Source organism: Pteropus medius, unplaced genomic scaffold (genome assembly GCF_902729225.1).
Source record: "Pteropus medius unplaced genomic scaffold, Ma_sr-lr_union100, whole genome shotgun sequence".
NCBI classification, from domain to species: Eukaryota; Metazoa; Chordata; class Mammalia; order Chiroptera; family Pteropodidae; genus Pteropus; species Pteropus medius.
The window spans coordinates 24855983-25000161 of NW_024354500.1; positions in this window are offsets into that span (position 1 = coordinate 24855983).

Below are 144179 nucleotides of genomic sequence, written 5' to 3' on the forward strand. Positions count from 1 at the left end.
TGAGTGCCTGAGGTGCTTACTGACAGGCTTAATTAGTCAGATCTCTAAATAATTTGTTTCTTCTTCTTGTTCATGCAATTAACATACAGATCAAAGGGGAGACATTTTAGCCCTAAGCAAAGTCATAACATTTATTTAGGTTAAGACTGTTTCACAGGCTCCTGGTGATTTTTTGCTAAAGGTTGTCTTTAGTGGCCATCTGCTTTTGTTCTCAGTGATGACCTGTGATTGCATCAGATCAAATGCCACCTACTGGACCAATTTATAAAAGGCCTGTCCTGCATTTGCATATTCATAAAGCAAGAGATAATTCTTGTCATACATATGCAAAAAATTTCACCAGAAAATTAATAAATGTGATATCAAGGGAAGACCCAATATATATTCCTTTTCTGATTTTGAGCAAATTATAGATCTCATGAATTTTAAAAATAGTTTATCATTTTTTTGTTGTTGTTAAAGTGAGGCAGAATCTCAAAAATTCTTGAAATCCTGAAATTTCCAGATGCTAGGAAAGAAACATGTATTTTACTACCAGGAACTTGTTTTGCTATAATAGGAGTGTTAGGATGAATGGATGAGAATAAAACCTAGATTGCATCGGAGGGATAAGTCCACCAGAAAAATAGATCCTGGGTTATGCTATGAGAAGCAAAAGTAGTCATGGATGGATCTTGAGATAATCATGCTCAGCAAAATAAGCCAGACAGAAAAAGTTGAAAACCGCATGATATCACTTATATGTGGGATATAAATCTAAAAGCAACAAACAAACATGACAAACAAACAGAGACTCATGGACATGAACAGTAGACTAGTGGTTACCAGATGGTAGAGAGGGAGGAGGGAGATAGATGAAGTAAAAGGGGTCAAATATGTGGTGACAGAAAGAAATCTAACTATAAGCAGTGAACGTACAAAACAATATGTATGTGACTTGCTGTTGAATTGTACACTTGAAACTTATTGGATTTCGTTAACCAATGTCACCATAAAAAAATAAAAAGCAAATGTAGTCCAGATTTCTTTATTGTGTAGAACTGTGGTCCTCAACCTTTTTGGCACTAGTGCTCCTATGAGAATCTAACACCCGATGATCTGAGATGGACCTGAGATGGTGATGCTAGTGCTGGGGAACAGCTGCAAATACAGATGAAGCTTCATTTATTCACTCACTGCTCACCTCCTTTGAGACCTGATTTCTAACAGGCCATGAAATCGTAGGTATCCATGGCCTGGGGGTTGGGGACCCCTGTAGAACATCTTATAAATCCAAATAAGTAAGTTTATTGGAAAGCATATTCATTTCCAACTTAAAATCTTCTCTACTGACAATAATCTATAGCTAGCTAATTATTTTTTTTTATGTTTATCTTTGTTTTAATATCCAGGATATTTGGTAAATCCAAGCCAGAGTATAACAAAGAAGAATTCCTAAAGTTTGTAGACTCTATATGTTGCAGACAAAGCTCTATTTTGCTGCTTTCTTAGTTTACTAATTACTGAGGTTCTCTACCAGAAGTCTAAATACATTGGTGTTTAAACACTACAAAATGATGAAAGCTTGTCCCAAACTGCTTTTCCTGTCTCATAGTTTCATGAGTTCTCCAAGTAAAGACTGGGCTATAGGGTAATCTTTCATTCAGTCTCATTGAGAAATTACCCTCAAATCGTCAAAAACTTCGAAAAAATAACCAAAACAAAAGTTCTTTACCTGGCGGAAAACCAAAATGTCCATTTTACAATAACCTCACTAACACATATTAGTTACAAGAGAAGAAAAAGTGGAGAGATTCTAAAAATGAGTTTATAATAGCATCAGGATACCTTTTAAATAGTGATATTAAATATGTGGACGATTTTCTTTCTTTTATTTTTATCCTGTTTATGTTAAGATGGTCATTTTTGTAAGTAGAAACATCGAAGTACAATTTTATGTGTTTGTGTGAGAATGTCGGTATTGATGTAGTCTCAAATGAATGTTTATTTATATATTAGCTATTTATCCTGACACAAATAGCTCATATACTTCCTCATTTCTTATATTCGTACTGAAATAAAAATAGATTAATTGTCACGGTGCAGTTATCTATCTTTTTCTAAGTGTTTCACTAGAGAAAGAAAGCACTCTACTGAGACAAATTCAGTTAATTCAATCACTCTTACTTCATATTGTACATTATTCTGTTTAGGCAGCATAACAATTCTGTTGACATTTTGCTCATAGATGACCTCTTTTAAAACTAATTCCTATTCAGTTACACTCTGTAAGTAAATCAAAAATTGAAGTGTAATATGGACAATTTATCTTTTTAAAGATCCAGAATATCAATGTGAAGGAAAAATAAAACTGACACGAAGTTCGTAATGTTATAAAATAAGAAGCATTTAATTCATGGTATCTATTTGTTTGATAGATTTATGCTTGACATCCATTTTCCTGGCACTGGAAAGTATCCTAAAGATATATTTTTTTTAAGATTACTCAATTAGATTTAGATTTTGTTACTGAAGAGCTAAAAAAATAAGGATTCTGTGTAAATCACATACAAAAAGGTAATTATCATTAATAATTGTGTCTGGGGTTTTGCTGAAAAATTAATTTAAGTATAAGTGCTACCCAACCAAATGATTGGAAGCTGTCTATAAATTACGGAGTAAGTCTTTAGTATTGTCTAAGAAATCTAGCACCTACTCTAATGTGATATCTACTTTAAATTATTAATAGTTAATAAAAGCAAGTATTCTAAAACTCTTTAAAATTACTTTAATAATATGATATTCATAGGGGTCAAATCTGTACATTATACAAATAGAAGATACAAATCAACATTAGAACTCAATTGCAATGGATAATACATGTCCCTACTGATTCAAACTTTTGCCAACAGTCTCCAGACTTCTTTTATTTTGATCTTTTATCAATAAAACACTTTGTTCATATATTTCCAAAATATGTATTATTTATAAATTATCTACATCACTTACTCTACTAATAAAATTATAAAAACAGATGAAACATATACAAAAATATAATCTTGTAAATGAAAAATACTTTTTTAAAATGTTATATTGTTTATTAGTAATCTAAAATTTTTTCTTATTTAAAAGTTATTATAAGTGATTCATGAATGCAATATAAGTAAAATGCTGCCTTTCCTTTTTATTCTTAAATTTAGCCACAGTAATTTATAAGTTAGCTTTTAATTTCAATTTGTTAAAATACTTGATTCTAAGGACTGACCAAGACAAAAAAGATACTGTTCAATGCTAGGTACCTATTTAAAAATGGAAAAAAAAGAGAACATTGGTGTGATTACTGAATCATTGTATTTACATTTCAACCACACAAACTTAATATACAAATCATGTAGAAAGGGGAGGTACTGCGCTGGATCGGTCTTCTTTTCTGTTTCCCTTCCCTTTCCCATAGGCACTATTGCGACTGGATGTCACTGAAATCTATGGTTGCCTGATTTAAAAAGCTAATTCTTCCTACAAGGAGGTGTTTATTTATTTATTTTTCTAATTCTTTGGAGACACTGCTACTGGTAATAGCTGGCAATAGCTTTGACAAAGCTAAACTTTCTCCTCCATCTGCCACTTATAATTCCTTCTTTATTCCATTATGTATCCTACCATCCTCTTCTTGCCAGAGAAAACTCTCTTGAGAGGATTCCTTTAAGAATGGTCTGCAATATTTCTTCCATTTCTTTGGATTCCACAATACTGAGGCAGTATAATAACGTGATTAAGATCTTGGGTCTGAAGGCTGACAACTTTATTCGAATTGTGGCTCAAACTTGTATAAGCTCTATAACTTTAGACTAATTATCTTTCTGTGCTTCTGTTTCCTGTGCAATATAAAAAAATATATGAGCACAGTAATAGAAGGAATTGCTATTTTTATAAGGTGATCAGGAAATGTTAAAAGGTGGTATGAAAAAAGTGAGTAAGCGAGTATGCTATATGGATATCTTTGGGAGAATGGTCAAATTGAAGGGAACAGATGTGTCAAATTGTTGAAGGAAAAACATATTTGGATTAGAAAGACATAGAAATGGAGGTGAGTGTAGATAGAGTGGGAAAATATGGTCAAGAAGGAATGAATTAAAGAAGTTATAGAGGCAAATTATGACAGACCTGGTAGGTTATCATAAGACTATTTTTGACTCTAAAAAAAGAGAGGGAGTCAATGAAGGACTTTGAATAAAAGTGTGATAAAATCTGACTAAAGTTCTATCTTTTCCTGGAGTTTAGTTCTTCCTTTGCTCTAACACACTATATTCTAATTCAATAGGTTTACCATTCCCTTTTCCCCATGCAGGCTTCTTGGGGGCCAAGGCCATTAATTAGTCATCTTTGAATCTACAGAGCTTAGTATACTGCCTGGATTAAAATAGATGCTCTAGAATCATGTGCTGAAGAAATAAATTTCAAAAAGGAGAATAATTCAGCCCTGAATAGTCAGCTGAGTGCAATACAAAGGGCTGTGTTTTGAAATTTAGCAGATCTACAAGGTTTTTGTCTACAAGGTTTTTGTTTGTTTGTTTGCTCAGAAACACCGATTCGGTGACTTTAGGATAATTCTATAATTATTGATTCATTCTTCAAACCTTTTGACTTAACTATATGAACAAAGGATATCATCGTCTAAATTATCTGGATCTTGGTTTTCTTATTTTTACAGTTAGAGCTGTAAAAACAAGAGAATAGCACTTTTCCTATAAAGTGCTATTCTCTTTCAAGATATCAAGTTCTAAATTAAGGCTACAGGTAATTTTTGGATTAACTTATCCAAATGAACCATTTCCCAGGTATGTTTTAACAAAATCAAAGGCTAGAAACTATCTTCCAATTATTAATGCCTTCAGTCTATTGAGAAGTCATTACTTTTATACAACATTAAAATACTTCCTTCCATTCAGTTTGACATTGATAATAATTTTATAACTTGTTTTCCCCCCACCCCCGATATTCTTATACTGTCTAATTTAAAACTTAACAAAGTATATACTATCTATGAACCTGTATTTCTCTTCAGTAGAAAGGAAATAGGGAGCTATTAAAACAAATGCATTAATGCAGGGGCATAAAAGCTACTATATTAGTTATCATCAGACATGCTGTAATATGAATTCAGCCACTAATTATTGAAATATATGTTAAATATTCATATTTAATTTAATATACCATGGAAATAAAGCATATAAAGGAATATGTGATATATTTATTGCAACATTCTGGAAAATTATCTTGAGGCTACAGAATAATTTAAAATATAATGGTTCTTATCACACATTCTGGGCTATTTCGTGAAACAGCCATATATTCTATTCATGACCCAGCTTTAACTTGGCTCCTCTGATATTTTCCTGCACTATTTTTAGAGCCTTGAGGGATTAGGATGGGATTTAAACTAAGATAAGTTCTCCATAATCATTGCACATTATTGTAGCATGTTAAAATAATAATACAATTTAGCATTGACATTTTATGTAGAGGGAAAGAATAAGCTTACAGCATATTTTCTATTGTTGCCCATTCCAGAGTAGAAAGATCCTTTGTAATTTTTTAAAAATAATCAGCAATGGAAAATTAAACAAAATTTGCCATTTATTTTGCTCGAGGAATTTTCTACTATATACAATCACTTGGTACAATAGGGTTTGGTGGTGTCACTAAGGACTCATTACTATGGTGACATCTCAAAGTAATGTCCATAATGTTGTTGACTTGTCATATATATTGAAAATAATTTACTATGGTGCCAGGCATGACAGCTTTAGGGAATTTTAAAAATTGTAATTCATGCTTATTAGCTAATCTAGATAATTGTATATCTTTGGATTTTAATTTGATTTCCTGGATCAGAACTATGTCCTCACCTTTAACACTATAGTGGGATTCTTTGTTGCCTGGATTTTTTGCTACCAAATGTTGTCAATAGAGAACTCTCTTCACTATTCAACACTGCCAGTCAAGATGACCTTTACAGTAAGTGCTCATCTAGGACTTTAACTCTAATGGGGCTGATCTTTTCCAGGCTAAATCTTCTTTAGTTATGTACTGTCCTTTTAAATTCATAGCCCAAAAAGGCAAAGAAAAATAGCAGAAAGTGTAATGTATCTCTCAATCAGATTTAATTTATTAGAAGCATTAGGAGTAATTTTGATTCCTCTTCTTTCCAAAGGAAACAGTCACCTAGCTCTACCTACACCAGTCCCGCCAAATTCACCACGATTTTGACTTGTGTTATTAATTTATATACTAACATATAATTTTATTGACATATGTGGGAAAATTTATCTCATGTCATTTTAATTTCACAACGGCTATTTCATATAACTATAGAAACATATTAGTGACAGAACCATAGCTCTCTTTTGTCTCAACATGAGTAAAAATGGATTTCATAATGCATAATAAATACTAGTTGATATTGATAAAATAGTTATGCTAAAAATAGTTTTACATTATAAAATACTCCAATTCTATAACATTATAAGCCATGCATCGCTTCATATTCATCACATTTTGATTTTTAAACCCCTGCCAAGTAATGTCCTCAAAATAACAGCTGTTCATTATAACTGAACATGTCCAATTTAACAGCTTCTTTCACCATCACCCACTTTTCATTATTTGTATTCTTAGTTCTTTTCTTTTACATTTAAAAATGTATATGTATCACTATAATGAATTCATTTAATAAATATAAAGATAAGTAAATATTATTTTCATTTTAAGTAGTTTATTTTAAAATGTTACTTGAACTTAGTGTAGTTATATATTTATAGATGTTACTTAAACTATAGCTTAAAATGCTTTATCAGTTTTTTAAAAAAATTAATAACATAAATATCTCTCAAGTTTTAATACTATATTAAGTTCTAATTAGTAAAAATTTGTATAGTGTAAATCTATTTTAAATATAAGTATTACTGAAGAAATATGCTTTGTTTAACAAATTAAAAGAAAATTTATAAATCAAGAAAGTAAAAAGAGAGAATTTTTAGGAGCTTATCCAACAAAAGGTACTTAGGGAAATTTATTATAAGGCCTCTTTGATTCCATTAGCTCTATATTTATATGCAGTACCCACTTTAGCTTAACCATGTTTCAGTAAATGATCACTTGTTAATGATCACTTCTTTGAGTTTTTTTTTTATTAAAGAAAATGATTCATGTGAATATGATGTATGTGGAAGAAGTTGGAATTACAATAATAATAGAAAATTATTTATTTCTAATTCCCTAAATATTTATTTAACATCTACTATAAAAGTATTTTCACAAGCAACCATGATATGAAATGTCTCACAATCCTTCTATTGATATAAAATATTCAATCCAATCCCACAATGTTTATTTCCCATTTACTGTACTAGGCAGTGCAGAAAATAAAATAAGTCAGGATGATGGTCTTCAAAGGAACTCTGTATTATGTAGATGAGGAATGGATTTGAAATAACATATGAGTAAATATGTACAATTTGCAAACTTTGCAATATGGCTTTTACTTCTATTTGATACCAAATTTATGTCCAGGAAATTTTTACAAAAATAGGGCCAGTTTTGCTTAGTGCATAATCTCCTGGGAATAAACCGAAAAAAAAATGTAGATTTACAAATTCTTAAGGACTCATATAGAGAATTCTGAGCTACAGAAGGGTTTAAGGAAATTCAGTGTTACCTAGCCAGCTGAGTTAAAGCCAGATTTCTTATATCTCAACTAATTAGCTCTTTCAAATAGAACATGATGTATATTGAGAAATCGCATTTACTCACATAGTTGTTATTTAATATTCTAACATAGCAATTTATTTAGAAACTCTTATTTTCATGCCAAACTATTTGCTAGTGATAAAGTTCTTTTTTTAGCTTTGTGTAATCAATTAATTCACTCATTCATCACTCATTTGAGAAGCTATCTGATAAAATATCTTTTAAATTTCCTATCTCAGAAGATAGTTATTCCCTAAGAATGTATTCTTTTTGAGTAATTCGGTTTTATTAATCTGCCACATGAAATGCCCCCATATTTTTCCTAATTTTAAGACTTTATTGATTTACTTTTTTTGTAACCTTTTTAAAAGTTTTTCTAAGTAATATAAAGGTTTCAATTTATTGAAAAAATCAATGATTTCTCAGAATTGTTACTACAAATTCAGTAAAAAAAAAAAAAAGAATTTGTAAAAGGATAGAAGCAATTTAAAACAATTCAGGTCAGTTATTTTTTCTAAATGGGCATGCTTTATGAGATAAAATCAGTAGTCCAATTAAGCTAAATAAAGCAGAGTCAAGACCATGTATGTTCTGATGCAGTCTAGTCTAGGTTGTTTTGCATAGATCTTACTTCAAACAGAATATAATTAAGTCCTAATATCTTGGATGAAAACAAATTAATTTTTCAGGTGGTTTGGTTCTTGCTTCTGAGGGATCAAACTTATCAGAGCTGCTAAGGTCATCTATTAAATTTAGGTTGATATATATGTATTTTTAGGTCTTGAGAAGTAGATACCGAGAGATATATTGGGAGGAACACCTGTCAGGCAGACGGTAATTCAGTCTCCATGTATATAATAATATCCTCTTAATGGTGATAGGCATAGTGAGGAATAGAGAGAAGCAGTTTAACCCTTTTATAAGAAAGGTATTATATTTGTTTCTTAATGCATAGCAACTTTTATACAAAGAAGTATTTTTGTTCTTGTTATTTTGCTACTACAGCTTTGAAATATAACATAGGATTTTTAAATGATCTTATATTAATTTAAAATTAAAATTATTAAAAAAAAACAATAGATATGTCCATCTCATGCGTTATAGAAACAGAATTTCCAAATGACCAGAGATCTTTCTTCTTAGGAAATGTTTCTTAAGTTATTTCATAGAGTGGACAAACTGTTACTTTGTGTCCTAAATTACAAATTATTTACAGTCATATACTCTTTTATAAGGAAATTGATATTTGCACACAAACTAATACAGATAGATGGTCATTGTCAGAAAGAAAATTATCATTGTTATGGCTTATTCAATAGTGGTACATTTTTTTAATCAGCCTTAGAAAACTCAGATAAATACCTGGATGAGCAGCAAAATGGTAATAAAATGTGTACAGCTCCCAACCTATTCAATCTCATATGCCATTTTTAGAGAAATAAAAAAATTTGGGACTTGGCATATTCTACTAAAATACATGAGAGACAAAATCATTGATTCTGCCTTTTATTCTTTGAAACAAAAACTGCAGTTTCCAGTAAGTTTACCTATTAGCCTGCTGTGTTTTTCTCTTATATGAAATGGACTAATTAATAATATTTAGAATTAATTATAACAATTCCAAAGCCACAAACACCATTTTAAAAATGCCAAATAATGCATATATTTATGGAAAAAAATCAGGTAATATTACCAAATAATAATTTTTGATCTTTTGGTTTCTACAGTTTTACTTTGGTAGAGTTTGAAACTTCAAGATCTAGGACAAAATTTAGCAGTCTTCAGTCAATAAACATTACATGAATTACCGATATTATGTGCTCTTAGTTTGGTTTGCAAGATTAGTTTGTACACTTATTCAAATATAATCAAGGCTAAAAATGTGCTCTGAATTGAAGACAGAATGGTAAACAATACACAATCCCTTCCCTCAGGATACTTATAGAAAGAAATAAACTATCTTTAATATAAAGCATGATAAAAAAATCACATGATCCACCAAGCTAAATTATTATATTTTTAACTATGTGTTAAAACACTCTTAATGCTGTTATTTCTCTTCATAGCACAGACTCAGGTGATTTTATACATATTCATTTTGTGTGCGTGGGTGTGTGTGTATGTGTTTTCTCCTTTCTCTTTGTCTTCCTAATAGACTGTGAGCCTCGGGGTACTGTGATCTAAGAGTTCTGATCTTACCTACTTATTGATCTTTGTATGTCTGGTGCCTAGTGCCTAGAAGAACATAGAGGGATTCAGTAATTACTTGTTATGTGAATGACCAAGATGCTATTTCTATAGACTTGTTTTATTAAAGGCTGAGCTTCCCACAGGCATTTTTTGTCAAAGAAAATTAGTCTTTATACTTAATTACTCTTTCCTTCTATAAAAATATATATTCAGTATATATTTTATACTGATATGTTGTATATAATATACGTTATTATATATACACATATATAATAGTAATGGAAAACAACAGTAAAGTCCGATCCTTATTTTTTACATAATATCATTCTTTAAAAATGATACTTGATATATGGAAGATATTTAATAATTAAAATGCATAAAGATTTTCCAAACTGCAATTCTTCTCAATCACCCACTAATTAAATTTTGATTCATGTAAATTAGAGGTGAATTGAGAAATGGGCTTTTGATTATAAAAGAATCATATAATCATAAGGTCTGTCATACCTAATGTTGGTATTGGTGGTTAACACATTGCATTCTTATTATACAAACAGTACTCTACTAAAGTCACAAATACATTCTATAATCATTACATTATTCTATAGTAATTTTACATACTAGGAGACTTGGAGGTTTTAAGAAACATCCAGGGTCACAAACTGAGTGGAGCCAAGGTGAGATTCGACCAGTCCTTTGAGACCTCATTGTTGGCACCATTGTATATACCTTTTAAGACATAGTCTGGAAGTCACAACATATAATCTTTTATTTCCAATTTTATTTTCAATTTATTTTGAATGTCAATAGTCTGTTATATTCATTGCAGGTATACAGCAGAATGGTTCGACATTTACATAATTTATGAAGTCCAGTACCCACCTGACATTATACATAGTTATTACAGTATTATCAACTATATTCCCTATGATGTTCTTTACATCCCCTTGACTATTTTATATCTACCAATTTGTACTTCTTAATCCCTGCACCTTTTTCACCCATCCCACTAATTCCCCTCCCATCCAGTAATCATCAGTTTGTTCTCTGTATGTCTTTGTTTTGTTTGTTTATTTTGTTCTTTAAATTCCACATTTAAATGAGGCCATATGGTATTAGTTTTTCTCTGTTTGACTTATTTCACATAGCCTAATACCTTCCAGGTCCATTCATGTTGTTGCAAATGGTAATATTTCAATCATTTTTATGGTTGGGTAATATTCCATTGTATATATGTACCACCTATTCTTTATCCAACTGTCTTTTGATGGGCTTCCATATCTTGGCTATTGTAAATAATGCCTCAGTGAACATAGGGGTGCATACATGTTTTCAAATTAGCGTTTTGGATTTACTTAAATAAATAACCAGAAGTGGAATTGCTGATTCATAAGGTAGTTCTATTTTTCAACTTTTTGAGGAACCTCCAAACTGTTTTCCATATTATCTCCACCAATTTGCAAGCTCACCACAGTATAGGAGGGTTTCTTTTTCTCCACATTCTTTCCAACGCTCACTGTTTCTTGATTTACTGATGATGTCCATTCTGACAAGTGTGAGGTGATATCTCTTTGAGGTTTTAATTTGCATTTCTGTGATGATTAGTGACTTTGAACATCTTTTCATAGATATGCTGGCCATTTATATGTCCTCTTTGGAGAAATGTCTATTCAGGTCCACTGTCCATTTTTAATTGGATTGTTAGTCTTTTTTGGTGTCGGGAGGCATGAGTTCTTTATAAATTTTGGATATTAACTCCCTATTGGATGTATCATTGGAAAATATCTTCTCCCATTCAGTGGGTTGTCTATTCATTTTTTTGATGGTTTCTTTTTCTGTGAAAAAAACTGTTTAGTTTGATGTAGTCCCATTTATTTATTTTTTTCTTTTGTTTCTCTTGACTGAGGAGATATATCAGAAAAAAATATCACTAAAAGCAGTCAGAGAATTTACTGCCTATATTTTCTTCTAGAAGATTTTTTTTAAATTTTTTTTTCTTTTTTTAGTTTTGGGTCTTATATTTAAGTCTTTTATCTATTTTGAGTTTATTCTTGTATATGGTATATGAAAGTGGTCTAGTTTTATTTTTATTTATTTATTTATTTATTTTTATTTTTATTTTTTTTTTGCATGTATCTGTCCAGTTTTCCCATCACCATATAATCTTTTTACCTCCTGCCAGGTGGGGCAGTTACATGTTCTCTTGCAAGACAGTGATCTGTATGTTATTTTCAAATGAAGAAGTAGCTTCTTTTATATTCCTGTGCTGCACAGGGATTTGGGCACTGTTGCTCTTATAATTAAGTCCTGGTCTTGCTCCTCAATTTTTACAGCTCTCCAACTGTGGGAGATGAGTCTCTTTATAAGTTTCCAAAGAAGTCTCCTAACTCTTAGTCTTTAAAATGAGTTATTCTCTCTAGTCTTTCTTTGTCTTTTTCAGTGCATCAGTGGGACTCAACAAGAGCCAACTGATTCCATCATTCTTATGATTTCTACTTAAGTGCCTATTATATCCTATTTTTCAGTACATTCCTCCCTCCAGTATCTCAAACCAGTTCTAAGCTGGTATAATGTTTTAATACTTGCACTACTAAACCATGGTCTCAGCCACCCACACCACTGACAGAATTCTCTTTGCTAGGTGAATCACAGATAACCCAGCTTCAAAATGCCATTTTACAGTCCCCATACTAAACTATTCCTTGCTCTAACTCTTGTAAGTGGTACTCCCCAGGAAACTCTCTAAGAGATGAAATTTTTCATATGGAGGGTTTGTTGTGAAATACTCTGGAGACTATATCTGTGAGGGAGTAAAGAAAAGGGAAATTGGTGGAGAGCAGAAAGTGCTTTTGCTTGGGCACCTCTTCAGAGATGTCTCAAATTGAGACCAAAGGGCTTAATCTTTGTATTTATGTTTAAACCAATAATTGGATGTAGGCTGTACTGGGGGTTGGAGAGAGTGGCACAACATTGAGCAAAGCAGCTCCCTGCAGGCAAGGACAAATTCTAGGGAAGAACTCAGCTGTGGTTTGTCAACTGCCAACACTCCAAGCTACAGGGATTAGGAGAGTTCCAGATAGGAAGAGGGCTCTGAGTGGTACACTACAGCATGCACATGGCAGCCCATGGAGCTGACTAGTGAAGAAAACAAACTTTAACTAAGAAACACAGCCGTTGGCAAGCAGAATTTGAGAAGCTAAACTGGGTAGCCAAGGCCATGTGATTTTTTATTTTCTGGGGAAAAAAAGTACTGCTTAAGGATTCTGGGCAAAGCAAGCATTCTCCCTCCTTTGATAACAGTAATTCAAAAAGATATTTATTTGAAAGGAATATATTTAAGTGAGTATACAGAGTTTTAAAATCAGAGAAATTTGTAAACGTGTTTCTTTACTTAATATGTAAATGAACTTGTATAAATATATTTTTGAAAGAATAAGTTTTAGCAGCAAAATTATTCATTTAAAAATTTTTTCGAAAATATAAAATCATCATAGTTTTCAAGGGAGCAAAATATTTGTGTAATAAATGTGTCATTGGCTAGTTTTAAAATTCCACTCAAGTAAACCTTGGGGTCAAATATATGTTTCAGCAAATGTTTTATTTTTTTTTAACAGTTTCAGCAGATGTTTTAAATAATTTTTACTGTTTTGTGAGGAATAAAGAGTGAAAACCTATATTTCTTAAAAAAACAGAAATGGAAGTTAATTTCATGTTTAATCAATGATTATTTCTAAGAAGAGCTCTAGTTTAATACATAGTAGTATCTTGAGGAATGGGAAAGGTTCATCAGTTATGTTATTATGTGCACACTAGTTTATTTCCCTTGCTTTTGAAGGCCTCATTCATTCAACTAATCACATTTGTGGAATGTCTTCTTTCTGTGGAACTTCAGGCTCAGGATACAAAGGTGAACTGGGCACATGTCCAGATTTGCTTTGAAGAGATATTTTGATAATTTCAAAAAAATTAATATCACACGAGTGTTATAAATGAAATATGAATCAATGTGGAGACCCAAAGATCCAGCAGCTATTTCTTCTGCTTTGTAGAAAGAACAAAAATCTTCGTAAAGTTTTGTGTGCCTTCTTAAGGGATAAATAGGAGTCTGCCCAGCAGAGAACTGAAGTTAATTCTGTAGTATGTGGTTGTAAAAATGTGGTGAATATTACTGTAGTGCATGGCATGCTGGGTGGAAAGATGCACAGTGGTTGAAAAAAGATGAGAGTTTTGGTCTCAGACTAGGAAGGACAGTTTATTACAAAAGATAGAGTTTAGATTTTGTCTCATGGGTGGTAGCAGTGAACAGGGTCTTGTTTGGAGCTGAATAGTATGTTTGTGTTTGATTTTTAGAGTTAACTGGCTGTTATGAAATAGGAACGAATATATCCAGAGACATATAGATCTCATCTATTTTCTATATAGAAATGTAGTAAGGTAATGATAGGTGTCTGGAAATAAAAATCTAAGGTAAACAAAATAATTTAATAGAATTAATATAATAAAATTAAAGAATGTAATGGTATTTAATTTTAAAAAAATATTTGTTTGCTTTCTGTGCTAACCAGAGATCTGCCTTTGAGTATAGACTGCCAGAAGGTAGACAGATGGACATTGGTTAGGGAATAATGTCCACTAAAGATCTACCTAATCCCTAAAACTGTGAAAGTTACTTTATATGGTAACAGGGACTTTACATATGTAATGAAATTAAGATTTTTGAGATGAGATGGTTCTCCTGGGTTATCTGGATAGGCCCTAAATGTAATCACAAGTATCATTGTAAGGAGGCAAAACTAGAGGTTTGAAGAGAGGATATGGTAATGTAAAGACTGAAGCATGATACTACACTATTGAAGGTGAAAGAAGAGGACCACGACACAAAAAATGCAAGGAAGCACTCTAAAGCTGGAAAAGGCAAAGAAACAGATTCTCCCCTAGAGCCTCCCATGGGAGATCATATTGTCATAGGTAGTTGTCTTTATTAGCCCTTCAGAAATATGTCCCACAAATAATTCTATTCTTAGCCCAGTTTTATAAATGAGAAGACAGGTTAAGTAATTGTGCAATAGCATTATGAGAAGAAACAAAAGTTGGGCTGCCACTCAAGTTCCTTAAACATTTTAAAGAAAGTAAAACCAGTAAACTGAGGGTGGGGAGAAGTTTTATGATTTAATAAAATGAATAGAATATATAAAAATGTCTTATAAATTCTTTGGACTTCTATCTTTTAATGAGAGGCAGACAATTTTTAGGATCATTTCCATTCTGTAGATACCTTAAGGGAGAACAATGTGGTTCCCATGTACCTATTAAGTATTTTTAAATAGGAATTTAGATAGGTAGATAGATAGATAGATAGATAGATAGATAGATAGATAGATAGATGATAGATAGAGATAGAAATAGATGTATTCATATGTATATTGAATTGGCAGTATAGGAGACTAATTAATCCTCACATACTGTTCCTATTTATTCATTTATGCCAAACTCTGTTTACATAATTAATAATTTATAACAACAAATATACACAACACCACTGACCAGCAGCGACATATTTCTTTTGGAAACATGACTTTAAGGCCTATATCCTAAATCATTAGTTGAGTAATGTCAAATGTGAGAAAGTATAGATTTATTTCATGACATTAATGATTTAGGGGACAAATTCAGATTTGTAAATATAAGTTGAGTAACAATTTGGCTTTCCTAGAAGTAGAAAACAATGTTAAAAATAAACATTTAAATATTTTGGAAGATGTACTGGAAAAAAAGGTAGATGTATGAAAATATAAATTAGGTTACCTGGGCTCTATATCAGTGAAGAAATGATTGACAGTAACAAAAGAAGGTACTGTGAAAAATTCTTTCAAAATTATCTTTTTCTTAAAATTTTAAGATGATTGCTTAAAAGTTTACATTATTTTTTAAGAAAGTGATTATACAATATATGATTTTAAAGTACGCGATTCCATATACCACACACAAATTACTTTTATTATTCATAGTTAAAATTTTCTTCTCATTATAAATACTTATAGTAACCAGATAAAAAGAAAATGGAAAACTATTTATAAACTTTAAATCACAAGTCAGGAGAAGAAGGAAGGCAGGGAAAAATGAGTGGGAGGGGGCTAAGAGAAGGGGAGAGGAAGTGGAAGAAAGAAATACATATGTTTGGTTATCCTAAGGAGAGAGGAGTAGTGATCAAATTAATAACATTAAATTCTAAAATTCCAAACACATCTTGGTGGGCTTGTTTTCATAATCTATAAAATTTAGGAATAACAAATTTGCCTCTTGGGAATATTATTGGATATATGGATTCCAACATGCTAATAATGAGAGAGATATTTGAAATCATGTTTCACTCTTTCCTAAGCACTGTTACACCTTCCTAGACTTTCCTACCCACTGCTTACTGCTTTCTTGTTTATAACACCTGTGGCTGAGTTCTTATTTTTACCCTTCTTACTCACTACTGATTTTGACTGCAAAGGTAGCTTATCAGCCTGCAGTAAAATTATGATGTTTAACCATAAAACAAAAAAGCCCTTCTATCAGGGAACTGTAATCTACAGATTTATAAAGCATTTAATAATTGTTAAGGTCATGATCTCTCATGAAGACAGTTTACAATATGACTCTCTTCCCTTGCTTCAGTCAGAGCAGATCTGCTTTGAGCTGCTTTATTTATTAATTTATATACCCTGGGGAAATGTGTCCTAATTAAAATTAACAAATTTTAAAACCACTGGACCAAATATTCTAATGTTTAAGACAGCTTAGGGAAATAAAAGATGTAAAATTCTATGAGCTTTCTAATGTGTTAGAAAACTGAGTATGAGAAAAGGAACTATATATTACCTTTCTGTGAAATATTTTAGAAAAAGCCTAATTCAGGAGAAAAGTGATTTCGAGTCCATGATGTGCTTGTATTTTCATTGTTATTTGACTTTTAGACCAAAAAGTAATTGTCTCAAACATCCAAACTATCTATAGCAGAATTGCATTCATATTCTGGCATCTCCATGTTTGTGATAGTCTCTTAGAAAATTATATTTTTTGTATTCTTAAGTATTATATATGTCCTGAGGATAAAGCTTTGGGTAATAAACTAAATCTTTAGTTGTTAAATTGAGTCAATATAGAAAGCACTGTTCAAGATATAAGAAATGTGTTTGAAGTTTAAACATCGATGGCAAATGAGTTATTTTTCTATGGTAACTATATTATTAGTAAAGAATAAAATTCTGGTACTGGTAGCCTAAACACTGTTGTTCTAGTTTTAGAATCTTTATTTAAAAGCAAGAAACTTTGTAAAGAGTCACAAATAACTTATGAAGATAAGGCATGCAATAAGATAGCTAAATAATAAGCGATGAATTGCTAATAGAGATTATCAGTCAAAAATAGCATAGTAGACAAACAGCTGAGATTATTTTGAAGAATATAATATGAATTGTTTTAGTAGATTGACTACAATACAGGAAATAAACCTAGTGGAATTTGTACTCAATGTCCTTTCCTCATTTAGAATAGGCACTAAAATACTAATTTGCCCTTCTTATTACTAAGAAAAAATATCTTTACATGGAAACAGTGACCAAGATTCTTAAAAGTTTATATTTCCTTTATAAAGCATTTTAAAATATACAACTGAAATCCAAAAGGGTTTAGCAGGACCATTCCAAAATTTTGCAGGCTCTAAATTCCAACCTCTGGTTTTCCTGCACCACACACTACTGAATCTTTGCTGTTCGCTATCACTGCTTTCTACTTGCATTGAGTGGTTACACTCTAGGGAACAAAGGTCTCCAAAGATTGCTCATCAAAGTTTAATTTTATTCTCTGCTCTTCACTTAATGGACCTATTTCCTTGACAAAACTAAATGCCGATATTTTATTTTCATTCACCAGAGATTTGCTGAAAGCTCCAGCTACTTCTTTCTGCTTAACTTTGTGGTTTTATTCATTTATTAATTTTAATTTGAATATAGTTAGTATACAATATTATATTAGTTATATTAGTTTCAGGTGTACAATATAGTGATCTGACATTTTTATACCTTATAACGTGATCACCCACTAATTCTAGTAATCATATGTCACCATGTAAACTTATAACAATATTATTGACTATATTCCCCTTCATCCTTTTTCATTACACCCATCTTCCCATATTCTTCCTCTCTAGGAATCATCCCTTCAGTTTTTATTTCTGAGGCTGTTTTTGTTTTGTTTTGTTTTGTTTCATTTTTTTTTCAATTCCAGATAGAAGTAAAACAATATGGTATTTATCTTTCTCCATCTGATATTTCACTTAGCATAATACTGACTCTGTCTATTCATGTTGTTGCAAATGGCAAGCTTTTATTATTTTTTATTGCCGTATAATACTTCATTGTATCTATATACCTTATCTTCTTTATCCATTCATCTATTGATCAGCAACTAAGTTGCTTCCATATCTTGATTATTGTAAATAATACTGCAATGAACATAGGGTGCATATATCTTTTTGAACTAGTGTTTTTATTTTCTTTGAATAAATGCCAGAAGTGAAATTGCTTTTATTTACCTGAATTTAAATAGGCAAATGTCCTGGCATTTACAGCAGAACCAAGTATGATATTATCTTAGATTGCTTCCTTTCGCCAGAATTTAGGAAATCCAATCGTCTTATTTTTGTTGTTGTTGTTGCTGTTTTGTTTATTTTGTTTTGTTTTAAGAATCCAACAATTGCTTTATATATTTTGTTTAATTTCTCTAATTGTTTTTGGTAAAATAATATTTGACAGAATGTTTTTGCTTGCTTATTCGGTAAATCGCTTTTATTAATATGAGAACATTCTCATTGACTTCTCATTTGCTAAGAGAATTTGTGTGAATGTATATTGAATTTTATAATAACTTTTCTTCATCCAAGATATTCAAACCATTTTTTTCTTTAATAGATTTTCTTGTGTTGAAGCATACTTCTGTATGCGAGTGAGGGGAAACTACTAGCTTATAATATAATATATTTTGAAGACATCGTTAGATTTCATTACTTAAATTTACTTATTTTTTCATTTTTTTTTTTTTAATCTTAAGTGAGATGACTGAGTTTACATTTTTTGTTATATGCTTGCCAAGTTTTACTAATCTCAAAAAATAAGTTGGGTAGTTTTCCCTCTTTTTCTATTTTTTGCACCTGTATGGCATAAGAAGGGAATTAAAGATTTGGAAGTAATTTTATTTCAGTTTGTATGAGCCTACTGTTAATCTGCCTCTTTTGGCACATTTTAAAATATCTATTTGTTTAATAATATTTTCTATTTCTCCTTGATCAATTATCCTAATCTATGTTCTGAAATTTGTTCATTTTGTCTAAGTTTGGGTATTATAATTGGCACATTGCTAGATTCTCTTCCTTCTCCTCTTCTGTTTTCCTAGTCTGATAATCTTTATATTTTAGTAAATAGCTTAACTTGTTTATACAAAGAAATAATATGAAGATGAATAATTCTGACCAGTTGCAGTATTTTCTGCATGTTATACTTTGACCTTATCAGATTTAGATTGATATGCCTAGAGGTAATGACTACTATTAATTGATGGTAGTCATATGTTACTAAACTAAGCATGTTATAATCATTACTACACACAATGCTCAAGAAAAGCTTAAGAAGTAAATATTATTGGTACTTTATGTATGGAAGCAACTGAGACTTTGAGAATTTAAATAAATTACTTAGAAACATTAACTAGGTTAGTAGTTGTGGTAGGCAGAATTATAAAATGGTCGTAAGATTTCCACCTCCTAGTGTATTAGGTCCTGTAAAATCTCCTCTCCTTGAATATAAGACCTATGAGTATGATAATATATTACTTTGATGATTGTGTTACATTATTTTTTTAAAATAACTTTTATTCCTGTAACTAAGGTCCCTAATCAGTTGACTTTGATTTATCAAAAGTAAAGTTATCCTGGGTGGGCCTGACCTAATTAGATGGGCCCTTAAAAGAGATAAGTTGAAGTAGCAGATGATCTCTGGTTGGCCATGAAGAAGCAAACTGCCGCATTAAGAATAGGAAGCCCTAGATCAAAGACCTAAAAACAGTCTCTGGATGTTTAGTCTTTGCCTATCAGGTTGCAAGAATACGAAGACTTAAGTCCTATAATTACAATAAAATTAAATTTGCTGACAACCATTGAGTTTGGAAAATGTCTCCAAGCCTCAGGTGAGATCATAACCCAGCTAATATGTGGGTTTCAACCTGGTAAGATTCTAAGCAAAGGATTCATATAACCCAGACTAGACATTGACCTACAGAAATTATAAGGTAGAAAATTTATGTTGTTTAAAGCTGCTAAATTTGTGGTAATTTGTTATGCAGCAATAGAAAAGTAGTGTACCAAGCATGTCTAGAAATTTAATAAGCAACGAAACAAGTGTTAAAATTTTATTACAGACTTCAAAATTCATATTCAGGATTATTCTCTTCTACTTACCTTAGTATGTTTGACATTAGTCACAGAAATTTAAAACATCTAGCTGTTGACCAGGAAAACTAAACACTGCATAGTTCATCCTATTACATTTACCAAACTTGACCACTTTGTTTTCTGTCTCACTGGCTGTGCAGTTTACTGTGGCAGATCTGGTTCATCTTCTATCATCTCTGTCGTCTGTGTCTCCTTCTTACCTACATATTTTCAAACTACAAAAAATGTTTTATCTAAATTCAGTGGAAAGAGTAATGTCTATTTTATATTAAGAGGTAAAAATGATGTGGCTCCAACTTCATATATTATGCAAAGTTTTACTCATTTCGGTAAACATATTTTAAATACATTTCTCTCTTCAGCAAACCTACTTCAAATGCCAAGATAATGTAGTTTAAAAATAGTATTTTACCTTTGACTATTATTTAAAATTACTGGAATTAATTAATTTTACAATGCTAAATGGAAAAGTGTTTTGCACTAAGAATGTCTAAACCCAGAAAAATGCTTCTGAATCAAGTAAGCAACAGATGAATAGAAATACTTGAACTCTGGGTTATTTCTAGTTATTTCTACTCTTCAACATTTATAATTTTTTAATGTTTAATATTAGATAAAAATGTTTCCTTTATTCTCTGATATTTTCTTTTCATACAGATTCTATTGTATCTGGTGATCACTGTTATAGAATCTGACACTTTAATGATAATTATACCATTAAATTAATGATAATTTTCCACTAATTATTAGATCATCAGGAATACCAATAAGCTTTTAAAGAATATATGGCTTCGATAGAAAAGAAATTCAGTTGGCTTTTTGACTCACTAAATTTGTTTCAAATTGTTACTGAGATGTCAAAATAAAAACCAGCAAAAAATAACCCTGCTTTTGTCTTTACAGAAATGATTTATACCTCTTAGAAAGTGAATTGTCAGAACATAACTAAAGGGCAACTCAACATGTCCCACAGATTTCATGCTTGTGTCATCCATCCTACTCCGCCCATCACTGTGTTGGGTAGTTTTCCCCCATTCACTACAGCACACAGTTGACTTGTCTATTGTAGAATTGCTTCCGCTTAAAATAGCAAATTCATAAAACAAAATATAATCATTACATTTAATTTGTATGTAAGTCCTCTTTTAAGGCTGACAAAAAAGAAAAGGAGAAAAATATGTAAGTCTAAAACAAGCTATGAAAACTTTGTGACTATTATCACACTCACTGAGAAGTTAACAAAGTGGGGTAACAATGCATGAGAAAATCGCTGCTAAAATTTAGGAGACCGTGAGTACTGTTAATGAGTACTCTTGAGTGGAGAATTAACACATGAGTCAGGAATAAAGCCAAATGTTAACAATACGGTGGTTCTCATTCTGCTTTTCAGCTACTTATAAGCCATAGAGAAACAAATGGCCCTGTTAAATCAAAGCAGAATACTCAGTGGCAACTCTCCTACATTTGAATTACTGTAACCTAAATGTACATACATGGAACATACATTACTTCTTTGCTAAATGTAACGTTTGAAAAAATTTTGCTATTCACCTCTAACAAACACACAGAATGTTTTTGAAATCTGTTTTGGGTGCTAACGACAGGTTTTGCATTATTTTTCCTATTATATGATTTTTTTTTATTTGTTCAACCAATATGCATTACATATTTAGTGGGTGCCAGAATGCCTCAAGATGCTGGGAAGTATTAAACTGGAGCTTGTTCTCTAATCTCAGGGGACTCCCACTCCTAGTGCGGGCATGTAAATATGTAGACATCTTTATTCACAAATAAAGAAACTGGGTTGGCATAATCTAGTGCAGCTCTGTGCAGTAGAAATATAATGATACCTGTGTGTGCTTGACATTTTTTAGGAGCCACATTTTTTAAAAAAGTTAAAGGAAAGAGTTGAAATTAATTTTAACATGATTTCTTTAATTCTTTATATCCAAATTATCATTACATTATGTAAGTAATAAAATGATTAGTGAGATGCTTTACATTATTTTTTATGCTAAATCTTCAAAATTCAGTGTGTATTTTATACTCATAGCACATCTCAGTTGGGACTAGCCACATTTCAATGCTCTATAGCCACAGATGAATAGTGGCTACTGTATTGAATAGTGAAGATCAAGATAACAGCTAACATTGATTTTAATATTTTGCATAATGCTAAATCAGAATCTTTGAATGTAGAAGCCCAGATTCTACTTTTTTGACAAGAGCACTATTTTTCAAAAATATCTTTAGTATATAATTACCCCACAGTAATTTGAGGTTTTTCGTTTGTTTGTCCAATCCTGGGAAAGCAAAATTTACTTTTAGTATTCTGAATATTGTCATAGGCCAACTCTATCCTTTAGAAAATAATATGCAAAGTTTTACAATTTTAATCAACCAACAGTACTGAATTTACATAGATTAATTATTTGTAAATAATACCAAAAGCTGTCAGGAGGTTAATTTGTCATAATTATATATTTTTTAAACTTGTGAGCTAGTTGCTGAGCTTCATATTGAGTTTAATTTTACACAATCACTACCTCTTATTATTACACATCATTTTTATATTGAGACATTTAACAAAGTCAATAGTTCCATATTGTGAGTATAATTCATAAGTATTTTTATACCTTATGTATATTTTATTGATATGCTGCACATTTTTATTGAATTACATACTAATGAATACTTTTTACACAGTTTATAAACTGTAATAAAAGTAATTTGGGGGAAGTATTGACTTTCTGTAAAAATTCTAAAAGGCATGAGTTGATTGAGAGATTGAAATAGCCAGGAGTAATATTTGAAATTTAGGCTTAATGGTAAGAAATAATCTAAAGGTTGTATAATTATTCCCTTAGAGCTACCAATGTGTGTGCCTGTCTGGTTGGGAAGGAAGTTTTTGTGAACAAGAATCCAATGACTGCAAAATGAATCCTTGTAAGAACAATTCCACCTGTGCTGACCTTTACGATAACTATCTGTGAGTAATATATTTATCGTTTTCTTTATGAAATTACTTGGAGTGCTCCATGTCCTTGAAATGCATGCAGACATTATTTTCACTTTATATCCATTTAATTAAAATGACTATCTCAAGATAAAGAACTATTCTGACACAATAGTGTCATATTCATTTGAAATTTACATATACTAAAGTCTAGATGTTAAGTCAAAACAGGAATAAAGGTATTTTAACACAGAGTAAACTGGTGGTTACCAAGGGCTGGGCGGTAAGAGATTGTGAAGGATGTTGTATAAGGATACAAACTCGAAGCTAGTATATAGACAAGATTATGTTATAATCATAAAACTTGCTAAGAGACTAGATCTTAGTTTTATCATACAAAAGAAATTACTATTATTATGTGACATGATAGAGGTACTATCATTACAATGGCAATCATGTTACAAAATATAAATATATCAAATAAACATGATGTACAACTTAAATTTACACAGTGTTACACATTAAATATGTTTCAATTAAAAAATAAACAAATTTTATTTAGGAAATGCAGTTTCCAGTTGTGGGACATGTTAAAAATGCATTCTCTTCTTCAAAACATGTTTTTGTATCTCAGTGTTGTTTTGGACCATTCCACACAAAATGAGTGCCATGCTATGGCTCTTTAGTGCATTCATTGATTTAAACTTTCGATTTATTTCTTAGAGATTACTATGAGTTTGGATTACTTTGGTCAAAATATTGATATATTTTACAACTTAATTATGCACATTGTTGTAGTCTAATTGTATTAGTTTTAGATGAGACATTTGAAGAAACTCTAAATAGAAATTCTGAATAGCTATTGCTATTTCAAGTATTTAATATCCAAATACATATTGGTAAATAGCTCTTAGTCTTTGACTTGTTTTATATAAACTTTTATCGAGCAGATGCAAAACCAGGTATATTGCAACTGAAATGTTCTTGTCACAGAAGAATATTTATTGAATATAAATATACTCAAATGATTATTTTTTCAGGGGTAAGTCAAAACGAATTCAGAAAGTCTTCCAAAATAATTCATACACTTCCTTTTGTCTTATGATTATCACCTTTGGTTACTAAAATGAGATATAAGATCCACACTAGTCATAGTAGTCAGTTTATTTCATTAAAAGAGAATTCTGAAATTGCCAGCAATAGTCACATTGATATTTCAATGACAGGAAGAAAAATGAAATAATCTTGGTAGTAGAGAAACTCATAGTGCTAGTAGTTGATATTAGTTTAAAATACACAAAAATGTAAAAACCCAGAGCTATATTATATGATATTGATGTATTGATATATCATCACAAATTAATATTAACTACTTGCCTATGTAGTGGAAGAAAAAAATCAAATTTCATTAAGCTAGGGAAATAACTATAGTTATGAATGTTTATTTTATTTTCCTAAATAATTTTATTAATTATAACCTACAAAATAGAATATGAATTGTCCCAGTTTCTTTTTCCCGAGACTCTGATGTATACATTTTAACATTTAACTTTCTTTAATTTCTAAAAACAATGCGTCTTTGTATTTGTTTGTGTATGCACTCACATTGTCAATTGCCTCCAGACGAACACCAGCAGGAACACATCTGTGGTTGAACAAACTGAGTTTTATAACTCATTGTCCAGCGTGACAACACACATCCTGTAAATCCAGGGGGGGCATCTCTGTAAAAGAGTGCTGTAAATGACTTAGAGGTTTGAGCTCGATATGTAATTCTGGGAACAGTTTAAGAAAGTGGGACTTTGGCCTGAATCAGATATTATCAAAGTGGAAAGAATTCTATGATTGGGTTCATAATAAATCTTATGTAGAAGGATGGAAGACTAGACACAGGTAAAAGAAATTTTTCAAGAGGCACAATCATTCAAACTAGCCATGATAGGGCTATTTTTGTGATTTAGATAATGTTCATATTTTTGTCTATATTTGGATAAGATTATAGGGAAGGCTTATTTTTGTTATGATTCAACAATGTCAGCGAGTAGCCTTGCCTTGTTTTGATGTTCTGTGAGATTGCCTGTTGAGATGTTCAATAGAACATCAAGATCTAACTGTAAAACTAGTATATGGTACTTGGCCAGCTCCTGGATAGCCTGGATGTTACTTGCTGCTTTCTCTTTCCCAAAATACCATTTCATATATATGTGTGGAAAGAAATATATGCGTGTGCATGTTTATGTGAAATATATCACTTATGTTTATCCATCTATTTGTCCAGAATATGTTATTCTCATAACGTATATCAAAATCAAACAGAATTAGGGGACTCAAATATTTATTATCCAACATAATAGTACTTTTATTTAGATAAAAATACTTATATAGAGAGATCTTAAAGATCTAAAACAAAACAAGCAAAAAAATCTATAACATTTAATTAAAAAACACTTTACTTTAATATTCATAAGACACAATCAGCCTTTCTAGATAACTCTGACACTACTAATTGTGAATTCTTAATGACTTAAATTTATAAATGTATCAGAAGACTTTGCCACTTAACACAAACTTCTAGTCATTTCATCATTCCTCAGATTATTGATAGATTACTGATTTTATTTATGAGAAATTGTGTTGCATTTTTTTCTGCATATAAAAATAGAAGTCCAGCTAAGTAGGCTTTCTGGTTGTATCTTCTTTGTGATTTTAAAGATAATGTGTTAGTCTAAATGTTATAACATTGGCTATACTGGATTGTAAGGAGAAGAGAGAATTCACTAAATACATTATCAGTGAGGTTAGCATAATTTGTGCATTACATATGATGACTCACTATTTAGGAATTTCCTTACCAAATTATCTTTTTATATAATAACTTTATTAAAACATAATTTACATACTATGTAATTTATTTTTTAAAGGATACAATTCAGGAGTCTTTAATATATTCACAACAAAGTGAAACCATTACCATTGTTATTTTAGAACATGATCATCACCCCAAAAGAAACCCATAACCATTAGCAATTCCTCCATATACCCCCTCACCCAGACTCTGAAAACCACTAATCAATTTTCTTTCTGTATGGATTTGCATATTCTGGAAATTTTATATAATAAAATCATGCAATATGTAGTCTTTTTTTCACTGGCTTATCTCACTTAACATAATATTTTCAAGATTTATATTGCAGCAAGTTATCAATACTTCATTTCTTTTTTATGGCCAAGTAATATTACATTATATGATAATAACACCTTTGTTTATATGTTATTCAGTTGATAGACATTTAGATTGTTCCTACTTTTTGAGTTTTATGAATAATGCTGCTATAAATATTTATGCATAAGTATGTATATGGACATATATTTCTAAATTCTTTTAAGTATATAACCAGCAGTGTAATTGCTAGAAAATATAGAAACTTCCAAATTCTTTTCCAAAGTAGATCACTATTTTACAATCACACAAGAAATGTATGAGGATATCGATTTCTCCATACCCTTGTCAATACTTATTGATGTCTATCTTTTGTAGCTGTTCTAGTTGGTGTAAAGGGCATCTCAATGTGCATTTGATTTGCATTTCCTTAAAGACTAAAGATGTTAACCCTCTTAGTATGTGCTGTCTTAAGATGTACTTTTTGGCTATGTGTACATATTCTTTCAAGAAATGTCTCTTTAAATTTGACTGAACTGGAACTAGGTTATTTTTCTTTTAATTGTAAGATTTTTTTTGTATATTTTGGATACAAGTTGTATATAAGATATGTTTTGCAAATATTTTCTCTCATTCTGTGAGTTATGTTTTTACTTTCTTGACTGTGCCTTTTGAACTACAATTTTAATTTTGGTGAAGCCCAGTTTATCTATTTTTTTCTATCACTTCTGCTTTCGATGTCCTATCTAAGAAACTTTTATCTAGTCCAGGGTTATATAAAAATTAATTCTTACATTTTCTTCTAAGAGTTTTATTTCTTATATTTTGGTATTTCTTTTAAGTTAATTATTTTTTTGTGTAAGGCATGAGGGAAGTGTCCAACTTCATTTATTTACATGTAGATATCTTGTTGTCCCAGGATTATTTCTTGAAAAGACTATTTTTCTTATATTAAATTGTTTTGGCATCCTTTCTTACATTTGAATAAAAATGTAAAAGATAGTTTCTGGATTCTCAATTCTATTCCACTGATCTATGTCTATTCTTATTCCAGTACCACTCTCTATTATCATAGTTTTGAAATTAAGATGTGTGTCTCTAACTTATTTTCTCTTTTAAGATTGTTTTGGCTCTGCTGAGACCATTGCATTTCTATATGAATTTTAATATAAGCTTGTTAATCTGAAGAAAAAAAAATGTAACTAGAATTCTGATAAGGATTGCATTGAATCTGGAGATCAGATTGGAAAATATCTCCATATTAAAAAAAATGAGTTCTTCAATACACGTTTATAGAATGACTTTCCATTTATTTATTGCTTTATTTTTTCAACCATGTTTTTAGTTTTTAGTGTACAAGTATTGCATTTTTAAAATTTATTTTTAAGAATTTGATATTTTGATGTTATAAATTACATTATTCTGTTAATGTCATTTTTGAACTGTTTCCCTAATGTATAGAAATACCACTATTTTTTTTGTATGTTGATCATGTATTCTGCAACTTTGGTGAACTCATTGATTAATTCTAATAATTTTTGTGGCTTCCTTAGGATATTCTATATCTGATTATAGACATAGTTTTGCTTCTACCTTTCCAATCTAGATGCTTTTTTTTCTCTTTTTCATGCCTAATTACCCTGCATAAATCTCTAGTACAATACTGAATAAAAGTGACAAGACTGAACATCCCTGTCTTGTTCCTAAGCCTGAAAAAAATCATGTAGTCTTTCACCAATAACTATAAGGTTAACTGGATTTTTCATTGGTGCACTTCATCTCTTCTTTTCAGGAAAACATGTTGGATATTGTCAAATGCTTTCACTGTATGTAGAGATATTTGACTTTGTCCTGTATTCTGTTAATGTGGTGCATTGCAGTCACTGATTTTATAATTTTGAACCAACCTTCCATTTTAGTATATATTCCATTTAATTATGGTGTATAGTCCTTTTTATATGTTGCTAGTATTCTGTTAAACAAATCTGGGTCTATATTCATAAGGGATATAGACCATTGTCTGCAGCTTTCTTTTTCTTTGTGTGTGATGTCTTTGACTGGTATTGCCACTAGGTAATTTGGATCACAGAGAATGTGTTAAGAATTTTCCCTCATCTTTTGGAAATATTATAGAAAGATTGATATTAACTAGTCTTTAAACTTTGCTAAAATTTACTGGTAAAAACATCTGGTCCGGGTTTATTTTGTCAGAAAATTTTGATTACTCATTCAATCTTTTTGCTTGTTGTAAGTCTATTCAGATTTTCTATTTTTTTTCTTTTTTTTGAGTCAGTTAAGGCAGTTTTGTCTTTCTAGGAATTAATCCATTGCATTTAGGTTATATAGTTGGTTGGCATATAATCGTTCATTGTATTTTCTTAGAATCTCTTTTATTTTTCTAAGGTTGTAGCAATTTATTCCCTTCCAAGTTCTGATTCTAATATTTTGAATCTTTATTATTTTTCTTGGTCAGTCTATTTTAGTATTTGTTTCTTCAGAGAACTAACTTTTAGTTTCATTGTTTTCTCTGTTTTTAAAATTTTCAGTTTTATTTAGCTCATTATTTCCTTCCTTCTGTTTATTCTTTTTAAAACGCATTTACAGCTACAAATTTCACTCTGATCATTTTTATTATTTTTTCTTTCTGATCTTTAAGATCAACAATTTAATTGATTTTTCTTCAAATTCACTGTTTCCTTCTACCAACTTAAATATGATATTGCTCTTCTAATGACTTTTTTAATTTGATTTTTTTGTATTTTAAATTCCAGAATTCTGTTGGTTTCCTGTTTATAATTTATATCTCTTTATTGATATTCTCAACTTGACAAGACTTCAGTCTCATAACTTCCTTAATAATTTACATATGGTTTCTATTTTTCTTTGAACATACTTATAGTTGATCTTTGTCAGATAACTCCAATATTCTTGCTTCCTCAGGGGCAGTTTCTATTAATTGAATTTATTTCTGTGTTTTAGCCAAAAATATTTTCATATTTTTTATGAATGCTTGACCTTTTAAATAATATAATGTGGCAAATCTAGAAATTAGGTCCTGGTTATTCCCAATTGTTACCATTTTTGTTTTATGTTTTGTTTTACTATTGTTTGTTTAGCAATTTTTCTGGAATAGTTCTATAAATTATGTATATTTTGTCATGTGTAGATAATACAGTCTCTGTTTGGCTACCATAGGGTTCAGCTAATAATTTTACAGAGATTGTCCTTATTTCCTTTAAATAATAAGTCTCTCAGTCAGCTTTTACTGAGGGACTCTGTATGTGCGTGTTGAAGAATGCATTCAACATTTAGCCAGGCAGTTTATAACTTTGTCTTATACTTCACTGCATACACAGAGTCTCAAGGTCCATCAGACATAAGACATTAAGGTCTTTCTTAGGCCTGTGAACAGATTTTTATGTTCTGTGTATTTAGCTTTTCAAAGACCTCTGTGAACATCTCATTCTTCGCTTTTTACCATTAAATATGTTGGTCAGCTTCTTGTTAGTCTCAACTGGAATTATCACCTCAAGCAGCTGCAAAGTTAAACAATTGCCACTGATTGTGTTTAATAAATGTCCTTTATAATTTAAACTGTGCTATTTCTGACATGGTTTATAATTTAACTGCCTTCTTTATTTATGATTTTTTCCTCTCCCAAAGTGAAATCTAAAGCTTTAGCTACAGATGGGGATCTGTATGGCAGAGTTAGGTTTGGGTCAGGTCAAATAAGGTCAGTGCCTAAGAATGAAACTTTTCAGAAAGCTGCCAGACCAATGAGATAGTGACATTCACTGGGAAGAATCTTTTGTGTGAGCTCCAAACCTGTACTGCTACCTCACTCACTGTTAGGCAGCTGTTTTCACAGATGCTTTAATTGCAATGTTGTTTTAAAGACGATTACAGAGCTAGGGAGAAGGGTATGGAAATACTGCAAGTTAAACCACTGCAAAGCTGACTATGCTTATGAGATTCAGCCATTTCTCTTGAATAAACACGCCTCAGATTTTTGCAAGCATTTAGTTCATACCTAGCGTTCTGAAAAAGTTGATTTTGATTATGTTTGCCAATGTTCTGGTTTCTTTTGTGGAAGAATAGGTTTTCAGAAGCCCTTCCTCTGCCATTATTGAAGTGACTATACTAAATTATATTTTATATTGCTTTTAAGAGAGAGAATGGTGCAAGAGCAAGAGCAACAGTGAGAGGAAGCATGGGTTCCAGAGTCAGAGAGTCTGGATATTGGATATAAAATTTGGTTCTATCTCAAAGCTTCCAGTTTTGTTATCTAACAAGCAGGAATAGTAATGGGTATACCTCATAGGGTTATGGGGATGATTAAATAAGATTCTGTATGCAGAGTATTTAGCTCATTTTTTGATATATAGTAAACTAATATTTTTATTATTTCTAACATCTGTTTTCAAAAATATATATATGAATAAGACTAGAACAGCAACTTATAAATGATGAATTCATGGAATCACATAGATATCAACTCATCCTATTCTATATATTTATAAGTACAACAGATAAAGAACTCTAAAAAGAGATTATTTGATGCTTTTGTAATTAAGCTTCTTTAGTTAAGTTTTAGGGCTCTCTGAAGTTTTCCCACAAAATTTCACAGGGCAAAATAAATTAATATTTTATTTTGTGAAGAGTCAATCTAAAGAAAACATCAAAAATTGCAAAGAAAAATTTTAACTTTCATATCTTTGAAGGAATCCACATTATATACTATACTCATTTCTTTAAATAGAGTATTTTAATAGATCAAATGAGAATTGCATTTCATTGACCATATGCTTATATTCCTTGAAAAGAAAATGTCAGGAAATAAATATTTGCCAGAATATCAAACCTCTTTAGGTGATCTGTGTCCTAAGTTACTGAACTACCTACATGGGCTCATCCTTAAACTACTGGAGTTAACATAGTTTAGTGTTTACACAGTTTCAAGACATTAAAAAGCAAATTGGGCTAGGGATGTAATTTGAATGCTGACTGCAACCTGCCTTCTGCTATTCCTGGCATGGTTTACAATTTAACTGCCTTCTTTATTTCTGGTTTTTCTTCCCCCAAAGCAGAGTCAACAGCTTTAGCTACAGATGGGGCTCTGTATGGCAGTTAAAAGACCCAGATGCCACACTCTGGAGCATGTTTTGCCAACAGCATCTGTCTCCTTTGCTGCCTGTACAATTGGCATTCATGTTGATGCTTTGCCCTGCTTTTCTTGTGGGACACTTTCAAAGTAGACTTTCAGAAAACATGAAGGTTTGTCCCCACTTGACCATATTAATTCTGTTTCTTTTTCTCAGTTTATAATTTATATGCAAAGTTGTCCTAGAATCCTCAAATTATGAAACATTGTATTAAAACTTTTTACGCTTCTTAAGAATATATTTTAATTTTTTAATGGATATAACTGGGAAGAGTTGGAAATTTAATAATTATAAGTAAAAATCAATTTCAATCTATATGTGTTTAATGTACTATATGAAAGCTACAAAATTCTAGTGTGTTATTAGAGAGTTGTATTTTTGTTTTTTTTTTTTTCTTTTTTTTAGTTTTGCTTACCTCATGGTGCTTAGGAGCCCAAAATTCTAACTTAAAAATAAAATAAGTGCCAATAGGAAAATAAATCCATAGCAGAATTTTAATCCAGGCAACAGCAGCCTGCAGTACAATATCTACCTTCAGCAAATAGAAGACTTTTTCTTTATAAAAACCAGAGTTTTGAACAAGATATGTGTAGCTACATCGTACTTTATTTTATAGATATAAAATAATGACCACATAGGCAATTTTTAATATTTTGAAATTATAAACAAATAATAGTTTGGGAAAATTAATTACATGTGCCTCTTTATATGCGTATGTCTGTGTATTTATACAATAAATTCCTAGAAGTGACAGTGATAGATCAAAGTGTGTCCACATTCAAGATTTGGACAGATTTTAGCAAATTATCTTTTAGAGATGTTTAATATTACATTCACACAAGCAATTAATGAGACTATCTTTATCAGACACTTCTAGTTTTTATCATTGTACTATAACAAAATCTCTTAGTGAAGTTTTATATATGCTTATTTTATATGTGAGAGAAGCAAGCCTTTGATATTTACTAGCTTAAGCAAAATCATAGTGTTAGAAGGTAAGGAATCTCAGTCTAATGTCTATGTGACTTCAGATCTGTGGTTTTAGATCACTCTTAACTAGTCTTGATTTTAATATAAAATTATACAAATATTGTCACTGGCTACCCTCAGTTTCCAAGGGGGAACAGCCACTACCGTAGTTATAACTGATTTGTGAAAGATTAAATAGTAATCTTTCTCCCAATGGAAAAGTTGGAAACTCGCATAGGTTCAATTTTATCAAGAAAGAATAACTCGAGGAGTAAATATACTTTCTTTAGAGGAATACATCCTATGACCAATTAAAACTTTACAAATAGGCTTTATAATTCACTGGTTAAGTAAAACTGCATTTTTAATAACAATAACACAAAGAAAGGGAAGGGGAAATCAAATTTTTTTGTAGTAAGGGTCTTACATTATAGGCGACATGATATTATATTATTTGTAGATGAGCGATAAACTAAAAAGATCTTCAAAAATCATTTTCGAATGAATAAATGAACTCTCTTACTTCACTGAAGTTGGATGGAAAGCAAAAAGAAAAGAGGTGAATTGGAAGACTGCTTTACCTGATACCATGGTATTTTTTTAAAATAAATCAAGTTCCTAGTTGTTTCCCACCTTAGAAAAACTCCCCAGGTGCCTTCTATATTAATATGCAATGGCAAAATTTGGTGTTCCATAGTTTCTGCTGTATCACCCCAATCTCTGTCCTCACTTGCTCATGGCATTTTTCTTGTGTGCATGTCTTTCTCTATGTACAAATTTCCCTTTTTTATAACAGCATCAATTATATTGGATTAAGGCCCACCCTAATAACATCACTTTAATTTCATTACCTCTTTAAAGTCCCTGTTTCCAAAGGATGTCACATTTTGAGGTACTGGGGATTAGGATTTCAAGATCTTTTAGGGGGATGTAATTACAATCATAACACTCTCTGATGTGTTCTGAGTGTACATATTAGAACATTTCTTATAACCATGGCAGCCCAGAATTTTATAATTTAGCATAGCCACACATACAATTTCCTGAATTTTATTCCCAGAGCCGTGTAGGAACGTAATTATTTAAAGATTATTTTTATTATTTAAAAAAAGTAGTTAGGAAAAATTCCTGGACTTATAGATCGTCTCATTACTTCATATAGAACCCAGGAAAAGTCTAGATTAAAAATGTTATTGTCTTCAGATGAGTTTTATTTGTTTGCTTGCCCTTTAATATTTGTTTTTAAAAATGTTGAGTTGTTTCATAGAAGCCCTATGAATTATAAAATTTAAGAGAAAATGCAAAACAAAAATGAACTAATTAGACACACTCAGAAATGTTTCATTAGAAATGAATTGAAAATCTTCAGTCATTGTTTGCCTCTGATTTGATGTCGCATGTGAGGGCAATGACTATGAAAGGAACAAAATGTAAAATTCAGGATTATAGATCTTCTACTAAAATTATATTTTATTAAAATTATTTTTTATTAAACCCATGGAAATAAGGTAATAAGTAGTTAAACAAAAATAAAAGAGATGTAAATGTGAATCTTTTTTTATTACAAAATCTGAATTTCCTTTTTTTCTGAAACTATCATTAATCACAATGTCATGGTATGTTCTTTAAAAAAATGATATAATCAAGTACACAATATCCCTGCATTTTTCTTGTTTTTCTAAGTAGCCTATTTTCCTTTAGTATTTTTTTTTTCTTTTTTGGGGGGGAGGGCACAATATTTAAAGGAAAATAGCTTCTTCCTAAGTCACTCAATTGTTTTTATGATTTTTTTAATATAATAAAACACAAATATCTATATACAATTAGAGGAATTTTGGCAATTGAATTTACCCATATGACTACTTCCAAAGTCAACATTTAAAACGTATCTATCGTCTCAATATTTCCTTGAGCCACTTTATAGTTTATTTTCCTCCTTCCTTCTGCTATTTATTGGACTTTTAAAAGTTGTGCTTTTGTCATCATCTATGAGTAAACTATTAGAAAACACCAATACATTCCTTTTATAGACTGAAAAATAAATGAATATTTACATATTGTGTTAATTTGAACAAAGATTTTTCATAGCAATGTTTCTAAATTGCCTTTTACTATAAGTATGGCTAGTGTGTATGTACTAATAGTATTTCTATTTTTAACATAAGAAAACCAGAAGTTATGATTTCCTCAATGAGATGTTATTAACAGAAGCAATATAGAATTTAGGACTTCTTTCTCCAGTACTTTTAACACTTTCTATTATCTGCGATTGTCACCTGCCATTCTTTGTTATCTCAGTGATAAAATAGTTGCTCGAAGCTATGCTTTTTCTTTTTTTTCCCAGCTTTATTGAAATATAATAGACAATTGGTTGCTTGTATTTGCATTGTACAATTCAATGAGTTTTTTTTTCAATTATAGTTGGCATACAATAATATGTTAATTTTAATTGTACAGCATAGAGATCTATATAACTCACAAAGTGATCACCCCACTAAATCTAACCCTTCTTCCCCCTTACATATTTATTACAACATTGTTTACTATTTTCTTTATATCTCCATGTCTATTCTGTAACTATCCATTTGTACTTCCTAATCCCTTTGCCCTTTTTCACTATCCTCCAAACCCCTCTTCCATCTAGTAGCCCTCAAATATTCTCTGTATCTATGAGTTTATTTCTGCTTTGTTGTTGTTGTTTATTTTATTCTCTAGTTTCCATATGTATGTGAAATCATGTGATATTTGTCTTTATCTGACTTATTTCATTCAGCACAATACCCTCTAGGTTCATCAAGACAATATATTTTTCTATTCCTTTCCTTTTAGTCTGTTTGTGTCTTTTAATCTGAAGTGAATGTCATATAGGCAGCATATGTAGGGGGCTTGTTTTTTGTTTGTTTGTTTGTTTGTTTTAATCCATTCGGCCACTCTATCTTTTGGATGGAGCAATTATTTTCCATTTGAGGTACCTATTGATAGGAATGTAGTTATCACCATTTTTTATTCATGTTTTTGATACATGTTTTACTTTTTAGAGAAGTCCCTCCAACATTTCCTGTAATACTGGCTTGGTGTAGATAAATTCCTTTAGCTTATTTTTGTCTTGAAAGCTCTTTATCTGTCCTTTGACTCTAAATGATAGCTTTGCTGGATAAAGAATTCTTGGTTGTAGTTCCTGGGTTTTCATCAGGGTGAATATTTTGTGCCAAGCCCTTCTGTCCTGCAAAGTTTCTTTTGAGAAATTAGCTGCCATTGTTATGGGTGCTCCCTTGTAGGTAACTGCTTTTCTCTTGTTGTTTTGTTTTTAAGATTCCCTCTTTGTATTTAACCTTTGGCATTTTAATTATAATGTGTCCTGGTGTGAGCAAATTTGAGTTCATCGTTTTGGGGATTCTCTGAGTTTCCTGGAGTTAGGGAAGTTTCCATCATTATTTCTTCAAAAAGCTCTTCAACTTCTTGTTTTCCTTCAGGTATCCCTATGATACAGATATTTTTATATTTAATATATCTCATAGGCTCCTTAAATTATTATTATAGTCTGGGCTTTTTTTTCTTACCATTCTGATTGAGTGTCCTTGGCTTCCCCATCCTCTATATTGGTGGTTCAATCGTCTTCTTTATCCACTCTGTTGATTGCCCCCCTACTGTACCCTTCATCTCAGATAATGTGTTCTTCATTTCTGACCGGTTCTTGTTTATAATTTCCGTTTCCATTTTTATGTTTTATAACTCTTTGTTAAAGTTTTCATTGAGTTCATCTACTCTTCCCCTAAGTTCATTCAACATGTTTATAACCAGTATTTTGAACTCTGCATCTGCTTACATTGCTTAACTCCATTATTCCTGGATCTCTGTTGTATTCTCTCATGTAGTTTCTGCTTCTTTGTCTTCTCATTTTGGCTGCCTTATTGTGTCTGTTTCTATGTACTAAACAAATCTCCTAAGTCTCCCAGACTTATTATTATGGCTTTGTGAAGTAGTTGGCCAGTCATGAAGTTCTAAGAGGGGTAGCTGTAAGCCAAGTTTATTCCCAGCCTGTGCCCCTCTGGAGCCACCTGTTAAGATTCAGCAAGCAAGCCACAGATGCTGTGCTTATAGTTGTCTCAAGAGGCCGTATCAGAAACCTAGGTCAGTTACTACCAGTGTGAGTCTTTGAGTTGGCTCAGCAAAGAGCACTGCACTCACTGACGACACAACTGGATATGGTTTGGGTAGAGTAGCAAGTTGGGGGAGGTGGAGTTTCGGGAAATCCTCTGAGTGGAGAGATCTCTGTTATCCAGTTTTATGACATCTCAGTTATGGCAGCACTGAGTCTACACACTGGGAAGAGGAAGGGCTCAACAGAGGAAGCATGGATACCACCAGCACTTCTGCCTGGGAGAGAGCCTTGCCTCCAGCCCTTGTTCTGACAACTCAGTGTCTTCCTGTAAGTCCCTTATGCCCCCCGAGCAGCTGACCTGGCACTGGTGCTCAGAGCAATCAGGTATGTCACTGCAAAAGTCTGCTTGCGAACATGACCCCTTTAAGAGGCATCTGCAACTACCCACTGTAGCTGCTGGCTGCCCCTGCTGAAACCTCTCAGCTTCTCTGGATCAGGCAGCCTCATGTCTTCGCACCCTCCTACCTTCTACCATTGCTGGTTGATTAATTATTTCTCTCCCTAGTTGTAGTGCTTCTGTTCATCAAGATCCCAGGTGACTTTGCTCTGTGTTTCTGTAACAACTTTTATTTAATTGCAAAAGGAATGAATAAAGCCTCTATTATCTATGATATTTTTCACTCTCTCTTACTATGCTTTTTCTAATACTGAGGAGTCTCAATATCTCCAAGTAGCTGGGAGTTTATTGTTAGTTTTATTTAGGGATATTTCTTTTCTTCATAGAGGGTTATTTCTTCCTTAATAAGCATAAATGGTAAAGCACCTTTGATTTCTATATCTCTTGCAAAGCCATACTAGAAGGCATGACCCATTTTATGTTTCTCAATGTCCCATATTAAAAGAGTAAAGCGTAATTTTTTTCCTTGACTTCAGTATCAAATAGTATTATCCTTCTGCAGAGGAAAATATATGCTTTCTTCTGTCAGAAATTATGTGTATATAAATATATATATACACATATATACACACAAAAATATATACATATATATAAAATACTATATATATATATGGTATTGTATTTTTCTGAATACTTTTTAATATAGACTTTTTTTGAGTAGTTTTATTATTACAGAAAAAAATGCACAGAAAATACAGAACATTCCTATGTAGTTTCCTCTCCCTTCCACATACACAGTTTCTATTACTACAAATTTGCATTCATTCTGTATCTCCTATTATTAACCTCATGCATTAGTGAGTTACATTTGTTATAACTGATTAATATTGATATATTATTACCAACTGCAGTTCATACTTCACATTAGGCTCCATTCTTTGTCAGTACAGTTCTATAGGTTTTGACAATTTTGAGAATTTGAAATTTGATAATTTCATGCATTTACCATTACATTATCATACAGAACAGTTTGACTGCCTTAAAAATGCTCTGTGCTTCATCTATTCACTCTTCCCCTCTTCTAATCCTTGGCAGCAATGACTTTTTTACTGTTTTTATGGTTTTGCCTTTTCCAGACTGTCACATACATGGAATCATTTAGTATGTAGTTTTTTGTTTTTGTTTTCACACTGGCTTCATTCACTTAGCTATATGCAATTTAAACTTCCTGTGTTTTTATAGCTTGATAGCTCATTTGTTTTTATTGTTGAATACTCCATTGTCTAGATAGATATACCACAGTGTTTTCTTTTTAAATTAATTTACCTATTGAAGGACAACTTGGTTGGTTTCAAATTATGGAAATTATAAATAGGCTTCTACAAAGGTCCATGTACGGGCTTTTTATGTGTACGTAGATTTTTAACTCATTTGGGTAAATACCTATGAGTATGATTGCTGAATCTTAAAGCAAGCCTAGGTATATTTAGCTTTATAAGGAACTGCCAGACTGTCTTCTAAAGTGACTGTGCCATTTTGCATTCTCACCAGCAATGAAAGAGAGGTCTTGCTGCCTCCAGTACTTGCCAGCTTTAGACGTTATCAGTGTTTTGAATTTTAGTCATTCTAATAGATGTATGTTTCATTTGGATTTCCCAGTGACATATAATGCTGAAAATCTTTTCATATGTATATGTCCCTTATATATTTTATATGATAAGGTATCTTTTCAAATATTTTGTCCATTTTTAAATTGAGTTGTTTGTTGAGTTTTAAGAGTTCTTTGTGTATTTTGGAAACAAGTCCTTTATCAGATATATGTCTTCCAATAATTTTTCTCTCAATCAGTCTTTTGTCTTTTCATACTCTTAACAGTGCCTTTTTCAGAGCAGATTTTTTTAGTATTACAAAGTCTAGTTTATCATTTTTTCTTTTATAAATCATTCTTATGGTGTTGTACATAAAAAGTAATTACCAAATTCAATATTACCTTGATTTTTCCCTATGTTTTCTCCTAGAAGTTGTATAGATTTGTATTTTACCTTAAATCTTTGATCCATTTTAAACTCTGTCTTTTTAAGCCCTCTGTTCTTGAGCAACTAGAAACTTAGGGTCTTCACTGAAGATTATTCTCATTAGCTTTAAATTAAGATTGGTGCTTATTTTTCAGTATTGTTGAAATAGCATGTGTATGGTCTCAAATACAGTGGTTTACACATAGAAAAATTCACAAATATTAATTTTCTCTGTGCCACATTCCTATTCCTAATTATATTCCCTAGCATTTCCCAAAGACCTTCATTTTCTTTAAAGCTTTTCAGTCAAATTTAAGGAGATATAGAACTCTGTAATAATGGAATTTTTACTAACCCTCATCAGCAGACCATAGTTCATCTTTGGCCTAGATTAATCTATTTGCCTAGATTATTGTCACATGTTCTGGAATTAAAATTCAATCTAACTTGCTAATGCTAGTATATTAACACATCATAATGTGAATATTTATCAAGATTCATTTTGGCAGACACTGGAAGGGTGTAGTTTTTCTTAAAGATACCAAAAGAAGAATGTCAGTGGTTTCACATATATTGATATATTTATCAAAAAGCAAGTGCAGAGGCATGCAAGGAGATATGAAGAAAGATTTAAGTTAATAAATAACACATATGATGACATTTAAAATTTTAAAATCCTACAGAACCTAATGAAATTGAATATTATTCACAAATACATACATAGATAAAACTCTGAAGAAATATTTGGAAATAATAAACCAAATTTTAAGGTAGGTGTTCTTTCTAAAGGGATAATGAAAAAGTGTGATTGGGCAGGGATTCATAAAGAACTTCAAATAATTTGGTAATAATATGTCTTAATAATGGCAAGATATAACTAGATAATAAAAAGCAATCAGATTCATTTGATCAATGTTATACTTTGTAGCATCTGAAATATAAAACAAATAAAGAGAATTTAGGACTATAGACTCATGCCAATATTTCACATATTACAATGTGAATAGAAGGGATAAAATGTATAGACTCAATTATAAACTATGAATTTTTTATATCTATAGATTGTGTTGATTTCAAACTTAAAGGCCTTTTATTTCTTCAGGCAAAACTACCCCTTTTAGTATTTTAATTACCAATCTTTAATGAACTGAAGAACTTGAACCAGTTGATGAAATATTTGCTATATTTGTTGATTTATTAAAATAGTTTTAATGAGTTTTCTTTATGTAATGATCAAACACAAACACAAAAATCAAACACATTACTAAAAACTGAAATTACACAATAAAATTTCAAGATTTTTTAAAAAATATTATTTATATTTTCTAGAATTAGATAGACAGACAAACCCACAGACAGTCAACTGTATCAGAAAGTAGGATTCAAATTGGTTTAACTGCTAACAATAACAAAAACAAATAAACAAACAAAACACCATCTCTTTTAACTAGATGTCCAGATATAAGGTGAGCCACATGAGTAGGAAATTACCCCTTGTTTGAGTATCCCTTGTTTGTGCCATCTGTATGCTGAATGTGTCAATAAACTACCCTTCCGTGGTGGCAAAGTGATATTAGCCATCCTGGCTTCAGATATATATCCTATCAAACAAAAGAGAAAGAGCATCACTTCTGGAGGCTGCCTTATTAAGTGAGAAAAGATACTTTTTACAAGACCTCAGCAATTGTCACAACTCTTTGACTTGCATTGTGTCAAATGCCCATGCTAAATCAATGCTAATTAGTTCAGTCCTGGGTTCCTAAACAAGATACTTCAGGAGAGGAGAAAACTAGGGGGCACACTAGAACCACTTAGAAAATGCTGAGACCTGCCCACCCCATTGAGAGATACTGATTTAATCCGTTTTCGGTGCACTCTGAGCTTTGGCATTTTCAAAAGCTGGTAGGACCTCAGGGGTCCCCAACCCCTAAGCTGCACCAGTCTGTGGCCTGTTAAGAACTGTGCAGTAGGAAGTGAGTGATAGACCAGCCAGCAAAGCTTTATCTGTATTTACAGCCACTCTCAAGTGCTAGCAACTCCACCTCAGATATTCAGACATTAGATTCTTTTCATAGGAGCACTGGTCCCAGGTGCCAAAAAGGTTGGGAACCACTATGTAAGTGATTCTAACCTGTAGCCAAAGTTGAAATTCACTGTCTTGGAGCAATCAGCCTCATCCTTGGCATGGAGTATCACCATAGGATTAACTTTCTATTCATAATATGAAATACGGAGATGGGGGTAGATACCTGAATATAATTAGTTATATGAAGAAATTGAGGCCACAGAATGGGTGCTATGTAGGTAACTGATAACACCTACACCACTTTCCCAGTTCAATCTCATAGTATCTATAATCTGAAATTAAAAATAAAAAGACTTTGGCATAGCAAAATCTGTTATATATTTAGAGTTTAGGAGGATATTAATGAATATAAATTACATTAAATCAGACTAAAATGTTTTATAGATTTATGTATGAAACTTGAGAAAACAAGCAAGCATTCAAAAATTTCAATATATCTGTTTCTTTGTTAAAAAAACTCTATAGGTAAATACAAATGATAAAACAATAAACTAAAATTGTCATTAATGTTAAAGGAACTCTTTATTTCAGTTAAAATGATCATAATACCTGGTATTAGAATACTATAATCCTTAAAAATATTAACATATTGTGTGGCTATAATGGCAGATGTGGCAACCACCTTTCAATGGAGACCCTGAAGGATTTATTAAAGTGCAAATGTGTGGAAGAGAGTTAAACATTTTAATTTCATTCATTGTTAAGAATAGAATATTAATTGGTCAAGCACTGAATAAATTACTAAGGAAATGGAAAACAGAAAGATAAAATTTAATGGGGAGACAACAGGAAAGCTCCAATGATGAGACCTTAATTGGATGGTCAGTTGGACAACAGTATAAATTCTTTGGGCAACTGAAGAATGAGTAAGAGAGAGTCAGCTCTTAGAGCTCCATACTTAAGAATTTTATATACTTCACAATTTCACCTTCGAGTAGCATTGGGATTAACATATTACTAAATATTCTGAAGTTTAACACTGGATATAATGTAGGCAAAATAAAGTAGTGTTTATGTATTCAGCAATATTGAATTTCAAATATTCCCTTTAGAAAATCTAGAAGAAAATATTAAAACCCAAAATATTCTATGGAAAATTAGAGTATATTTTTCATATTTAGAGCTAAATAAATTAATGTGTATGAATTGATAGCTTACACATGTCTGGCATTCAGAACGAAACACTAGAAGACCATGTGTTTTATTTACTCACAATCAAGTTCTGGAAAGCAAAATGCTCTTTCAGCAACTTGATCTGTGCGATTTCCCAGGCTTCAATACCACATTTGTCAAAATGTGGCCTATTGCTCCCACCATACAACTTTTCTATTTTCTGAGTTAACTTGACGTTTACTTCTTGTTGAAGGCCTCCCAAAAGTAATGACATCATTGATGTCAATGTACAAAATCTTTGCAGAATAAAACTTCTGCATTGCTTCGTAGGAATTCAAATATCTCACTGTTGAGCATGTATAAAAAAGTGATAAACTTTCCTTCAATAAATACTTCAAATTCTTCATATAATCAAAATCAAATTTATTCTATGGCCTCTCCTATAAACATAATAATCTGAAAATTCTGACCAAAATGTCAAATTCATCATAATTTTCTGGGACAACTCTTCCCACATTTTTTTTTTAAGTGAACAAAACAACAAGCTGAAAGAGAGAAGGAAGAATGAATGAATCAGTCCTGGCAACAAGGGACTAACATCATCCACCTGCCAGAAATATTGGGAATACGAGTAAAATACAGTGTGATAGAATCAGATGAAAAAACAAACACACAAAACTATAGAGCTATGTCCTAAAAATATTTCAGCATAATGGTGGGGATCTGAAGAAGTATTAATCTTATCTCCTATTTTACAAGTATGAGGACTAAAGGCAAGAATCTTTTACACCATTGCAAGTCAACTGCATTCAGAAGTTGCTATTCTGGAAGTTTCAGGATTTGTGCAAAGCCTATTCCAAGAGAAACCTGGCAGAAAAAAAAAAAGGACTTGTCCTGGTGCAGCAGCACTTTCCTTGCCAAAGAGAAGGAAAATACCAGAAAGGAAGGTGAATACACCTACATCATCATTTTGGCAGTGATGCCAAGCTAAGCAGAAAGCAAATCAATGGGATGATGTTACCCAATCTGAGAGACATCCTACAAAGTAAAAGTAAAATATATATTAGTAAGACATCTAATGAATGATATTAAAAAAAAACTGAACAGCCACCAGGTGGAAGGGGATCCAAAGAAAATACACTGACCTTCTTTATGGGCAAATACCATGCATAGATAGATCTCTACACACAAAAGATGAAACAAAACATATAAAAGAGAAAACAAGAACCATGGGTGGCTAACCCATGTTACAGAACAAAAGGGGTCTTCAAAAATTAAGATGAAGAGCAAACCACTGTTTGAAAAAAAAAAAAAAGTTGTTTTATTCTAAGGATATTGCATGCTCTAAGTGAAAAAGTCACTGGTACAGAATTACATTAAAAAAATAAAATTTTCCATGTCCCATCCAACCCACTCTTTAATATATCCATATTTAATAATAATACACATAATCAAAGTATCTAAATATTTTGCAGGTAGTAACTAATTTAATTCTTCCTTGAGAAATATTTTGCCTCCATTCTTAGGGACCTGGGATTCAGAAATAACCTGCTCAAATTTACACAACTACAGTAAAGGCACGTGAATCTAGAACACCTGACCCTCTGTGTACATGTTTTTCACTCCATACTCCTTGCTGTCTCTTATATGCTTCTAAAGATTTTCTGTGTATACAAAAGTACCTATGTACAAACATATAACACAATTGAAATCAAGTTTCTATATTATATGTTTATATGTTATATAGTTTATATGTTACATATATAGTTTATGTTACATAATGACATTTTTAAATGAGTATCTAACTCATTATATAAAAAATACATCTTTTATTTTCATTGTTTCAGATTCTATAACCAGTGCCCTCTTAATGTAATTTGTGTTCTTTTGACTTTTTTGAGAGTTCTAAACAATGAAACAGAGAACTTTGAAGACATATGTTTGTGCTCTTGCATGTATGTATTTCTAGAAGTAGAATAAAAGCATTTGACACTTGTGGAGAATGATACAGGTTCAATTCCCTAGGAATCAAACTCTGATGAAAATTGGCATGCTGGAAGTTTACTGTGGAGTGCTTTTGAAATGTGTATAGTGTTTTTGTACATCATTTATACCACAATAAAGCTATAAAAAAGAAAAGAAAACATCTGTGGGAGAATTAAGAATGCAGAATTAGACAGAAGCAGAGGACAGATCGCAGTAGAAAGACAATGGAGGCTCCCCAGTCACACAGGCAGCCATGCAGCAGGAATAACACACTGAGAAGCTGGGTCTTAGCCTATGTCCCTCCATCTACCAATCATTGGGTGTCATCTGTCCCAAGAAAAAGGGATTGACTTTAAGTGAAGTGTTTTTTTCCAGCTGAGGGCAATTCTCACAGCCGTCAGCCACCAATATTCCCAGGAGTTGGAGAAATGAGGGCTTCGGTCCTAGGTTGAATGCATCCACTAGCACCTGTAGTTAAGAATATAGTATTGTGCATTTTAAAATGTTAAGAGATTATCTTATGTTAAGAATTCCTCTAATCTAACACACAACACACACACACACACACACACACACACACACACACACACACACCCCACAAGAACACAAGGAAATTTTGGGAGGACGTGGATATGTTTACTACCTAATATGTTTACATAATGATGATGATATCATAGGTGTATGCATGTGTCCAAATTTATCAAGATGTACTCAATAAAGTGTGCAATTTTTTGCACAAAACAATTATATCTCTCAATATTAAACCTCTCTATAAAGATAAACAAACAAATAATTAATAAATGAAATCATACTTTTGTAACCGTACATTCATTTGCTCTTTATAAGTTCTGTAAGATGCTACTTTAGAATTCTGGTGAGCTTCTTTTCTTGCAATAAATTATAAGAAAAGATTAGAATGGTGAATTATAACACCTATCCTTTCAGCTGGTCCACATGCAACAACTAATAAACTTCAATTTCCTCTTCCTCTACCCACTTTATATTCTCTTTATCATTAGAATCTCCCTGGTCTTGTTCTAACCCTAAGGGGTCTGTGTTAAAATGTATATACTAGGGCTTGCCATAAACTTTGTAGGACATCTTTACCATCACTGCAAATACCTCTAATTCTGCAGAGCCAGCTGAGTCTCATGGAGCAAAAGACAAGCTTCCTTGGACTTTGGCATGAACTTCTTACCAAAATCTTCTGCTCTGGGAGTCATTCAGAACTGCCAGCAACCTACATACCTGGGTGAATGAGTCAGAGCAATATTTCTGCCATTAAAACCAAAGAGGCCTATGGAGTGTTGTGTTTCCCTTTTAGTGGTGTGTGGTATAAGATATACTAATTTGTCTTTAATTTAAGTGTGTCCCAATATGGTCTAGAACATCGGATCTCTAACAACACCTATCTGACAGGATCCTGAATGTTCATAGGGTTTATCTCCCACCACTGGGGCACATGTATCTTCCTAAGGCCTTCTTCAATATTTGCTATTTATTACAACATCTAGTTTGATTAATATAAAAATAATAATAAATAATGTCACCAATATAGTGGATCAACGTGACAGTCTGCAGAAAGGCAAGAAAAGTTACCTTCAGATCATTTTATGATAGATGGAGGGAGAAATAACATAGCCTTGAAACAAGACTTTACATGTGAACTGTTTTCTGATCCAAATGAACATAAACTGTCATTGACCCTTCTGCTTGATAGAAAAGTTTTCCGCATTCTTGGCCATATACTGTGTATGTGAGGCAGTGTCAATCTGCTCCATCAAATGACCACATCTGTCACACCAGCAGCATTTGAGTTACTACTTGTTTAAGTCTGAGTAGTCAGTTGTCATCTTCAAAATAACATATGTTTCTTTTGGTAGAAACCAATCTGGTGAAAGGAGTATAGAAATGAATAAAGATCTTCTTGTTGTCCTCCAGGATGGCACCATTTCTGCTTTTTCCCTAGGGTGCTATATTATTTGTAATTTATGGTAATTTATACCTGAAGGGTAGAGGTTTAATGGAGAGACAGGTTCAGTGGCTTCCAAATAGCATTCTTTATAGTTCTAATTCCCAGGCAAAGAAACGATGTGAGGGTTCTACTATCCAAAAAGTAAGTCCATTTAAGTACAGTTAACCCTTGAACAATGCAGACAATAGGGGCACCAAAACCCCCATACCCTCTACAGCACAGTTGAATATCTGTGTATAACTTCTGACTCCCTCAAAACAGAGTCGGCCCCTCATCTCCATGGATTCAACCAACTTTGGCTCAAAACACAATAGTTTTCATTCGCTGCTGGGAATCTGCGGTTGGGAAATTGCTGTCGGGAATGTGAAAACACTGTTTTCTTTCCATGTATGGTTGAATCTGCAGATGTGAAACCACTGACAGGAGGGGCCAACTATATTTATTGAAAAAAACTCCGAGTAAAAGCGGACTGACTCAGTCTAAGCCCGCGTTGCTCAAGCGTGGGCCATATACCTTCAGTGACTGAGGATATGACAATTGGAATAACTGGACCCACTGTGAACTACACCTGGGTCAGGTACATTTATTACCTTGTCTCCATATGCACACATTCCAAAACCAGGGCACTGAAGCTTCAGAAAGCTAGATGTTGATGTCAAATTGAACTCAAATCCAACAGCCTTAAAAGCTTTGGCATTCTTCCTCCTAAATGTAGTTACAAAGGTAAGTGGCTGTAGGTCCTATTGGTAGAATCTTTACTACCAATCTTTCTGTGGTGATGTAGGGAATTTTCTCCTGGGCACCTGGCCTCCCCTTGAACCAGTGAGATTGGGATTTGAAAACTGGTCAAGGAATCATTATTTTTTAGCTGGAGGTATTCCCTCAGCCTCTTAATTATTTATTCTTAATTTATTATGATTGTGTAGATTAAGAAATATCTTTGTTGTCTACTAATCTATCCTTCTCTAGAGACAATGTGTTTTATTAAGTGTCCTATATTCTCAGAAGATCAGGGTCCCTATTACTGCTTCTCTAACCTTCGTGATCATTATTATTATGCCATACTTACTCTAAAGGTTATTTTTTGTTTTGTTTTAATTCCCAAATCCTATCATCTCCATTACTTATGGGGAGCCAATTCTGGTAACAGCATCTCCTAGAGTAAGTCATGGCCTATAGGGAACAGTTAATACTAAGTTTCTAAATGGAGTTGGTGGCCCCCTGAAAAGTATTTATCATCACTTTGATAAAAAGAAAAGTCTCCAGGACTTCCTACAGAATAAGACCAGTTTTGTGGCCTTACATAAAGCCCATAGTTTATTTTAGTATGGTCATTTCTCTCAGCTTTATTCATTTATTTTTTAGCTTCTACAATAATTCTGCTATTTCTTCTTCAGTTCATATGGACCACCAATTTTCTAATTTTCCAAGGACTGGCTAACTAACTGTCAGGAAGGGTCTGCTCAGGAAATAGGATGATACAGCTCCTTATAGCTCCTGTGATACAAGTGACCATGGGTTGACATATTTTATAAGAGATTGCTCTGCCTCATCTTCTTTCTTCTTTCTTTTCACTTCCTCATCTCTGTTTCCCCCTATTTCTTTTTATAATCTCATCCTGCCTTTAAAAATAAATAAAAGTCAATGCGAGTGTTACATATTTTTTCTTAATTTTATTAAATTTATTAGGGTGACATTGGATTTTAATGGAGAGCACTTTAAATTTTAATAAAATAATGGGTCCATAATAATTTCTATATCTCTAAATACTAGTTAGCTTTCTTCTTAAGTAGGTTCATTTTCACATGTTTTTGACATTGGCTAACCAAAGTTGTGCTACAGTTCATAATTATTGTATTATATGCATACAGCCTAGAACTAAGAGTTTATGATTAGTAATGAGTATGAATTACTGATACATATTATTCCATATTCTTACTGTCTAGCATTTAGCTGCTTCTGGTGTTCTAGTCTCAGATTTAAGTGATGGACTTTGAATTTTCTCTCAAATGTACCATGAGTTCCATTAGATTTACTTTGGGTTTTAGATCTTAGTAAATCGGAGTTTTGATCCAATGCTTTTCTCCCTCTGCTTGACTGGTATTTCAGCTTCTTGCTATGAGATGAGGAATCCTCTGAATCTTGAAAAAACTGACATTGTTTTCAGATATGCTGGCCTGACTGGAGAGCAGCTTGAACTCAACAACTGTGAAAAGTCTATTGATTGGTTGTCTTTTTATATAGTTTAGGAGATTAAATCCTGTAAAACAGTAGAAACAAAAAGGTAAATAGAAGAATACCGAGGACATATCCAAATAGTACATTTACATCAAAATGTACATCGTTAAAATTTTTCAGTATAGATAAATGATTTATAGATTCTACATGTATGTAATAGAATGTACCCTAAAGTATGCAGAAAGTATATATCTTTGAAATATATATAGATATATATAAAATAGAAATTGATAGACTGAATAGAAAGATCCTTTTTCTACCAATATTAAAATAGAAATTCTTGAATTTGATTAGAATATGTACTCAGTAATCTTTTCACTCTTAAAAACATATTAAAGAAAGATTTATTTTCTATCAATCACGTGTTTGTAGGTAACCTCATTAGTAGGATTCTTTCCTACTAATTCTTTCCTCTTCACTCTTTCCTACTCAAATATTCTGAGATCCTATAGCTATTGAGGAAGATATCATACCATACAGAGTGCCTGTTCTATATTTTTAATAAATTAATTTTATATTTTAGTTTAAAAAGATCAGTGTTAAACTTATTTGATTCTAAATTATTCCTGGTAATACTTATTAAAATACTCTTTCAATTTTTTAATCACAAGCCTTGATTTTTCCACAGAGTTCCATATTTTGAATTTCTTACTAGGACAGCGTGAAGTAAATTTAAGATTCTATATATTAACCATTAGTACCTTCTTTTCTTTTCCCATTCCCATCATTATCTTCCTTATCTCATCTGATGGCATCATTATCTTTCCAATACTGAAGCTAAAGTCCACCAAGTCCTTCCCGTTACCCATTCTGCCTCATTGGCTTATATTAATCATCGTCCAAATTTTCTCAAGCCTACATCAGAACGGTACTTCAAATATGGAATACCTACTGAATACCTTTGTTTAGGTTCTCATAATCTCTTACCAGCAATAAAACAATACTGACCTAAATGATCTTGCTACCAAACTCTCCTTATTTTAATCTAGCTTCTACTCTATGACAATCTGATTGTGTTACTACTGTACTTAAAAGCAGCAACAAACCTTAAATATCTTCATGGTCATAATGCAAAATAACTTTATTTCACTGCTGTTGCTATTGCTGTAACTTTTTAGGTCATCTTCACCTTTTTGTTCTATCTCTATCAGTTCTATTGTGTGTTTTTACAACTTTACATCTTCATGGTATTCTTCAGAATGCTCTTTAATCTTGCTTTCTACTTCTAATGTTTACTAATAAAATTAATAGTTTCTTTGAAATAAATGTCCACAGTCTAAATGAGCTAAAAGTTCCCCACATTTTTCTCCAAGAGGATTGCAGTGGTTAAGAGTATAGTAGTGACCATTTTATAATTCATTGTTAATATATAGTTTTGTTGATGGTACACCTGATGATATAATTAAATAAAGAATAAGTAAATAGACTGACAAGTAAATGACTGACATGGTGAAATAACTCACATTTTTAATTCTTCCTTTTTCTATGCCCTCATTTTTTTAAGACATTAAATCAATGACAATACTATTTTATAATTTACTGTCTTATAATTTCTGTTTCACCTACTACTTTTGGTTGAGATTTTATTTTGCATACAAGTAAAGGCTGCAACAAACACCCAGTGAACTGTTATAAGAAAAGATCTTTCAAATTATGTATACAGTTAGACATATTTATAAGTTTATAGTCAGAAAAGCTGGTACACAAAACTTTCAAATGTAGATATTGCTGAATAATATTTAGTCATCACATATCAATATTTATGTTAAATTAAGCATAAAAGTTGTTAATATTCGTCTATAGCCATGCCACCCTGAACAAGCCTGATTCTGTCTGATCCCGGAAGCTAAGCAGGGTTGAGCCTGGTTAGTACTTGGATGGGAGATGACCTAGGAAGACTGGTGCTGTAGGTATAAAAAATAAATAAAAAAAATAAAAAAATAAGAGTTTGTAAGCTGATAAAGTCTTTGCAATCTGTGAGGTCAACAAAGGTTTGCCTCACCTAAAAATTTAAAAAATAATAATAATAAATAAAATGGTTAATATTCAGAAATTGGAATCCACTAAGATTTTTGAAGCTGATGAATTTCTCTGATTAATTCTCTTTTTCTCCCTCCTATTTTATAACAGTGACATCTATTTTATATTATTAGCTTTGGTACTTTAAATCAATGTTTAAGAATCAAAATGCTGTTCTCATTTAGAAGGAATTCAATGTATATTTTGCCAATGGATTTTTGGTTCCCTCACTAGGGAAGACAGCAAATTAGAATATATTAGTCTACCTTTAAGTATATACTAAATTAGCATTCAAGTTACTACTCAGTTTTCAAGTTATATTAGTTACTACTGGAAATTGTACACTTGAAAAGTTATAGAGTATGTGTTTTTGTTTTTGTTTTGTTTTGTTTTTAATCTATAAAGACTCTGCTTCTAGCTGCCAGATCACACTGAACCCTGAAATTATTTGATGATACAACCTAAAAATCGGATTGAAGCTCTTACAGAAAATACATTTTTCTATCAAAGACTAGTTTTTGTGACATGTGCAAAAGCAGATTTAAATATATACATGTGTAGATCTGATTGTTAGTTACTAGTAGTGACTTTGTTCATTGAAACTTTATTTTCTATGAAATACTCATTCATCTCCATAGGCCTCACTTTGGCATCATCAGGCCTATTGACATATGGCCAGATGCTTTCCTGAAGATTTGATCCTTGTAAAAACACCACATGAAATCTTGGGCCACCTGTTATTTAAGAAGATAAAACGAACCTTCAGCACATATGCTAAATATTCAAGCATTTTCAGTTATTTACAGGGAACTCTTAAAGTAGTTAAGCTGAAATTTCACAAAATGTTGAATGATCTTAAAATGGATTTTATACCTACAAAATAGAAAAAAAAAAAAGAAAGAAAAGAAGGAAGGAAGAGGTCAGGGTTTTAGTTCTCAGGTTTGCTAACCACACGACTGGATAAATTGCTTTTATTTTTTACACTTTCAGTTATCCTATAAAACGAAAATACGAATATCTCTTCTACTTGTTTCAATGCCTTATTGGAAGTATCAAATGAGATAATATATTTGACAGTTTTAATATATGATGTAACTTCAAGAATAAATGAAAAGTACCACTAGAAATTGAAGCAATACCCATTCTTGAGATGTGTATTTTATTTAGGCATAAATTAGGTAACTAATACTTTTTAAAATTCTGTGGCAGCATCTATAACCACCGTAGGTGGCTAAGCATTCATGATGTCAGGAACCACATATACATTTTATTCATTATCTTATTTAATCTTTATAACAGTTCTCAAAGATTACAAATTTCATTAAGCTATCTGGCCCTCAGTTTCCCAAAAGAAAGAATTCAGGTCAGTCTGTGATTCCAACCAAAGATCATATATTAATCAATATTTATATTTTCAACATATTATGTACATGAGAATATGAAAATTCAGAAAATTCATACACATAGAGGAACCAGAAGCTTAATAGTGGAGGCACACCATGCAAGTATTTATAATATAAGGTTGTATATGTGATGATTTCCTAAAGGGAGTTAGAGCAAGGTGAAATCATGTGCAGGGTTAGTAAATTAATAATAATATAATCTTTTTCGTGGAAAATATTCACTTTCATTAAGGGCAATAGGAGCTAATCAAAGATGAATAGCACCTTAGACACTTTTGTAAGTGAATGAGTACCCTATAAATAATTGTCCTAGGAGGATAAGCCAAGGCTATCTAGGCAAACCAGAATGGATAGCCACCAAATAATGTCATTATTTTTTAGAAATGAAAATAAAAATATCAAGAATTTTTACTCATTCTTAAAAGAAATAACATATTCATAGATATATTATCATATTTCAAAGGCATAAATTATTTCAGTTGTGAACTTTGCCTTGATGAAACAAAGAAAATGTTTGATTTGGATGGTAACAATCACTTTCTGCACACTACCAAATTAAAAAAAAAATCGCTGTAAAATCTAGTGTGTTTTTAGATGGGATTCAATCTTATTGAACTAGTAAACACATCATTAGTCACTTATGCCTAAACTCATCTTGTGCCCTATTTATTTTAGTATTTATTTCAATTAGTACCATATCTACTTAGAATTCAATTTCAAGTACTGGTGCAAGTCAATCATATAACAGTCTCCTCTCATTGTTTTGGTATCCTCTGTATTTATTAATACAGAAAAGGCCAGATATCCTTGGAGCTTTGACATTGAAAATGAGGTTTTTTATTTATTTACTTATTCATTCTCTGCTCTCTGCCTCCCTTCCCCTATTTCTCTCTTCCTTTCTCTCTTTCCTTCTTTTTATGCAAAAGATTGCTTATCATGAAGCGAGTTAGTTTCTGCAATAAAATATTTTCAAGTTATCTTAAATAACTAATCTATCAGTAAGAAAAATAATTCTTCGAATATCTTTTATGCCTCATCTCATGATTTATTACTTCCCAAATAGTACATTTACTCAAGATTTGGAACTCTACCTTGCCCACACACTGACACAGGTCCTGTTTCTGAACCCGATTACAGTGTTTGATTGACTTCCACTTAACCAGTTGATCAACAGTCCTCACATTTACTCCATATTGACAGTTTTCACTGTTACCTCTTTCCTTTACTTGAATAATACTTATGTGGGAAACCCTTTTTTTCTGCCCTATATGTTAGAATTCTCCTGCTGTTAGCAGAATTAGCCTAGTTTGATGGAAGATGTTTGACTACAATGTTATTTGAAGTCAAAAATTTCTAAGAGAATGACAGATACTAGATGGCTGAGGGTTAGGCTGAGTTAAAGTCTGTGAAATACAGACAGGAGTTTTACTTTTTATTTGTTTGCTTTCTCTTAAATTTTCTCATATTATTCAAATATTAATAGAAAAGATGCTTTTAAAGCATACAAAAACTTAAAGATTGTATGCTTACCATAAAGGAGCACCTGTTATAAATACTCTGATGTTTATAAAAATCACTTGTTGCTAAAGACATTGAATTAAATATCTAAGGCTTATAAACAGTGCCCTAATTGATAAAACTGATTTTATATAAAATAATTAATTGAGGAAAATTTCTCAATTGATAATTCAGCTCAATAGTTGCTAAAATTGAAATTGGTAGCACTCTTGTTCTCTAATAAGTCTTAGTGACCTATATTATAAATTTACCAATGCTTCTTAGATATTATTTCAGCCAATGCAATCAATTTTGTAGTAATAGACATTAAATTGTCTCAGGAAATTAGGCAAACAATATTTTTAAAGTATGTATAATTTATTAATCATGCCATAAACAAAAATGCCACATATTAGTTCTATATAGTGATTACATTGAAAATGCAAAGAATAAATTTGAAACAGCATTGTTTATATTTCTTAAAATTTTATTTCAGCTGTGAATGTACATCTGGATGGACTGGACAAAACTGCAGTGAAGAAATAAATGAATGTGACTCTGACCCATGCATGAATGGAGCTCTTTGTCACGAATCTGTCATCCCTGGGCAATTTGTATGTCTGTGCCCACCCTTTTATACTGGAAAACTTTGCCATCAGCGCTATAACCCCTGTGATCCACTCACTGACCCTTGCAAAAACAACTCAACATGCTTGACTTGGGTAGATGGAGATCATTATTGCGTTTGTAGAGAAGGTAAGAGCTTATATTTATTTTAATATTGTATTTTTGTTTTTGTTTTGTTTGTCCCTTGGTGATTGCTCTTTAAGACTGGGTGAGAGAAAACCTATATACATTGAGGGTTTAGGGAGTATCTATCTGACTTCAAATCCAAGTATATAGACATGCTAGGAAAACAATCTAAAAAGTTAACTTAAATAGGAAGGAAGGAAAGGGAAAGGGATGAAACTTTGTGGATTTTTGCTCTTTTTTTCCTCTCTCTCCCTCTTTTTTTTTTTTTCCCAGAAATCCTCTATCATTTTTTGTTAACGGTTTCTCTTTCCTGAATGATCCTGTCCATGTAGTGTTCCTGACAATAACAGTTAGAAATGGACATAGGTCCAATCTAGGGTAATCAAATGCTGCACTGTTACTTTTCTTCTGGAGCTATCTATAAACATTACTTCTTTCTGCTTAGATTGTTAAACTAGTATCTCGTGACTGTGGTAGCTACTTTGTACTATGTGAGAGAGTCCAAGTGAGAGACAGAGAATGATTAGCTCAAAGGACATTATCAGAGCCCCTAAATTCAACTAGACCAGAAGCCAGGCAACTTTTAATTTTCTGAGACATATCGGCCAATAACTTTACCTATCATTGTTAAAGATACTTGATTGTGATCTCTTCAGATATAACTAAAAGAGGTCTGACTAATGCCCAGGTAGCCTGGGTAAAAGTTCTCTGTTCATTTACCGCTGGCTACATAAGAGACATTACTGTCTTCAGCAGGAATGTGTCTGCCATAAAACTAAAACATCATAGGTTTTCAGTATAACTGGAATGTCATAAGCACAATATAAAAACCACATTCTGTTTAGAAGTCTACCTCTACCATTTATTTCCTAATACCTACTTATGGGTTCATGTCTCTTTCCTTGTTACTGGCTCTAATAAAATAGGAGCCCTTTAAAGATAAGAACAATACTTATTTACTCTTCTGTCCAAAAAACTGGCTTAGACTATATCAATTAATCAGTTATTTTAGTCAAATCTATTTGTTTTTAGAAACTCTCTAAAACTTCCTGATGACATAAGGAATCTGTTATAAGAATATAGAGTCCAGTCCTTGAACTTGTGTAGATGACAGAAACTTCTCGGCCTTCTGAAGGATTGTACCAGAAATTGAAAAGCCATTAGTAATTATTTTGTTTGTTTGTTTGTTTGTTTGTTTAAATGACAAGGGTATTGAATATATATAATGTGGGCATATAGAGCATATGAATAAATATTTTCAGGAATGAGACAAGAAAAGCAAGGTAGGACAAAATATAAGGGAAGCATTTGATGCACTGTAAACCTCAGTAATTATGAAGTACATAATTTAAATAAATAATTTTTCTTTTAACAAAAATTGAGAGTGAAACATTATTCAGTACCAAGAGAGGGACTAATTTCTTCAACAATATTATTCCATAGTGCTTTGTTGTCCTCCTAATATATTCTTTGAATATAAGTAATAGATACATATTTATTGAGGGACAGCAGTATATTTCTTAAGTGTAAATAAAAAATCCTCTATTTTCACTAAAGATAGTTTTCTACAAGATGAGAATGGTTTTTCAAATCATAATAATTTTTATAATACATTTGAAATTCATAAATTTATTTAATTAATTTATATAATCTAGTGAAATTCTTTTTCTATTATGAGATAAGGGGAAAATAAATTCAGAGATTATCAGAAAACATTATCACCTATCAAACTAGTCATGAGATTTTCCATCTTCAAGAGCATCCACAAAAATATCTTGGGGCCAATTTGGATTTCACCATTATATATAAGTAAAATCATATATATAGTGTGGGGGGGGCAATTTCATCATTCTACTTAAGGCTTCCAGAGAAATATGACTAATGAAGTCAATGCTTTGGATAGAGTGGCAGGTGGCACAATGATTCCTGTGTTTATCTCCTTCATATTATTATCTAGCTCAGAGATCTTTAAAGTGTACACTGTTTCTAAACTATTTTTCTTCATATGTATGTTTAAAATTGAAAAATATATTTCTATACATCAGAAATTATAGGAGTGAATTTTTGTAAATCAGGTCTAAGTACTGTACAGATACTTGCTTAATATTGCCTTTAATAGTTCAAACTCTGTAGCTAAGGTACTGCAACATTACTTTAAAAAACTATCTCAGAATAAAACGAGGTTGACATGAAATGTTTTAGACATTATGCCCTGAGTTATTTTAATAGCTGCTATGTAAAATAGGGTCTATGTCAAAACCATTGTATCATTTTTTAAAGAAAATATTCTAATCAAATTCCAATTAAAAAAAATACTGAAATTTAAAACCACAGAGAATTCTAAGACTTAACATCATATGCAGCGATAGGATTTAGAAGCTCCACTGGAATTTTCTGCAAGTTGTTGGTGTGTGTCAAGTGAATGGAATATAGTAGGTCAAGAGAAAAGAGATTTAAGGCTTAAGATCTTACAGTTCAGCATATGTGTTTCTGAAATTCTGTTCATGATTTTTAGTCAGTGTATAGGTTCTATCACAATTTAAATATGAGTATAAAAAAATTTCTATAGCCAGAGTAATAATGTGACTGCATCCTAGACAACAAAATTATAAATGAAATTCACCCTGAAAAACCAGAAAGTAGAATAACTAATGCCTTGACTTTTGCCAAATTAATTGCTAAACAGGTAAAATATTTTGGTTAGTGTGATTGAAACTTATAGTCAAAGCAATTTAATCCATTTTGGTACAGCGTGAACGACTTAAAACTTATAGGTGTAGTAAAACATCAGAACTATGTGAACATGTTTGCAAGACAAAGTAAGGGCAATCCTTCTGTCTTCTGATTAGAACTAAGGTGAGATAATTTGGTCTCTATGAACACTAAACATTTTCTAGTGGACAATATGTAGACAAAGAAGCATTTAGCAGTAATAATCCAATACAGGTTTGTTTTCTTTGTAGTCTTATTTGTTTAAACAATTTCTGTGATTTAAAAAATCAATGCTTTAATAAATTTTAAAATATCATATAGAAAGACAAATAGAATTTCATAAGATCTTGAGAAATAAATGGGGCTCATTCTTGGTATTCCAATAGTGTTCACTTTGGTGATTTACTGTGCGATCAATTTACACACCTCAAAGTTTATCTTATAGTACATGTAATTTTTTTTGCTTTTCTAAAACTATGCTCTGTACAACACACATCAATCTTGCAACTGCATGTTGGTAGTGTTCTAGAAATTTAAAAATTGTATTCTTTATTAACTGATTCAACAAACATATATTGATTCCCCACCAGTGTTAAGTCTTGAGACAGGTTCTGGAGAAATTAAACATGGAAAAAACATTCCTTCAAGGAATTTAAAGTTCAAAGGAGAGACACATAACTAACAATTAAAGTACAATGTAGGAAGAGCTTTGCCATTTAAGGCAGAGATAGGCACAAGAAAAGAGGATTTGTGGATGCATATCCCAGCTTTCTTGTTTAGTGTGACAACTCCGAATTATGTTCCACATGATTTCTAAGAGGGTCTCCAAAACCTGAAGCCTTAGTTGCCCACAGCAATACCCTCCTAATTAAATGACTCCCTTCCCTATTTTACTTTTCTACTCCCTTGCAATAATTCCTAGGATACCCTCTCAAATAAACTACTTGCATGCACATCATTATCTAAGAGAATTCTTTTGGAAGAACTCAAGCTAGGACACATAGCAAACCTATCCACCTGGGAATTATTATTGATGCAAATCTGGGCATGAGACCCCTTCCTTGGAGTTGATGCTAAGAGAAGCTTTCTCTTTTTTGCTAAAGTTTTTTCAGTTGGTGCAGCCAACATCACGTTCCTTTCACATGGAGATCTGTAGGAAGTAGGAGAGAAATGTTGGTGAAAGAGCTTGTCCTGACATTTCTTATAGTTTTTTCTTTAATTCTGCAAACTGCCTTGTATTCTTCTCAGCTGGGTTACCAATAAATCCCATTCTTTGTCTAAGTGTTTTGTTGTTGTTGTTGTTTATATTGTATTTGATCAAAAGAGTAATGTCTAATGCATGCAGTGAAAGGAGAGAGCTAATTAAGTAGGAGAGGTTGAATAACAACTTCAGGTTCATAGAAATGGGATACAAAAATGACAGGAGGGTTATAGAGGTAAAGATGACTTTAGATGAAATGCATGTGAATGTAGATATATACTGATTACAGCAGCATCTCTGTATTAGCATTTTCGTGTATATAGTGAGAGATCTAAAATCATTTTATTCTTAAAATATATTTGTTTTTAATATTCTCTTTAGGGAAGATTCTCTTACTACTTCGAATTATGTCTCAGTTTATAGGCAAGAACATCAGCCTATCAAATAGTGTCAATTTAATTTAAAGGGATTAATTTTCAAATGTAGCCACTCCATCCATATGTTTCCAAGGTGAAAAGAGCAAACATTTCTTTAAATGGCATTTTACAAAGGATTAAAATGCGGAAAAGACTCCTAGTAAGGTGTAGAGAAAAGAAGAATCAGATCATTTCCATGTGCTATGGATTTACAATTGTGATTCTAAGCTTGATGAATTTGCAGTACCAGAGGAGGCAAGAAGTTGCATTTAAATGTATCAATTACTCCAGTATACATACTATTATTATGGTAATGCCACATTACCAAAGGTGTATGATTCCAAGTGCCAAATAAAGGTGTCACTTTACAAAATAGTTTGTCTAAATTAAAAATCATTCATTTTGACAATTAAAAACATGTGCTCATGAAGTAGCATGCGTCTAAGTTTAAATAGCTTTAGAAATTTATAGTGAAAAAATTCTTCAAAGAAAATATATATTGCTGCCAATTAACTCTAAATCATGTCAAATATTTATTACACTTTAAAATATTAGCTTTTATACTAATCTTCTAAAAGTTTCCTAAAAATTAGTGTTAAAAAATCTTATTAGGGCCTATTGGAAATATTAGTTCTAACTTTTCATATTTCATAGTGTGAGGGAGGAAGAAACTTTCCTCCACCTTCAAAATTCTTCTTGCTGATCTAATACTCAAATAGACATGAGAAAGATTACTAAGAGGAAATAATCAAATTTAATACATACATATGTATGAGAACCCCACATACATCATTCAGAGACCTCACATGCATGGGAGGTTTAGAGACAAAAAAAGAACATGGGCATATAAGACATTCTGAGCTGGGGATGAAGCAAGGGACTTCAAAGGGTCATTGCAGAATGATAAGAGCAGATGTTTAGTAAATAGATGTTTGCCCAGACATATAGGTGGGTCAAAAAAGAGATTACTGCTAGTAATCTCTTATTATGGGCAAGGCCCCTAATTTGAGTTCTTCTAGTTAAAGGGAAGGGCAAAAGTTTCTCTTGGATCTGAAGATAACATTATCCTTAGCTCAAAACAATCCTCTTACTATACAAGTACATCTTGGGGTAACTAGCTCTGAACCTCTATAATAGTTTTCAAAGTTAAATATGCAAATATTTTGTAATATTTATTAATTTTAAAGAAAATACCAGTATTTGTATTAGACTGTTTTAAAATAAAAATGAAACAAAATTAATAAAATGTATTACATGCAAAGAGAACAATTTATTTTTGTTTTCATAGAGTTAAAATCTAGGGAAGTCATTTTTTATTTAAAAAGAAATTAAAAAATAATGTTTTAATGCTTTTGAAAATAATTTATTTTTAATACTTTTAGTTTTTAAGGTGTATGATTTTGATCCTACCTTGTTTGAATGCATGAGGTATACACTCTAATTTTTCCCTATTGACTTTCATTTCTAATTACTCCGACTGATATTACTTCTAATGTGAGAGTTGTCAAGGTATAGCCCTGAATGATAAAATGTTTCCTAAAAATGGTTTTACGAAAACCTAACTACTGTTAAGGAACTTTGTTCTATGCCACCCCTTCTGGAGAATAAATAGTCTGCATTTGTTAGTAATGAGGAAATACTAAGTGATTTAAAAAATTATATGTATTATCTACATTGATTTAGCTGTTAAATTTCAGCAGTAGGTTTAGTAACTTATTTTATGATATGTGTTCAGGGAGTAGGGAATTGTAAAAATATCATTTATTATCCAGTCACATGCATTTGCTATGACAATACACAGGCAAGATACTGTAAGAAATGGATAAGAGAACATCCTTTTGAGAATATCTCATTATTTGTATGTAAAGAATTCCATTGCAGTTAATAAAATAGTTTTCTGAATAGTTCTAGACGGGAACAAATAATAAGAGAATAGGATAGAATTAATCCACAGTACTTTCAGTTTTGACAGACTTCTTAGCTGTCACTGCATATATTCAAAACAAGTACCCCTTTATATGAATAAATATCAACTGCTAACACAAAGGACAATGAAAATTTTGTTTGGAACTAAGTATACCTTCTCCTCCTTTAAATCCCTAAAACATAAGCTTTCTCAGCAAAGATTTGTCTTATTTTAAATGCACTCCATGTCTACTTTTTCTTGCAATGTCTACTACATTTCAGCAATCTCATTTCCTCAGCCCAATGACATATGTTACTAGTTGGTAGCAAAGCTCCATCTTAGAAATGTCAAACTAAATGAATATGGCAAAATCACGAAAAATAAGTTTATCCTGCGAGCTGTCTGAGTTCCCAGATCCTGAATGTTCTGATTCATCAGCCCAGCTGAATTCAGGGAGGCACATGAGCACTTCTGTAGCTAGCCAACACCCTTGAGCTTCAGTGCCTCAAAATAATATTTCTAGGAAATGCTTTAGTCAAAATTCTCTGCCTCCCAGATAAAGCTAGTAGGAATTGCAGAATGCATCCAACTCTCTAAATTGTAAATAAATTTAACTTATAATATTTAAAGACAAAGCTTCCTATGTCATTTATAACAGTACTATGGCATTTGCAATTTCTATATAACAACAGTGATTGATAAATAGTAAAGTGTGTTGAAATAATAACTTGCTCATCTAAAATTAAGAGAACCATATTAATTGGAAGTTTGTTTTAATTTTGTGTTTAATGCTGAAAATACACCATCTAGTGCATGAATGAAATTATAAGAATGAAACTTCAGAGTTTAACTTGAAGTCTTTGATAATTGAATAAGAAAAAATAGGACAAATCAATAATGGTGCTTGTTCTGAAGACAACCTGGTCTATCAGTCCCATAGACCCTCCAAGTTTTTTACGATTAGTAATCCATAGTGCATTGTTATTTCATCTCTACTTTTAACCTACAGTTGCCTCTATATTTAAAGTGAATTTATTTTAGATATCATGTAATTGATTCTGTTATTTAGTCTATTTCTGCTTTTTTTAATTGGTTTCTTAAAAATCATGTTTAATATAATTGTTGCTATGTATCTTTAATTAAATTATCTTACTATTTGTTTCCTATTTGTATCTGTACTTTATTCCTTTTTACTCTTGTCTTCTTTAGGATTAAGTAATTTTTAGGTTTCTGTAATATCTCCTGCTAAAGAGGTAGCCGGATTTTATAAGATGTAATACCAACTTCCCAAACTCCAACTAGAAGAGGTTTTGGCATTTGATCTGATGATAGACACCGCAGAGAATGGCAATAGCTTGCAGCATAGTGTAATGTGAAAAAATAAAGTAGGTCAATCCCATGTTCTCTCATAGGAATCGAAGTGAAGAAATATGCAGAGGATTTTCCACTGAGCAATAGGTGCTGAAGCTGAAAGATCATGATATAGAGATAAAGGAAACTGTGTTATCATATGCATGCCAGTATTATAAATGATTTGAAACTTTGAATATGAAGAGTTGTTTGCAGATAGAAATAGGAGGAGAAACTGTATGAAAAGAACTAGCAGAGGAAGATAGCCATTCATGGGTAGCTAGACCATCCTCTCTTTCAGATGCTTCTAGATTCCAATCTCAATCTATATCTACGCCAATAACAAATATAGTTTTCTTAGAGTAACAAAAACTCTGAATAGGTAGTGACATATAATGTCACAGCAACTATTTGAGTCTTAGTTATGTCACAGAGAAAGGAAAATCTTGTTTCTTATATTTTTTAACTAGTATAGAAAAAATGTTAGCAAGAAAAAATGGGTATAAGTATATATTGTTAGACTTGGTTAATATATAACTATGGAAATAATTGTTTAAATGGTCATTATGAATATTAAAATATTTCATGTGTTTCAAAAAGTAATAATTATGCTGATTTTTTCTAACACAAATGTTTTGAAATAATTACAGCTGCTTCTCTTATCAGTCTAATTTTCTTTCATGTTCTTTGTGTGTGTGTTTTTTTAATGTAACTGGCATGTGTTTAAATGGATGACTGATTATGTAGCTGTGAATCAAAATAATTTGTTTTCTTTGAATCATTTGAATATGAAAAACAATTAAATAATTTGCCTCATCTGCTAACTGCCTTGAATAAATTTGATCATTGAAGCTCAATTTTACTTTAAGATTGGTCATCACATTAATTCATTTGCTTTTCAGATCATTTTAATTCTTCTTGTTCAAACATTTAAATACCTTAAAACAACAGCAATGTTAGCAACAACTACTTTCCCAGAGGATTTAGTAAATGATTCCTCCCTTGATCCTTTCATTTGAACTCATTAATTAGAAACTAACATAATTTTATTTATACATAATGTGAAATATAGTTATATAAGAAGCCAAGGATGATTTTTTTTTTCTTTTAACTTCCAGTATAAGCAAATTCTCCAGACTTTTTATCACTGATTCTGATTTTCACACTCTGAAGTGAGATTTGCTCATCCATACCCATCTCATCTCTCTTTTCAGGCTTTGAAGAGGAACACTGTGAAATTAATGTGAATGAGTGCCTCTCCCTTCCCTGTCAGAATTATGGTGACTGCGAAGATGGGGTAAACAATTTCAGGTAGAAAAAAAATCTAGATACATGTTTATGAATTTAGATGTATCTAGATGTATGTATGTTTGTAATTTCATTTGACAAAATTGAACTTTTTTTTTTGATATTAACAATTTGTCATGCTAGAATTATTTGAAACTTAGATTTTATACATTTATATCAATGGGATTTTTAAATTTCTTTGTTTAAAGGTGTGTTTGCAGACCCGGGTTTTCTGGACATCTATGTGAAATTGAAACTGAGTGTTCCTCTAAACCTTGCAAAAATAATGGAACCTGTATGGATCTGATAAGCAGGTTAGAAGCTGTATTTTACTGAATCAATTGTTTTATATGTGAAATTTAATGAATAATAAAGTGAACATACATGCACTCATTCAACTGAAGAAGCAGAATACTGCTGATGCCCATGGGCCTGTCCTCAAACACTCCTCCGCTCTCCTGCTTGATTGTATTGAATATTCTGAATTTATGTGTAACACCCTTGCCTTTAAAATGCAGTATGTGTGCCTTTAGTTTGCATAGTAATATAACTGAAGTGATATCATGTATAGTCTTGTGCAAGAATATATTTCACTGAATATGATGTTTCTCCATTATCTGTTAATGCATGTATCTGTAGCTCTTTTTTATCAATTATACAATATTTTATTTAAATGCATGCCAATATTTCTTTATCATTCTCTTGGGCATGATTTTTGGGTTGTTTTTTCTTCCTTAGAAATAATAATACTATTAAAGTTTTCAAATATTATTTCTCCAAATATACAAATACTGGTGTCACACTAATTTTCATACCTAGAAGTAGAATCCTTGAACCATTAGGTAGACACTTTCACATTTACTGTTTCAAGTATTTTTAAATTTCATTTCACTTTGTAAATGGAATACATATACTTAGTAAAAGTGAATAAATATTCTTATTTGTATTGTCATAATGTTCCATTTGAGCTTTGTCTTATGCATGAAATTATATCTCCTTATAGTTTTTCTCTGGATTCCCATACTAACTATGAGTTTGAGTATTTTTCCATACATCTTGAGACATTCAATTTTTTCTGGAAATGCCTGTTTTTGGTATCTGCTCATTAATATTCTCCTTTTATAGATTTCTAAGAAACTTTATACATTCTAATTATTAATACTTTTGTTAGTTGTATTACTGAAAATATCTACTGGTTGTGACTTCACATTTCACCTTTTCATGATAAATTTTGAGTGCTAAACTTAATTTTAAAATAATCAAATTAATTAATAAGTTAGTATATGGTTTGCTTTCTTGTACCTCATTTAAAAATATTTACCTTAGGACCAAAGCATGTTTCTTATATTTCCTTTAAAAATACTTAAAATTCTGCCCTTCATATTTAAATCTTAGAATATTGTGAGTATAGTATTAGATAGGAATCTAAGTTTATTTTTTCCATTTAAATAACCGATTGTGCCTGCTACATGTGATGAATCAAGTCAACCTTTTACTCATTGATCTGCCTGATCTGGAATACCTTCTTGGTCACAGGTCAAGTTCCCATGTATGAATATGTTTATTTCTCTGCCTCTATTTTGTTTCCTTAGTTTAGTTAGCCACCTATGTGTCAGTACCATAAATCTTAATTATTTACCTTTGAAATATTTCAGTACTCATAGGGCAAGTCTTCTTTAGTAAGCTTTAATTGTATTTGACAGTTTTTTTCTGTTACAATCAACTACATTCTGCATATATCCCTAATATCCAAACAAACAAACAAACAAATGAAACCCAGGTAAAATTTTGATTGGAATTTTATTGAATTTATAGATCGATTTGAGAAGAAAAAAATGTCTTTATTGATATGGATCTTTTAAAATATCTATTAAAAAATGGACAAATTCAACTGAGCATATATTGATTGGGTAAAACAGACTTGTTTTTTAGGTCACAGTTGCTCTCTGAGTACCAAGGGCTATGTTTACTTTTCATAGAGATCTAACATCAACAATTATTGTTGAAAATTGTGTTGTAAAATGCTTAAGTTTTTTATAATTTTCTATTATTTCTATCATTTTCTATGGCTTTTTCATTGTTCAGTCTGGTGAAGTAAATGGGAACATGCTTTGAATCACTAACCCTGCAACTCTCAAGCCTATCAAGGTGACAATAGTCACAAGTTCCGCTGGAATACAGAATTGTCCTCAGTTTAAAATCTCGATGCATAAGAAAAGGCAATTCAAGATCTTCCAATTAGGCTTTCCTCCATAACAGCTCTTATTCCAATGTGGAAATTTTATTACTAAGTATATGACTACACTATACATTCAAAAACTGTGGGGGGAAAGAAAACATATATATATCCCAAAATATATATATGGATTTGGGACCCATCTACTAGAATTAAATAATCTTATATTCCTACTGGTGAATTGCAGTGATATTCAAAGATAAGTGTAAGTTCAGAGCCAGTATCCAATAACTCCTAAGGGTGTGCATATCTTTCTTTCATCAGTGAGCAGTCACACTGGTAAAATGTCCTCAGATCCCTCTGAGGAGGCTTCAGGAAGATACATGTAATACCTGTGACTATATTGCAAGAGTCTACTTCAAAGGGGCTTGCTACCCTTCAGCTGAGGGACTGAGTTTGTGACATAGCTTAGGTCTGAAATTGTGTAAACACATAGGAATCCCTACAAAGGCAAATTAAATGGTTTCTGTCCTACAGACCTATATATCTAATTCTATATATGTTATATATATATATAATATATATGTTATATGCAATATATAACATGTTATATTAACTTATATTATATATAGTAGCACCATAGTAGATTGTCCATATATATAATTTCTAGTAACCTATCACTGATTAGCCACTGCCAAGGATATATGTTAATCATTCCATCAATCACCATTCTGTTTCTCTAATTTAAGTGGTTATTTGCTCATTTTTTTATATGATAAGCAAGTATATTCAACAGGCTTTATTTATTCTTGGATCCTATTATTCTAATTCATATCAGGGAACTCAATTTCACTCCTGCATCCCACATTGTTATCTCGAGCTTATAAAGGATAATCACCCCAGAGCTCATCAAAATATAGTGAACCCTCACTGACCCTATTCTTAGTGTTGGTGAATGGAGTGCCCACCTGAGTGAATGGACTTTCTTCCTAGGAAACTGGAATGCCCTTTCATATTCTCTGAGGATAGAAATTAAGGGCTAACTGAGCAATTTTTTTACCCTAGATTTATTCAGACATTTTCATAACAATGAGCCCATGAACTATTCCTTCTAACATATACCAAGAAAACTCTGGCTCTTCTACCTCACTAATTTAAGCTGGGATTGGGTCCCATCTTTGAGTAGCCAGCCTATTATACGCCACACCAGATATTCATATTAGTACATTAAATCTTCTGTCTGTACCCATGACAATAAGTTCAGCTCATTTAGGTATTGTGTTTATTTTCCTTTTGTTTGGCCATCTGAAATTCAGCCCCACACTGACTTCCCAACTTGTGACAATCTAGATTGATGGGTTATCTCTTCCTAGTTAATGTTTCCATCTCTCATCAGTAAAGGTAGAATTTAATCCTGGTAAGAAATGTTCAGGAGCGACCAGGGGAAACTGGAAAAAGTTTATGTCAATTCTTTCAGTGCCATTTAGAGGAAGGCTTGTATGCAGAGAAGTACAGATTCCTTATGACACAGAAGTTTTGCCTCTATGAGTAAGAGAGATTAAAGTGAATACAGATATTTAAGTTCCTCAGCCATATCTGTTGTCTGTCTACCTGGAAAATGAACTCTTTTAAAATTACTGTATAGACTGTATTGGTTTGCTGTAGTTGCTTAACAAAAAAACCTGAAAGCTCAATGGTTAAAAATAATAATCATTTACTGCTATTTTCACATCTGTGGTCTCCTGCAATTTGGCTAATCAGTATAGGTAGAATTCAACTAGGTTTCTCTGGGGCATGGCTAGCGGAGGGCAGGGGAGTATTTGCAGGCCTATTACATGACCTTAAATGGCTTGCTCCAAATGTCTCTCAGCCTCATTGGACTAGCATGCTCTTCTCATTGAGTGGCAGAAGCTCAAGAGAATAAGCCAAAACATGCAAACTCTCTTAAGCCCTAGGCTGTGAAATACATTCTCCATCCTTTACCTATAGATCACTATCAAAAAAAAGAATCAAGGTCAAGCCTGAAAGCGTGGGGCAAATAAGCACTCTCTTTCCATGATGACATTGTGGTAAAGAATTAAGATTTAAAAAATCAGAATATAAGAGAAAATATGTAAAGAATATGAAAAAGCAATTCAAAGAGTAGCACATTTAAATGATCAGTAAACAGATAATTAGGAAACCTAAAATAAGATGAGGTATTATTATATGTCTTTCCAAGATGAATCTCATTCACTGCTCATGGGAATATGAAGAACTACTCTGGGGAAAGTTCATGTGTATATATGCCATAGAGAAAGTCTTAAATATGGGTACAGGGAGATATGTACATCGTTATACATTTGCAGAATGTTTACAATAGTAAAACTTTAGAAACAATCAAAATAAGAAAAATGTAATATAATAATAAACAGAAAACTATATAGTATTTACTCTGAATAAACTATAAGAATAATTATTGCTTAATGTTTATTGAAATATGTGATAAATGGAAAAAGAAAGTATCAGAATTATATATGCAACATATTATTTAGTAAAATATTTTGTAAGAAACTGCCAAACTATCTTCCAAAGTGACTATCATTTGTATCCCCACCAGCAGTGAATGAGAGTTGTCATTTCACATTCTCATAAGTATTTGGTATTGTCAGTGTTCTGGATTTTGGCTATTCTAAAAGATGTGTGCTGGTATCTCATTGTTTGAATTTGCATTTTCCTGATAATATATTTTGTGGAGCACCTTTTCATACACTTATTTAACATCAGTATGTCTCTTTGGTGAGGTGTCTCTGTTAAGGCCATTGGCCCATTTTTTAATTGTTTTTTTTGTTTGTTTGTTTGTTTTCTTATTGTTGAGTTGTAAGAGTTATTTGTACATTATGTTAGATATATCTTTTGCAAACTTTTTCTTCTGGTCTGTGGTTTGTCTTATCATTCATTTGCCATTGTCTGTCACAGAACAGAAACTTAATTTTAATGAAGTCTAGCTTTTCAATTTTTTTTCATGGATCATGGATGTGGTGTCATATTTAAAAAGATAAACAAACCCAAGGTCATTTATGTTTTCTCCTGTGTTATCTTAAAGAAGTTTTATAATTTTGCATTTCATATTAGGTATATGATCCATTTTGAATTAATTTATATAAATGGGTTTAAGGTCTGTGACTAGAATTTCTTTATTCTTCTTTTTTTTTTTTTTTTTTTTTTTACATAGGTGTTCAGTTCTTTGAGTACCATTTTGTTGAAGAGACCAGTTTTTCTCTATTGAATTGTCTTTGCCCCTTTGTCAAAGATAAGTTGACAATATTTATGTGGGTCTATTTCTGAGCTCTCTACTTGTTCCATCGATTGATCTATCATCTGTCTATCTATCTATCTACCTGCCTAACTATTTATCTATCATCTATCTATTTATTTTAATAACACCATCTTGATTACCATAACTTTATGGTAAGTCTTGAAGTCAGGCTGTGTCAGTCATCCAACCTTGTTCTTCTCATCAATATTGTATCATCTTCAACATTGAATTCTGTGTCTTTTGCCTCTACATATAAACTTTAGGATTGTTATGTCGATATCCACAAAATAATGCTGGGATTTTCATTTTGATTTCACTGAATCTAGAGATCCAGTTGAGCAGAATTTGACATCTTGATAATACAGAGTCTTCCTATCCATAAACATGGAATATCTCTATTTTCTTTCTGACTTTTTTCATCAGAATTTTGTAGTTTTCTTCATATGAATTGTGTGCATATATTGTTAAATTTATACCTAATTATTTAATTTTGAGGCTGCCAATAACACTTAATAAAATATTAAAATATATTTTGAAGCATATCATCCTAAGAATAGTGATTTTTCTTTTTGCAGAGAGAAATGGAGAAGAATTAATCTGGATGTATGATAAGGGGTATCAAATATAATCATTATACATTCTCCTTAAAAATTCTTCAGCAACTTGGAAAAATATTAAGATATATTAAATACAGATGCTGATTATATGGGCATTGATTATTCTAGTCTCAGAAAATTACTTTGTTTAAATTGTTATGATACAAGCCATTTTCCATGCATTAAAATGTTTAAATGACAGAAAAGTCTCGGAACAGCAGAAAAATGAGTAATCACATTTTTATACCCCATCTGTTTTGCAAGAATATGTTTTTCGGTTAAACAATTTTCTTTCATTGGTTTTAGCATGTTGATATTAACTTACCCTTAAAAGTCTTTGAAATAATCTAACAACTCATTTAAAACTATTTGATGTATATTTAGTGCAAATTAAGTTAAACTACAGATATACAAACAGGAATAACATTAAAAATAGTAATTATTACATAATATATTTCATGATTACTTTCATGTTTTTAATCTGTTTCATTCACACTTTTGGTTTTTGAAACTGAGGCCTGCAAAAATTAATATTTAATCCTAATGACATTATGTAAAGATGAATTCCTTGATATATGACAGCCTAATTCATTTACAAAACCACTGCAATAGTGGAAACTGGAATTGACATTTTCTGACACTTGATAATATATGTTATCCAATAGAACTAATTTTTTTTTAAGCCACAGTCATTAGTTCACTTAGGTCACTGATAATAATATTTTTCTGCTAAAAGTGAGAATTCACCAGAACAATCACAATAACAGACACTGGTCCATTGAAAGAATACAGAAGAAAACAAATTTTTCAAATGCTTAGCCAATATTATCATAACCAAATCATTATCAATAAGAATATTTTGACCAATGTTTGATGTTCATGTGTTTATCAGTTTTTTACTGTCTTAAAGTTGAAAATGATTCGTTAATATGCATTTAACTAAAAGACAAAAATCTTTACATTCTTCTATAAATTATTTACCTAGAAACCAGTTTTTAATTCAAATGAATTGTATTATTGAACACATTGCCATAACACCACTGTTTGAGATTAAAACCCACATCCATGTGAAGTAAAATTATAATAGTGACATACAGACTATTTTAAAGATAATTACTCGCTGAAGCAAATATATTGGGAAGAAAATAATTGGTTAACTTTTTTTTTTCTTTTTGTTTGAGGTACACAGAATGTACACTTTAAAGTATAACATCTAAAAGATGCTATATAAATTGAAACGAACAATATGAACTATTCCTATCCTAGCATATGCAATATCCTTTTATTGAATTTGATAGGCTTTTTTCATGTGCAAATTTTCAAAAGACTGTGATTACTTTTCATTATAGATATAGGATACTTAAATATGCCTGTATTTGTTAAAAAATAAAAAAATATTGAACAAATAGTAAGTTTTATGTCATATTTTATAACTGATTAAAAATTAAAATATATTATCTAAAGAATTTATTTAACTAATTTTCTTATAAAATTTTAATATAAGAACCTTTATCCATGTTGCAAATATAAAATAGATTATTCACATTCTGATGAATAAATTTCATTAATTATAAATAACTGTGGAACAGGAATGCTGTTATAGTATACAGGAAAGTATATACATTGTTTTAAATGTGTTATAAATTCTCTCAAAATCTGAATTGCTATAAAGGGCTAAGAAATTCTAGTAAAGTTTCATAAGCAACAGTTTATAGTTATATTTTTGTCTTTCGACTGTTGGTTTAAATGAAATAGTCTATTGAAAGAAATATATATCAGAACTTAATATTATAAATATATTTTTAAATGGAAATGGTCATTAAAAATCTGTACTATGTTTTAGATCATATAATATGATTTAAGCAATATAGTGGTTAAAATAACTCAGCTGTATAGAAGCAGAAAAACAGTTTCTCTACTTTATAATTCCTTTCTCATCTGTAGTAAAATGAACATAAGAAAAAAATAATGTAAATAATAATGTAAAAAGGGGCTAATTTTAAAGCTATAAGCCCCTGTGATTATCTTGCATTTATTTCATCTCCTTTCATTAAGGCAATATCACTTTATGTAGAATGTAATTACTCTTTTTATCGTTACCTTATTTTAATGTATCGAATTTTCTTCAGAAGTCAACTGTTAAAATGCCTTTTAGTTATTTAAAAAGTGTCTTGAAAACCTATCTGGAAAATTTTAGATCTTTATCAAATTAAAATAAATTTCAACAAAAGTGCTCAATACTCAGAAGTGGAATTGCTGGGTCATAGAAAGTTCTATTTTTAATTTTCTGAGGGACTTCCATACTGTTTTCCATAGTGGACATAACAATTTGCCATCCCATCAACAGTGCATGAGGGTTCCCTTTTCTCTACATCCTCACCAACACTTGTTGTTTGTTGTTTAAATGACAGCCATCCTGACAGGTGTGATGTGATATCTCATTATGGTTTTAATTTGTATTTCTCTAAGGATTAGTGACATTGAGTGTCTTTTCATGTCTATTGTTCCTCTGTATGTCTTCTTCGTAGAAATGTCCATTCAGGTCCTCTGCCCATTTTTTAATTAGATTGTTTTTTGGTGTTGTATGAATTTTATCTAAATTTTTTATATTAACAATTCTACTTCTGAATGTTTATCAGAAAAAAATTCCAAAACACTCATTGGAAAGGATATATTCATCACTATGTTCACTGTAGCACTATTTACAATAGCAAAATATGGGAGCAACCTAAGTGCCCATCAATAGACAACTGAATAAAGAAGATGTGATGTATATAATGGTATATTACTCAGTCATAAAAAAGAATAAAATCTTACCATTTGTGATAACATTTGTGACCTAGAGGGTATTATGTCAAGTGAAGTAAATCAGACAGAGAAAGATAAATTCCACCTGATCTCAATTATATGTGGAATCTAAAGAACAAAATAATCAAACAAAACAGAAACAGACCCATAAATACAGAGAACAAATTGATGGTTGCCAGATGGGCAGCAGGTTGAGGGATTGGGTGAAAAAAAAGGGATTAAGAAGTACAGGTTGGCAGTTACAAAATAGTCATGGGGACATAAAGTACAGCATAGGGAATATATTCGATAATATTGTAATAACTGCATATGGTGTCAGGTGGTTACTAGATTATTGGAGGATTACTTTGTAAATTATATAAATGTCTAACCACTATGCTATACCCCTGAAAATAATATAAAATAATATTAAATATCAACTTTAATTAAAAAATAAAAATTAAAAAGTTTTGTGGTAAGAAACACAAAGTGTTCAATACTTTAACAACCTATTAAATTCCACTCAATTTTTTTTAAATAAAAGCCTTGCATTTAAATTAGATATTTCCATTTTATCAAAAGTATATTACATATTCTGTAGTCTTAATTATTCCTTTGAGACAGGATATTTTTAATATATGCATATTTGTGTTTCAAAAGTTGTTAAGATAGTTTTGTCAATGGGAAGAAATGTTTTAGAGACTTTTAATATGCAATACAATAATTACTATAAAATGAACTGGGTCACTTAAGACATCAATAAAAATCAAGGTTCATTTTTACTTTTTCCCTTAGCCTAGGTAGATGTGGTCTGTGTAAACTGAGAATGGGACCCTCAGCAGTTAAAAAGAGAAAGAAAATACACCAAAGCTGAAGGGATTTTATACCTTAGAAAGAGGTCAGTAGGAAGAGAAATATAGTAAGGATCCTTATAGACATATCCTATGCACTTTGACCTTTTACAGGTTTGAAGGGCCAAGTGCAGAGAATGAGTTAGGAATGTGCAGCACTTTGCTTGATTCTTCTACTCAAGAGAGGCAGTGAGGGGGTGAGGCAAGAAAGAGAGAGAGAACGGGGTGGAAAGAAGGGTGACAGAAAGAGTACACATGTATTTTAATGCTTCTGTGAAAGACTAAACACAGACGTCAGAGCAGATGCTCTGTTCTGTAATAAAAATTTGATTTCCATGGAAATTTGCCTTAATACTATATAATAAATGAATATAACTTTTAGTAAAAACCAAAAAAGGATCTAAAAAGCTAAAATTTAGAAGGTAATTAGAATTGAATAATGAACAAAGGAGCATAATGGGTAGGGAAAAAATTTGAATCTTTTCATACATCCTCAAAATGACCATACAGACGAATAAAAAAATTAAACAAATCCTACCTCTTCACCACAAGAAGATGGAAAACATGAAAAATTTGACATCAAATGATAGAAGCAAATAATATGTTTAAAATAATATAAACAAGTTCTCATTGTTAGAAAAAAAATTTCAAATATAGAAATAGGCTAGACTAAGATATAACCTATTATGTTAAACTGGAATCGGGGTGTTAATATGAATTCATGCATTTGTATATATCAGTTTATAATAAACATATACATGAAATCATATGCAAAAAAATAGATATAGAAATGAACATATTTTTGTTAATATGTATATACAGACACATACAGTATGTATATACAACTATATGTATACATATACATACATACACATACACATAGAAATTATCTTGGTTTTTAAGTATCGTGCTTCACTTAAAGGAGCCATTTCTTGTATGATGTCTGATTTCAGATCCAGGATAGAAAATATGTAAGATAAACCTGGACTATCTTATGCAAAAAAGTAAGAAAGTGCTCAAAGAATGATGAAAACATGCCCAAAGGATACAGGTGACAGCTTAATGAGGTTCCTACTATGCAAATCTCAGAAGAATTGAGTATCAATATAAATAATAACAGTTACATGTTTGACCCATCAAATGAAATAAAAATTCATGAATCTGGTTAGACACAGATAAATAATTGAATAAATAAATAAATGAACGAAAGAAAAGAAAAACCTCTTTCTAACAATCAGATGTCATCTAGTAAATGTGGAAAAAATGCTGAGTTAGAAAAGCATTATTTGGCAAATAGTATAGAAATGATTGATTTAGGTACGGATTATTAATGCAGAACATCTCCAATTTTAAGATAATTGAAATCTGCAGATGCTAAGGGACTGATGTGGCCTAATGGTCACATCAATTATCTTAGGATCTGGAGATTTCAATTATCTTCTGGAGAAGAAAAAATGTCTCAAAATAATTTCTAATATTCTACAGTTCAGGCTAAAAAGTAGTTTTTGCAACTTCTGTAAATATGATAGAACATCCTAAGTACATGCAACAGTTATATAAATTGAGATCAGTTAGTATCTCATATATTTTGTAGTAATATATTTTTAAACTTATCAATATGGGAAAAAACCACTTTCTAGACGTATTTTTACTGCCACATCTAAGAACGCTGTGCCCAACTCCTACCTACTCTAATCCCTTGAAATCATCATCAATTCGTTGAGAACGCACAATATTAATCAAAAATGGTATCATTAACAAGACTATCTTGATTTTAATAAGGCATTTTAAAGATTCATTAATTTATTTTGCATGAGATTTGAAAATACTGGTGAGATCATGGAAATGGAGAAAATTTTTGCTGTTTGAACACAAATTCAAAGAGTCATAGTAACTGGATTAACATCATCCTAAAATAAGTTGTTATGTTGTTTTCTAGCTACATAGAGAGCTCTTAAAAATGCAATTCTCTTTGATATCAGCCTGAAGTTGCACATGCAATTTTAATACCTTCTGTCCAACTAATACAAAGATTCCACTATTTTTTTTCTTTTTTATGACTAACCAGTAAATCTTTTCTGTCACCTTCCCTAGCAGTTAGCTCTGTTTTTGTAGGAATTCAAACTTTTCTCTATTGGCATATATTTACCGTACTATTTGCATGTTGATGTTCCTAACTTCTTTATGAAACTGACAAAAGCAAGCCCAAGCATTATTTACAGTTGGATATGGATACTCAACTAAAGTCTGGCTCTCATTCAATGTGGTCAATGAGTAAAAGAGGAACATGGGCATGTTAGATTTCTGGTGATTATGTTTTCATTTTAATGACAACTATGTTGAAACTGAAATTAATTAGCAAGAGTTGTTTTAGAAAAGCAGAGTAAAAATCTGTCTCAAAAGCATTACAAAAAACTTGGTAAGGCCTTTTTATTTAGACTTCTACAAGAAGAGGGCAAAACTACAACTATGTAGAGCTTGTTTTGCTAAGTGCACATTCCTCTTAATTTAATTTTATCTGTGGAAATTTAGTTTCATGTATTCATTAATATTTTTACATGAATATTGAAGTTAGGTTCGGAAAGATTAAATGATCTTTTTTTCTTTATATATTTTATTGTTTTTATCATCAATTGTTTGGTTGTTGCTTTTACTGATGTTATTTTATATATACATAACTAAAACTAATCACAATTTCATCTCAGGAGAATTGGTCTTCTGTCTTCTGGCAAGTAGATACAGACAGACTAGATGTTGAAACAAAAACATGTTCAGTACAACATTCTAGGAATAGAATGAAAATAAATTCAGGATAATTCTGCCACATACAGTTTAAATATAACCATCAGAGCTTAGACTATAGAGGAAAGAAATCAAGGGCCAATAGAGACAGGGTCTGAGTCATTAAAAACTTAAAAAAAAAAAAAAATCCACATAGAAGCAAAGAAACACTTCCAAATAAAACTCCAGAAGACAAATCTAAATTTAGCAACTCAAAGTCATCAGCGGCTAATGTACAGGATAAAGAGAGGACAAGGACACGTGCACATTGAAAGGGATTCAGATTAAGTTTCTAGAAACCATTCTCAATGTCAAAGTTTTTGAGAGTCACTCCCTCTTCTGAGTACATGATATTTTAAAACTGACATCTGCTCATTGAATTACATCTGATTTCTCTGACATCTGCTCAAAACCAGGAGGGCTTTAATATTATAAAAATATCATTCAATCATGGACAGAATAATCTTCATTTTTTAACAAAGAATGTAGTTGGAAATTTATATTTATATAATGATAAGATGAATACAGTTACAGAATTAAGCTCAATTTTGTTTGTCAAAGTTCTTTTAATTATTTACCAAAACATTCATTTTTTTAAAAAAGTTCTCATATAAAGAATATTTAAGGGGAAAAAGAAACTAGAAGTTTGTTGCAAGAGTTTATTAAGAGGATGTATAACTGACAGTTGACCTGGGAGCTGGACTCAGGCATTGTGAGGATTTTTACCCACTCCCCTGTCTTTGTACTGTATATCTCACTTACTGTTCCCACACTAGGAGTCACTTTAAGGGGTGAGAAGTGGCCTAGAGAGAGCAAGGTATTAGACTATCTGTACTATACATGTGGCTGAACCCCATGAAGGCCTGTATAAACTCTTAAGATTTTGGCCAGAGGTTGTGGAGATCTATTCATCTTATGGCTGCCTAATAAGCCTCAGATGTAAGTTCTCTTGATTATTAAACCTGCCACCCACCTACCAGTCTGGGGTGATCTATATCTTTCTTTAGTTTTTTTCTTGCTCTCCATGTACAGGGACAGTTTAGAATTTCATTTGGGGAACTCGAGGTTGAAAATGAACAAAAGTGAATTGTATTTCTTTAATGGAAAAATAAAATAAAATGGAAAAATGGAAATATTACCATTTATTTAAATTAAGTGAAAAATCTGAAATTTAATATCTATATTAGAATTATGTATATAATGAAATGTTCTTTATTGTTACATTTATTCCCCCTTTTCCTACTTTTCTCTAGATTTTTATGTAATTGTGAACCTGGGTCCCATGGATCTCTCTGTGAATTGAATATGAACGAATGTGAAATCTCACCTTGTTTAGATGGAGAAAATTGTGTCAACCAAACTAGTGGATACAACTGCCTATGTGCTCCTGGTTATACAGGTAAACCTCTATCTGCCCTGTCTATATAAAGATATTGCTGTCTATAAATAAATGGCAATGTCATATCTGCTCTCTAAAACCTGAAATAAGCTGTCATATGCAAGTAGGACAGAAATGTCAAGGAGATTTTTTTTTGTCTCCTGTAAAAGAAATTAATAAAAACAAACATATGCTTTTAAATCTACAATTTGCTAAAGACTAAAAAATACAATGATTATATTTCAAGGTATTTTACATCTGTATGCTTTTTTGAATTAAAGTTTATCTCAAGTATGTTTATATGGTTGTAATACAGAAAAGAAGTTTTGTTGTATAAATAATCTAAGAGAAATATATTCGTTACACAAATGTCATTTTAAAAGATATAATGACTTTAGCCCCTTTAAAATACTCTTAAATAGTAGAAATCAGTCAGGGAGCCCTTGTGAATTTAAAGTTCTAGCAGAAATATATGATTTGAAGTCAGCTGTCTTACTATCAATTATTCTACAACATATATTATACACAAATATAGAAGCAAAAGTCATCAAGGAACTAAAAAAGGGAGAAAAGCATTAGTCTTCTATACTTCTACTGACAAATTGCATTTATGAAATATAAAATTTGTATTGTTTTGACATACCAACATTAATTATGTGGATCCAGCAAGAATGCATTCAAATCTCAAATCTTTATTTATTAATGTTTGAATTCTACACTACTGGGATCTTTTGGGTTCCTTTTCTAAGGGAATCTAGTTAAGTAAATCTAATGTTAGGTTCTATGCTCACAGGAGTGAAAAACATTAGACAAATAGAAATGATATTGGAGAGCAAAACTGATAAAGTACTAGAAGTATCTCCAATAAATAAATGATCAAAAGGCAAGAGAAAGTTAAGTGGCCTGAACAAAACATATGCAAGTATCATTCCTGAGGAATCCTGATGGCTTCAGAAAAAGTCACCTTGCTGAAAATTGTTACATGAATAAATGTCAGCCTAAATTTTAAAAAATAAATAAATAAAATAATGTAAAAACCAATATTTACAGGGTTTTTTTTTTTACATAAATAAGACATATTACATTTTGGCTATAAAACAGTATTATTTTTAAATAATTCTATTGCCCTTCATCTTGCAAATTTGAGATTTCTTTTGGGAACTATAGATATTCAACTAGCAAATGCCATTCACCATGCTGTTGTTTTGCTGTGGCTGCTATTGTTACTGACAGTGTTAAATTAAGAAATGACATACAGAGCTCAATTTGACTGAGAAACACATTTGTAAAATTATTTGGTATAACACATTGTTCTGGTATGATAAATTTTTCTTAAAGTTTGAAGGATTAACATACTCTTTTTTTCACAGCCTCTTAATTTTCTATGCAAGCTATGGTGCTTAGCATTGTTCCAAAATTTAAGATTAAGTTGCCAATTAGACACTTCAGTGGAGAAGTTGAATACACACTTGATTGTATGACACAGTCTGTAATGGAAAAATAAATTTGTGAGTTTTAGATTGACAACTATGATACTGGAGAGAATCACAAAGGAGTAAATGCAGGTAGAATAAAGAAGAGGACTAAGGACTGAGCCCAGGGGTACTGTAATACTTAAGAGTCCAGGAGAGAAAGAAAAAAATTGAAAAGAGCAGTCAATGATACAGGAGGAAAAACAAAGGTGATTAGAGTTCAGAAAGCTACATAAATTATTTCAAGAGCAGGGAGTAATCAACAGTGCTAAATGTTATTATTTGGTCAAGTAAAATAAGGGCTAAGTATTTACCACAGGAATTAGCAAGGCAAATGTCATTGATGACATTGTCAGGGAAGCAATTTTGCTGATTGGAAGGTGCAGAAGTCTGTTTGAAGTGGATTTAAGAGAGAATGTGAGAAAATTAAATTGCTGAAGTGAATAGACAAAATTTATTAAAGAAAGGTTTTATATTTTAAGAAGGAAACAAATAGGCAGTAGCTTGAAAAGGGAGTAAGATAAAAAAAAACTGTATGTTTTTAAAGTTTGCATGCATTTTGGATGAATGTGAGAATGGACTAGAGTGTTTCAGTAATTGAAGCAGAAAGATAAATCAGGAGGCTTTGGGAAAATGCTATCATTAATAGACATTCGGGGAGCACGTACTGTGTAATTGATTAATGGGAAGGCAATTTAAGGATTAGGGATTTCTTGGGCTTCCTTTCAATCTCTAAATCTGAATTTATCTGGCCTATTTTCAGAGGAAAATTTAAATTTTAAACTCAGTAAATGTTGCTTGCTTTTTGGTTAGCTCTATTGTAGGCTTCCCATATTGAAAGAAAAGGGTTTTCTTCTTTGTTTCAAAGAAACAAAGGTTACAAAAACCCAGTTTACATGCCATCGTAAAGAGGTTTTCACACTTGGTTTGATGGTCTAGTACGATCCCTCAGGTGAACTTGCAATGTAATATTTGGAGTAACTAAAGTGTCTCTGTAGACGTAGTCAATTCTGAGCTGATTGAGCCATCATTTCAGACCAGGTGTATCAGAGATTAGCAATTTGCTAACTTCTCTGGAAGGGAGAATTAAATTCTCACAGTAGTACTAGAAAGCTATGACCAACAAAAAATATTTCAGTTATATTTACTCTTTCCTTAATATAGTTATGTCTGAGAAAGATTATAATTTTATATGGTGTATAGCAGATGATACTGCAATTAGGAAAAATTATGTAGGGAAATGATTATAGAGGGAGAAGGATAAGGTTAGGAGATGGGGAGGTGAATTTAAACCGAGTAGTCAGGGAAGGCCATAGAAATATTAGTTTGGTTTAATACTGAGATGCCAATTATATATTGGTACACACATACCTATGTGTATAGATAAAAGAGATAGGTAGAGATATAGAAATATCAAGAACCAAAATTGTGCTTAATTTCCTAAAAATGTTGAACATATTTCCTTAATAATAGACATTTATATTTTTAATGAAATTGGACCATTAAAATAAGAAGTTAAACCAATAAATAAGCTTTGATATTTCCAGGGACTATTAGAATTTTTATATCTTATATATAAAAATTTTAATTAAAAAATTATGACATCACAAATTAAGTAGGAGAAACACCTAAGAATTTTAGCTGTAGTTGGTAGTTTAGCAGTATTCTGTATTAGGAAACAAAACAGACATCTAATTTTAAAGATATTTAAAGATTCACGGATTCCTTAAAATACTTTCTTTTGCACAACTGTGTGTAATGTGAGCACTGTGCTTATCAATGATTATAATTTTCCTTTACTTCTTATTTGTGATTCCATAACATTTAGATATAAAACATTATATTGGCGATAACACTGGAAAAGGTTTGATTTGCCTGAGTAAAGCAGGGTGAAGAGTTGGGGGCAGGGGGTAATATTCTAAGGCAAATAAAGAAAACATACCAGACCTACTCCTAAAAGCAACTTCTTTCAATACTCTTAATTATATTTTCTGGTATTTATCTCCATATTTCTAAATAGCATATTTATACTGTTATTTCTTTTTTTTTTCTATTTTGAACATTAAGTACATTTTTTAAGGAAAAATAAGGATTTAGCTTTGTTATCACTGTCTCCATTCACCAACGCACACATACTTTTTCTCACTTTGTCCTTCTTTAATGGTTATATCAAACATTTTAATAGTCAAAAAGTCACTGTTAGTATTATTGCAATCATTTCAATTTTTCTGTTCTTATTTATTTTATTTTGCCCATATTGATATATTTACTTATACCTTCCAATGTTTTTTTTATATTGTTAGAGAACAATTAGCTCTCATTTTTAATTTCCAAAAGCTCTTTCTTCTTATCTAATATTTTTAGTGCATTCAGTAATTTTCATTGATAAAGTCTTTTTCTATAATAACATTTATAAAGTATTTTGTATGTTTTATTCATTACATTGTCTTAATCTTCTACAAATTCCTTTTTTCTGTGTGTGTTTTCATTTTTCATCTATCTCTTTATTTAGAAGTGTTTCTTTAATATTGGATAATGTTTGAATATTAGTTATTATGTAAGAGAGAACCACTAAAACTCTAATTGAAAACTCTGAGTGAGTGAGAGCATTTGACTGGTGATTTTGTTATTTTGTATGAGTGAACATGAACCCTGGCTATTTTACTCGAGAAATCTGAAATGTCATTATCAGCAGTCCTTTTCCCATTCAATGGTTTTCCAGAAAAGGGGCAGGGGGAGAAAATGGGGGTGGGGACAGGGAAACAGCAGGGAAAGACACGTTTAAGATTTTGGCAAACCAGAACCTAAGGGCTAGTTAATTTTGATTCTTAGAAACATCTAATAAATTCTTGGAACAATATATACAATTCCACTTATTTTTTCTACTGTGCTTTAAATTACTTCAAACTTCTTAACACAAAGATGTATATACTTTATAATACAGAGTAATTGTGTTAGTGGAACTTTGGGGGAATAAACAGATCAAAGCAGTGTCTAGCATAAGGCAAAGTGGTACAAAAAAAGAGGACAGGAATCACAGGAGTAAAGAGGCAGAGTAATGAAAAAGAGATTGGCATGATATTAGCTGAAGAGGTAAGTAGGAAACACATCAGTCTCTCAAGAGTTCTTGCTCATTAATGCCACTTTCAGACCACCATTTTTATCTCTTTCCTCTAGCCCCCCCATCTTCATTTCCCTCTTTTCTAACCTAAATTCTAAGACACAATTATAATTACTCTCTGACTTACCTCCATTAACCTGCCCCTCTCTATTTTCATAATACACATCTTAAAAAACCCCTCAACCCTGATGTTTATTCCAACTTACATGTAATTTTTTGCTCACACAGGCTGCATAAGACAGGGAGGGAAAAAAAAACATGCACACACACACACACACACACACACACTCACTCACTCACACACTCACTCACTCACTCACACATACTGGGTGTTCTTACCTTTTCTTCTTGACCACAGGCCTCAAGGAAGCCCTTGGTGCTGTCTGACAATGCTATGTTTCTCTAATCCATTCAATTTCCCAATATTCTAGTCAATTATTTCTAGCTCTTCTTTTTTAAATTGCCATCAGTTCTTCTTCTACTGAAATTTCAACTTATATTTAGTTTCTTACATTACTGAGCAAATAAAAGATCAGAAGAGAACTTCTTTTATCTTCCCACTAACAACTACTTATCTGTATAAATCTGTGCTCATAGACTGTTTTTCTGTTTCTCCATGTCCTCGTCCATGATTAACTCTTCTACTAGTCAGTTGATTCTGTCCTTTATTACCTATTATTAAGGGATATTCATCTAGCAATTATTTTCTGCAACATAAAATTTCTCCTCCATACTATATTATTAGTGCCAGCATTTAAATATTAACATTTCCTTTTTTGTCATCTTATTTTTTTAATCTCTCCTTTTATACATTTCTGTTAAGCCATTTCCATTTTCTCTTTTGTTTAAAACAATTATCATATCTGATATATATATTGAATATCCATTTCCCCATTTCTTATTCTCTTTCAAACCCATTTCCAATCATTATTTTAATCCCAAGACTAAAATGAAACTTTTCTTTTTTGAGGTTACCAATTACCCCCACATTGCCAAATTAAAACACAAATTCTTTTTTTCATCTTAGTCATATCATCAGTGACATTTTACTCATTGTGTATACTTAAACACTTTCTAAACTTGGACTCCATGTTTCCACAATCACTGATTTCTTCATTGTTTTCTCTTTTTTCTTTTGGTGGGTGATGCAATTTTCCAGAACTTCATTTTTTCCCTCTTCTCTAGATATATCCATTGATTAAGTGATTTTAACCAGATTTTTTGTTTGCTTAAATACCATACGTATACATATAATTACAAGATTGTTTCATGATTTCTGGTCTCTTCTCTAAGCTCCCAACTTATATACTAGGTAACTACTAAACATTTCTCCTTGGATGTCCATATGACATCTCCAGTTGGTCCTTCAATACTGAAGGTTTTATCCTAACCCCGTTCCACCACAGTGGTTTCCACCTCATAGTGACATAGTTCATAGTTTCTCAGGACAAAACTATGGAATTATTCTTGACTCTTTCTTTACCACGAAGTTCAGCAGCAAATTCCATTGGCTCTATCTTCAAAATATATTGTAATTCAACCACTTCTCACAACCTGCATTACAATCACCCTAGTTAAAGCCACCATCATCTCTTGACTGGACTATGACATTTTAACCTGTCTGCATTTTCCATTCTTGTCACATTAAAATATATTCCTCATTCAGCACCCAGAGTGATCATTTTAAAATATGAAATGGATAACTTTGCTCTCAATCTCAAAATTCTTCATGACTTCTCATAATGCCTTGAATGTAACACATTCTCCTTATTTTGGCTTGGCAAATCTACATAATCTGGTTCCTGGCTACCTCTCTGATCTCATTTCCTTCTACATTCTTTCCTGTTCCCTCATTTGACCTCTTGCTATTCCATCTGGGTGTGAATCACTCCCCTCAGATATGAGCATTGTTTTCTTATTTTATCAGGTCTCAGATATGAGTTCCTCTTACAGGCCTAGCCACATTCTATAAAAATAACATTGTTTTCTTGTATGCACTTTTTTTTCCTTCATAACAGTGATTATTGTCTAACCATATATCATTTATTTATTTATTCTATCTCTTCCTACTATCTTTGGATCTCTGTGAGAGCAGGATATTTTTTATCTTTTGTTTGCTCTTTATCTGTGTCTAGAAAAGTGCCTATGCCATTAAAGGCACTCAAATATATATATGAAAGATCGTTTTATTTTTCAGTACTTATTTATAGTACTATTAAGTACTATATTTCTTAATAGTACTCGGTTTTAACTTCTTAACCTTTTCCATGTTAATCCATATAACTTACTGATTATTATAGATTTTCTTAAGGGTTTTCTCTTTTCATTTTCTTCTCATAATGGTATTAAAAGACAATAAAACCCTTACTTTTGTAATGCTGATTAATTGATACTATGGCAAACCATTCAGAAGTTTTTACTGCCTGTGTGCTGAAAAACATAACCCTGAAAATCTGGCTCATTCTGAATTAAAGGCATATATATGCAAATATATAACACCAATTCTAAATTCAGGAGCAATATAACTTGATCTGCTATTATAAAGTGAAATAGTTTTATGCAATAAATCTAAAAGTGACTTAAATTATAAAATTTAGACCTTTTATATTACTCATTAACCCATAATAAATCTTTCTAAAAGGATACCTATAGCAAATTAAGCCAAGTGACCTTATCATTGGTGATTTTTTATATAACATATAGCAATCTAAACCAGTTAATATTTTATATCCTGCAAAATAAGATGCTAAAAATAAGGATTAAAATGATGTAGTGCCTATTAAAAGCATATCAGTTGTCAGATATTTATAGGTCATTATGCACTTATGTTTAGTTTTCTAGAGCTTTGATATTTATGACGTAAATGTATCCATCTGATAGTTTAAGAGTATTTGGGTCTAGAGAAATTATATAGACATAATTAAAATATATTTTATCATAACATTAGTAAATATTTTATTATGCAAACAAATTATTAATCAGAATGATGTTCAAGCCTAGTGAATACCAAAAATAACAGTTATAGGACAATTCAAATGTGTTAGGCACTGAAGTGGTTTTGATTACTCATCATTCAGTCTTCCTTCTTTTCAGGTTCTAACTATGTATAAGTACCCAAAAGACAAGAGTGGGTCAAATTATCAGGATTATTCATGAAGGCCCAATAACTTCCAAAGTACAGAGCTTTCTGGTAAAGTCAGTTTGAAGAACATACCTATAGCCTATGTCTCCATGTGAGAACATTATGATACTATCAATATCCCTGTTGCAAACATAGGGAAGTTTGGTACAAACTGAGTGAAGAGTTGGGTGTGAAAAGCAGACCCAGGGTAAGATTTATGTAGCTAGCTTCTTATAGGATTTGGGGTCAAATGAATGATGAAGACCAGAAAGTATATGGAGAATGGCAGGTTTACAGGCATATTTCTGGAATGCAGGTCTTGGTACTTCTTGAAGTAAACATAGCAAATACCTCTCATACCCAGGCCACATCTTCTTTGCCAGCCTCTGATTTCAGCTATATTTGGAGTGAGTAGTTCTGAGTGATCTCAGCTCACTTCATAATGACAGTTTCCTAATTCTGTGCTAGCCAAATCTCTGCTACAATTCCAGGATCTTTTTCTGCACCTTGGAGACAGTTTAGCTCACATGCAAGCACAGCTCAGAATACAGGAAGCCAGTGCCCTGAAGGCACCCTTCAAACAATGGGAAATAGAAGGCAGTTTATAAGTATTCCAACCACCTTCTTTTCAGATAGGTAATCTTGGTTGCATATTATTTACTTCTTTAAAGGTCACTGTGCAATCATGTCCCCATTGCCTACAACAGTAACTTTAATCAGGCTTCTTCGGCTGACTTTTAATCACACTCTGGTTTCACAATCTCTAGTTCCTCATTCTTACTTTCTGAGATCATCTACTAAATAAATTGGGTCATCATAACAGGTCCCGATTTTAGCAGAATCCAAACTAAAACAGTAGGCTTATGACATGGAAGCAAGAATCAAATTAAGGAGCTCAAAGCCCAGGTATGAATCATATTTCCTATTTTCGGAAGCATGGGCATTTTTTACATCAGTATGTGAGACATTGCTACTTGAAGAATTTTCCCTTAATTGGCTAGAAAAGAAAGGAAAGAGAACTTGATGTAGTTAAACTATGTCATTTTGGGTAAGGACATATGAACTTCCTTAACCTATGGAAACTAGAGAACAAGGACATAACCCCACAGCCATCTAACATGCAACGTGCTGCCTATAAGACAGGCAATATCTTCACCCTTGAGACGTAAGAATTCTCCTATTCTGTAAATGACTGTTGATGTCATATTTAAAAGTCAAATGGTTTTAATTTCTAAAACTGTGACTTCCCACACTGTCTTTGTTTAACTGAAATGTGTTGTGGTTCTGTACAATATATCCAGAGTTAAAGAAACATTAAAGGCCTTTTAAATTCAAAATATTGAAGCATTACCAGGCCAGTTAACTCTGGCTTTTAATCAGAGAAATAAATAGAAATATAACCCATTAGAAAGCAAAGAACTTTTGAGACATTTGTGATTTGAAATCTTGACCCCAATAACTCTAATGCACAGAGAAGAAAAATGTGTCTCTTATGTTTTAAAAGGATTTTTCTCTGTGTTGCCTTAATGGGTAATCGATCTCACTGCCCTATTTTAGTTCCTTTTCTCTCTGAGACATTCTTTTACCTCTTTTTCTTGTCTTGAGTATCTTTGTCTCTAAGTCTTTTTCATAATATTTACCAGCATTATCTGACTAAAACACAGATCTAATTATGTGGAACAACTTTATCAAATCACATTTTAGCAAGTGTGACTCTGTAATCTCAAGTTCCAGTAATTCTCCCAGGTCCCTTCACCAAGATCCTACAGTGTACAAATTCAACTGGATGCTCGAAAAAGTGCAGAGAACAGGTTAGACTCCTTGACTTCATGCTGCTTATGTCTGGTGAGACCCTGAAAGAACCAAGCTCTCCTGTATTTACTCACACAGCCTAATCTTGACAATACTGGAGCTCTGAATTTCAGTCGAGACTTAACAGCAGGCAAGAATTAAGGAAGGATGAGATATTGATTATTTTCTCATCTCTAAATATAGGAGAGTCGAATACTTCTTCTCCATGGAGGCAGAGGGCCTATACGAAATAGTCTCCTTCTTCCCCATGTCCATAGCTTCCTTTATGGGTTACAGTCAGAGACTTTGTGCTAAATCCTATATCCTAAACAAGGTATCCTCAGTCAGCCAGTTCTCATTCTGTCTTCAGAGGATATGGCTTTTGACTTCTTTCACCATTTCTTTTCAGCATCTAATTATTATGCACCTTGCTAAATGTGGCCCACAGGCTGAATCCAGATCTGTTTGATTAGGTAGTATGACTTATGTAGAAGAGATAACATTCTAAAATTAGGATAAGTCATGATACCCTTAAGTTTTACATGAGTACAGAGATTTTTTTTTTTGTGCATTCGTTAATGTGTTGCCAAAGTTCAAAACAATGCTTGACACATTAAAAAGGCTTAATGAGTTTTTAAAAAAGAACAAATGAATAACATCAGAAAACTTAGAGTGATAATTTTTTAAAAACGTAAAAATATTATTCAACTAAAATTTATAGTACCTACACATTTTAAAAGAGGTAATCATTCAAAGATACTGAAATATGTCATTTTTCTTTATACATAATATGGATGTTGGTACAATCTATGGTATTAGAGCTTTTTCTAAAATGTCCACAGGATTTTAAGGAACCACAGGGTTTTATTAAATAAATGAAATCAAAATTAATGATGCTTTCAGTGAAGCCTAATGATGTAAGTTGTCTAATGAAAGTGCATTGTGTGACAAATGTTAATTGGAGATAAAAGACCAGGAAAAATACACAAATAATTGCAAACCACTTAGTCTGAATGCATGTTTTCAAGAGTAGAATCTAATTTTATATGATTTATATATAAAATGGATTAAGAGTTTTCTGGAGACTCAAAGGAAGTTTAAAGGTCATTGTTGTAGAAAATTTAGAGATGGAAACAGTTTAGTAAGCGAATATTGGACCATATACTATAGTAATGTAAATAACCCCTAAGAAACAGCTCCTGCCTTCGAATACAGCAAAACCACGCTAAGGAGACAGCATTTATAGAGAACTCTATAGAGCATTGTTAAGAGAAGGGAGAGAAAGCCTTTAGATTTCATCAGTAATTGAACATTTATGTTGGTTCTAAAGGCTGGGCAGAATTTTGGTACACATATAATGAGGCAACCTGATTGCTAAGTTGAGAGAAACAGGAGGGAAGAGGTCAAAGTTTGTGAGTTCTCAATGTGGTACATTTTTAAAAGCACTTTTTATATGATGTCTCAGTATTCTGAGTTAGGCATTATTTCTAGTTTACAGTGGAGGAGACAGGTCAAATTTAAACAATTCGTCTGAGGTCGAAATCTTCATAGAGGATTTGAGACTGAAATGCTGGTGTGGCATTTTCAAAAATGTATAATTTAATTGACATAAATTTAAGGTAAAAAAACGACAACAAATATTCTGTAAACTTCTAATTATATGTTACTAAAAAATCAGTCATCAAAAATGGAAATAAGATATATGGTCTCTGAATCTCTATGCCTCCAATTAAATATCTGAATTTGATTGACATTTAATGAAGAATAGCCCTATTCTAAATTCATTTGTTCATAGTAAATACTTCTCTTATCCCAAATATTTTCTATGTTTTAAAGTTCTCTGAATCTTCTACCAAGAAAGTAAACTCATCTGTTTATTCAGGCATGTATATGAATTTATGGGTAATGAAGATAATAGAACAATTATGTAAATATTAATTAATAATGAAGTGAAGTTTTCTTTTTTATTTTAAAACTATTTCTTCTTTCATATTTACTGCTCTTAATGTTAACCATCCACCAATTTTATTGAAATAGTAAAATTAATATTCTCAGTGTAGTAGAGCAACTTTAAAATATTTATTGTATTGTAAAATTTGTCATTAAAATGCAAATTTATCTTTAAAGATATATTTAATACAAATAAATTTATTATAAAATAAAACCATATATATGATCTAATAATATAACTCAGTGACAGAAATCTAGTATCAGAAAAGGATTAGTAAAAATGGCAAACAACCTTAGGCTTGTGAGAAGTATATCTAACCATAAGCATTTTGAGCATATTTAACATTTTTTCAGTTGAAGAAGAAAAATTCTATTGCTTTAAATATTTTTAAGATTACTAAATAAATAATAATCATAGAGAAACATGGTCTATATTGGCATGCTATTCTTATTGGTGAAATGATGTCAAGGTCTAAGAGAGATAGGCGAAATTTCTTGATGCCCCTATGGTGACATTAATCAACTAGAAAATAATTGTATTAAATGGTCCTCTAAGGGAGAAAGAGCCAAGTTTCCATAAAGTCCCTGCCTTATAAGTAAATTCTAAATATGCATGAGAAAGATTTAATTAAACATATGATCAGATTTGGCAAAGTTATCGCTATTATTTCTTCAACAAGTTATTTCCATGTCCTGCTTTATTCTATCACTTCAAGGGCACATACATTAGATACTTTTATATCTTCCCATGAATCCCAAGACTGTTCTCTTTTTCATCTTAGCTTTTCTCTCCTCAGTTAGCAGAGTTGGGTAGTTTTATTGCTATATATTCAAGCTCAATATCTACCTGTGTGAACGTTATCAGTTTACTTGGAAGGAAATTATATTATGTAGTTTTTGGATATAATGCTCTGTATATTTCAGTTGGAATGGTTTGATTGATAGATTGATCAAATCTGCTCTATCCTTATGGATTTTATTATCCACTTTTCTTTAAATTTGGAAGAAGAGTTTCAAAATATCCAGCTGTGAATGCGTATGCTTCTTTTTAAATTTTTGTTCGATCAACTTTCAATTCATATGTTTTAAAAAGATGACCTCAAACTGGAAAGACTGATAATGTTCAGAAAAAAACAATCAAAATTTGAAAGACTCTTTCTGGACTAGAATACAGACTGTACCTAGTAATTCAACTTAACATAAATAAATGGACAGTCTTGCACTTAAATTCAATCTTAACTACATTCAGGTACTCCATAAATAAATAAGTATTTATTTATATTTTATATATTAAATATATATATATATATATATATCTCTTAATATATACTACATGTAGATAGGTACAAGATATATAAAATCTAATGCAAGATATATATATAATTTAATCTTCAGAAATTTAAGGTAAAAACAAACCAACAAATATATATATGTTATATCCATATAACATAAATCCATATAAATATATCATATATTATATCCACTTTTTGGTTATAAGATATGTATGTATAGATCTTATATTAGAAGCACACATGCACATATGAAGCAGCATTAGGAGCTGAAGTTGGACTGTGCATTTAAATATGGCATAATAGAATGCTATGGCCTGTATGGTATCCTCTTGAATTTCATATTTTGAGTCCTTAAACCAAAATGTGATAGTATTTGGAGATGAAGCCGGTGTGAAGTAATTAGGTTCAGATGAGGTCATGAAGGCCCCACTCTTATGAGGGATTTAGGGTCCATATATAAGAGACACCAGAGAGCTTTATCTGTCTCTCTGCCACTTTAGGACACAGCAAGAAGGCAAGCCAGGAAGAGAGCTTTCACCACAACCCAACCAAGCCGATGTATTTATTTCACATTTTCAACCTCCAGAACTAGGAAAATAAAATTTCTGTTGTTTATGCTCCTCTCATAATCTGACAACCATCAAAGTGTTCTCTGTATCTATGAATTTGTTTGTTTTGTTTGTTTGTTTGTTTGTGGATTTTGTTTTCTAGCTTCCGTATATAAGTGAAATCACATGGTTTTTGTCTTTCTCTGTCTGACTTATTTCACTTAACATAATATTCTCAAGGTTCAGCTGTAAAAAAGAATGAAGTCTTGCCATTTACAACAACGCTTGCCACTTTTTGGATCTATCTGCTCCTCTGCAGGCTCATTCATCTCCTTTCTGTAACTACTGAAGTTCCTTTAGGTGCGACCCTAGGCTCATTTTCCTACTCATTCTATATTCATCCACAATTTCCACCTATATGTGGATATTTACATGTTATTGTCTCAAGTTTTTGCCTCTTACCTGAATGCCAGACCCTGGTAAACATCCTAATTGACATTTCGTTTTGGATGTTGCCATACCACCTCAATATCAACAAGTTAAAAATTGTTGATTTTTGAAGACTAATCAGTGAAAGGCACAGAAATTATTCATATGTGCCAACCAGGAATTTTGAAGACATTCCTAATACTCTCCTCAACCCCTACCCCTGCGGCCATATCCAATTTACAGCAGTCATATTGGTTGACAACCTAGATATTGCAAAACAAACCACGTCTCTCTATCTCTGCCATCACCAACCTAGTCTCATATTCTATTCTATATGCTTGGTCTTTTTAATTATATTTGAGCTCATTTACCTTTATTGGCATAGTAACTGGAGTAATTTTATATTCACAGCTAGTGTCTATTATGTTACCACAGTACCCAAAAAACTTTAATAGCTTTCAGTTGTACTGTCTGTCTGTCTGTCTGTCTATCATCTATCCATCATCCACTTATTTATCACAAGTTCTACAATGGTTCTGCATAGTTTTCCAATATAACCTTATGCATCTTTCTCCGCACTTTGTGTCCTCCAGATATTTTGAGTTTATTTTTATCTCTAATAGACTATGCATACTTCTGAAAAGCTCTTTCATCCCCTCATCCCTATTCACCTAGTTAACTTCTAACAAAATTCATCTTAAGTGACTTCTTCAGACATTTAGGAATTACTCTAATAGATGTTTCCATAGCATTAATTACCCTCCCTTTATGGTACTTTTTCACTATTTTAATTTTACATATATTTGTGTAATTCATTGATTAGCATATAACCCCCTACTAGAATGTAAACTCAAGGAAGGCAAGGAGATATATGTTTTTGTTTGCTGAATACAATGCCTAGAATGAAATAGGGTTGCTTATTAATGCTGACCAGTGCCATGGAATAAATGAATATAAATGGAAATTTGCACATAATCTCTGACTTTAAAAGAAGAGTATGTAATATGCAAACAGATTTTAGGTTAATATACAAAGAATGTTCTAACATATACTCTTGCTTATAAATGAAATTACTTATGATGTGTCAGGTGATTTTAACACTAGCTCTCTTACTACTGCCAACAAACATGCATGGGAGACATAATTAAATGCAATTTTTGCAGATATAAAGAGGCTATTGTGATGAGCAAAATTTTAGAAATGACTCCCCATAAACTTTGCCTTAGTATCTCTTCCCCTTTGAATGTGAGTGAAAACCTGTGAATATGATGAGATATCACTTAAGTGATTATGTTAAATATTATGGGGAAAGTGAGATTATCAGGATGAACCTAATTTAATTATATGAACAATTTAAGAGCAGAAAGTTTTCTCCAGCTGGTGAGCAGAATGGGAAGTCAAAGAGATTCAAAGCATGGAAAAGATTGGACCTGTTGTTGCTGGCATTAAGGAAAGTGGGGCTACATTAGAAGGCATGCAGGTTACCTTTCTAAAGAGCAGCTGTGGCTGACACCTAGCAGGGGAATGGAGATATCAGATCTACCATGAAAGGAATAGATCCTACCAACAACTCGAATGAGTGAAGAGATCAATCCCCCCGCCCCCGCCAGAGCCTCCAGAAAAAAAGCCAAGTCTGGCAAATACCTCCTTCAATGTCTTGAGACCCCAAGGCGAAAAACCAGTTGATCCTACCCAAACTTCTGTCCTACAGAACCGTGAGCTAATAAATGAGCACTGGTTTAAGCTGCTAAATTTGTAGCAATTTTATATTCAGCAGGGCAAACTAATACATCTACTGATGGATAAATGACTCCCCAGATATCTTATATCTAAAATGTGACAAATGTAGGACTAAAGTGTAAGACATTTCTAGCTTCAAGTCTCTTAACTGCTTTTGTATTCCATCTACACAGCACTATACAAATCTATTAGGGGCAAGAAAGAGGAAACAAAGACAATGCTGGTGAATCAGAAACTATATAGCCATTCCTTGAGTTATAGACAACGTGGTATAGTTTTCAAAAGTTTTTCAGTTGGCAATTAGGAGATCCAAGTACTAACCATGGTATAATCATTAGCTTTATTATTTTTCTATCCCTGATTTTTATCGTAATTAAAAGGAGATCCTTTTCAGCTACGATTTTTATTAATTCTATTTGCAACACAGCCTTAACATATAGGAACTAAATTGAGTTATTTTTAGTTTTTCTAGGAGTATCTAGAATACAACTATCAATACATATCTCATCATTATAGATCTATGGTAGCTTTTCTGTAACAACTAGTTTTTCACTAATAACTGTGTAGCAGCAAACAGACGTTCTGAGTTGTAAATGTTATTTATTTCCATATTCATCACTGTAAACCTTGAAGCTAAATTTCCTTGAGGAACTTCATTAAAAAAATGAGTCTTTTGAATAAAATCTATTTTATCGTCTACAAACTCTATAGCTAGTTACTGAAGCTAGATATGTATGAATACATTGTGAACATTTCTTAGATGAAATTAAATTGTGATTATTGTATTTAAAAGTACTTTGCATATCTTAGTTAACAGTTAACTGTCACTGGCTCTGTAATAAGAAAGATTATCTAAATGAGGGCTACTTGTTTTAATGTGGCTTTTCTTTCTCATTGGTTCATCTTCCTAGCACAGAGACTCCTCATATTACTCTTACATCATGATTCTTTTCCACTGTTCTCAGTAGAAAGGCCCAAATCGGTAGCAGCATAATACTTGGTAAATATGCTCTATTTTTTCATTTCATATTCCTTGACTATAATCTGATAAAATCAATTTTTATCTATTCCAATAGAAGTGTATAATATAATCAATTGTGTTTTTCTAAGAGTTTCAGAGCCTTAAAAAATAATAGCATTTTAAAAATTATAAATATCGAAACATAAGAGTAAATCTGAACATTTTGAAAACAGACTGGTATTTTAGAATGCTAATACATTACTTTTGTATTTTCAATTATAGTTGACATTCAATACTATTTTATATTAGTTTCAGATATACAGTGTCGTGATTAGACATTTGTATAATTTATGAAGTGATCTTTTCAATAAGTCTAGTACCCACCCACCTGGCACTATACATAGTTACTACAATATTATTGACTATATTCCCTATGCTGACTTTATGTCCCTGTGATGATTTTGTAATTACCAATTTAATACATTATTCTTTAACATGTTTTATGACCCAATGTATTGTGACCCAAGCTTGTTGGGGAAATTACATCCAACTCCTATATATGTTCCATTTTATGTGAATCATTGTATTTTAATGGTAAATTAAAATTATGAAAACAAATAGTATAGAGAAATTATTTTAAGAGCCTGACTATCTTTATATCTATCACTACCATTTGCAGATCTGCCAGCAAAAAGTATTATGAGTATTCAAACTGCATGACTCAAGATGTTCAGTGATTACATAGTGAACTGATATAGAGATTTCTCACCTGATAAATAACATTGCATAAATCACCTAGGCACTGTCTGTGAGCTTTCATCTTCCTTTGGAACATTAAATATTGGTATTGCCATAGGAAGAATTTTACACTAGATGGACTCACACTATGATCCACAGTGGCAATCTCCAAATTTATCATTCTCTCCCTGCTTGTTCTGTGTACTATTACCCAGGTCATGCTATTTACACCAACTGTATTCTCTTGCTCAGAGCAACTAAGACATTTATCCTCCAGCTTATACACCTGATGTCCTGTACTTTCTCCCTGTATTCCCACTGGATAAAAGCTATTTGTTATAATTTTGTCTCCTGTGTCTGTTGAATGTTTGAAAACATCAACCCATCATTATAAATCTCTCTCTTCAATCTCCTAGTAATGCAGTAAACTGAAAAGACTTCCCCAAAAGTGCTTCATGCTTTTACAAGCGTTACTATAAAAGCATTTTTAACTCCTCATATGTATGTTTCAACCTTCTGGGTCATTACTGTTTACTGACTCTACAAGAGAAACTACTGAAATATATATAAACATCTGAATTCTGAATAATCAAAGTATAACCTTAGTCACTAAAAAATTATTTTAAAATAATTATATGATCATTTCTAAACTCTATGAAGAAATTTAAAAAATTGGAGAAAGTTATCTGAGAAATTGCTAAACTAGCTAATAAAAATTATCAAAATCAAAATCATGTTCTCTGTATACATTAAAGAGAAATTGATAGTCCAGGCATTTGTACCAGGTACTGGTACAGAAATGACGTTTTAATGAACTCAATGTTGCATATAAGTAATTAGTTTCAGTGTGGTAACAATACAGGCATATATACAAAAGAAGAACTATACATTCTAATCTATCAAAAAATTATCCAGAGTTAACATGCCTTATGAGTGGGTTGGAATAGGCAGAAAAAGGGAATCTAAGGTGCTTCAGGTGAGACATTTCTAATGGGTGTCAAGGTGTATAAATCAGAGCTCCATTCTTTAAATTGTTTACAGTGAGGTTAATAAGGTAGAGAAGATTTTTTTACAGGGTGTTATATGAAGATAATAATTTATTTTTCCTAAAGCAAAGGAGAAGTCATTGAAAGTTATCATGCAGAAAACATGTAAATCATTTGTATTTTAGAAAACAAGTTCTGAAGTTAGTTCTAAAGATGTGGTGGAGGTTAGTGCAAATTCAAAAAAGAATTGTTGAAATAATGTATTTTAAAAACACAGTTGAAACAGTGAAATTCTGAGCTCAAGCAGTTGTCAAGGGAATAGAGAGAAAAATGGACATAGAAGATATTATTATAGAAAAGTTGTATATTTTGTAATAGAAGAATCCATGATTAATCCTGACTTTTCTAATTTGTACTCCAGATTAGAAATGTGAAAATGAAGACAGAGACATAAGAGAATCAATAGTAACTACTTAAAGGAAATACTTTCTTATCATTATAGTCATTTAAGTATAGTAATCATATTTATTAAAACTTTGGTAAATCAATCATTTTTTTCTAAGTTGGAGAATTTTTTTCCAGTTTTATTGAGATATGATTGACATGCAACACTGCATAAGTTTAAGATAATGACTAACATATATTTTTAAAAATCACCAAAATAAATTTACTTAACATCTATCAACTCAAACAGTTTCAAAAAAATGTTTTTATTCTCTTAGGATTTACACCCTTAACAACTTTCAAATATACCATACAGCAGTGATAACCATAGTCATCCATAGTCATTGTGTTATATATTACATTACATCCCCTGTACCGATTTATTTTATAACTACAAGTCTTTTTGACCATCCTCTACCCCTGCCTCTGGTACCCACAAATCTAATCTCTTTTTCTGAATTGTTTAAGATTTCACCTATAAGTGAGATCATAAAGTATTTATCTTTCTCTATCTGATTTATTTCACTTAGCTAAATGCCCTCAAGTCCCATCCATGTTGTTGTAAGTGGCAGAATTTTCTTCTCTTTTTATGGCCATATATATATACCAACCACAACTTCTTTATCCACTTATCACTTAGATTGTTTCCTTGACTCGGCTATTGTATGATGCTGCTATAAACATGGGGGTGCAGATATCATTCCAACACAGAGTTTTTGTTTCCTTTGTATATATACCTAGAATTGGACTTGTTGGATCATATGGTAATTCTATTCTTATTTTTTTGAAGAAGCTTCATACTCTTTTCCGTAATAAATTAATTTTGATCGGTATTGACATTTGACTATATTTTACTTTTTGAACGAAGTAGTAGAAAACTATAATCTATTTCATATTAGTTGCATATAAAAATGTATTACTTTTCTCAAATTCAGTGCATTACCACATTAAACAATCCCTAAATTAATGTAATTACATGAATATTAAAATCAATAATGACATCTCATTTTAGATTGGGAAAGATTTATCACTGAAATTATAGTTAATTATTGCTTTCATAAACTATAACAGATAGCTGATAGTAAAGCTAAGAAATGTCTCTACATTTCTATTGAGGATAATATTGTATCACTTTTACATATGAACTATGAATTTGAACTGTAAAAGGTCCCATATAACTAAAATTTTTCTGCTTACCCTACAAGAGCCTATCCCCAAATTATTCTTCCTAACCTCACTCTTTTTTTTTAAATAAAATTATTGGGGTGCTATTGGTTAATAAAATTACATAAGTTTCAAATGTACAATTCAATACTACATCATATGCATATCACATTGTATGTTCACCACTCAAAGTTAAATTTCTGTCCATCACCATATACTTAACCCCTTTTACCCCTTTCTACCTCTCCTCTTCCCCACTTCCATCTGGTAACCACTCATCTGCTGTCCATGTCCATGAGTCTCTGTTTGTCATGTTTGATGCTTTCAGTTTTATATCCCACATGTAAGTGAAATCATATAGATCTCAACTCTTTCTGTCTGACTTAGTTCATTTAGCATGATAATCTTAAGACCCATCTCTCTTGCTAAACTCCAGTTGTCTAACCAACAGCTACTAAACTGTAGCCACAGACAGGCTGACCCTGCATCTTGTTCTGTGACTAGCACATCTTCAATTTCTCTATAACTTCTGAGAATGTGAATAGTGCTCAATTCTGGGAACAATATGAACTCGGAATAATCTTCACCAATCTTTACTTTTCCTACAGAATGCACATCTTAGAGAGCTAGTCTTTCCCATCACAATGTTTTAATAAAAATTAAGATGACTTTTTTTTTATCCACAAGCTTATTGGTAGGACACATTTTGATTTAATTTTTCAATACTAGTCAAAAGAAAGAAATGTACCTTTTTGGTACATTTCTTTTGTACTTTTCTCTTGTTAATAGGTAACTGTTCAATACAGTAACTGCCTCTGTAAGATGATTGAATTAAAAAATTCTGTGAAGCATAGGTTAAGTTAAAGAGAAACAAATAAGAGTCTCCTAGATGATTTTAGATATAAAGCAAATAGAGATCTGATTTGAACTTGTGGTAGTGGAAATAGAAACCATGGGCTAGTTACTTAATGCCACAGACTTATGAAAGGTTTAGAAATTGAATTTATTCCTACATTTTTGAACCTTGGATAATTTACATAGAGAGGGGGAATTTTAAAAAGATGGAGAGAAGTTTGCTTTGGGTGGGGAGATAAAAAGGAAATGATGGAGGTGAGCTTTCTTTAAAATTCGAAAGTAATAAAATTATGTGGGGTTTTCAAATAAGTCATCAAAAATGAGGGTAGGAGGCTTAGAAAGGAGAAATAATGACAGATCAATATTTGTGTGTTACCTGTATACAAAAAATGTGGAGTCAGTATATTCCTGAAGGTGGTGGGAGGAGTGAGAAAAAAAGATTGAGGGAGAAAAAGACTAAGAGTGGAAATGAGAGACAGAGAGAGAGAAAATGGTCTATTGGAAGAAACTTGAATAAAATCAACTGTGTTTCATCAAACCTAAGGTGCTATCAGTTATATGACTCACCATTATTTCATGCACCATAAAGGAGATAAAAGATTCTGAGACCAATATGTGCATCTTAGAATCAAAGAAATACCGTATGTTTGGAATACAAAAGGGAGATGAACCAAGAATGAAGAATGGCTTGTAATTATAAAGAAATGACTAGGTGATTTATAGAGAACAATTTACAATGTTGAGTCCAATAAGGTATGAATATGTGTAAAGCTGGTGAGTAAATAGCTGTTATAGCAGTAATTGAAAAATTATGCAAGGTGAAAAAGGCTACAACTTTGATGTGAAAGTCACCCCAAATAATGGCTAAAAGAACAAATGCTGGTTGAAAGAACCATGCAAGAAAAGGGAAAAGGTGCATTAATTTCCAAAGAAAATAATGTTAAATGATTATGTTGGAATAAAGATCTGAAAGTAGTACAGGAATTCTGCTAGCCCCTTTCTACTGTTTACTTGAGTCTGTCCAAAATAAAGAAGGAAAATCCCCTTATGGAATGAGTTTCAGAAATCTTGATTTCGTCACAAGAAAGCCAAGCACACTTATAAGAAGTTTCAGTTAGAATGAGTAATTAAAAAAAAAAGATTGGTCCATGGAAAAGTTTAAATATGGAAGAAAAATGACTCAAATGGGTAGGAGGCAGGTTTACTTGATCAGAAATGACATAAAATTTAGTATTATTATATAACATTTTGGGGGGAATTCTCTTTTCTAATTGGTGTTATGTGGAAAATATTTTGAGAAATGTTTAACTATTGGTTTTTAAGCATTGACTTTATACTGCCATTCAATAACAACAACAATGTAAAAACCCTAAAATGCATTGTTTTATTCTTATTCTTTCTCATAGTACTGGATTACTAAAATACTATTCTGAGAAAAAATTAGAAACAATCATCATAAGATACACATAACAACTATATACTAATCTACAGTGTTCTCATAATATAGAGAGACCAAGGGACATCAGTCTAATCAGCAATGACCTTGACAGAACACTGCAGTTTATCAGAAAAGGGAAAATATTGGCATGCCAGATCAATCTCTTATATCCATTTTTCCTTACACTTTACTTGTTCCAGACCATAAAAATTTATCCCAGTCCTTACATAAATAATGTGCTCCTCAAAAATTGATCTTTATTCAGCTTAGTTTGGAGTTAATTGTAAAACAAACACTTGTTAGCATTAGTGACTATGTTAGTTCTATTGATAGAGAGTAATAGCACAAATTTTAATGATGCCTGGTGCCAAACATGTTAAATACTGATTTATTGAAAGTTGCTTCATTAATTTCTAGGGTTTATGGATTTTTTTTCTTGCCATTTCTGGTAGTTCCTTAATTTCCAGAGGTATAATTTAATAAAGAGCTCTGGAATTAGAATAACTGAGTTTAAGAGGTTAATCTTGATCTTTTTTTAAAAGGTGTTTGACAGTGAAGTAATGGAATATATTTAACCACGAACTCTTCTGGGGAAAAAAATCAAACTAATTCATATTTTTTTCTGGTTTCTGAGGTGTACATATGACCACGATGGCTGATTCAAGCTCCCAGCAATATGATGTCACCTAGCTCACAAAACTAAAAATTTTACAATTGGTTCTTATGAGTAGGTACCAGCTTGACCTATCATATCATTTCATGTGTAATGTACCAAAGCAAAATTACTTAGTAAAAAGAGTCTTGGATTTTGTTGCAAAATATAGAGATACTTCTCATCTTTATCTTTCACTGGTCTTTCAAGATCTGATGAGCAAGAACTAACTTATTTCCTTCTTATTGTGCAGTATCTGCAACACTTCCTAGTAGCTGCGAGATATCCACAAGAAGAATGGTAGGAAGATAAATAGTAAGGTAGCTGCTGTTATTATTTTATATTTATCACAAAAAAAGGTGAATAAATTTTCAAGGTAAGGAATGTGACTTGAATATTAATAAAGCAATAAAGTTATAGAGATTAACCTTTAAAATTTATGTTATAGCAACATATTCATATTAATTACAATATTTGCCTGTTCAAGGAGGTAAAATTAAATAAGTTGTTAATAAAATTTATAAATGGAAACACATGGCAAAATGTTCTATGACTCATGAGGTTGGTCTATGGATCAATTTCTTTCTTTTTTGCATAGGTCTATATCACACTTTCTCAGTGGGGACAGAGGATCTTACTCATTTAAAGACATCTGAGTGTCAATTATGAAAAGCAAATTATTTAAGCAATTATCTAACAATTTCTACCAACTATATATTTTTTTGTCTTATACTAAAATATTTGATATCAGTTGCTTTATAATTCTATATTATATGGAGTTGTTTCAATTCTCAAAAGACAATAGGATCCTGTATAATCCACAATAAATGAATCACAAATTTGAGGGCTATTCATTAGATGGGAAGTCTCTTGCCATTTTCTCTTGGAAATTGAAAATATTCTGGATATGAAGGAGTACAAAATGAGCTTCTCTGCTCTCATCAGATAGTTCTCATCTAGAAACCAGCCCATTAATTAAAACATAAAGAGAGAAATTCTCATAATCCGTCTTTAATACTTATTTTCATAACTTCCTAGCTTAAAATTTAAAAACACTCAGAAATCAAAGATTGCAAATTACATTTTAATTATTTCAATTTGTAATAGTACATCTGATTGCACATTTTCCAAGATGAGAGACCAATAATATTTTCTTACCCAATTCCTAGCTAATGATTTTTAATAGCATCCTATAATAATAATAATAAATGTGATCATTTTTCAGCACCATGCTATTTAATCTTATAGCAACAATATGCAAAGGAGATATTATGACTGATTTACACAAGGTAGGAAAATTAAGTTCACATTTACCAATAAGTAGCAGAGGCAGGATTCTGAGCCAGGTTGATTTGATACAATATTTGTGTTCAAAACCATAATTATATAGTTTTACTCATCATGTAAGTAAAATTAAAGTAAGCTGTTTAGAAGGATTTTGATATATGAGCATATGTCTCTAAAGGTACAAAAAGAGCACAAAAAGAACTAGTAATATACTCTAAACTCCTAAAGATGGTGAATCCAAACTTCTAAGAGAAAAATATTTTGAATAAGTATCTTATTACCAGTAATTTTTAAATAACAAGTCATTTTCACTGTAAATTTTGCTTATAAATGAACATTGCTACATATAATGTATTAAGGCCACAGGACACAAAACTTAAGTGACTATGCTGAAATTTAAAAAAAAAAAATCATTTTGTAACCAATTGGGTTTACAAAAAAATACATGGGTTTGGTAATTATCTAATGACGAATGAAATTTATGTATCTAATCTAACTTCTCAAAATGAAATAATGGGATTTTATCGTATTTATAGTGAACTCAAGAAAAAACTAACTCAATATGATTGCATTGGATCAATACAGCTGAAATAAGGGCATATCTAGAAAGCATAGAAAAATGTTTTTAATTACAAATTGTTAATCATCAAGAATAATGACAAAATTTTTGTTATGAGTAAAATATATAATTGGTAAGATCTAGTAAGGAGGTAAAATTAATCCTAGTACCTTAAATTATGTATATATTACATGTATGATATATATATATTAATTTCTTTAAATTGTTTCTTAATATCGAAGTTCTTCAAGTACAGATTACAATTGACCATGGAGCTGTAGCTTATTCTAGTTTCTTAGGGTTTATATGTAAAATGCAAAGAAATGTGTTATAGGTAGAGAGTCGAGACTTATCAATTCAAGCATTAAAGAAAAATATCATAAAGTATAAAAATATAAAATGAATGAATTTTGCTTCTTTTATTCCACATATATCCATAGAAAGTCCAGAGAAAGACAAAGAATACCAATTCCAATAGCATTTATTTAATGAATTAAAAACATATAAACTGTACATTTCCAATAACAGCTTTACATCTGTGTGTGTGTATATATGCATATATACACGCATACATATATGAGAGAAAAAGTGAGAGACAGAGAGACTCACTATGCACTAATCTACATTGTGACATATTATTTATTTTTACAGAACACTCAAATTCATTTTCCAAGGGAAAATAGTGCCTAATGGCAGAAGTTTTACTGTATCTGAAAGCCTGGAGATAATAGGTATAATCGTTTTAACCTCATTTAACCACCACCAGCACCCTTAAGCAAAGGAATACATAAAGAACTAGTCATTACTTGAAAAGCTGCCCATATAAGCTTATGGACTTCAATCTTCAGACACAAGTAATTAATGTAAAAGCATTAAATTTGGCAGAAATTTATCCTGTTTTCTTGTTCTGACAAGTCAGCTCTCAATCTTTGTTTTCATCAAGATGAGGTTATTTTGATGATAAATTGAATGAAGAATGGGAACCTGTTCTTATATCATCAGCTTGCCCAGAATTTCTTTTAACTAGGACCATTTCAGAAGAGGTAAAATCATCATGGCTTTCTGTTTTCTCCTCCTCTGACATAAAACACTAATGTAGGAGTCACATAACATGTTGTGTCAGAAAGATAGGATCCAGATTGTCATTTCCCCAAGAACACCATACAAAGGTATTTTCAGATATGGTCTCAAGGAACATGTTTGCTAAGTGCCTTTCTTTCCTACAGAATAAATAGGCAAATGTGCCAGAAACATATAGTAAACCACTGCCAGATAAAACAAGAGAGAATCTTTGAATTGGAATGTCGTAAAAAATACCTGTTAGGTTAAGCCTAGTACAGTTATTGATACAAATAAATATATTACTAAACAAAAAAAAAAATGATAGTATTGAGAAATGTAATTATTTCATTATTTAAAAGATAATAGTAAAAACAAAGTTGTATTTTTGGAAGATGAAATTGAGTTTCAGGTCAAAACTTAAGTCATATATGAAGGGAGAAAGTGAAAGAATGGTGTTCAATAAAAGCTCTACATTTGATTTTTATATTACATAGATTATAATTAAAATTACACCAATATTCAATTGGTTTAATGTGAAAAATATTTAAGATAATTCTTATTGTATGACAGAATTGACAAGTATTTGAATTGTTAGATCATTCATTCATTCATTCAGAAACCTGCACTTGTGTTTAGTACAAAGATAAAAGATTAAGCCTTTGCCTTTTAAAGAATACATGGATTAGTAAAAGACAGACAGGAAATATGCAAGAAGAGAGGGGAGAAAGGAGGAGGGAGTAGAGAGAGGAGAGGAGAAGCAGTAAAAAAATTAAAGAAAGGTTGTCAGATACAGGAACAGATATAATAAATCTTAAATAAGCATAAATGACTTTTAATTGCCCTCTTAAAAAACAGTCTGCCAGAGCATATTCAAAACAAAGTCCTAAACTATGCTACATTTACAAAACACATAAAACTAAATGGCACAGGGACACTAAAAATAAAAGACTGAGCAACAATACATCAGTAAATTTGAACTAAAGCAAGCACAAGTAGTAATATTGCCACTGGAAATCAGTATAGTTCTTTGAAAATGAATGGGTTGTATATAAGACATGAAAATTTTCATTCTATTTTTTAATTGAAGAGCCTAAGCTACCAAAATATAATTTTTCTCATTACAAAGCAATATATGTGCATGATAGAAATAATTAGAGGTAACTGAAAAAACAAAGATTGTAAAATATCTATCACCAGAAGTAAATGGTAACAGTTGTACAGTGCTATAGTATTTTTTGGATAACATATAAGAGCTAGAGTTATTAATTTTTTTTACAGTAAGTAGTATTTGGTCACCTGAATTTTTACTTAGTAATAATGTTCTTAAAATTCCCTCATGTTATTACTTAATTTTCCAGAGTAAAGTTTTTTGTTTGCTTTTTTTGTTTTCAAGCAAAAATGTTTCATTTTCTCTTTCATATACACAGTCTCTTGGGGATTCAGTGCCACCGAACATTCGTGTACAAGCTTAGGACTCCAAACCTCAAGTTGGTGTGGGACCAGGGGGTGTGGGAGAGGTAGACTTCCACAGAGCTTAAGATCCTGGCGCACTAGACTCAACAAAGGACCTCGGGGCACTTCACAGAGAACAAAAATTTCTAACTACAACATCATGTTCCGGCAGAAGATTCTGCGCAATCATCTAGAAAATTCAATTCTAACTAAATTGCTGGAATAATAAAGTTAGCTAGTGAGATCCCAAAATACAGCAGAGCCCTACAATTCACAAATAGGCAACCCAACAAGCTGCCACCCAGCGAGGAGCGGGAAACATCCTGGCCAGTGAGGAGCAGGGCTTCAGCTCCCGCTGGTCTCTGTTTGGTGCCCATCTTGGATGAGTCCCACTGACATTTCCAGTAGAGAAACATCCCTGCCATGGCAGGACACACTTAGTGCCAGGAGAGAAGTCTGGGGGCCAGAGGTAGAGCAGACAGCAGAGAGAGGCCCAGGTGGCCCCAGGAATCAGCGCAGATGACGGAAAAAGAAGGAGGGCAGGCAGGAAGGTGGGAGAGACACTACTGTCTCTGCAGGGTGGCGGACTGCCCGTGCTTCGGCGCCCCCACACACCCTTTCCTTACCCACCTCACAACAGCCCTCCCTGGCTTTGGGTCCCGAAAGTGTGTCTGCTCACCTTGCACTTTCCAGCAAGTTTCACACAGCCAAATGGAGCTGCTAATATTCTTTACTATGAGACCAACTGCCGCTAGCAATGCATGGCCTATGGGAGGCTTTCCACAGCATAGTTTCATCTTAAGGATAAAGAAAGACTCTCAGTATATAATTAATCTCAATAAAGACTACTATACATTTTCCAGTTTGTCACTTTTATCAAAGATACTGCAATAATCATCTTTCTAGGTATATTTTAAACATTTCTGAACATTTCTGTGGGACAAATTTCTAAATTGGAGAATCACAGAAAATGCATTTGGCTATGTTTGTCTTTTACCACTTGGCTAAATTGCTTACCAAATTATGTTGCTTTCTACATTTTGAAAAGCTTTTACAATTTGCAGACAACCATCACTGTAGGAGGGTGCTCATTTGACTCCATATTTACCATTGTTTATTGCTGTTTTTTAAAAAATAACCACTTATTTGGTGAAAATTATGCCTCACTGTTTCAGTATGCATGTCACTGGCTGCTAGTGAGGTAAAGACTAGGGAGGTTGAAAATTAATTTCTCCTAGAAGAAATAGTCCCCTTTATAGATTATCAAGAGAAACAATAATCCAAAAGAAATATATATAAAGATCTTTATTAGTTATTTAAATTTAAAATATTGAAAGAAAAAGACCATTATTATGAAAATGGTTAAATGTACAAAAATGGACCAAAAAACACAACATGTTTTAGTTGTGTAGAAAATAATTTTTATAGTGTAAGTGCTAACATATGTAAGTATGGATGCATGTGGACAAAATTAAAATGTAAAAAGGGAATATACAAAAACATGTATCATTATGAGATTAGAGAGATTATTTTTATTTCCACAATCTTTAAAAATTTAATATGTTTTTTCAATAAAAAGGAAAGAGATAGAAGAATTTGACGAGCCCAAACAAAACAGAGTTGCCCGATAGGTGTCACTCATTTTTATTGCCACTATCATCACCATAATTCAGGTCTTACTGCTTAACAACTGAACTGAGAAAACTACCACCTTACTACAGTTCTTATCTCCAGCCTGACACATAGTTTTCAATGGTTGTTCTTATTTTTACAGAATAACATTGAAGTCTCTCTATGTATTAGTCACAAATTTGTTTGAAAGTTTAGAATGAAGACTCTTGTATTTGACTCTCTAGTTTTGAATCCCATCTCTATCAGTTCATAACAGCTTGAGGTTACCTATTACCTTTGTGGTTAAATTTTGTGATCTGAAAAATGAGCATACAAATGATACCTAACCCTGCTGCTACGTTACGACTGCAGTGCTTGCCTAGTACATAAGATTCAGTGAGTGTTAAATGATTTTTATCACCTTGGTATTCTTACTAGTGTAAAATCCTGCCCCAAGTTACCTTTTAATTCTCAACTACATTATGCTGACTAATGACTATATCATCCTATAATATGTTGAGGAACAAGCTTCACCACACCCCAGTTACCACAAACAATCACTTGGGTTGCCCTTTCCCATCCCTGTTATGAACATGTTTTTACTTCTCTAACATCTCCATCAGCCTCAAAATAACAGTCAGGAAAGTACTTCTCTAGTATTTGATGGAGCCACTTTGTTCTGGCTCAGTAGTGCTGACTATTAAATTTTTATGAATTTTTTGAGATGGTTGACACAATTTTGGTCCATTGAAATAAAAAAAAAAGATGGAATGATTTGCACAAGAGCTATTAATATAAATAAGCCCTTTCCTCCTTATTATTTTTTTTTTCTGAGAGTCAGTTAAACATATATCAGCATAGCACTGTATCTTTACACATTTAAATTCTTTTGATTTTTACATAACACATTTTGGGCTACTCATTTTAAATTAGAAGATATCATTTTGAAGCTTGCTTCCATGACTGTTTGCTATAAGACAAAGTCACTCAGCAGTACAATTGCTCCACTATTTCCTGTGGATAACATCAACTTGACAGTTTGGTTAAAGGATAAATCAAATGAACACTTATGAAATTTATTTGTAAATCATAAACTGCAATAAAGAAGAAAAGTACCCTGATTATCACTTAACATTTCATTTTAACTGGATTTTTTTAATTAAATATTTTAGAACGTTAGTTTTTAAAATGACTTTAAAAAAAAATATTATGTTTACCAAACTATGAATTGCCGTGCAGCTCATAAACCATTGCTTATACATTTTGTATAAGTAAAATGTTATGCTGTTGATTTAAGGATTAAAACAAACACTTCAGATAAAGTTCTCTTAATGTTGGAATATTAAATCTGAAAGCACTAGTTTACTGGAGGTTTTTAATCATGGATTTTTAGTTCTATGATGAAATTGACAAAGTTTTAAAGTGTGCTTCCTACTTAAGTAAATTGGAATTAGGCTTTTATAGAACAATAGAAATTAATTAGAAAATTTTTCAATTTTTTTCCATGTAGCTCTATATTAGGAATAAAAGCAAATAGAGATTAATTCACCATGAAGCTAAGGGGTTTAAACTTTAGGACCTTTCACGGGGAAGTGGTTCATCTAAGGTCTCATGCCTAAATTATATTTGTGATTTTGCATTCTTTTTATTAAGAAGTTCCCCCAAATTGTATAAACTGTAAGTCCTTTTTTAGTTCTAATCAGGAATATTTATTTTCCACTCTGTCTTGGTTCACAGCTTGGGCTGAGGGCCTAGTCAGTCTGCCTTGTTTTCCCAAAGAATTTCTCTTTCATGTGTTGGATTGACTCACTGAAACTAAATCGGTCTGTCAGAATGTATTTGTACATAACCTGGAGAGTAGTGGGTAAACGAGACCTTTAAGTTTTATTAAGACCCTAGATTTAGGGCTCACTAAAATGAAGAATAAAAACCTTCAGCTTTTCATTGATATCCTTGGTGGAGTTCTTGATGGAGTTGCCAAAAATGAGAGGAACATATTGCAAAATGTCACACATTTTGTTCAGAGTCCCAGGACTCTGTAAAATGCCTTTATTTGTCAGCTTCTAGTTGCATAATTGCAGGTATTTAAATCTTACATTTTTTAAATTATTAAGAAAAATTTCAAGTGTTCAAGATGTATTCCCCCTATGAAGTAGTGTAACTCGAATTACCAAAGGCAATACAAAAATTATAATCTAATGAGACTCAAAAAACTTAACTAAATGTGGCCTCATAGATATGAGATGCTTTTAAAAAATGTGTTATATTTATCTTCAGATATCATATATATATCATATATATATCAAATCTTATATATTTATATAAATCTTATATATTTATCATATATATATTGAATCTTATATATTTATCTGAAGATAAATATAACACATTTATTTTCAGATAAATATATATATGATATGATATAAGCAGACTCAAGTTTTTGTGCCACATGTCACCCCTTACTTTCCGGGGGTAAAATCTAGGCAGTCACAGGAGGGAGGCTGTGGCAGCCAGAAAAAGTTAGCCACATTTGATGCCTAGTTACACAGACACTTCAATATTCTGACACTAGTCATGCCAGTATATCTTATTGAACATCGGCATTGTTTATCTGCAATAAAGTTGTCATATTCAAATTTTAAGCATATAAAAATATTCTTTCCTATTTTTATTAAATATAAATGCAAGTAGCCTAAAACGAAATTCTTTTTACAAAATCAGTTTCCTCCTCAAGCTTCTTTTTCATGGCTATTTTACAGTAATCAGTGATGTCTGCTGAAGTATTTTCTTTGTTATGTAAAGATTTCGATATGCAGATAAGATGAAATACGATAATATTGAAGTAGAATGAATAAGGTATACAAAATCAGAAACAAAAAATTGTTTGCATTTATTTTTATGTGTAATAAGTTATAAAATTAATTCTAATGATGTCAGTTCTCAGACTTTGAATTGGAAGGTGAAGTGCAGCCATCTGATGCTGGAACTCAATAACACACTCTCCAACTGCATTTAGGAGTATTTGAGGTGCTCATGTGGACTAGATGAGAACAATCATTCCTACAGTGTGTCCTTAGAGATACTTACAAAGTACTAACTCTGTGTGTACATATTTAATTCTCACAATAGCCCTATGAAATATGAAATAGAAATAATTTTATATATGGTTAATAAAAGTTTGTTTTAAACATTGAAGAATCTGTTAAGTGATACTTTAAAGAGTCATTTCCTGCACGACATTACAAGGGATTGTAAGCTGTTGTAAATATCAATACTTTCTCTTGTCTGATATTTTTCACTATTAATCTATCCTCATATATCTGTTTGCACTTACATATATACCATATACCTTCACCTTGAACAACTCACTTTTCCAAAGCTCTCATTATAGTTGCCTAATTCACATGCCTCATTTCACTTGCATTTATTGACTTGTTCATTTGGTATGATCTAAAAACAATAGCGAGCCACGTATATGAATTGGAATATTGTTTTTGCTTGCTATTGCAATTTCGTGAAGGGTATTTGGAATCTTTACTTCAAAATTTCCTTCTAATGGCATAGTAATTGTTTTTATGACTTTTTCAATGAACTATGAAGTACTGTAATGTCAGGCTACATTTCTGTGGTAATGAAGTCTGAGGAAGAGAAGCCCTCATTTAATCCTGGTCTGATATTGAGTTGCCCCCATTCTTTTCATGCAAGAGGTATGAAAAGATGAGAGATAAGATTCAAACGAACATCGTTATCATCAAAAATTTATCAATATGTGTCCTTTGCCCAAAGTTCTAAGGACTAATATAATAAATTTTAAAAGCCCCTGTCCAATCTAGGGATATTTATAGATAGAAAAATAAAGCATCAATCAGAGTTCCTTGGAGAGTTCTGTTAATAGACATGGGTTACATAATACTTTCATAAAATCTTTCCAAACATTAAGAATATTAGCAAAATGATCGTTAATTAAATGCTTAGTCCATTCTTGTTTAATCCAGTACTTAACATATCCAGTACTTATATATTGCCAATTCAACATATACTACAGTGGGGAACCTCTTGAGATCAATGTATATAACCTAGTTATATTTGTTTTATGGCATTCGAAATGAAAATTCAAACTTTAATTCATATGATTTATAGTTGTATTAGTGATAAGTAATAACTACCATTTACTTAACTTCAACTTTTTAAAAATTGTTTCTAATCTTAAAAATTAAAAACAATTCTAAAGAAAAATGTTCATTTCTGGGAAAACTTTTCATAACTTAGGTCTCCCAAGAAAGAGACTCATATTTATATGCAGGTGACTTATTGAGAAGTACTCTCAACAGTAATGCCTATAAAGGAGAAACAGAAGCAGGACTGGAAAAGGAACTAAGGAACTATGTTGAACTAAGATGTAGTTATAATAGAAGCCTCAGTTAATTACTCAGGGCACTCTGAATAGGGTGAGATCCTTTAGAGTTCACCCAAATTGAGTCACCTTCAGCCACTGCACAGCAACCAGTGAGGGCTAAACTCAGGTTAGGTAACACCCTTTAGCCAAGGACAGTTCAACTCATGGGGAAGAACGCAGCTCTGAGCTATTGGCATGGAACTCCTCCAGCAGTAGGAGGAATTATTTCCTCTGTTGTGAACAGAGATCTGAGATGCTCACCACTTCATCTGCTATGGGCAATCATTGTGCCTCTCAGACCTAACTACTTTCAAAAATAAGTGCACCTCATCTGGAAACTGGCCCCCCTAAATTCTGATTTGTCTCTTTTTCTGAGTAAATGTACAAGACAGTGGTGATTACTGGGAAGAACTTCAAATTCCTTCACTAAAGCTGGTCTTGATACTGCAGTTGATACTCATCTTCCTTCTCTCCTATGCAATTTATATTACCCTCACCCTTGACTAACCAATATGCTAGTTAATGGATTACCTGGTGAAGTAATCTAGAACCTTATGCCTGACAGTTATTAACTCCTAGTAATGCTGTGACCAGTGTGTTTTTTCCATTTCCTGGCAATATCAGACAAAGAAGTACTGACACATGTCCCAGTAGGTCACCTTGATGCTAGATGTTTACATCTCTGTCCTCATTTTACAGCAGCACCCTACATCATTCTAACCAACATCCATAACTACTAAAAGATAACAACTTCTTTCCTTGCCTGATTATCTCTTGTCAGAAAGAGATTATCTCTTGTCAGTAACTAGATGGAAGGCACAGAATTCAAAAAGAGACTCTTTTTTGTGTCCCATGGTGCAAAGATCCCTTCTTTGGGAATCAGGCCCTATAGATCCATGGAGCTTATATTTTTAAGAATGCAAAGCAGAATTCTATAGAGAAAATAAGCAGTCCCACTCTTAGTTTTACCCTCTTGGTTCCCAATTCATGTATTATACCTATTAGAGATAGAACATCATGCCATGATCATTGATTTATAGTGCATATTACATCCTATATGATGGTGTCTCATCCTGTAAGCTCTCATTTCCAAGCTGGCATCAATTAATAGTTTTTGGATGGTATATATTATAGAGCCATTAGATTCTGTGGTTTTATGATCAGTATCGTGCTTTGCTGTGAAGCAGGGTTTTTTGGTCCACTGAGATGTTATGAGAGATCTCATTTTAATAGATCACCATTACATAAGCCTTTGAATAGTAATGCTGATTGAACCCTTGTTGACGAGAGAGGCAAGAAAGATATATCCATAACTAGAATATCTGTCAATTCTAGTCAAAGTGAATTACACTGTTCCTTCAGTCCAATGTAACCTGCTAATTACCAAGTGACTGGCAGTTTTGGTCTCTATTCTTAGCAGACTGGGTAATTAATTGGTAAAAACAATAGCTAGATCACTCTTGGAACACAAGAACCTGTACACTGGGCTCATGCATAGCTTTCATATCTACTTCTCTGTCTACTCTGTTCATACCTATGTCTGTTGCTGAAGACAGAAGATGGCTAACATTAACTGACTGAGTTCCTTCTATGTGGTTATTTAGTGCATCTTCTGTTGTAGATGTCCTATAATGGACATTACAATGCATTGCAAAGACCTTCATACTTCATGCCCACTCGCATTAATCCATCTAAATGCCTGTTTCTCATATTTTCCTGACACAGACTGTCTTACAATTTTCCAACCAGATTATTTGCCACTATCTATGAGTCCAGGTTATTATGATAGACCAACCAGGTTATTTGCTGATATCTATGAGTCCATCTATATTTTTATCTTGGCCCACTACTATTTCTACTCAAAGACAATGACAGCAAGGTCTGCTCATTAGATGTATTTCCCTTTACCTTTTCCTTAAAAACCTCTGAGTGAGGCTGTAGGAAAGTAGCAGTTCATTTTCAATTCATATCCATATACCAACTCAACCCATCCATGAACCAAGCTCAGCCTTTTTCTTTCTCCTTAAGATGGCAATAAGAGAGAGCCTCTCCTATATAAAGTCATAATATGGACTAAGGAGAGCTGCTATTGCAACAGTAGTACAAAGTACACTCGATCTTTGTTCTACTTGTACCCGATTCCTGAGGTACCGTCTCTAATGGATTGCTGCTGCTCCTGACTATTCCACTTTTTTTTTTTTAACTATTAGTCATATTTTAATTTCCTTCTCTAACAATTTCAACATCTGAATCATCTTTAAGTCTCATTCCATTTATAGTTTGTTTGTTTTTTTCTTATTTTGAATGTCTCATGATTTATTAGCAACATACATTTAAACAGCAAAACTGAATGTTTTCCTATATTACTCCTTAAAGAATGATATTTTCTGTACTGCCTAACTGGAAATATTTTATATAATAGTTGAGCTCTTTTTTAGTTTAAATATTGTTAATAATAAAATATCTTGTTATAAAAATCTCATTTTGATTTAAAGAAGCTCTTATTCCATTATTTTGTAATTTAAAATGGTTAAAATTGTCAATTTGAATTTTTAAAGTCATTAGTTCCTAAGTCCATTAATTATGTGATTATCATGTGTCTGTATTAATTTGATTAGGTCACTCATAAGTATCATTCTATTATGTAAGTTATAATTATTTTCAAAATGTGACTATATTTTGGATGTATTCAAAAGTAGATAAGCAGATTACTTGGTCATTAACAACATAAAAAAGTTATAAATGTACTCTAAGGATAATCTGATAAATGTTGTTAGCTAATTTTTATTAAGAGATATCTAAGGAAAATTTTTAAATTAGTTAGAATTTTACTAACGTCTGAGTAAAAAACAAGCTTCAAATAGGCAATATGGCGAAATGACATTCCAAGTAGAACTATCAGGAGCAAACATAGATAGAAAAATATATAGAGAATGTTTAATTCTAGTCTGGTTTGATGAAAGCAGTGGTCCTCACACCTGTGTTTTTAGTTGTTGTTGTTGTTGTTGTTGTTGTTGTTGTTTTAAACACAGCATGTCAGGCCTACTCCCCAGAGATTCAAATTGGAGAAGTTGTATTTTTAAAAACACCACAGGTGATTCTATTATCCAATCAGGTTTGTAAAGTAGGGGACTAGAATATTTGATAAAATCAGAAAAATGGTATGAAAGGCAAGATTGATCCTGTCAATTAATTTTACGTTAAGGAGAATACATTTATTTCAGGAGTCAGTAAAGAGTCCATAAGTATTTTGTTAGGAAAATACATAGGAAATGAAAAGGATTAGGAATCAGAAAATCCATATGGAAAACGTGTCCAAAATGTAAGGCAAGCCAGTGGGGAGAAATTTGATGAAGAAGGCTTGGAAAGAAAGTAAGAGAAGGAACAGAGGATGGACAAAAGTTAGTTACATGGATAGGTAGATGATAGATAGATAGATAGATAGATAGATAGATAGATGATAGATAGACAGATAGATAGATAGGTGATAGATAGATAGATAATAGATTGATAGCTATAGAGATATATTTATTCACATACTATTTCTATTGTAACATTATTGATGCATGTAAATATTGTACTGATCATGCATGGTCAGTTTATATACTTTAATGGCTTATTTAAGTAAAGGATTTTTTAATGTCTGATGAGAAAATGTCCAATACAGAGGCAGATGTTGAAGCAGACTGGTAAAGAGGGTTTGACAGAGCAGAGGCATGGAAAGTCAGAATTCCACAGGTAACCATCTAATCTACTTTGCTTAGAAAAGAAGTGGCCTATGCTATTAATAAAATCAAGTACTCTAATTTTAGAATCACAAACAGAAAATTATTTCAAATATAAACTATTACTGTAGTCCCAAAGCAGGCATCAGAATAGCATGAAAGAATAATAAGTTAGACTTAACAAGAAATACAATATATGTGTCATGTTTCTTCTCTTGTCAAATAGAATCTACAGTGCTCATTAATAAATTACTTGGAAAATATCTGTTATACTCTGGTTGAAGTATGCTATTCTGGTACATGCCAGGTCAAAAAGAACTAAGAAAAGAGTCCAGAACTATGATTGACACAATATAGATACTCAATAAGTATGTGGTGACTACCTTAATAAGTAATAGCAAGTATCTGACATATAAGGCAAGGTAGACAAAGAACTGAGATTGAGATTCAGTAAGGCTTTGTTAATGTCTAATAAATATTAAAAATTATTTATTTTAAATTTACTTAGATTCATGAAGATAATGTCAAAGCATTCACATTTTAATCCTGTGAAGAAAAGAAGTCATGTTATAATAAGTTATTATTAATATTTATCACCTTTTATGTGCTGCTGGAAATGTACCTATAATCTCTGTACATCTCTCAATTGCCCTACAATATAGATATTTTACTCCACAGTTTAAGCATGAGGAATTTAAAATGTGAATATATTGGTAATTATGTTTTTGTTGCATTTATTTTTTGGTTACTTTTCATTTCTGGAACATAATAACAGTTTTCGATTTATAGTAGTGATATACAATTTCTATTTTTCAGCTTTATTAAGGTATAATTGACAAAGTTGTACGATATTTAAACTTTACAGTGTGATGACATGTTATATGTATACATTGTGAAAGAATCTCTATTTAGGAAATTAACACATACACCACCTCAGAATTTTTATCTTTTTTTTGCATGTGGTAATGTTTACGTTCCATTCTCTTAACAAATTTCAATTACACAGTATAGTATTATCAACTCTAGTCACCTTCTTATACATTAGCTCCTCATCCTTTATTCACCTTATAGCTGAAAGTCTGTTTGGTTATTACAACTCTTTCCATTTCCCCCACTCGCAGTTCCTGGCAACCACTTTCTTTCCTCTCTGCTTCTATAAGTTTGACTTTTATTTTTTTTAGATTCCACATAAAAGTGATACTTACTATACAGTATTTATCTTTCTCTTTCTTACTTCGCTCACTTGACTCAATGTCCCCAAGGTCTGTGTTTTCTTAAACAACAGAATTCGCTTTTTTCTTAGGGTTGATAATTATGTATAGGAGATCATTATGAATCAAAGTCTAACACTCTCCACTCCTTTATTTCTTTTTAATTTATTATGGAAACTTCTCCACTTGAAGGTTGGAAAAAGTAGAAATTCCATTAAATATTTGACTGCACAGCAAGACAAGCCTTTCAGGCACGCACCTCATACCTCAGAGGGATCGCCTAATTCCAGATTCTGATTTTCACCATTGCAATAATTTACATTTCTCCAGATTTTCAAGAACTGTTTTGTGCTTTCTTGGGAAGAGGCAGAGACCTCTGCGAAAAAATGAAAGCAAAAATGATATGTCAAATGAAATACACATACAAACACACACACACACCAATGATTTATTTATTTAATAAAGATTTGAATTGATGAAGCTTTGAACTAGACAGGCAAAATCCATACTCTCGTGGAACTAAGCTTGTAATGGGAAAGACAGATAAAAAGAAAAAGTGAATAAATTTTACAGAATACTAGAAGATTACTTGCAATGGGGAAAAATACATTAAAAAAAAGGATAATGATAATTGTGGCTGAGGAAGGGGATGCAACTTTAAACAGTATGGTCAAATAGGCCTCACTGAGAAAATGACATTTGAATGAAGACCTGAGAAAATGAAGAGATGAATCATTTACATATCTGGGAAAGGAGAGTTCTAGGAAGAGGAACAAAGTTTTTGAGGAAACACAAGGAGGTTAGTGTAACTACAGCAGAGTGGTCAAGGGTGAGGGTATAATAAGAAGAAATTTCAAAGGTAAAAAAGGAGATCTAACTTGTATTGTGCTGAAGGATTATGGTGATAAAAATGAGGGGGGAAAAAAAAACAAAATGGTTTACAGGGATGAAAATGTTTAGGTCAAGTAATCATTACATTCTTATTCTCTTTGGAGGTACTTAGGAAATCAAATTATAACCACAATTTAATTAATGAATAAAACATTAGCAGGAGAAAATTCCTAAGGTAATGTTGCTTTCTCCAGCTAAATTGAAACATGCTTCCTCTCTATAGGGGAAACACCTTAACAAAGAAAATAGTATCTTCTCAAGTCTCCTGTCCCTAACTAGAAGTGGATACATACTGTTCAATTCTCTTTCATCATTTTATCCCTTTGCCAACACACTTTTGTGATAAATTCACCATCTTGTTTTAACTGACATTTTTATCATTAATTCTGCCAGCATTCTACATAGTCCTACAGATACTTTTCACTCATCTTCTTAATTAGAATAATCATGTTCTGGAAACAATCACTGATTAAAATAATGTAGTGATTTTTTTTTAAATCAGGAAAATGATAGTAATCAAACATTAAATATATACCAGGCTATGGGCTAGTTGTTTTAAATACATGGTTTTACTTTATCATCCTAATAAAACTTAAGATAGACTAATAAATAACCCTCATGTATAAATGAAAAGCTTAAATGATTAATGTGTCTGCACTAAATATTACTAATGTCACATATATATGCCCTTCCCTGGTAGTGAATGGAATGAGAACCACTCATTCTCATTCCATTATGTAGGGCTTGTCAAGTGACTTGGATTGGCAAATTAAATGTAGCTGGGACCAGTATATGTTTGCTAAGTGCCCTTTTCCCTCTTCAGCAACGATGACAATGTCCCAGGTGTAAGACGTTCCATTTACCTAAGTCCCAGAATGAAGATAATATAAAGTGGATTAGCTAACTCACATGGAAAGCTAATGTACTCTTTCAAACTATATATTTTTTTAATTTTCTCAAGTTCCTTTTCACTATGATCATTGAAACGTTCTTAATATTCTTTCTCAGATGTCTTAATTAAACACGCAATGCACTCAGATTGCTCTTTCATTAGGACCTATGTCAGTTAAAATGTAGTATGATAGTATTATATAGTGGCTAACAGCATGGGCTCTGCCATTTACTACCTGTGAGATCTTGTGCTTCTTATTTTTATTCTATGAAATGGTGAATATTATTGTCATGCCCAAAAATTATTGTCAAGTTTAATCCATATAATTTTTTAACAATACTCAGCACATAGGAAGGTTTCCAAATATCAATTATTATTATTATTACATTATTATATTCTTCATCATAAGCCTATTTGTTTATGAACTTATCTTTATTCCCATCTAGCTTATTTATAACTGTCTGTTTATAATCATTATAACAGCTTATTTTTTAATAATCTTATCTTTATTCCCAGCTAGACATTATGTTCTTGGCTACAAGAGCCATGTTTTCAGTAACCGTTAAAAGGTAAACTGAGGTATATTAAAAATTCTGAGTTTATTTGCACAAAGTTCTATTTGAATCAGGCAGCATTCAATCTAACAGACAGAAAGAAGCTCTGAGGAGTTACACAAAATAAAAGACTTTCGTAGTCATAAGTGAGCAGGAATAAGCAAGTTATACTAAGCAAAAAAGTGAATTGACTATTACAAAGTTAGAGATTACCATGTTCTATTGTGCTTCCCAGATAATTGTCTTTTTTTTTTTAACAAATTAATGGTTTGTGGAAATCTTGCACTAGGCAAGTCTATCAGAACCATTTTACCATTTTTCCAACAGCATCTGCTCATTTTTTAGTAATTCTCACAACATTTTATATTTTTTCACTATTATTATATCTATTATGGTAATCTGTGATCAGTGATCTTTGATGTTACTATTATAATTATTTTGAGGTGCCATGAACTGCACCCCTATAAAACAGTGAACTTAATAAATGTTGTGTGTGTTCAGACTGCTTCACTGACCAACTGTTCCCCCATCTCTCGTCTCTCTCCCTCTCCTTGGGCCTTTCTATTCTCTGAGACACAGCAATATCGAAATTAGGAAAATTAACAGTCCTACAAATGGCCTCTAAGTGTTTAAGTGAAAGGAAGAATTTCACATTTCACAATTGAAACCAAAAGCTAGGAATGATTAAACTTTAAATAAAAAGCAAAAAATGAGTAAGCGAGGAGGGCATGTTGAAAGCCAAGATAGGCTGACTTTCTTGCTAGGAACTAATTCAGCTGGTTATTTTAAGTTGAAGCCAATGCTCATTTACCATTCCAAAAATCCTAGTGCCCTTAAGAATTATGCTAAATCTATTCTGCCTGTGCTCTACAAGTGGAATAACAAAGCCTGGATGACAACAAATCTGTTTGCAACATGGTTTAATATTTTAAGCCCATTGTTAAGACCTGCTGCTCAGAAAGAAAAGATTCCTTTTAAAATATCATTGCTTATTTACAATGCGCCTTGTCACCCAAGAGCTCTGATGGAGTGGTAAAATGAGATGAATGTTGTTTTCATGCCGCTGACACCACATGCATTCTGCAGCCCATGGATCAAGGAGTAATTCTGGCATTCAAGTCTTATTATTGAAAAAATACTTTTCATGAGGCTATAGGTGTCATAGAAGTGATTTCTCTGATGGATCTGGGCAAAGTAATTTGAAAACCTTTGGGAAAGTATTAACCATTCTAGATGCCATAAAGAATATTTGCAATTCATGCAAAGAAGTCAAAATATCAGCATTAACAGGAGTTTGGAAGTTAATTGCAACTCTCATGGATGACTTTGAGGGGTTCCAGACCAGTGGATGAAGTAACTACTGATGGGGTGGAAATAGCAAGAGAACTAGTATTAGAAGTGGAGCCTAAAGATGTGGCTGAATTACAGCAATCTAACGATGAATGAGGATGATGTATTCTATTTAATAGATGAGAAGTCGATTTTTATGGATGAGCAACGAAAGTGCTTTCCTTCTGGTGAAGATGCTGTAAAGATTTTTGAAATAACAAGATTTAGAATATTACATAAACTTAGTTAATAAAGCAGCGGCAGGGTTTGAGAGGATTGACTCCAATTTTGAAAGTAGTTTCACTGTGAGTAAAATGCTATCAAACAGCATCACATGCTATAGAGAAATTGTTTGTGAAGAGTAGAGTCAATGGATGTGACAAACTTCATTGTTGTCATATTTTAAGTAATTTCCATAGCCACCCCAACCTTCAGCAACCACCACCCTGATCAGTCAGCAGCCATCAACATTGAGGCAAGACCTCCACCAGCAAAAAGATTTATGACTTACTGAAGGCTCAGATGATTGTTAGCATTTTTTAGACATAATGCTCTTTCACACTTAATAAATTATTGTATAGTGTAAACGTAATTTTTATATGCACCAGGAAACCAAAAAACAATTTTTTTGTGTGACTCACTTTATTGTGATACTTGCTTTATTGTGATGGTCTGGAATCAAATCCACAGTATCTCTCAGATATGCCTGTAATTTGCTTTAGAGAATGGCAGCTGTGTATCTGGCAGATTATCTAACTAGTGTTGATTCCCCTATTCCTGAATTGGTTTGAGATTCCATTTCTGGGAGAGCCCAAACTGTAATTGTCAGTTTGGTGACATGGGGCCTAGCATAAGTGACTCCATTTGGGCTTTGTTGTCTTGTTTTTAACAGTATACATTGTACTACTCAGCATAATGACTTAGTCACAAATCATTGTAGTTGCAGGTTAGTCCATTTAAATTAATGATTAGAAGCATAAGTCAAGGAGAACGTGATTTGAATCTTTATCTGCTGCTATGGTCTCTGTGATCTGGAAGCATTATTTACACTCTCCAAACTCTTGTTTACTCAGCAGTGAGTTAGTGTTTGTAATATCTGCCTTCAGGTTTGATGAGCACGAACTAAAATAATGTATTTAAAGCCTTTAGTACAGGGCCTGGCACACCAGTAAATTCTCAACCAATGGAAGTTTTTATTAGTAAATGTTCAATACAGATGGACACAATGAACAAAGGGATTATTCTAATCATTTTATAATGATTCTCTACTTTTTCCTAATATCTCTAATATGTGAAACCTGAAACAGAGTCTAACTTTCTATTAAGCTTTGCTAATGTTGTTCTCTAGATGTTTCTAGAGTAACAGGGGCACTCTTTTTTTTTTTTTTTTTTGGTATCCCTAGTTGAGTACAGAAGTGGCACATGGTGAGTGCTTAATAAGTATTTAAAACTTGGCCTTTGAAAACACTAGGTATTTGGCCAAAGTCAGATTACATTTAGAAATTACAGAAAACCCATTAATAGACTCACCAAGACCAAATTTAGAAAAAAATTAAATTCTTTCTTAATTCCTGCAAGTAATAAATGTTTGACTATCAAGGATTGTTACTATAAATATATATATATATATATATATATATATATACACATATATATATTAAAATTAGTATTCATGGTGACAATTTGATATAATTCATTACTTCACTAATATTATCAATAAACAACTCCTCATAGTAAAAAAACAAATCTCTTAAGTAGATTAAGCTTGTGTCTTGTTTTTCTCATTCACATTAAATTATTAGTCTGAGAGTTCATAGACTTAAACATGCTTAATCTTGAAAAAAAATTTTTTTTTTTTTTGCTGCAAGATGTCAAATTATGGAGAAGGAGTCTTGATTTCTTGGTGATGTTTATCATAATGAACAAACTTCTGTGTTTTGCATTTAAATAGTCTCATGTTTTATCTTGTCTCTTCTAATGTAGGTGTCAGTTGTGAAGTAAATATAGATGAATGTCTGTCAAAGCCCTGTCTCCATGGTGGGACTTGCACTGATGGCATCAATCATTATACCTGTGACTGCAAGAGTGGGTTTTCCGGAACACATTGTGAAAAAAATGCAAATGATTGCCTCTCAAATCTTTGTCTGCATGGAAGGTAGCTATTTTTATTTTTCTATTATTAAGTCTAAGAAAGTAAATTTAACTCACAATATTTAAGACTTGATGTCAAGGGGAAGTTGATAAAGATAACTTTAATTGTGCTCTTTCATAAAACTAGAGCTAAGTACAGTTAAGATGACAGATACTGCCTGTTTTACTTAATGAAATGTGCTGATACACTTTCTCTGCCCTTTTTAAAAAAATTTCTACTCATTAACATAAAGTAATTTCAATAAATGTGGATTAATTGGACTTTAATATACTTAAAGGTAACTGCTCACAGTAATAGAACAGGAAAGATGATGAGACATTCTATTATTTGCTCTGTGGAGGGATAATACCACACACTTAGTATTTAAAATGTCCCTAAGTAGACTGATTCTTTTATTCCTATGTGCATGTAAGGTATTTTGTGACTCTCTTTATAGAATTGTATAATAATTCTCCTGCTGATGGATAGAATATTAGTTTATGCAAATCTAGAAGAGAGTATGTATAAGAGATGCAGGTGGCAAAGAAGAATGGCTCTCAGATGCACCAAGCTGCCTCCTGCAGCATTATTATTACTTATTTTTCCAGTCTTGTCTGACTTTGTTAGTAGGGAACGAAGGATGAAGATGAGTAGCTCCTTCCAATGGAGTTTGGTCATAGCTGACTTCAGTTTCCTATATATGCCCTAGACATACTGTTTATCTTTTAGAATTATTTCTTTCTATTGCCATGGAGAAGATGGCAAAAATAAAAAATTAGTGCTTTCTTTCAGTCCAGGCACCTTGAAGGTATAGACAGCCTTCTGTTGCTCATGGGAATGTGTTTTTATTCACCTGAACTGGAAAATAAAAATTTTAAATGGTGAAACTCTCTTGAATGTGTACTTTAATGTCTTACTTATTTAAAAATTCTGTGTTCCAGATGCACAGATCTTATTAATGAATATCAGTGTTCGTGTGATATAGAATGGACTAGCTCAAGATGTGAGATCAAGATTAATGTAAGTTTTATAGTTTTGATTAAATCTAAAGTAATTTAAGAGAAAAACCAAACTATTTGCTGTAGGTTTCAGTCATTTTGTCAAGTTATTGATTATTTAACTACTCTGTCTCTCACCATTCCTTTTTAGAATTTTTCAACTGCTCCAAATAAAAAACACAGCCTCTTTTTACCTTTCCCCTCCTCTGCCTCTTGTTATCCTAATCTCCGCAATCTGAAGCCCTCGTTAAACTAAATCCTTGATATGGTTATTGAATAAAGGAGCTCAGAAGGCTTATGATTTGCCTTCTGCCTCTCCATTTCTGGTCTTAGGATACACAGGTATTTGTGGATGGGTAAGGATGAAAGGAGATTAAATTAATCCAGAGACAACAAGGAGAAAATAAATACTAGATGGATGTGCCAAGAGGTGGGTACATGTAATATCTCATGATACTCCAAGGATCTGTTTTCCAATCTTTAGGAATCTGATATGATGTAATTGATATATAGTATTTTATGTGGAATGCCTCATCTGTTGAGAAATCTTGATTGCCTGAAGTTTGAGACTATTCTTGGTGGATGAGAATCTTGTAAGCCTTTATAGATAATGGGGAGTTCTTCCAATTCCTTCCTGGCACACAGTGACATGATAAAGGAAGGGCACATACAGACCAAAAATAGCCTTTGACATTGTGAGCCTATTGATATTTTATTTAAATCCTTTGGATCTCTCTCCCTCATCAATAAAATATAGTTTGTACATCAGCATAATTGTGTGATGATGCACATAAGACATGGTAGATACCTAATAAATGATCTTTTTGGAGGGAGTGATGGGGCAGTTAAATGCATTAAGGAGAAACAGGATTGACCTTTTTTTGCTATTTACCTGCTATGTGTTCTTGGACAAATTAGCTACTTATATTCTGAAGTCATGTTTTAGCTCTTTAATGAAGGTAATCATGATAACTACCTATTAGTTTGTGATAACTAAATTAGATAATGCATGTAAGTCTAGTAGCACATTTTCTGACACACATTCTTTTTAAAAATCTTGATTTCTTGCTATTATGTTAAATTGGTTTTAGATAGCAAAACCATACTTGATGAAGAAAAAAAATATTTTAATTAATAAACTCCCTGGTAGAGAACAGATGAGGTATATATCTTGTTTGCATTGTTGAATGTATTACCTGACATAATCTATAAAACCCTTTCTCTTAGTAGTATAAATGTAATATTCTTCTTCTGAATGAATTAAATAAATAGTAAATATTTTCTTTTATATATGAATTTGTATATGTTCATACATACATTCAATATTACGAGAACAATTGTTAAAATTCTACCTATATGCTTCTAAATATTTTTAATATTTTTATTTTTACATAAATATTAACTCACTATCCTCCTTATTCAGGGACTTTTTGTTCCATTTAGTATATCTTAGGAACCTTTCCATTATAATACATAGAGTACTGACACATTTTTTAATAGCTAAAAAGTGTTCCAAGTAAGGGTTGAAAACCAACACTTATTTAATGAGAGTATGAGCATAGGAAACTCTCTAGATCTAATTAAATGAATACACATTTTTTTTAAAGGTGTTGACTAATTTGATGAGGAAAATGTGGCATGTCATTATTTTGATTTAAATTTTCCCGAGTTACTACAAAGATTGAGCACCTTTTCATATGATTATTTACCATTTGTGTATCATTGTTTGTGAATTCTCTGATCATAGACTTTGACTAACACTATTTTTCATCTTGCTTATGTTTTTCTTTTTGATTTGTATATATATTTTTTTAATTACGAATAAAATTCACTAGATTCTGCAAAATTTGATATCTTATCTAGAGCTTGGCCACTCTTGATTTTATAAAACTAGTAAATTGTGGTTTTTATATTTTTCTTTGCCTTTTTTAATGACTAGATTTGTATCTCTCCTAAGAAATTCCTTTCACATAGCTGTATTTAAATTAAGATTAACACTTTCAGTACCTTAACTCATAGTAAATATATTGTTATAATTGATTAAAAGCAGGAATTTGATTTATTTTTTCAAAAGTAAAATAAATTTTCTCAAGAACTTTTATCAAAATTTCCTCTAAAAAATGTCAGTTATTTCTCTATTGATTAGAGAATATCTAATTTTAGGAATATCTAGTTTTAGGAATCTCTACTCTGTTTCTCTGCTTTTAAAATCTTATTTTGCCATTTATAATAATTATTATAGTTCAATAGAGTGTACTTGTAAAACATCTTTTTCACTAATACATTAAGTGCACTCTAAATGTAATTTTGTTTTTTTGTTCTGCAAATATTAAATATTTAATATCTGTGGGAAAGCAGGATATGATAATTATCATACATGCCTGCTCTCCATAGGTTTTATTCGGAGATATAGATATGTATCTTATTCATCTGATCTATTTATTGTAACTTTCCCTACATTGCAATACTCAGATAACAGCCTCTGAAGGACAATCCTGGATCGATGTCCGAGTTTGTCTTTCCAGGCCAAAGAGATAAGAGCAATAGAGAAACATGGGCAGTACTGATTGAAAAGAACACTCAAGTCAACATGGGACAGGGTGTTATATCTAAAGCTCCTTAAAGAATGAAAAAACAAAGTTTATGTTTAGGCTGGAGGGAAAAAAATGCAAGCAAACTTTTTCTGTCAATCTGAAAATTTGAGGGAAGCTTTTAAAATTAGAATTAATGCTAGAGAAAAACAAACTCATGATTACATTTGGAATGGATACTGGGGTTTTGCAAAAATGTAATTAACTCAATTCTGGACACATATACACACAGATAAAAGAAGAGTAAAGTGTTAAGGAAAGTGGGTATTTTTCTTTCGTTAAGACTCAGAAGGATAACTGCTAAAAAGGAAGAGTGTTTTGTTTTGTTTTTAATATTAAATTATTATTATATGAGAAAAATACTAAAATGACAAAAGAAAACGATTATAGAATAAAAGAAGGAATCAAGACATTCTCAGATGAAGAAAAACTAAGAATTTATAACTAGCAGATCTAATTTAAAAGAAGGACTAAAGAAAGTCATCTAAACAGAAAGGAAATTATTTAAGAAAAAAAGTATGTATGTATTTGTAGTTCTTCAAATGTGAGCTGACATTTATAAGGGGCTTTTTATATAAGATTATTTACCTTCTGTCTACCATATACATTACATATACTTTCCTATTTTTTTGTTAATGTTTAATCAATATGTAGTTGATTCAGACATTCAAAATGTTTACATGTCCAAATTTGCTGATAATTTAAAGGTTCTGTGATTTGTCACAAGTGTAGAAATGACTTAAAAACTTCTAGTATTTTTTCTCATTTCCTTTTGTTTTTCAATAACAATGGATACATCGGTATGCTTTTTAGGCTAAGATTAGAGTTGGAATCCCCCAGCAAATGGTCAGTTTCCCACAAGTCAGTTTGGAGAGTATGTATCTCCTTCGGTGGAAAACATCTTTAAAATAAGAGAGATCTCACAAATGGAGTTATTTCTCATGTACCCAGAGTACCTTCTTTTTCACTTAATCTATTATTGCATGTTATTCTACATTAACATATATAGTTCCACCTTATTCTTATTAATATTATATAATATGAAGATACTGTGTTTATTTAATTAGTACCCTCTTGCTGGTGATTTAAGATATTTTGAGTACATTGCTTTTAAAAATTATTTATGTATCTCAGATGCAGAAGTTTGATTTATTATACTCTATTTCATATTAGAAAATTATCATTAATACTTTTAAAACTCTCTTGCTCGTGTGTCTTTGTGTGTGTGTGTGTGTGTATTCCTTTTGGCTTCACAGCCTACCCACTTTCCCTACCATATTAGTGTGTTTATTAGAAATCTTTCCTACATATTTTTCTCTATATTTTTTCTATCCATTTTATTATTTGGCCAGGTCCATAAATCTTGACCCTCTACCTTAGGGACAGATTTCTATCATTATTATTGCAGGAATAAGCCCAAACCTGAATCAGAAGAGAAAAATAGGTGGGGACATGGCCTCTCTTAACCATTAACACCAATTTCATGTCCCTTACAAAGCTACAGATTCCTTAGCAATAGTTAATGAAAGTGTTCTCAATCTTTTGGATTACTTGTTCATGCTCAATCCCTCATTATTTCAAATTGGAATACAATATGCTATAGAGATTTCGTATATATACTTTAGAGTTCTGCAATATTCTTTTAGTTACCTGAGGAAATAGGAGTATGCATTAAACATTAGCTTTTAAAAATATGTTTGGAATTTTACATTACCTTTAAAAAATTCTGACATTTGTTTCTTAAATTTGGCATTGTGCCTATTTTAAGCCCTGATGTATTTTTTCTTTTTTCCTGTTTCATTCATTTGTGCATTTTCAGGCTGTTTCTAAGATAGTGGTTTTGTTTTTCTGTATTTCAGTAGCCTTCTTTCTCAGAAGTACTTCCAGACACATTTTCAATAAATAAATAAAATTAATATTTACTGCAAATATTCCGATTTTGGTATTTTATAATCTTGTTTGATTTTTTTTAAATAAAATTAAACAGTACATTTTCTTTACATCAAAACATCATAAGCCAGATTAAATTGGAAATCAAACAAAATCTTCTCTATATTAACTGCTTCATTCCCATATTCAACCATGAAAGTTTTGAGAAAAAAAACAAAACAGCAAATGAAAATTATAGTAGAAATAAACCTTAGTGATATCTAGTCTTTACCATATGCATTATAATTTGTATAATTCCATAGCCAAGAAATTCCTCTGAGAGAGAAATCAAGACTTGGCATTACAATGATCCCTAAGTTAGAAGTCAAGTCATTTAGTGTCGACGTGATTTTAATTTGTTGTCATTTTGCTATGAGACTTTGGTGAAGTCACTCTAACACCCTTAGGCTGTTTCTCATCCTTTTGAGAAAGATAAAATGGTTAGGTTAGATTCTTGCTACTCAGTATCTGGTCCATGGACTAACAGCATCAGTATCTCCTGGGTGTTTGCTAGAAATGGAGAAACTCAGCCCCCACACGAAACCTACTGAGTTTGAATCTACAATTTGACAAGCTACCCAAAGTACTCGTTTGCAACCTAAGTTTCATAAACAGTCGACTCTTTTATTTAGAGCTGGACACAATTTGATAAATTCTATAAAGCTTAATAGGTGTTTGTGGTAGGTCAAGTAGGGCTTTAATGGGTACCATGTCCTGTTTCCCTCTTCAAAATTAGTCCCATAATTATCTGTTTAACATATTCTATCTCCCCAAGATCTTATTCGAAGAAAGTATTCCACTACTATAAAAACAGCAGTGCTAAAAAAAAGAGAACATATGATTCTATGAGAGAAATGTTTCATGATTAATATGATCTCAGATAATAAATTTCTGTTATTCTGGGAATTTCAGAGATCAAAGAACAAACTTTTGGATGAAACTGTACATCTTAGATAGAACATAATTGTCAGAGAGATAATTGGCACATATACTAGTCAATCTGGTAGTTTACCCTGGCTAAGCCATCCACAGTGAATATATCACTGCTCTGTTATTCTCACACCCCTGTACATTTCCAGGCATGGAGTTTTGAATACAAGTCAGATGAATGTAGCATTGGGGTCTAGCTTAATTGTCTGGATTGCTATTACTCCCAACTTCTTTTTCTCTGAGCACAGCAGCCTTTTATTTCTTTCATCTAATTTTCTAAAATTTAATTAGTGAATTATTTTAGGGAAGTAATTTATTATATTAAATAGGGTATAGCAAAGTCATGTAAATTGAGGTGAACAAAAGAAAATACATCTTCCTTAATTTCTGAACCAGAAAAGATCAAGAACTTTAAATGACAATTTGTTTTTTTTCTAAAAAGAAATTGTTTTTGTATTTCCTATTAAGCCTTCTAATTAATTTAGTAAAAGATTCTTGTAAACCCTAGAGACAGAACTTTTGGCCATCTGAAAACTATTTCTTTCTTCCCACGGGAGATATAATTCAATTAGTTTATGTAATGCCTTCTAATAAATCATTCCCTATATATCCAGCCATAAGGATTAGAGAGAAAGGTGTTTCCATGCCATTCCCTGTGGAATTCTGCATTTATATTCTGTAAAAATAACTGCGATACCTGCACAAAGTCTATTAAATGCCCTTAGTTATCCTCAAGGATGTCACATTTTTAGCAAAAGTAGAACAAATATCAGAATGGCATTCATTTATGAAAACATACATTTAACTCCATCAACTTGAGTGAGTGTAAAAGATCACCATCTGGATTTTAGGCATGACTTGAGTATTGTACTCAAGGGCACAATTCATTTATTATTGAAAATGACACTAATTAAACCCTCTGGTGATTTTGACAAACCTTTAATTTTATAGTTAATACATGATATAAATGCAAAAATAAACAAGTGGACTGTATCAAAATAAGCTCTTCACAACAAAGGAAACCATCAACCAAATGTAAAGGCAACCTCTGGAATGAAAGAAAACATTTCTGTACCATGGTTTTGAGAAAAGTGTTAAAATCTAAAATATATAAGGAAATCATAAAACTTTGTAGCAAAAAAAAAAAAAAGCCAAAAAACCCAATTTAAAAAACTGAGCAAAGGACTTGAATATACATTTCTCCCAAGAAGCCATGTAAATGCCAAACAAGTATATGAAAAAGCACTGAACATCATTAATTGTCAGGGAAAGGCAGATCAAAACCACAATGAGATGTCACCTCACAGTTGATAGGATAGTTATTATTAAAAAGACAAGAGATAACAAATCCCAGCAAGGATGTAGAAGAAAGAGAACCCTTATACACTATTAGTGAGAATGTAAACTGGTACAGCCATTACTGAAAACAGTATGGAGGTTTCTATACTCAAGAAATTAAAAATATAGCTATCATATGATCCAGCAAACATTTCTGAGAATATATCCAAAGAAAATAAAACCATTATATTAAAGAGATATCTATAGTTCCATGTTTATTGCAGCATTATTCATACTAGCCAAGGGATGAAAACAACCTGTGTCTATTGACAGATGATTGAAGAAAGAAAATATGGTGTCTATATGTACAATGGAATATTAAAATAGAATATCTGAAAAAGAAGGAAATCCTGCCATTTGTGACAGCACTGATAAACCTGGAGAGCATTATGTCAGATGAAATAAGCCAAATTGAAAGACAAATATTACAGAGTATCACTTATATGTGGAATCTTAAAGAAAAAAAAAGTCAAAACTATAGAAACAGAAGTAGAAAGGTAATTTTCAGGTGCTAGAGATAGGAAAAAATAGAGAGAGACTGGTAAATGGCACAAAATTGCAGTCATAAGATGATTATGACATATAAATGGTATATGATTTAATAAAGTTTAATAAAGATTTTTTTCCTAAAAAGTCAACAATGAAATATTTGACAATATTTCTGATGATAAAAGGTAAATATCATTTATTATAGAAACATATTTCTATACTAGGGGAAGGGAATATCAGATAAGTTTGCATATCGGTTTCTTAAAAAATGTTTAAATAAAATTTAATAAAATTAACAGTCTTACCACTAATAATCTGATTCTCTATTTCTTAATTTAGGACTGCATATCAATCCCTTGTGTGTACAAAGGCTTCTGCCAGAAATCCGTCCATGGCTTTACTTGCATTTGCCCAAAGGGATACACTGATGCATATTGTGAGATAAATATTGGTATTTGTACTGAGCCTGAACTGAATTTGGACCTCCGCCTTAATGAAGGGATTTGCGCTGGTGGACCTAGACACATTTTTTACTGCAGGTCAGTGTTTATTTTTCCATGATTAACTATGTATATATTTAGAAAAGCTTATAAACATTCCACTAATAATGCACTCTGAAACATAGATCCTGTTTTTAAGTGAGTTTTATCTCAAAAAAATATATAATCACAAATTTGAAATCAACAATTATAAAAAAACACTGCTTATGTTTTTTTCCAAATGCTTTGTATTCATATCAATCCCATGTTGATGTAAATGTTGAGATTTCAAATTTAATCATCCGTTATTTTATACTTGTTTCATATATACTCGCCTTCCCAAAATGGGGTTCTTATTTATTTTCTTAAATATTACACCACATGAACGATTTACAAATAGTTTATATTTAGATTATACTTCTTAACCAGAGATTTCTTTCTCCTATTGATGGACTTATCTTCCAAGAGTTTAACAACTGATAAAAATTTTTATTTATTAAAATTTATAATGACAAATTAACCTGTCATAGTATTTTTGAACCAATTATTATTTAAGACATCTTTTTTAAAATTCTTAGGACATGAATTTTCATTACCTTTTTTCTTTATGGTTACATAACATACATAATTGGTTGGTCAGTTGAGAACATTTAGTCATCTGTTCAATTTGTAAAATATTAATTAAACCCAGGTATTAAATAGTAAAAAACAAAACATACTTTTTCTCTTTTCTCTATTTCAATTAGATTGGTGGAAGGCTGATGTTAAAATTGTGAACAATTGTACTACTGTCAAAATATCTTAAATTACTGAAAGGTTAACCATGTACATTTTCATATATAGTTATTAATAGTGAAGTGTAGCTATTATTTGTGTATTTTATCAATTATTTATCTTTAAATTATTAGCATATTCTATCTTATAGACAATGCTGCTACCACCATATTTTCTTTAATATCTATGACATATTTTTGTCCTTGTTATTTATTTTAGTATGTGTTCTATTATTTTCTTTGGGACATATCCCTAGTAAGGCATGCATGGATGATAATTTCACATAAACCCAAGATTATTATCTTTTCATTTAGCATATGCAGACCATGTTTGTTTATTATTATGACATTATTATTCTTTATTACATAATGCCTAATATGCCATTTCATTTGTAAAATATGTGTGTTTGTATGTATGTGTGTATATATATTATCTTTTTTGTATTTTGTACTTTTGAGCATGGATTTTGCTTAATTTACTCTGGTGGTTTCAAAATTATAGAAAATAAGTATGTTTCTAATATAAACAGTAATTATATAAGATAAAACTATAAAAATAATCACTTGACCACTGCAAGGACCCTCTGGGTTAATCAGTGCCGGGACTAAATCAGCAACAGGAAATTGAACATTTATTCCCAATGGATACAATGTTATAAATCAAGAAAATCCATTAAGTTCAATTAAAAAAAAAATAGAAATGTGAACCTAAAACTAAAATGTTTGTTTTTACAATCTAGATAGCATTTGTTAAATTAGGCACTATAAAAGCTACTCTGTAAAATGTTTCTTTTAGGGGATATTATCCTTGAAATAGTTAGGCTGACCTTCTTAAAGCATAAAGTCAATGGAATTCATACTGAAGATGCCTGCTTCTTGTCCTGGAAAATCTCCAGGAACAAGCGTAGATATTCATACATGCTGCTGGGTTATTCAAATTGCATTTAAATAAGAGTCATCAGTCTTCAGAATTTTCACTGCTGATTCAATGCTGAAAGCCACTGAAAGTCTCTGAATGGCAAATGCCTTTGGAGGTTCATTTTCTAGAGGATTTTGCACAGTGCAGAGTCAGAGTTGGTGCCAAGTCAGTACAATCTTCAGATAATTTATTTACAAAAGAAAACTCACATTATAGGTGGAGATATTTTCAAGTCACGTTATCAGATTTTTGCATGGGGCAAGGATTAACTTGTGATTTATTTATTTAAAGCATAATAAAATAATCATTTCTCTACATTTAAAAATATAACAAACTTACTGTTTTGATTACAATTTTGCAGTTTTCAAATTTAATCAAAAAGAAAAAATCTTACTCTTAAAGAAATGTGCTAACCTAAAGTTAAAAAGCTAGAATGAGAAACAACAAGCATTTATTTGGGATCAAAAAATTGCAATGGAAAGCACAGATTCAGGCAGAAACCAAATAATGTCTGCATTACAGAGTGAATGCAAGGGCTTTTGTTTTGTTTGTTTTTTGAGAAAAAGGAAAGGATTAATTACAAGAAAAAAAGAAAAAAATAATTTTGTTGCTGACAAGCTAAGCTACTTCTGACTCTTCATGATTGGTAACTGATCCTCGTCTTAATATATACGCTTCATTATCATCAGTCCTTTTGATCAGGATGTCCCCTTTCCTACTGAGTTTACACACATAATTGTTTGTAAAACTATCGTAGTTTATTTTAGTTAGTCTAAAAGTTTGGCCCAGTTCAAAGACTGGCCCAGTCCAAAAGTTTAAGGAACAGCACAAGCAATGTAGTTCCTCTCAAATGGATGCTTTGGCTCAATTTTAAAATGGCATCATTCATGTCATTTTTCACAAACGTTAAAATATTTTGTTATTGTCTTATTTTGCTCATTTTCCTCCAACAATTACAGAAACCAGAGTTAAAGTTTATGTCTTCACTCTCATTGCTGGATTATTTGTTAAGAAGTTCTCTAAATTTTGTTTGACATTTATTGGGAAATTAATTAGCAAATCTTTTAAGTTTCTACCTTGAGAATATTTATCCTGAAGTCTTATTTTAATGAAAACTTCCTTATTAAAATATTTCAGCCCCCACTGACCCATAGAATATTCTGTACTATTGGCTTCCTTATGATTGTAAGAATACCAATTTTTTTCTAGTTGAAATCTCATACTGTATAACATTAAAAAAAAAAAAAGAATGTATCACTCTTTAAATGGTGTGGACAATTTGAAACTGTCAATCTAGAATATTTTATGGTGTCTTTGGCTTCACATATGAATTAGAATTTGCTGCAGTATGAATTTCTTAGATTTTATCATTGACTGAAAATTATGCAGTTGATGTTTTGCTTTCATCTCTGTCATTGCAAAAAATAAACCAGAGAATGGCCTATTTTCATGAACCTTATATTTTATGAATGTAGTTCATTCACTTCCTCATTAGAAGCTGACAGTTTTTAATATTTTTAATTTTAAAACTATATAAAATACTTATCCCAATGACTGTCTTGTATATAATATATAATTATTTTCCTTCCTTTTTATCTATGAAGTTTAAGCATTTAATCAGAATATGTGATGTATATTTTTCTTATTTATTTATGTCTGGAAAGTCTTTTTATTCCTTTGTTATCCTTTTGCGCATTAATACTAATTCATCATTCTGCATTCTTCTCTGGGTACTAATATTGCTTAATATTGCAAATCACAAATTTAAAATTATTTTATGTATTTTACTTTTTTCCATTTTTATGTCTTAAAATTTTTCTTTCCAATTTTCTATTTACTTCTTAACCTTTTATCTGGTTTCATGATTTTTTTTCTAATGAGAATATTGTTCTCTTTTATTTTTCAATGCATTTTCTTTCAATGTAAATGTAATGGCTGCTTAACAAACCATATTATTATTTTCTTTTTACAAAGCAATTTATTTCATGTTCAATTTTTCTCAAAACTCATAAAACTCGGCTTGTCTTCTTTTAGTGATAAAATTTTTTAAGTGGATGCAGTCTTAGTTACTAACATTTTTATGCCTGCTTTATTGATCTTTGTTACTATTACCTAGATGTCTCCTAAGATCACTTTTAGGTACCAGCTCTATTAGTCAGACCCTTCTTTATTAAATTATTTCTTTGTCTACAAGACAGTTTTAAATAATAGGCCTGATCTATTTTTTATTTTAAATAAGTGCCTGGAGTAGAAATGTGCATTAATGTAGAGCCATACCTGAGAAAACCTATTTTCACTATATCTGTTAATAGTTGCCTAGGTCCAAAGTAAAATTGCTCGGCATGTATAGATCCAATGAAATTACTCTACTATTTACATTTTGATATTGGGCTTCTCTAAGTCTCAGTGTGTTCAATTTATATTTTGTTCATTGCTAATTTTTCTCATGAAGACGTTCAATTATTTTAGATTATTTTATAACTATAACAACAAATTGTAGCAGAAACATATAGTCAGATAGAATGATTATTCCCTAAATGCAGTTAAACATCTGTTTTGTACTTTACATCCTAGTGCAAACTTTATAGACATTAATGACTTCGTTCATTTTAAAAATAGCTGCTTTCAGAAGTCCATAAGTATTATTAACCATGTATAACAGTTAAATAACATTTTAATATGTGCAAGTTTTATTAAACTATAAAAAGTATGCTGAAATTACATTAAAATTCAAAATAGAATCACATGGCAAAGGATTACAGAAATGAGGAAAAACATTATACATCACTTTTTTTCTCTGGTACCATGTAGGTTATAGAGACCATAGCAAATAATTTATAAAGCAAAGCATTGAGACACAAAGATACCTGTTTTTGTTTTTAACATTTGATTGCCTATTTCCCAAATAATATTAACACATTAAATCAGTCTAAAATATAATTTACTAAGTAAATATCATAATAAAACATTAAAGGGGAATTGAAGTAAAATTTGCATATTTACAGAGTTTGCATAATCTTTGGAATTGACTTTAAATGTAATGGATTTAATTTTCTTTTCTGTTTAGTACTATAATGATAAATATTTTGTTATTCCATACTTAAATAAGTAAAGATATATTATCAATGGTGAGCATTTATATTGTAGTTTGCCTTTCAAAATACCTGGCAAATATTATCCAATGATTACTTTTTTAAAAGATAAACTTAGACTATTTTAGACACAAAGCAATATCAAAAATGCAAATGTGATGATAAATCCAAAGAACAATAATGTTTACGTGTCAAATAGAAAATTTAAATTTGTGACAGAGAATGAAACATGTGACTATAAAACATGCATAAGGTTCACTCTATTTCACTAAGCTAATTTTAAATACATGGATTTTTATTCTACTTGGAGTTACAATTAAGGTCACTTTAGTTTATTACCACATGTAGAAAATAAAATATAATCACTATCATTTAGTCTGCTAAGCACATGTATATTAAAGAACATTACAAATCTACTCTCATAAAATTGTACAAAAATTGGTGATTGCAATATTTTTTAGCAAATACTCAGTCAATTTCAAAATAAAATTAGAATTGGGATCAACATGACTTCATTATAAATCTAATTATTATGTAATTTAATTTAACATGTACTTTTTTTGGAAAACCACTGTATAAAAAACAATATCCTTGAAGTTTGAATCTCAAAGTTTAAAAGTTACAGCCTTATTTATTTTTTTTATAAAATTTTCTTATTTGTATTTTCTTATAAAAGTAAATTATATTGATTGTAGCAGAAAATAATAGGGATCTGACAATTTTTATAGGATGGTTTTGTCATTTCAAAATTAAAAATTAGTTTTAATCACAAATATGTGAATTTTTCTACCTTTAAATATCTTTTAGAATATTCAACAGAAAAGATAAATGCAGAAATATAACCAAGTCACTTTCTTTAGGATGAAGTAGAAATAGCCTTATGGTTATAAGTATCTTTATCATGTATATATGAACTTGAAATGTCTAACAAGTTCAAAAAAAACCAGAGGAGCATATGTAATCAGAACATATGTAATATGAGAATCAATATTTCTTGGAACCAAAGAGAGAAAGAAAAGAAAAGAAAAATTAGATAATTTAACTTTAAATTAAAAAGATTTATGACATGAATAATTCTGCATTGATGTGGTCTGTTTGCCATAACTCCCAAATAGTTAATGAGTTTGGTAGTCTTCTGAAGCAGATAAGATGAAAGAAATAGTAAAAAAATGTAAATAGTAAAAAAAATTACATTTTGTTAAGAATAAAAGTGAATTGTTATATATCACACTTCTTTTAATTTATTTAACAAATAAAGCATAAAACTAAGTAAAGGTCGATGATCAGTTCTACTGTCTTCAAAATTAACTTCAATAACATTTACTAACTCTTATAAAAGTTAATCTAGTAATGCTAAATGAATTATTCCAAGTAAAATGACTTTTTGAGGGGAAGAGTTTAAAATATTTTAATTGGTACATATCAAATGGCCAACTTAATGTAAAACATACCCATTCTCTAATACCTTTAGTAAATAACAAAAGGATATTGAGATAAATTAAATATACCTAGGTAATTTAGCCAAATAATTTTGGTAAATAATTTTCATTAATGTCTAGTCTCAGCAGCATTTCACTACTAGCTAGTTAAATATGTAGATACCTAAATACACGCACAGATACATCATTCATACACACATATAATCTCTCTATATGTAGCAAACTTGTGCATACTGATTTTTACCAGGGAGGTGACATTAAAAAATAATTTAACTTCATATTTCAACTTTGAAATAATAGTGAAGATCACTTAGTAATATGAAAATGATAAAATGTGAATGAAGTAGCAATTAAAATGAATTTTATATATTAGGATACTATTACATTTCTCTTTCTGTTTTTATTATCATGACAAGTTGTTAGCCATCATACAGAATTTATAGAGGAGCTGATAAGAGGGTGTTATCTAGGAAAGAGCAAGGAGTATGAAGACAAAAATTTTTCTCAAAGCCTAATTGCTTCACTGCTTGTCTATCTTAGAACAAGTTGGTTAATCTCACTGAAGCTTAGTTTTCTCATTTACTAAATAGCATCGTGTAATGCCAAGCTAATCAGACTGTGGCAAGGACTTCATGAGGCAGATAAAGATAATTTATATGAAAAACCTCTATTGAACAACTAGTTAGGAATAAGTATGGTACATATTTTTTCTACAACACTCAACTCCCCTTCTCAATGTGTCATAAAATAATTTGAAAATGTGTAATTATAAAATAATTAGAATAAAAGTATCATATCATGTCTATTCTTTTGTACTCTTTTCAATCTTTGATATAATTCTTGATATATCTATTGGTCTTTCCATTTTAAAAAGAATTTCAATATTATATATAAACAAGGAATTGAAAAAAAGAACATACTATATATAAATTGCTGTAGAAGGTTTAATTAATCAACAAAGGAATAGATTCATAGTCAACTGTAACCCCGATATGCAGCAATTTCAGCAGCTCCCTTCTTTTTATTGAAGAATTTAACACATACAAAGGAATATATTAAAATATATATAAGTAACTTGTGATTGAGACATTCCATTTCTTTCAGGATTTTATAGTATATGCTTTGAAAAATACATTTTTCAGTGCAAATAATTTAACAGTTCCTCTTAGAATGATGTGGCTTTTAATTTGGTTTTGAGTTAACAGAGAGATTAACATAGTTTCATACTTCTTTTTCTTAAAAAGTATATTTTTGTTAAATTATTTTTGATACTGCTTTTACTATATGAAAAATAACTGTATGAAATTTTGCCAATTGCAAATTCTAAGAAAATATACAATTATTCAATCCCTTCAAGTAATTACTAATCCTAAAATCACTATTTTTAAAAGTATTTTGATGTTTTCTGGAAGTAATGCCCTTCAAAAAGTAAGGATGCATTTTCCAAAACTTTAAAGTTTTAATAATCGAGGTAGAATTATTTTGTAAATAATTAAATAAATATCCCATTACTAGGAATATAGCTTATTTAGATGATAGGGAATTTAAAAAAATATATTGATTTTGAACATTGCTGAATAGTTTATTGTACTCACTGCATGGCTCTATTATAGCAGATGAATATGACTTTTGCAGTTATAGAAATCGTGTTCTGAATTTAGATCCTTTTCTTCATTGTTTCAAAAAATATAACCTATGTTTGTTTGCAGCTTTTGAAATTTAGCTACACTTCATTGATAAATTGTTGATACTGAAATGAAAAAAATTTATCAATATTAATTTTGTTTTTATTATTTAAGTGGAAAAGATGAAAGAACATTTAATGAAAGAAATTATTTGATACTATTTTTTTTGTTATCAATGCACCAAATTTATAAGATTACTTAATTATATGACAGAATTAATGCAAAATATTGGCCAGGAATCTAAAAGATTAAATAAGCAAAAAAGTTAAACTTTGAAATAAAAAACAAATAAATAAACTGATTGCTCTGAAAAAAAATCAGAATAAACTGCCCAATTATATTTTACAGTATACTTACAGAGATATTTGAATAATGAAGAAAAAATAAAGCTAGAAATATTTCCTCTTGACTTTCATAGTAATAGTTTTATTGTTGCAATGGTTTAAAAAGTTTTCAGAAACTTCTATCTCTTTCACAATAAAAGAGACAATGTCAGAATTTGATCTCTGACTACCTGATTGGATAGAATTAAACTTTAATGTCACATTCTGCAGTCTAGGTTGATAGTACTTTTTCATCAAAAACATTGGGCTTAAGGAAAGTAAAAACAATTGCTCATACTTCTTATTGTCAGTGGAATTACTATATCTCTACAGGTCAGGGCATCATTACATTTACAGCATATTTTAGTTCTTTAGCAATACCTTTTGCAGACCAATTGATATAGCTGAAAACTCTTCCTGCCTTCCAATTTTAAAAGCAAGATTTTGATCTGTCCCTATCCATAAAGTTTTCCAAGCTTCTTTTAAATATTTTAGGTCTAGCATAATTGTAAACCTGATAATGAGATTTTTGAAGATTACTTTATAAGTAATTTAAACTGAAATATCAATTTGAATGTTTGTGTAGGGAGGGGTGTGTTGTGTGTGTGTGTGTGAGACAGACAGACTGAGAGAAAGAGACAAGAAGACAGAGAGACTGAGAGAGAATTATTAATATCTCTCAGTTCTTTAGATCTAGCACATCACTCACTTTGTTTTTATATATGTAGATTGCATATATTCAGAATAACACGGGTATGTAATGTTTCATACATAGTTTACTCTATATAAATATCTTTTTTTTAATTAATTACCTTTTCTGTTTATACAACATATATTAGGTGTCTTAAACTCAGCATATACTAAAAGTATAGAAATAAATTTGATATATATCTTAAATGAATAAACACACTTATTAAAGAAATCTGTAAACAAATGTGACACAATGTATAAGGGCAACACACTGAATACATAAAGCTTTCCTTAGTGGAAGAATAAAGTAAAAATTAACTTACTGTATTCTGAGGGGTCCTGTAAGGCCTCAAAAAGAGGTGTCCTTTGACTCCTTCTGTATAAATTATCTTTGACTTAAGGACAAGTTCGTAACACTGATATGTTTGGTAACAAAAACACAAGAAATAGTGAAGCAAGAAAAGGTGAAATATGCAGATCATGGTGGATTACAAGGACATCATTGTCCCTTAAAATGAAAATGTAATGGAGATGTAACAAAATTGGATTACTAAAATACTAAAGAGCCAGACCCTAATGAGTTTTGTAAAAGATGCTTATTAGACTTTGAACCTAATTCTATAAATAATGAGAGAACATCTTTCAAAGGCTAGTAAAGTATAGTTAAATGGTCAAATTTATATTTTAGAAAAATAACTGTGGTATCAATTTATCTGAATAAAGAGGTAAAGAACAAAGTACTGCAATGACTTAGGTGAAGGGAGAGTGAGTCCAGCAAAGACATTGAAAAAGGAGATGAGTAGGGTTGAGACAGATTTGAGAAGTAAAAATTAAAGATTTTAATATTGATGGAATGTGTGTGTAGAATGAAGAGTCAAGGATGGTTCTACCTTTTTTAGGCTTTCATGATTATATGGATTCAAATGTAAAAATATCCTGACTATTTTTTTGATAATCATCTGCAATCTAAGTGGGAACTGATCCTAGGTCACCTGACTTTGCGTGACTCTGTGGCTCAATCAGAATTGTTAGCCCAAAGGCTTTTAACTTACAGGATGCAAAAGAACCAGCCAGAGTGAATCTTCAAACCAGTTCTGTTGACCTAGGGACGTAGTAAGTTTTCGAATTAGGATGCATAGAATTCTATATATAGATAAGAAAGCTTCTCACATACTTTCTTTCTCTTCCTATATTTACTTAGATAATCTAGTCATTTTTTTTAAAGAAATAAAAGTTTATTTAACAAATCACATGGAAAGGACTCTGTTGATTTGTAAATAGTTTATTTTTAAATATGTTATTTGGTATATCAAAACCTCATAACCCTCTGGATTGAAACTATTCATCATGTCATTAGTTATATTTTAACATCTCTATGAACAAAAAGATAAGAATCTTCAAAAATCCTTAGGGATGAATGAGTACATAAATTCAGAATTTGTAAAATTAATGAAATAATTGATGACTTAAAGGCTTTTGTAATACTACAAGTTAAATACTTCCTGCATATAACTATGCAGGCATATAGAAGTGTGGCAAGACTTCTTTTAGATTCCTTTAAGCAAATTAACTTAAAAGAAGTGACCTACTTTTTAATTTGGGGATTTCTGATATTTACTACATGTTATTTATTATCAATAGCATTATAAAAATATAATGAATGAAAGAATTGTTTTAATGACATTTATATATATCACTGGTGCATTCATAACAATTACATATAAGATATTAAGTCCCATGCTTATTCTCTCTTTGAGTATGTAATAATTGGAGTAAGCAGGTGTTATGTGGGTATTGAAAAAGTTCTCTTTTTTTCCAGTTTTAATGCCATCTGGCTTGTTGGCAACATGAATAGACAGTTTGCATTTGTGGATTTAGACATCTTATGGGTCTATTGCTTGTTTAAAATTTATGTGGAAGATTAGGAAATGCAAGAACTTATATCTATTTAAAATGTCTTTTCTGGACTATTTATAGAAATTAAAAAAATATTTTTATGATTTATGTTTTATGATTTGTATTATTTATATTGACTTTCTGAATATAAACCTATGTTCAGAAAAAATGTGTAGATAAGCTCAATCTCCTGCAGTTGCTCCACTAGGTAAGATGTTAATACATAAGATATTAAATATACTATTTTTATCACTTTATTTTGGGAGAACAATATTAACATGTTTTAATAAAATAACAATACCTATAGATATCACTGATCATTATATTTGCCCATTCCTTTTTCAGTTAGGTTTTCTCTAAAAAATCATTTATTTAATTCCAACACATTAATCCATGAAAATGTATTTAGACAAAATTTGGGAACACTAAGTGTCTGTGAACATCAATTTAACAAGTTTGAACTGGGAGCCATTTTTAGAGATTAATTTTTTTGGTCAATTCTGGCTGTAACTTCAATATCCCATCCCTTAATTTAATCTAGTACTACCATGAACTCTTGAATATTAAGACTATTCTTACTATTATATTCACTTTACTTTCTTTTCTTGCATCTGTTCCTAGTACTTATTTTGGGGGGCGATTGTTTGCTTCCAGGCCTTGCACAGCATATATCACAATGTTTGGTATTTGGAAGAAATAACTAGCTGATATTACATCAGCTAATTAGTATTTGCTAGGTAGTAACAATCTTTCAGATTTTTGTCCTCTTTGAAATCCTATAATGCTTTGCAGCAGCAGTTAAATTTGTGAGTATCTGGGAGAGTATTAACAATGAAAGTATAAACAATATAAATTTTCTTTAATCATAGCTCAGTGTAAGAAATACTAATTACTTAGTTTCTCTAAATTAAAATAAATAAATACCAGGCCTCAAGTCACAAGGATAAGATTGAATTTCATTTAAGTGTTTTGTCATTTCCCTGTATCACACAAAAATATCCTAGGCTTAAATGGTATCTGAGATATTCAGGTAAAATACTCTTTTTTTAGTACAAATGTTCAAAGTCAGGTTTGCATCATCAATTTGAGAAGAGACAGTTCTGCTCTTCCTGGCTCAAAATGACTATATAAGACTTATCCAAAATTGGAAGCTTAGCTAAATCAAAAGACAGCCTCTGTGTGTATCAGGCTGCTATTTGCCTCCATCGTTCTGCCATTTTCCTGGAAACTTGGAGAACGTAGGAGTGGGTCTCTGTTATTTTCAGAAGCTGAAACTCAATTTTGTGTCAGATAACTTGGGGATCACAATAAATCTCTTTTTAAATTGTAGATTGTCCTGCCATATCTCTAACTTCTTTCTTCTACTCTTGCTGGCATGTCTCACATTATCTCCTCTTAATGGGGTTTTAGAAACACACTGGTAGTCATTCTTGGGAATAGTGGAGGAAGAGCAATCAGTCAGATCTTACTTATCTCACTACTTTTTCTCTGATCTCATTCATCTGTAAACCTATGTGTTTCTTAAGGAATGCCCCATGCCAGTAGCCTTATATGAATTTGAGGCATTGAATGGATTTCTGGTATTATTGCTTCCACACAAAAAGCACAATCATCTATTGTAGGACAAATATTAATAACTGATTATATAATGTGGATACAGGATGGATTTTCAAAAGCATTTTTTATTCTCTATTTCAGTACTGATTCCATACTATCCAGATGTTTGCTTTTTGTTTTACTTTATTATGTAAGCATTTCATTTAATCAGCATTAGTTTCAGCACAGACTAGTGCTATATTCCAAGTCAGCAGTTATTTTTAAGAGTCCAGACTTATACCATATGCCAGTCCTGTAACTTAGTCCATACTCTTGTCTGAAAATCATTTTGCTTCATTTCTGTAGATTACTATCTTCCTACAATGCATGTACCCTAATTGAAGTCTCTTAGCAATCCTGGATGAGGTCAGTGTCACATATAGCAAATCTAGGGGTGTGTGTTTGTGTGTGTGTGTGTGTGTGTGTGTGTGTGTGTGTCTGTGTTTGTGTTTGTGAGAAGTGCACATTCTTTTTCTCTGAATCAAATCAACTCTGCTCTAAAACTCCTGCACAGTGGGGCAACATGGCTTACTAAAGAGCAGCCATAGATATGTTCCCCCACCAAGAATTGTGATTCCTCTCTTATACTTGGGATATTATCTTCTCTCTGTCTTTAATTTCCTCCTTCATCTCACTCTTCCTCAAAAATATTTGCCTGATTTAGATTGCTCTAGGAAATCCAAATATTATACTCTCTATACTTTAAAATAAAAGTGAACTTCTACTTCTGTTCCTGCAGTACAAAGCTCAGTTATAGAGAACAAATGCTTAGTGTGGATGTCTGTGTGTATGAGAGAGAGAAAGAAAGTAGGATGAAATAATGTAAGTCTATATCTCAATTATTGATCCTATAATATGCTTTCAAAATTTTATTGTAATAGAATTGATTATTTGAGTTGCCCCATGGTGAAGAATAAAAATAATTGCAACTTGTATAATAAAATAGATGAGGAAGGGGAAATTTATTATAGTGATTAGATGCTAACCATGAGCAAAGACATTCACCAAAATATTTACTCCTGAAACTAAAGCCATTGAACTTGAGAACATAAATAAAATGAAAAGTAGCTATCGAAGTTAATGTATTTTTAAACAAGTCTGGGACAGGATCTAGTTATATCTTCAACAGCTAATTTATAACCCCCTATTAAAATCACATTTAGGGAAAATTGTCAAATATACATTTGAGCACATTTTTCAGCTCCTAAAGAAGCCAGTACTTTCATATTATCCACTGACCACTTAAGATTCTCTGCTTCAAGGCATTCCCCAAATTTGTACAGTATTGTTCCTCCCAGGTCATACTTCTTGAAATTTTGAGACTATATCAAACATTTCTTGTAGTTTTAATTTGCAAATATTTATGTATAATTTACTCCAAGAAAGGAGTAAAATATAGGTAAATTTAGAATTAATTATTTACACTGGTAAATGCAAAACTTAAGATGTTTATATAGTTATTTTCTAGTAAACAACTATTTCTTTCTTGGGCTCTTTTTATACCATTTATTCTCATTACTAGACTAGGAGGTGACATTCTTTTTAAGGTCACCCAGTAATAGGTAGCAAAGAAAATGTAGAAACATCAGACTCATTTATTAGCTGTCACTTCTATATGTCAGTTTTGAGATGTGCATGTAACTACCTTTTTGCTTCCGTGTAATTACAGATCTACAGATCTCTACATGTTCTGGATATTCAGATCATAATTACTAAAGACCTTACCTCTATGTATGTGTGTGTGTGTGTGTGTGTGTGTGTGTGTAGAGAGAGAGAGAGATTGATACATACAGAGAAAAATTCTTTGGTAATATATAAATATTTACAGAGAAATCTTTTAGGACTCCTTATTCTAACATTCTATACTTAATACCTCACTCTGTTAAATAATTTTTTTGTTCAAGGGCTCACATTGATTTTCTGAATTGAAAATAATTTTGACTCCTAAAAGTATTTGAAAATCTCTGTGCTTTGGTAGGTATTAATTCTGTATCTTTTATCTTCTGTTAATTTTTCAAATGATCTCACCTTAGTACTAAAACTGAATGTAAAGCCTAAAAATTAACCCCCATCACATTTTGATATTGCTTAAATTTAGGTAAGACCTAACCCTGATAGTATATCTTTAGTAATGTTTTTCACAGTAGGACTCATGGACATATATTTCCTATCTAAAAATATTTCACAGTAACAGCCTTAATTTCATATAATTTTATATTTTAATATTTAT